The 103,127-nt window shown below is 36.3% G+C and overlaps 10 protein-coding genes across 14 annotated transcripts; 5 read left to right on the forward strand and 5 right to left on the reverse strand.

Moving 5' to 3' along the window:
* Positions 1 to 4,252: 4,252 nt before the first annotated feature.
* On the forward strand, positions 4,253 to 5,490 carry LOC113049011 (polyubiquitin 12-like). Its single transcript, XM_026211018.1, has 2 exons — positions 4,253 to 4,414; positions 4,530 to 5,490. The coding sequence occupies exon 2, from the start codon at positions 4,533 to 4,535 to the stop codon at positions 5,001 to 5,003; it is 471 nt and encodes a 156-aa protein (XP_026066803.1). The 5' UTR covers positions 4,253 to 4,414; positions 4,530 to 4,532; the 3' UTR covers positions 5,004 to 5,490.
* Positions 5,491 to 8,452: 2,962 nt separating this feature from the next.
* LOC113049010 (polyubiquitin 12-like) lies at positions 8,453 to 13,366 on the forward strand. Its single transcript, XM_026211017.1, has 3 exons — positions 8,453 to 8,558; positions 8,674 to 9,344; positions 13,219 to 13,366. Exon 2 carries the CDS (start codon positions 8,677 to 8,679, stop codon positions 9,145 to 9,147), a length of 471 nt encoding a protein of 156 aa, XP_026066802.1. The 5' UTR covers positions 8,453 to 8,558; positions 8,674 to 8,676; the 3' UTR covers positions 9,148 to 9,344; positions 13,219 to 13,366.
* On the forward strand, positions 12,293 to 13,366 carry LOC113049008 (polyubiquitin 12). The gene is made up of 2 exons (XM_026211015.1): positions 12,293 to 12,432; positions 12,548 to 13,366. Exon 2 carries the CDS (start codon positions 12,551 to 12,553, stop codon positions 13,019 to 13,021), a length of 471 nt encoding a protein of 156 aa, XP_026066800.1. The 5' UTR covers positions 12,293 to 12,432; positions 12,548 to 12,550; the 3' UTR covers positions 13,022 to 13,366.
* Positions 13,367 to 14,289: 923 nt separating this feature from the next.
* Positions 14,290 to 17,291, reverse strand: LOC113049015 (peroxisomal membrane protein 2). The gene is made up of 5 exons (XM_026211021.1): positions 17,068 to 17,291; positions 15,687 to 15,809; positions 15,359 to 15,521; positions 14,924 to 15,043; positions 14,290 to 14,840 (listed from the first exon to the last, which is right to left on the reverse strand). The coding sequence occupies exons 1-5, from the start codon at positions 17,175 to 17,177 to the stop codon at positions 14,772 to 14,774; spliced, it is 585 nt and encodes a 194-aa protein (XP_026066806.1). The 5' UTR covers positions 17,178 to 17,291; the 3' UTR covers positions 14,290 to 14,771.
* A 228-nt stretch (positions 17,292 to 17,519) lies between these two features.
* LOC113049016 (ubiquitin carboxyl-terminal hydrolase 30-like) lies at positions 17,520 to 23,029 on the reverse strand. 4 transcript variants are annotated; one of them, XM_026211023.1, is made up of 13 exons: positions 22,887 to 23,029; positions 22,211 to 22,320; positions 21,086 to 21,268; positions 20,892 to 20,995; positions 20,622 to 20,720; positions 20,474 to 20,519; positions 20,301 to 20,395; positions 20,154 to 20,213; positions 19,941 to 20,027; positions 19,776 to 19,856; positions 19,449 to 19,662; positions 18,949 to 19,057; positions 17,520 to 18,856 (listed from the first exon to the last, which is right to left on the reverse strand). In XM_026211023.1, exons 1-13 carry the CDS (start codon positions 22,955 to 22,957, stop codon positions 18,613 to 18,615), a joined length of 1,503 nt encoding a protein of 500 aa, XP_026066808.1. In that variant the 5' UTR covers positions 22,958 to 23,029; the 3' UTR covers positions 17,520 to 18,612. The 4 variants fall into 4 exon arrangements, with proteins under 4 accessions (XP_026066808.1, XP_026066807.1, XP_026066811.1 ...); XM_026211022.1 differs by having other exon boundaries at positions 17,520 to 18,859; XM_026211026.1 differs by having other exon boundaries at positions 17,520 to 18,859; positions 22,779 to 23,007.
* A 6,698-nt stretch (positions 23,030 to 29,727) lies between these two features.
* LOC113049017 (synaptic vesicle 2-related protein-like) lies at positions 29,728 to 43,946 on the forward strand. The gene is made up of 16 exons (XM_026211027.1): positions 29,728 to 29,968; positions 32,583 to 32,743; positions 33,768 to 33,853; positions 34,062 to 34,160; positions 34,305 to 34,376; positions 34,492 to 34,616; positions 35,233 to 35,296; positions 35,433 to 35,558; positions 35,688 to 35,816; positions 38,261 to 38,334; positions 38,542 to 38,618; positions 38,850 to 38,954; positions 39,977 to 40,088; positions 40,192 to 40,273; positions 40,867 to 40,956; positions 42,044 to 43,946. The coding sequence occupies exons 1-16, from the start codon at positions 29,934 to 29,936 to the stop codon at positions 42,254 to 42,256; spliced, it is 1,650 nt and encodes a 549-aa protein (XP_026066812.1). The 5' UTR covers positions 29,728 to 29,933; the 3' UTR covers positions 42,257 to 43,946.
* A 455-nt stretch (positions 43,947 to 44,401) lies between these two features.
* LOC113049018 (D-amino-acid oxidase-like) lies at positions 44,402 to 48,745 on the reverse strand. The gene is made up of 11 exons (XM_026211028.1): positions 48,270 to 48,745; positions 47,654 to 47,856; positions 47,455 to 47,569; positions 47,015 to 47,091; positions 46,806 to 46,871; positions 46,393 to 46,447; positions 45,948 to 46,052; positions 45,784 to 45,866; positions 45,320 to 45,437; positions 45,137 to 45,235; positions 44,402 to 44,564 (listed from the first exon to the last, which is right to left on the reverse strand). The coding sequence occupies exons 2-11, from the start codon at positions 47,845 to 47,847 to the stop codon at positions 44,433 to 44,435; spliced, it is 1,044 nt and encodes a 347-aa protein (XP_026066813.1). The 5' UTR covers positions 47,848 to 47,856; positions 48,270 to 48,745; the 3' UTR covers positions 44,402 to 44,432.
* A 140-nt stretch (positions 48,746 to 48,885) lies between these two features.
* LOC113049020 (D-amino-acid oxidase-like) lies at positions 48,886 to 56,966 on the reverse strand. Its single transcript, XM_026211030.1, has 12 exons — positions 56,839 to 56,966; positions 56,577 to 56,607; positions 56,174 to 56,369; positions 56,050 to 56,089; positions 55,142 to 55,257; positions 54,886 to 54,951; positions 54,468 to 54,522; positions 53,924 to 54,028; positions 53,768 to 53,850; positions 50,589 to 50,706; positions 50,406 to 50,504; positions 48,886 to 49,407 (listed from the first exon to the last, which is right to left on the reverse strand). The coding sequence occupies exons 3-12, from the start codon at positions 56,365 to 56,367 to the stop codon at positions 49,273 to 49,275; spliced, it is 1,011 nt and encodes a 336-aa protein (XP_026066815.1). The 5' UTR covers positions 56,368 to 56,369; positions 56,577 to 56,607; positions 56,839 to 56,966; the 3' UTR covers positions 48,886 to 49,272.
* Positions 56,967 to 58,272: 1,306 nt separating this feature from the next.
* LOC113049019 (D-amino-acid oxidase-like) lies at positions 58,273 to 64,228 on the reverse strand. The gene is made up of 11 exons (XM_026211029.1): positions 63,854 to 64,228; positions 63,179 to 63,374; positions 62,921 to 63,035; positions 62,725 to 62,801; positions 62,497 to 62,562; positions 60,186 to 60,240; positions 59,919 to 60,023; positions 59,764 to 59,843; positions 59,474 to 59,591; positions 59,289 to 59,387; positions 58,273 to 59,207 (listed from the first exon to the last, which is right to left on the reverse strand). Exons 2-11 carry the CDS (start codon positions 63,370 to 63,372, stop codon positions 59,076 to 59,078), a joined length of 1,041 nt encoding a protein of 346 aa, XP_026066814.1. The 5' UTR covers positions 63,373 to 63,374; positions 63,854 to 64,228; the 3' UTR covers positions 58,273 to 59,075.
* Positions 64,229 to 66,434: 2,206 nt separating this feature from the next.
* LOC113049021 (protein phosphatase Slingshot homolog 1-like) lies at positions 66,435 to 101,489 on the forward strand. 2 transcript variants are annotated; one of them, XM_026211031.1, is made up of 15 exons: positions 66,435 to 66,512; positions 74,697 to 74,734; positions 86,916 to 87,016; positions 91,261 to 91,325; positions 92,974 to 93,095; positions 93,213 to 93,281; positions 93,544 to 93,609; positions 94,358 to 94,552; positions 94,948 to 95,041; positions 95,254 to 95,382; positions 95,596 to 95,642; positions 95,942 to 96,088; positions 96,185 to 96,385; positions 96,578 to 97,259; positions 97,342 to 101,489. In XM_026211031.1, exons 1-15 carry the CDS (start codon positions 66,435 to 66,437, stop codon positions 98,413 to 98,415), a joined length of 3,108 nt encoding a protein of 1,035 aa, XP_026066816.1. In that variant the 3' UTR covers positions 98,416 to 101,489. The 2 variants fall into 2 exon arrangements, with proteins under 2 accessions (XP_026066816.1, XP_026066817.1); XM_026211032.1 differs by lacking the exons at positions 66,435 to 66,512; positions 74,697 to 74,734 and adding an exon at positions 82,023 to 82,447.
* The last annotated feature ends 1,638 nt before the right edge of the window (positions 101,490 to 103,127 follow it).

Genomic DNA, 103,127 nt, shown 5'->3' on the forward strand with positions numbered 1-103,127 from the left:
GTAACCTGTAAATGAAACACCTTTTTCGTTTTCGTTGCCAACTACTCTAAAGTCAAGGTGAATCAGGATTATTATAAAAATAAATATTTTATGATCTGTTCACCAAAAGGTTCTTAGGGGAACCAAAAATGGTTGTTTTCTATGGCATCACTGTGAAAACACACACTTGGAACCTTTATTATTGAGTGTTGAGTATAATTGCATAGTTAATGGACGTTACACAAATAACTAAATAAAAAATAGTAAAAGTAATAATAATAGAAGCATTAGGGAACACAGTAAAAAAAATTCACATTAAATCGCACTATGACATAATTCTTGTAAATGAGATTTCAAGCTCTGTACACACCTGTATGTTTGTATCTTGCATCATTCTGTTATACTCACTGCTTTTCTGAAGTATGGAAACAGAAAGTTGCTGAATAATCACTGGAAAGGAAACCAAGCTTAGGGGTGAGTTTAAAACAATCATGAATATTTAAAACTGATTGTGTGTTTGTGAAAGATGCAACTTCATTATTATGAAAAAAAAAAAAGATTTTTACTGAAACCACTTTAATTAGGGTCGTAAAAGATCTTCTTATCACGGCGGATTCAGGTGCATGCAGTATTTTGGTCTTGTTAGACCTCAGTGCTGCTTTTGACACTATATGCCACTCTCTTCTGCTTGACAGGCTGGAAAATTGGTTGGGTCTTTCTGGAGTTGTCCTCAATTGGTTTCGGTCTTATTTAACAAATCGTGCCCAGTTTGTTGGCTCGGGTAACTACAAATCAGATACCGTGCCTGTTCGACAGGGAGTTCCTCAGGGTTCAGTATTGGGTCCAATATTATTTAATATTTATATGCTTCCACTTGGGCAGATCATTAGGAAACATTGTCTTGGGTATCACTGCTATGTGGATGATACGCAGATTTACATCACCACTAGTCCTGATGTCCATTGCTCATTAATAGCTTTGCGTGGTTGTTTAGCAGAGATTAGTATCTGGATGCATAACAACTTCCTGAAGCTGAATGGCTCCAATACTGAACTGATGCAGATTGGTACAGTGGCAGCTACTCGTAAGGCCGAGCATATCAGTTTGATTGTTGATTCCTGTACGGTAATCCCCACTTCACAGGTGCAAAATCTTGGTGTCATTTTTTTTAATTGTGATCCACAATTATCATTTGAAGCACACATAAAACACATCTCTAAAACTACATTTTTCCACCTGAGAAACATAGCTCGACTTAGACCTTTTCTCTCTTTTGCAGACACAGAAAGGCTTTTACATGCCTTCATAACAACTAGGTTAGATTATTGTAATGCCTTGTTCTCAGGCCTTCCAGCTAAATCGTTGAGCAAGCTTTAGTATATACAAAATTCTGCCGCTCGTGTGCTCACTTGTACTTCTCCTCGTGAACACATTACACCTGTTCGTTCACAATTACACTGGCTTCCCGTAAATGCGAGAATTGATTTTAAAATTCTTATTTTAACATACAAGGCACTTCATGGGAGTGCACCTGAGTATCTTTGTGAACTCATCAGTCCTTATATTCCATCACGCTCTCTTCAATCTACTAACTCTATTTCAATTCACCAGCCATCATGTAAGCTAAAGACCATGGGGGAAAGAGCCTTTTCATATAAAGCCCCTAACCTATGGAATGTACTTCCTCTGCACGTCAGAAATTTACCAACGTTGGGTCATTTTAAAAAGTTGATTAAGTCACATTTATTCAAGACTGTCTTTAATTAATTGTTGTATTGCTTTTGATGTTTTGTTCTATTTTATTTATTACTTTATTGCTGTAGCGCTTTGGGTTTAAGAAAAGAGCATTACAAATAAAATGTATTATTATTATTGTATTATTAGTAGTTCTTTCTAGCTCAAGCAAATCCACAAACTAATAAAAGGATTTATTATTAAGGTCGCCTGTTGACTGCTGTATATAAAAGCCCTTCAATATAGTTGTTGTTACCTCAGGGGATGAGGGAGTCATCAAAAAAAACAAAACAGAAAATATTTTTTTTTGTGGCTATAATAGAGTACCGGCACCTCTTTTGGGCCACTTAAAGCACTGCAGTAAAGTACATGTAGTTCAAGTTCAAGTTCAAGTTCGTTTATTTATAAAGCACCACTTAACACAGTCACCCGACTGACCAAAGTGCTGTACAAAATAAAATGCATGACATATAGAGATAAAATAAAGCAGATAGAATTGACAACACTAGAACATGTTACATGCCAGTGCAAGTTAAAAGAGTGTATAGCTTCCCTTGAGCATTTGATGGTACATAATAATTAAAAACACCAAGTGTGAAAATTTACAATCCAGTATGTCTAGCACTTTATCACAAATATTATGTTTTTACACACGACTACCTGAAACTAATGAAACAAATTTTCACATTAAATCTCACTATGACGTAATTCTTGTCCATGAGATTTCAAGCTCTGTACACACCTGTATGTTTGTATCTTGCATCATGCTGTTATACTCACTGCTTTTCTGAAGTATGGAAACAGAAAGTTGCTGAATAATCACTGGAAAGGAAACCAAGCCTGGGGGTGAGTTTAAAACAATCATGAATATTTAAAACTGTTTGTGTGTTTGTGAAAGATGCAACTTCATTTTTACAACAAAAAAAGTAATAAGCATATTTTATTTCTTAACATTAAAGCTGCTATAAATGGAAATGTGCCATTCACATTTTAAATACAGCAATATAACCCTCTTTACAACACTAGCATACAGTAAAGAGGCTTTAAATCATAATATTAAGTGAATTATATATATATATATATATATATATATATATATATATATATATATATATATATATATATATATATATATATATATATATATATATTTTTTTTTTTTTTTTTTTTTTTTTTTTTTTTTTTTGGTGTGTGTGCTGGTAATTATTTTAAACAAAGCGTCATAAAACAACATTGTATGCATTTATCGGGCTATGAAATTATACAAAATATATTAGCAAGCCCATTGCTTTATATACATCACCTCACAGTGAAGATAACAGCAGTAGTATTAGTAACCGCTAAAATAATTTTGTGCTCAATATATTTTAATTAATCAAATACAGCAATCAAAACCATGACATCATTGTCAGGAACTCCTACAAGCGAACGAAATAGTTTTAGTAACAAATACACATTTTGTGACAAAACTGACGAAGAAGTAGATTGCACCCAAACATATATTAATTGCCTCTTATGTTAAATAATTCAGAATAGTTCCTTGGTAAAGGAACTTTTATTTTAACTTTGTAGCCATATATACTTCTTTAACTTCAAAAGTGTCTTCAGAATATTTAGTGAAGGATAAGCTCATCCTGGACAGTAAACACAAACACTGTTCATACTATAATTAGTCCAGAAACGAGATTGCCACGTCTCAGGTGGAACTGATTAGACTTTATCATATAATGGATGGACAGCAGGCATAACTGACACCAGAACAGAAAACAAAACTGTGACCTTGAACTGCAGTGTAGACACAAATGGAGGTGTATTCACTCTGTATGACGTGCTTCACTTTACCTGGATTTCCCCAATCTGCAGGTGGAACATTCTAACATTCCAAAGATCTCTGATTTCCTGTTATGTGTGAATGAAACTCTCAAGAAGGTGACTGATTAATTTATTTTTGTTACATTTATTTTTTAATGTTAATTTGAATGTTTATGAGGTTGATGAAGGAAGGAAAGGACTAAACCATACGCAGTTATAAACTGACTATAGGCTAACTATAAACAGCGTATAAACTATAGGCCTATGCTGATTTTAATGTAGATTAAAGAAAACAAATATGGGATAGCGATAAGATACAAAACAGAACGTTCCCCAAGCGTTCATATGGTTCCTACAGGTTATTTATTTATTAATAATTTTTGGTTTTATTGTTTGTTATATTTAGCATGTTTGTTTATTTTGCATCCAAGTTAGAAAATTATCTGCGGGTAAACAGAACATTACAAGAAGGTTTTATTTTTTTATTTATTTTTTTTATTATTAATTACCTGCAGGGAACCAATAGGCCTACTGAACGTTCTTTAAAGGTTATTTCTATTTTTAGAATGTTTTGGGACCCACAGATGGCTGGCTGCGTAGATTCAGCTAAAGGAGATTTATAAATAAATAAATAAAAGAATGAATTAATGGATAAATTAATATTTCATATTTGATTTTATTATTAATTGACGATTTGGTGAGAATGGAAACCGAAAGTGACTGAGCAAGTTTTTGAAAAGGAAACATTGTTTTGTTTGGAGGCGGGGCTTGAGCTGACGCTTTATATATTCATACCTTTGCTCACCAGAGGCACATTATCTTACAAGACTTATTGAAGATAACATTCAGCGAAAGCCATATTCAGCGAAGCATTTAAACAACCAGACAGGTAAGCCACATACCCATGAAAATATTGAGCATTAACAATAACTCCAGTTTTAAGTAACTAAATGGTGCTGTAGTTGTCAGTTTTTAATTCTTTTATATTTAATCTCATCTGAAAGGTGATGGAGCTGATAATAAGACTGCTGAGTGGAGATGTGAAGCGTCTGGAAGTGAGCGGTGGAGCCACAGTTGGTGAACTGAAGAAACTCATCTCTCAGATCATCGGAGAACCTTCTTACAAACAGAAGCTGTCTGCCGATAACGGTTCGCGTATCAACCTTGAGGATGAGTCTCGAACCCTCAGCAGTTACGGTCTGCACTCTGGATCAGTGGTCAGTCTGCTCATCACCAACCCCGGACCTTTCCTAGTGTTCGTCAGGAATGAGAAGGGCCAGACCGGGACGTATGAAGTGGATATCAATGAGACCGTAGAACAGCTCCAGGCTAAGATCTACCGCAAAGAGAGAGTCCCCGTGGACCAGCAGAGACTGATTTTCAACGGAAGACAGCTGGAGTCCGGCAGAAAGTTGCAGGAATACGACATCAGCTCAGGAAGCAGCATTCACATGACTCTCCGTCTGCGAGGAGGATGATCGGGCGAATGTGTGCAAAAAGGACCAAAAACTGTTCTTGAAAAGGACAAAAAAATGTTCCATTTAGATTTGTTAACGATGTAGCTAAATACGATACTCGCTGTTAAAATTGTGAGTTTTTTTGCTTCATAATGTCTTAAGAACTCATGCAATTCCATTGTTGGCTATTTATCTGCACTTGTCTTCAGGGGAACACATTCAGGTGTCCTTGTTACATGTACTGACTATTATAATAACAGTAAATTCTGCATAATTACATGCAAGTAACCCTAAGTCAATCCTAATCCTAACCTTACAGTAAAGTACATGTAGTTAATCAATATTACTCAGTAGCCTACTTTAATGTATAATTACAGTGTAAAAAGGACACCTTAAAATAAATTGTATCCCAACCCTCTTCAGAACTCATGAGGATAATTCCATTGTATATAACTGTATCTTTGATCATGATGATCTTTCATTGTGACTATAATAATAAAAACTCCAATCATTTGAAGAAAGTTCCAGTTTTGACCTTTTAAAAAAAAAAAAAAAATGTATTTATTTTTTTGTGGTTCTCATGTTTTTGTGAATACGTTTTCCCAAAAAGCCTGACATAACTATAGTAAATGCTAATTCTTTATGAAGAAAAAGAAAGTAGACGTTAATTACTCTAATTTACATGACATCCAGGTCTGTAAATCACTTTCCTACTTAGAATACCTCATATATCCAGGTTTGCAAAATGGATCCCTGAAATACATAAATAAAATACATAAAATAAGATAAGAAATATCTATAGCTCATATTAATACTTGAATTACTGATCTTGCAATTTGAGTAAAACATATTTCATCACAATTTTCACACATAGTCATATGGGTACCATGTCTCCAGAAAGCAAACACATAACGTGGTATAAGACACATGATAATGAATGGAAAGTGTTGAGTCTTCTCAGACTGATACGCTGCATAAGTTCAGCTCTAGAGGGTGTGTGTCTCTCTGTAGGGTGTGTCTGGATCACCTGGGTTTCCCTCGTCATGTGATCATGGGGAAAACCCTCTTACCAATGATTCACTCAAGAGCAGAATGAAAAATAAAGGCTATGTAAGCAGCTGTCAATGAAACACCTTTTCGTTTTCATTGCCAACTAATCTAAAGTCAACGTGATTCAGGATTATTATAAAATAAATATTTAATGATCTGTTCACCGAAAGGTTCTTTGGGGAACCAAAAATGGTTGTTTTATATGGCATCACTGTGAAAACTCACACTTGGAACCTTTATTATTGAGTGTTGAGTATAATTGCATAGTCAATGGACGTTACACAAATAACTAAATAAAAAATAGTAAAAGTAATAATAATCGAAGCATTAGGGAACAAAGTACAACATTTCACATTAAATCTCACTATGACGTAATTCTTGTACATGAGATTTCAAGCTCTGTACACACCTGTATGTTTGTATCTTGCATCATTCTGTTATACTCACTGCTTTTCTGAAGTATGGAAACAGAAAGTTGCTGAATAATCACTGGAAAGGAAACCAAGCCTGGGGGTGAGTTTAAAACAATCATGAATATTTAAAACTGATTGTGTGTTTGTGAAAGATGCAACTTCATTTTTACAACAAAAAAAGTAATAAGCATATTTTATTTCTTAACATTAAAGCTGCTATAAATGGAAATGTGCCCTTCACATTTTAAATACAGCAATATAACCCTCTTTACAACACTAGCATACAGTAAAGAGCCTTTAAATCATAATATTAAGTGAATTATATATATATAAAAAAAAAACAGAAAAAAAAAAAAAAAAAATATATATATATATATATATATATATATATTTTTTTTTTTTTTTTTTTTTTTTTCAGTTTTTTTTTTTTTTTTTTGGTGTGTGTGCTGGTAATTATTTTAAACAAAGCGTCATAAAACAACATTGTATGCATTTATCGGGCTATGAAATTATACAAAATATATTAGCAAGCCCATTGCTATTTATGTACATCAACTCACAGTGAAGTTAACAGCAGTAGTATTAGCAACCGCTAAAATTATTTTGTGCTCAATATATTTTAATTAATCAAATACAGCAATCAAAACCCTGACATCATTGTCAGGAACTTCTGCAAGCGAACGAAATAGTTTTAGTAACAAATACACATTTTGTGACAAAACTGACAAAGATTGCACCCAAACATATATTAATTGTCTCTTATGTTAAATAATTCAGAATAGTTCCTTGGTAAAGGAACTTTTATTTTAACTTTGTAGCCATATATGCTGCTTTAACGTCAAAAGTGTCTTCAGAATATTTAGTGAAGGATAAGCTCATCCAGGACAGTAAACACAAACACTGTTCATACTATAATTAGTACAGAAACGAGATTGCCACGTCTCAGGTGGAACTGATTAGACTTTATCATATAATGGATGGACAGCAGGCATAACTGACACCAGAACAGAAAACAAAACTGTGACCTTGAACTGCAGTGTAGACACAAATGGAGGTGTATTCACTCTGTATGACGTGCTTCACTTTACCTGGATTTCCCCAATCAGCAGGTGGAACATTCTCACATTCCAAAGATCTCTGATTCCCTGTTATGTGTGAATGAAACTCTCAAGAAGGTGACTGATTAATTTATTTTTTTTGTTACATTTATTTTTTAATGTTAATTTGAATGTTTATGAGGTTGATGAAGGAAGGAAAGGACTAAACCATACGCAGTTATAAACTGACTATAGGCTAACTATAAACAGCGTATAAACTATAGGCCTATGCTGATTTTAATGTAGATTACAGAAAACAAAAACGGGGATAGCGATAAGATACAAAACAGAACGTTCCCCAAGCGTTCATATGGTTCCTACAGGTTATTTATTTATTAATAATTTTTGGTTTTATTGTTTGTTATATTTAGCATGTTTGTTTGTTTTGCATCCAAGTTAGAAAATTATCTGCGGGTAAACAGAACATTGCAAGAAGGTTTTATTTTTTTATTTTATTTATTTATTATTAATTACCTGCAGGGAACCAATAGGCCTACTGAACGTTCTTTAAAGGTTATTTCTATTTTTAGAATGTTTTGGGACCGACAGATGGCTGGCTGCGTAGATTCAGCTAAAGGAGATTTATAAATAAATAAATAAAAGAATGAATTAATGGATAAATTAATATATCATATTTGATTTTATTATTATTATATATATATATATATATATATATATATATATATATATATATATATATATATATATATATATATATATATATATATATATATATATTTTTTTTTTTTTTTTTTTTTTTTTTTTTTTTTTGCACTGAACATCCTGTTGATCAATGATTTCTCAGGACTTACATCAGCGATTTGGTGAGAATGGAAACCGAAAGTGACTGAGCAAGTTTTTGAAAAGGAAACATTGTTTTGTTTGGAGGCGGGGCTTGAGCTGACGCTTTATATATTCATACTTTTGCTCACCAGAGGCACATAATCTTACAAGACTTATTGAAGATAACATTCAGCGAAAGCCATATTCAGCGAAGCATTTAAACAACCAGACAGGTAAGCTGCATACCTATGAAAATATTGAGCATTAACATTAACTCCAGTTTTAAGTAACTAAATGGTGCTGTAGTTGTCAGTTTTTAATTCTTTTATATTTAATCTCATCTGAAAGGTGATGGAGCTGATAATAAGACTGCTGAGTGGAGATGTGAAGCGTCTGGAAGTGAGCGGTGGAGCCACAGTTGGTGAACTGAAGAAACTCATCTCTCAGATCATCGGAGAACCTTCTTACAAACAGAAGCTGTCTGCCGATAACGGTTCGCGTATCAGCCTTGAGGATGAGTCTCGAACCCTCAGCAGTTACGGTCTGCACTCTGGATCAGTGGTCAGTCTGCTCATCACCAACCCCGGACCTTTCCAAGTGTTCGTCAGGAATGAGAAGGGCCAGACCGGGACGTATGAAGTGGATATCAATGAGACCGTAGATCAGCTCCAGGCTAAGATCTACCGCAAAGAGAGAGTCCCCGTGGACCAGCAGAGACTGATTTTCAACGGAAGACAGCTGGAGTCCGGCAGAAAGTTGCAGGAATACGACATCAGCTCAGGAAGCAGCATTCACATGACTCTCCGTCTGCGAGGAGGATGATCGGGTGAATGTGTGCAAAAAGGACTAAAAAGTGTTCTCGAAAAGGACTAAAAATTGTTCTCTTTAGATTTGTTAAGGACGTAGCTAAATATGATACTCCCTGTTAAAATTGTGAGTTTTTTCTTCATGTCTTAAGAACTCATGCAATTCCATTGTTGGCTATTTATCTGCACTTGTCTTCAGGGGAACACATTCAGGTGTCCTTGTTACATGTTAGATGTACTGACTATTATAATAACAGTAAATTCTGCATAATTACATGCAAGTATCCCCAAGTCAACCCTAATCCTAACCTTAACCATATGTACATGTAGTTAATCAATATTACTCAGTACACCAGTGTAAAAAGGACACCTTAAAATAAAGTGTAGCCCAACCCTCTTCAGAACTCATGAGGATAATTCCATTGTATATAACTGTATCTTTGATCATGATGAATGATCTTTCACTGTGACTATAATAATAAAAACTCCAATCATTTGAAGAAAGTTCCAGTTTTTTTGTTCTGTGGTTCTCATGTTTTTGTGAATTACTGAATAAGTTTTCCCAAAAAGCCTGACATAACTATAGTAAATGCTATTAAAACTTGAATTACTAATCTTGCAATATAAGGAAAACATAGCTCTATGTAAACAAATATTTCATCACAATTTTCACACATAGTCATATGGGTACCATGTCTCCAGAAAGCAAACACATAACGTGGTATAAGACACATGATAATGAATGGAAAGTGTTGAGTCTTCTCAGACTGATACGCTGCATAAGTTCAGCTCTAGAGGGTGTGTGTCTCTCTGTAGGGTGTGTCTGGATCACCTGGGTTTCCCTCGTCATGTGATCATGGGGAAAACCCTCTTACCAATGATTCACTCAAGAGCAGAATGAAAAATGAAAGCTGTGTAAGCAGCTGTCAATGAAACACCTTTTTGTTTTTCGTTGCCAACTAATCTAAAGTCAGCGTGAATCAGGATTATTATAAAATAATTATTTAATGATCTGTTCACCGAAAGGTTGTTTGGGGAAGCAAATATGGTTCTTTTCTATGGCATCACTGTGAAAAGGGAAGTAGTGGCCTAATGGTTAGAGAGTCGGACTTGCAATCGAAGAGTTGTGAGTTTGAGTCTCGAGCCGGCAGGAATTGTGGGTGGAGTGCATGTACAGTGTTCTCTCCACCTTCAATACCACGACTGAGGTGCCCTTGAGCAAGGCACTGAACCCCCAACTGTTGCCCACTGCTCCGGCTGTGTGTTCACTGTGTGTGTGTGTGCACTTTGGATGGGTTAAAAGCAGAGCATGAATCCTGGCCGAATGTCACTTCACTTCAAAACTCATGCTTAGAACCTTTATTATTGAGTATAATTGCAATGGACATTACACAAATAAAACACACCAAGTTTGTATCTTGCATCATGTTTATAATCGCTGCTTTTCTGAAGTATGGAAACAGGAAGTTGCTGAATAATCCCTGGAAAGGAAACTCAGCAAAGGGGTGAGTTCAAAACAATAATGAATATTTAAAACTGATTGTGTGTTTGTGAAAGAGACAACTTCATTTTTCCAACAAAAAAGTAATAAGTATATTTTATTTCTTAACATTAAAGCTGCTATAAATGCAGTGTGAAATGTGCCCTTCACATATTAAACAGAATAATATAACACTCTTCAAAACACTGGCAAACAGTAAAGAGCCTTTAAATCATAATATTATATAAATGTTATTTTATTTTATACATGTTTTATTGGTGTGTGTGCTGGTAATTATTTTAAACCAAGCGTCATAAAAACAACATTGTATGCATTTATCGGGCTATGAAATTACACAAAATAATCACCAAGACCATTGCTATTTATGTACATCAACTCACAGTGAAGTTAACAGCAGTATAAGTAACCGCTTACATTATTTTGTGCTCAATATATTTTAATTAATCAAATACAGCAATCAAAACCCTGACATCATTGTCAGGAACTTCTGCAAGCGAACGAAATAGTTTTAGTAACAAATACACATTTTGTGACAAAACTGACAAAAATTGCACCCAAACATATATTAATTGCCTCTTATGTTAAATAATTCAGAATAGTTCCTTGGTAAAGGAACTTTTATTTTAACTTTGTAGCCATATATACTTCTTTAACTTCAAAAGTGTCTTCAGAATATTTAGTGAAGGATAAGCTCATCCTGGGCAGTAAACACAAACACTGTTCATACTATAATTAGTCCAGAAACGAGATTGCCACGTCTCAGGTGGAACTGATTAGACTTTATCATATAATGGATGGACAGCAGGCATAACTGACACCAGAACAGAAAACAAAACTGTGACCTTGAACTGCAGTGTAGACACAAATGGAGGTGTATTCACTCTGTATGACGTGCTTCACTTTACCTGGATTTCCCCAATCTGCAGGTGGAACATTCTAACATTCCAAAGATCTCTGATTCCCTGTTATGTGTGAATGAAACTCTCAAGAAGGTGACTGTTTTTTTCTTTTCTTTTATTTATTTTACATTTTTTTACCTTAGTTATAAACTAAGGCTAACTATGAACAGCATATAAATAGGCCTATGCTGATTTTAATGTAGATTACAGAAAACAAATATGGGATAGCGATAAGATACAAAACAGAACGTTCCCCAAGCGTTCATTTGGTTCCTACAGGTTATTTATTTATGAATAATTTTTGGTTTTATTGTTTGTTATATTTAGCATGTTTGTTTGTTTTGCATCCAAGTTAGAAAATTATCTGCGGGTAAACAGAACATTGCAAGAAGGTTTATTATTATTATTATTATTATTATTATTATTATTATTATTTGTAATTACCTGCAGGGAACCAATAGGCCTACTGAACGTTCTTTAAATGTTATTTCTACTTTTACAGTGTTTTAGGACCCACAGATGGCTGGCTGCGTAAATTCAGCTAAAGGAGATTTATAAATAAATAAATAAAAGAATGAATGAATGGATAAATTAATATTTCATATTTGATTTTATTATTATTATTAATAATAATATTTTTTTTTGTTTTAGTTTTTGCACTGAACATCCTGTTGATCAATGATTTATCAGGACTTACATCAGCGATTTGCTGAGAATGGAAACCGAAAGTGACTGAGCAAGTTTTTGAAAAGGAAACATTGTTTTGTTTGGAGGCGGGGCTTGAGATGACGCTTTATATATTCATACCTTTGCTCACCAGAGGCACATTATCTTACAAGACTTATTGAAGATAACATTCAGCGAAAGCCATATTCAGCGAAGCATTTAAACAACCAGACAGGTGAGCCGCATACCTATGAAAATATTGAGCATTAACATTAACTCCAGTTTTAAGTAACTAAATGGTGCTGTAGTTGTCAGTTTTTAATTCTTTTATATTTAATCTCATCTGAAAGGTGATGGAGCTGATAATAAGACTGCTGAGTGGAGATGTGAAGCGTCTGGAAGTGAGCGGTGGAGCCACAGTTGGTGAACTGAAGAAACTCATCTCTCAGATCATCGGAGAACCTTCTTACAAACAGAAGCTGTCTGCCGATAACGGTTCGCGTATCAGCCTTGAGGATGAGTCTCGAACCCTCAGCAGTTACGGTCTGCACTCTGGATCAGTGGTCAGTCTGCTCATCACCAACCCCGGACCTTTCCAAGTGTTCGTCAGGAATGAGAAGGGCCAGACCGGGACGTATGAAGTGGATATCAATGAGACCGTAGATCAGCTCCAGGCTAAGATCTACCGCAAAGAGAGAGTCCCCGTGGACCAGCAGAGACTGATTTTCAACGGAAGACAGCTGGAGTCCGGCAGAAAGTTGCAGGAATACGACATCAGCTCAGGAAGCAGCATTCACATGACTCTCCGTCTGCGAGGAGGATGATCGGGTGAATGTGTGCAAAAAGGACTAAAAACTGTTCTTGAAAAGGACAAAAAATTGTTCTCTTTAGATTTGTTAATGATGTAGCTAAATATGATACTCGATGTTAAAATTGTGAGTTTTTTCTTCATGTCTTAAGAACTCATGCAATTCCATTGTTGGCTATTTATCTGCAGATGTCTTCAGGGGAACACATTCAGGTGTCCTTGTTACATGTACTGACTATTATAATAACAGTAAATTCTGCATAATTACATGCAAGTATCCCCAAGTCAACCCTAATCCTAACCTTAACCATATGTACATGTAGTTTATCAATATTACTCAGTACACCAGTGTAAAAAGGACACCTTAAAATAAAGTGTAGCCCAACCCTCTTCAGAACTCATGAGGATAATTCCATTGTATATAACTGTATCTTTGATCATGATGAATGTTCTTTCACTGTAACTATAATAATAAAAACTCAAATCATTTGAAGAAAGTTCCAGTTTTTTGTTCTGTGGTTCTCACGTTTTTGTGAATTACTGAATACGTTTTCCCAAAAAGCCTGACATAACTATAGCAAATGCTAATTCTTTATGAAGAAAAAGAAAGTAGACGTTAATTACTGTAATTTACATGACATCCAGGTCTGTAAATCACTTTCATACTTAGAATACCTCATATATCCAGGTTTTCCAAAACGGATCCCTGGTTCTTCAAAGAAAAAACATAAAATAAGATAAGAAATATCTATAGCTCATATTAATACTTTAATTACTGATCTTACAATTTGAGGAAAACATAGCTCTATGTAAACAAATATTTTATCAAAATTTTCACTCATAGTCATAAAAAAGGATAAAAAAAACACCTTTTCGTTTTCGTTGCCAACAAATCTAAAGTCAAAGTGATTCTTGATTAATATAAAATAAATCTTTTGTGATCTATTCACCGAGAGGTTCTTTGGGGAACATTGCATCATGTTTATGGCCTGTTATAATCGCTGCTTTTCTGAAGTATGGAAACAGAAAGTTGCTGAATAATCACTGGAAAGGAAACCAAGCCCGGGGGTAAGTTTAAAACAATCATGAATATTTAAAACTGATTGTGTGTTTGTGAAAGAGACAACTTCATTTTTATAACAAAAAAAGGAATAAGTATATTTTATTTCTTAACATTAGATCTGCTATAAATGCAGAGTGAAATGTGCCCTTCACATTTTAAATACAACAAAATAACCCTCTTTAAAACACTGGCAAACAGTAAAGAGCCTTTAAATCATATTATTAGGTGAAATAATATTTGTAATACATTTTTTATTGGTGTGTGTGCTGGTAATTATTTTAAACCAAGTGCATTAAAACAATATTGTATGCATCTATCAGGCTATGAAATTATACAAAGTATATTAGCAAGACCATTGCTATATATGTACATCAACTCACAGTGAAGATAATAACTCTAGCATTAGTAACTGCTAAAATAATTTTGTGCTCAATATATTCTAAGTAATGACATTATTGTCAGGTGCTTCCACAAGCAGATTTTTTTCTTAAATGATTCATAAAACATCAACAATTCATTAACCGTCAGTGCAAGTAGCAGTAAAATCTCATTACTGATCCACATCACAAGTTATTTTCCTGAAACCGAGCAATATTCCCCGTCAGTTTTACTGGAAGACATTTAAAACGTATCCGATGCGCAGCAGTCCATTAAAGGCACAAACTGGATTCAACCAAGGCCTGCTGTAGCCGGTTTTGTGCTTTCATTTCCTGACCGAGGCTAGATAGGCGTACCAGAATAAAGCAACCAGGTTTGCAAACAGCACTCGAAACTGTGCGAAGAAAATGAGATAATTGTTTAGAGAAACCTTATGCAATTTGGAAGAGAGGACTGTTGGAATGTTCTTTCACCTACCTGTACAGGTACATAGTTGATATTGATGAACTGAATCGGGGTCCAAACTTTCCAGTTCATCTTCATCGCAGGCCAGAAACTTGTTTTAAGTTTGTTTTGAACATCTGCGAGACTCTTGCCCTGCAAAGATCACATTTGCATTATTTTCTGGATATCATAGAGATGTTATTAATGTGCATTTCCATTCCTCTCATTACAATATAATGCACTTACTACCAACTTCTCCATGCTTGACAGTAAATGGTAGAACAATGTGTCAGTAACAACAAAGTTGCATATAGAGAGGTATTCCCAGAATATGAGGTAAGTGTAAACACACGAAGAAATCAGGTAAAATTGTTGTGCTGTTTTTTTTAAGAAAGCATATTTTTCCATACAACAAAGTACAAACCATGATTCATTTCACAACATCGTCCAGCTGTAATGAAACATTACCTCCAAAGCATTCATAACCACATAAAAGAGCAAGAGGAAAGCAGGAGCGAATATAAGACGTTCCAGCAGCAGGCGCTTGATCAGGCAGTATGGGACCGTGTTTGGAAACAGCACCTCCAGGAGATGGTAGAAGTAATGACTGACTGGACCTGTGATAAAAAGTCTGAAAAAGAACCATTAAAAAGAGACATTTGTAAGTCATTTAACAATCCTGCTATTATTTTTATGTGTAATGTGAAATGTATGCGTAGTCTTTGAAATATTTAAATAAAATATATATTTTACACGATTAGGGGGTGTATGTAATTGAAATGCGTTGCCACTCTACCCAAATACTGCAAAGTGTAAGGGTCCCAGAACATTGATTTTCTTTTTTGGGCTATTTTCTTTGTTGCTTTTCCTGTACTCCAAAGCTTGAGACAGCAGATTTCCCAAAGCAGAGAGAATACCACTGCAAGAAAGAACAAAACTGTCATTGTATCATTGAACCCACATGGCCTTGCATCTAAAGATTTAGATACATGTCTTTCTGTGTTTGGTCCAAAAGCTAGTGTTACTTTTAACGGGACTTGGTTACTTTTAACAGGACTTGATTTCCCCACCCTCCCAAACAACCAATAGAAAAACAGTGCAAAGTCCTTCATGGCTTAAGCTAAAAATAAAAAAAAGTAATGGATAAAGGATATCTTTATATATGACTGCTACTACTACAAATCATTTTATTAATAAGTTTTTTTTATTTTTATTTAGCTTATTGTTTAGTGATATTATATTAAATATTAATATATTTTTAAATGGTATATTTTCAAGTTAAACTAATGTATAAAATTAAACATTATTTGTAGTTATTAATTATATAAATATTATAGTGCTGTCATATATATATATATATATATATATATATATATATATATATATTTTATATATATATATATATATATATATATATATATATTTATATATATATATATATATATATATATATATATATATATATATATAATGTTATGCATTTAGCAGATGCTTTTATCCAAAGCGAGTTTATCCAAAGTGCCTTAAGGCTGTAATTTTTTTACCAGTATGTTCAGTATATTTATATATATGTAATAAATATACACAGTATGCGCTCACATATTATGTTAACAAAACCTTTTTCATATTTCATTATTATTATTAAATTATGTACTCACTGATTTACTGTTTCCCTGATATATTAAAGTATGCAATAATTAAATAAATAATTAATACATAATAACTGTATTAATATAAGATTGAGTGTTAATTACCATTATCTTACATTGGATAGATTTCACAATTCATAGGTGTAAATTTACTAACTAGAAGAAATTATTTCTACCATGATCAGAACCAACAAGAGATTCTGATTAACAAGGAAAAAACCTCCTTTTAAGAATTTTGTGAAATGACAATAAGCTGCTGGTATATTAGATTTTTTTTGTTTGTGTTCTATTGTTTTGAGCATAACAATAAGAAACAAAATTAATTCTACTCTACTAATTCTACTGCAAGCAGAATTAAAAGTAGATGTAGTATTGTTAATTTATAATAATTGATTGGTGGTTCAACTAAGTCTATTATATTACGATCAGCTTTCATTAAACCTAACGTTAAGTGAATTTTCCAGAAAAAAAAATAAAAAATCTACAGCTAGCCAACTAACGTTAGCTTTAACAAAAACGTAAACTGACCTCGTAACCGATTTGGTAAGGATTGGATATTTCTTTAACAAACTCAAGTACTGCTGCAGTGCCCTCGTCAGAAAAGAGGAATCTCTTATAAGTACACTTTGCGCTGGCATCTTCAGTTTAGTTTACTAAGTACAATGTCCGTGCACTTGGTTCATTAGAGATCCGTGTTTTTTAACAAAGTGCAAATCTTTACCGAGGAGGGTCGAACGTAGCGTGCGTGCTCTGAACGTGAACGTCATAGAACAGAGGTAATCCTATTGGCTTACTTCTACATGACCACGCCCTACATTCCACGCGCTGTCTCTTAAAGAGACAAGCTAGACCAATTCTTAAAGGGACAGAACATCTCGTAATTTACTCACCCCGAATTAAACATCAGCATGAATTAAATAATTGATTAATTAAGCTATGATATAAACATGTGAAGCTGTAGAAAAAAATGAAAACATTACTATTGCAGAATTCTTTTAATTTAATTGTGAAAAAAATATTCCTCCACACAATCATACACACTAATATCATAAAAATATACACTTGTGTAAATAACATCATGTACAATCAACATATAACAAGGAATTTACAGAATAACACTGGAAATGGATGTATACTGAAATATTTATGTCAGCAGAAAATCTATTTGGTAAATACGCAGGATTTAGAAAATGGATTGCATCCCCTATTGTTGCTAGGATTCCCATCAAAGTATTAACTAAATATAAAATGACATGGGATATGACCATTATACTACAAAAACACAGGATTCATAGGAAACCTGGGGGCTGTTTCATAAAACAAGTCTACCGAACAAGCCAGGCTTATCTCAGTTTTGAACCAAATCAACTGACAATAAGTCAAGACTAGCTGAAATAAACCTAACTTATTTGGTAAGCTTGTTTTATGAAACAGGCGCATGATCCACATGTAGACATGCAACACTTGAGGATACATCCCATGATTTTACATTCTCCCTTTATGAAAAAAAAAAACAGCAATTTTTACATCTTACAAAATAACTTTATATGCAAATTGTATAAATATATTATTATTAACAATAAATAATTCATTGATAAAGACACATTATTAATGAAAAAAAAGCATGATAAACCATGTCAAATGTACTTCTAATAGATCATTATCTTAATTAGCTAAGCAACGATTCTAGGTCAAACTGCAACAAAATATCGTGAAAGGTAGAGTTTTTCCACAAAAAAAAACAAAAGAAAAAACGGTTAAAATCTGTGTGAATCTCTATGTCAGTGACAGCAAGGTGCTACTCGTGACTGGCATCATTCTTATGCTCAGATAACAAGTGGTTTTCTAATACAACAACTGCCATAGATGCCGAGCAAGATTAAGGTTGAAATTATGATATACAGAGTTCTCTCTGTGTCACAAAGAGTGATCAGAAACAACATGTGCACCACACTGCATGCACAGGGATGCACAGTTGCACTCGGCCATAGTAGCATGGCCTGGAATGGAGAGAAATGAGGATTATCGCTCTAGCTTTGAATTAAGAATAAATTACACGGGTCAGCTGAGACACTACTCTTCCACCCTCAGCCCAAGCCTTCGCACTCGTTCGTAAAAGAGCAGATATGCGCTGGAGGAGAGCGCCTCCTGGAGACTGGCTTTCCTTACAAAATCATCAGACACCCAGAGCCACTGGGAGCTAAAAGCAGACGCTCCACAGGGAGCTGCAGGGCAGCGGCGGTAAGTGACAAAGTGTCCGGAGTGCATGTCTCCATGATGAACCAGGACGGCCGTCAAGCAGAAGAGATACTCTGAGCTGCTAGAGGGAGGAGAAAAGAAGGTAAGTTACCATATGAAGTAAATAGAAATAGACTACATTCCCTGTAGAGCATGCATGGATGCATCTACCTGTAGTCATAAGTGAGGTTGAGCTGTGAGCTCAGTCCTGGTGAGTGCAGAAAGATGGAGGGAAAGGTTCCATTGGACAGTGGCTTATTATTGTTACAGTGTTCTGAATCTGAGAAAGAAATGGAAATTTATCGCAAACACTGAAAAACAAACATTAGATTTTTTTATATTCTATTAATTATATTTTATGATTATTATTATTATTATTAATCAACATATTATATTTTACATTTATTCAATTAGCAGATTTTTATAATTTTAATATTATATAGAATAAAGGAAAAATCATAATAAAAATCGAAACAACAATTATTATGATTATAATTATTTCTACATCTACTATAATTCATTAATAATTTAACATTTTCTTGTTAAAATAACACATTTATTGCAAGGATATTTGATTGATTTTATTTTAAATAGAGCAAATCCATATTCACAGGTCAAAATGACAGCATCCCATAACCACTGAAGAAAAAAAAAAAGTTATGATCTCTTACCAACACCGTTAGCAATGGTTCTGTCTTTTGGGTCTCCGAGAGCTTTGGGCCCGTTTGTTCTGCTGTTGGTCTGGAGGTTGTGACCAGCTGTACAATGTTTGTATCGATCCAGAGACAAATATTCAGTAAACTGAACATGCTCTTGTCTTTTAATGGAAGTGCCCTCTTTAGACCATGTCAATCTCTGCAGATGGATGCAGAGGCACTGAGGCAACTAAAGGTGAAAACACACACACACACACAAACAAACCAAGAGGAGGTTATCGAAGAGTGTCAACTGTCTGTCCTTGATTAGAAAAGTTTGCTGGTCTAAACAATCATGTCTACCTTTCCAAAGTTCAGCTGCTTGACAAATGTTGTCCTTTGACTCTCAAGGACTTCTCCATTCACAAGCTCTCCAGCCTGCTGCTACAAAGACAATCCGCTCAGTTAGACTCAGAAATATCAGTAAATAAATAAGGTGGAATGGTAGTATACTAACTTGTATTATACCTTGGTACAGTTTTCACACTCCACTTCCTTGATGGTTTCAGAGGAGATGAAATGCTGGAGACACTGGTCCAAAGTAACTGGTCTGCTCTGATACATGTGAATACAAGTGACGCAAACTATATACATATCTTGGTCTGTAAGATATTTTAATGTGTAGGTTAGCCTTCTACATTAAGTACATGTGATAGTTCATTACAGAACAAGTTAACTTACCCACTGTACTGACGGGATAGGAAGAGACAAGCTGTCGAAAGAATCATAGTGCACAGGATTCTGAAATTAAAAAACAGACAGGCTTAACAATTCCATTCTTGCAATAAAATGCTGTAGACTGATTAATATTGGTTTAAAAAAGATCACCTGTCGCTCACAGCGTTTACAAGCCATATAACTAGTTAACCGCCCATGAAAAGGGTGCCGAGTCCTCCATAAACTTTGAATAGGATGTAATGGGCCTGAATAAGAAAAAGATAATATTACTAAATGGCAAAAAAAGTGGTGTTTAGTGTTTAAAGAATGAAGTCTTCATTTACCTCCACTTCTGCAGCTAACGTTTATTTCTTTTGACTCCACAGATTTCTGAAAGCGTTAACATTAGAGAATGTCTATGTATTAACTGTTTAGTTTCCCAACTATCTTTTGGGTTCTAACACTGCATTAAAAGTGACCGCTGGTGTTTACCTCCAGTGTTTGCATGTCGAACAGATGAGCGACTCTGGGCTGGTGTTCCTGTTCCTCCTCTAATGAAGATGTGAGGACATGAAAGAGCTCATGAGCATCCTGAAGAGAACATGTGAAAGTACTAGTCATTTTTATGTTAATGAACTAATGAAAAATCCAACATTGTGCTAAGGATGCCAAAAAGTGAGAGTACATTGTGCATTTTAGGTGAACTTTTCTAAATACAATTCTGAAAAAGCTGCAACTGCATTGTCTTTGAGAACACCCCACCTGTTCCTCGAAGGAGCTAATGTGCCATCTGTAAAGCCTGAGAGCTTCTAAGAGGCCTCCCGCATCTAAAACATCATCTTCTCCGGGATCATGACTTGACAGGGCTGTATAAAGGAGGGAAGAAGGAGAGCTCACGCTGTTAGCATGCATTAACATTTTCTGCATTTGTGCTAACTGCCTGAATGGGAAATAACCTTTAAGTAACTGAATCAGAGAGCTGGACAGATGAGTCTCTTTATCCGTTCTCTCTGGATGGACGCTGCTTTCGCTTGTAAAGTCTTCAAGCCATCTGATGAAGGAAGGACACGCTGCCAGGCCCTGGAGAAGTGAGTTCATAAAGCACGTGTTCCCCAGATTAAGCAGACCAGGAACCATTCCTGTGAGAGAAATCCCACATTTAATAATAAAAACAATAATACATCATAATATTGCTATTATTAAGTATACCAACAACCATATCTGTGAGAGAAATAATACATTTAAGCAATGAATAGTCAAAACACACCTGCAATCTCTGTTTCGAATACAACACAGCCTTGAGTCTTTTTGCTTTCATAAAAAGGAATATATTCATTTGTGAAAAGCAAATTCATGACGTGCCATCTGTGTAACAAGATACAGTTCCTTACATGTACACTAAGATCACTGAGAAATTAATCTTTATAAAGACTGAAGAGGCATTGATTAACAGTTATTAACATTGCAAAACTAGCAAATTAAAATGCATCTACATTTATAATACTATGTTTTTGGTTTTATTACTTGGGCACTAAATTAAAGAAACCTGGACAAAACTGATTTTCCCCCCTTTGAAAAGTCGAGGAAAATTTGTTGTTGTTTTTTCTATTCTGGCAAACAGGCACGTGAAATAAAAAAAATATTTGCTGTAACATCAGAGAAGAGATGTAATCTCAAGGAGCAGAGGAAGTTAATGTTTAAAATTATTTAGCTGCAATCCAAAACTTTTTTTGTGTTCTAAATTTCCAAACTGTGCTTTTGGCTTGTCCTGAATCACTACGGTACATCTATAATACTTGTTTATATTCGGACTATTTTAGACTGGTTAGGGTAAGTAGGAATGCGGAGCACATGCGTGATTCGTCGTAGACGTAAACAGAGAGAAGTAGCGCCGGCTACAATGTTCTTCCGCAAGACGTACGCAGCTCTGTTTATTAACCCTTAGAGCGCCGAAAGATATCGATTGCATGGATAAATAAAATAACAATAAACACTGCTTCTATATTTCATAAAAGTTTAATTTCAGGGCGACTTTAAACTTGTTCTAAGATTTTAAATCTCAAAGAAATCCGACAACTCACTTTTTCTCTTTTTCTTCCTGTCTGAAATTGGGCCCCATAATACATAGACTCCAGCAGCCATGGCAGCAGCTACTCCACCAATCACACCCCAGTTTTTCATCATCTTGTTCCTGAAACAGAAAGAACAAATAAGTGTTTTGGTTTTGTCTACCACAGACAGCAAAGAAGTGACAATGTTAAAAAAAATCAGAACACATAAAACCAAATCTCATGCTAAGACTTATCATGGCACTTGAATACTGTTGTTGTTCTCTTGTTGATCTGATTGCTTCTATTGTTCTCATTTGTAAGTCGCTTTTGGATAAGCGTCTGCTAAATTGCTAAATGATTAAATGTAAATGTCATGCTCTGATTCATGCTGAACACATTTAAATTATTAAACACCTAGATGTTAACCTTACATCTATTTCTAAGACAGATTTAGTAGGTTTAATAATCTACTGCTGGCTATCAAGTCATAAAGTGAGCAGTCCGAATACATTTATTACAGATAAAAGACATGCTTGTTCATTCATCTGTGATGATTAATGAAATACAAACACAGTAATAAAAGCGTATGTCTGCTGGCCTCCAGTGCAACAGCTGCCTCCATCTCTACTGCGTTCTCTGCGTATATTAGAGCTACACCGACTCAATATACAGACGTCATGTCACACATGTATACACAAACTCCGACCTTGCAGCGGATCTAGTACGTAATAACTCTCGGACGAGCTTGTCTGTAGCTCCGCATTTGCACCAAGGCATATTTGACTGCGCCCAAAAGTGCGGAACTCAACATTGCGCTTGGTTGCGCGACGGACCTTCGGAGCAAGACGCGCCTCGATGTCGCAAGCGGAAATGATGGAAGCCTGAGAACGCTGTAGTTTTTATAGAAGGTTTTTTGTTTAAAGAAGTACAGAAATGTAGGCTACTAGAGATGATGTTTAGTGTTGAACACCTGACAGACTAATTAAAGATAATAGTGACTGACAGAATCTGGATTAAAAAGCCACGAAGGCTTGAAATATGTTTATTTCGTGTTTTGTGTTAGCCTACTAATAAGTGTATCAGTACACTTAAAAGCCGACCGACATTTATTGCCATTTTCACTCATCACTCATTAAATATCTTTATTTATTTTACTATTCTTTCGACACGAGGATACCCTTTCACATGGCTTTATAACTTTATAACCGACCTTTATTTGCATATATATAAATTTCGAATTAAAAAAAAGAATATATAGGCCTATATAAATATATATATATATATATATATATATATATATATATATATATATATATATATATATAGGCCTATATATTCTTTTTTTTTATTCGAAATTTATATATATGCACACACACACACACACACACACACACACACACACATATATATATATATATATATATATATATATATATATATATATAGCTATATATATGCAAATATATATAAAACAATAATGTCCTCATATATATATATATATATATATATATATAGCTATATATATGCAAATATATATAAAACAATAATGTCCTCATATATATATATATATATATATATATATATATATATATATATATATATATATATATGAGGACACAGATGCGTATAATGACATGGGTACTACAATGTAAACATGGTTTATGAGGACACTTCTTGTTTCCCCGTAAAACAAAAGACTTAAATACAAAACTGTGTTCAGGTGTAGTTTAGGTGTAGGGCAATAGAAAAATACTATTTGAACAGTATAAAACCATTAAGCCCATGGAGAGTCCCCGTAAATCACAAATGCAAGTAGACTGTGTGTGTAAAGATTATTAAAAATACTTGTTATCCATCAACTCCTCAGAGTCAGAACTATTCTTTAATTATCCTTTCAGTAGCCTAAGTATATTTTTAAATATATATGTTGTTAGATTTGACAGTAGTTCTTCAATATTTAGCTTCAAAATAACCTTGATTTTGTATGGCGGATTATAGAAATCTGGATATCTGTAGAGTCATCAGCTTCATCTTTTTATTAAGAATGGCCTCGTGCACTATTAGGCATAGCCTATAGTAAAAGGCGCAAATCCAAACATATAATTTATTATTATTTTAATATCTATTGATTTATAACATTAAGCAGAGATGTTTTGTGTCATCGAACATATAAATGACTTTACTACTTAATATAGAAATAAAAAAGTCAGTGGAATTCTTGGGAGGTGTTTTGTCTTGAATCATCATCTCCAGAGCGTCTTCGCTGCTTTGGTTCATGCCTTTTTTTTTTTTTTTTTTTTTTTTTTTTTTTTTTTTTTTTTTTTTTTTTTTTTTTTTTTTATTAGCAAACAAATGTACATACAAAACAGGTACAGAATAAACAATATTAACAATTCTTCGAGGCAGACATAGTTGCAAATACAATATGTAATAGTGATGTAATACATTAAATGCACAATCACGAATAACAAAAAGGAATAAATAAATAATAATAAAAAAAAATTACAAAAATAAATAAATAAATAAATAATAATTAAATAAAAAACAAAAATAAAAAAATAAAAGAGCAATTATAGATAACTAATTTCTTACAAGGGGTAGCAAGTAGTTATTGAGCACTTAGTTCACTGAAAAAGTTGGCAACTGCAGTAGCTTTTTCATTTGAGAGAGCATCAAGAGAAGCAGCAAAAAGTTTGAGTTCATTAGAGAAGTGAGGAAAGGATGGAGGGGTTTTCAGAAATCTGCATTTATGAATGAAATATTTAGCAACATCAAAAAGGTTGTTAATCAAGTAATGTTGTGAGTAATCTTTCTTAAGTACACCAAACTTAATTTGTTTGTATTCAAGGGGATATATCCATGTAATTACACATGACATTTTACTGCACAATTGAGCCCAAAACAACTTTGAGTAATTACAATCAAAAAAAATATGTTCAGTGGTTTCAATATCACTATCACAGAATTGACAAGAGTTTTCTCCAATATCAAATTTTGATTTGATAAGCTCCTTAGATGGGTATATATCATTTATTATTTTAAAATGAAGCTCTTTCACTTTAGGGAGATTTGGAAAGGTAAGATAATTCATTCTCATTTCCTTCACCTCTTTAGGGTTAAATTCTTTGAAAACATAATATCGTTTTATTCTATTTGGATGAAGTTTATTAATGATGACATTTCTAATATATTTGTTATTACATTTATGATCTCTAATAACCAATTCACCCAGACAAGGAGATGGGAGAGAGAATGTTACAGAGTAATGTGAAAGAATCCCTTTTACTAATAATACCATGTTTTTGGGTATGGCATTTACAACACTGTAAAACTCTTTAGGATGACATGCAAATCCATGTTTTAAACAGAAATCCTTGTAATTGAGAACATTTCCATAACTGTCTGTCATGTCCAATAGGGAAAGAATATTATATTGAAACCAGTTTTCATAAAATAAAGATTTGTTATGGTGCAAAATAAAACGATTGTTCCAAATACAAGTTTTGTGTGGACTAAAATTGTGAGAAAATGCTAATTTCCAACATAGGAGAACTTGTTGGTGAAATGCAGACAATTTAAGAGGTAATTTGGATATATTAAAGTCACATCTAATCAAAAACTCCAAGCCACCTACTTTCCCAAATATTGAAGAAGATACGATGAACCATAAGCAGTTTGAATTACAAAGAAATGATCTTAACCACTGAGTTTTCAAAACACTATTCATTATTTCTAAATCAATAACATTTAATCCCCCTTCTTCATAATTGTGAACTAAATCATTTTTGTTGATATAGTGATGCTTATTCTTCCAGATAAAGTTAAACAAAGCAATATTACATTCTTTCAGTAAATGAGGCGGGATAGCTAAGGAGGAGGCTGGATAAACGAACCTGGAGAGTAATTCCATTTTAGTCAATAAGACTCTTCCAAATATTGAGATATCTCTTTGTAGCCAGTTATTGAGAATTGCTTTTGCTTTTGAAAGATTTTTAACAAAATTTTCTTGGACACTTTGATTACTATCTCTAGTAATAGTTATCCCCAAATATTTTACACATGTTTTTATGGGTATGTTACATAAAGAGTCTAAATCGCTGCCATGAATTGCAAGTAACTCACACTTGTTCAAGTTTAAGTGTAGGCCTGATGCTTTGGAAAATAGATTAACTAGTTGAATGGCTTTATTAATCTGAAATTGGTCCTTTAAAAAGATCGCTGTATCATCCGCTAATTGACTTATACCAATTTGTCTTCCAAATACACTAAGTCGATCAAAGTTGCTATTTTTATCTGTCAAGATAGCAAGCATTTCTACTGCCAAGATAAATAGAAAAGGGGAAATGGGACATCCTTGTCTTATTCCTCGCGAAATATTGAATCTCTGGGATGTTCCAAATGAAAGGGATATAGAACTATTGATGTCTTTATATAACATTTTTATGAAAGAAATAAATTTCATGCCAAAACCAAATTTTTCGAGGGAGTAAAATATGAAATTATGTTCGACTGTGTCAAATGCCTTTTTAAAATCTAAAAAGAGAATATAGCCTTCATCTTCAATATATTCACGATAATCTATAATATCTAAAACCAATCTGATGTTATTATGTATTGACCTACCTTTTATAAAACCAGACTGTGATTCACTAATTATTTGATCTATATTTTTCTTGAGCCTACTGGAAAATATATGCGCTAGAATTTTATAATCACAGTTGAGTAAAGTGATGGGGCGAAGATTATCTATATGTCGTGCATCTTTACCCGGTTTGGGGATAAGAGTAATTAGACCTTGTTTCATGGTTGAAGATAGTGAATTATTTTGGATACATTCGAGAAAGGCTTGAAATAATAGTTCCCTCAAATCTTCCCTAAAAAATTTATAAAATTCGGAAGTAAGGCCATCAGGACCTGGAGATTTTCCTGAAGATAATTTATTTATTGCTTTATCTAATTCCTCTATCTTGATGTCAGCCTCACACAAGTCTTTAAATTCCTGGTCTAACTGCGGTATGCTAGAGTGTATATTATCAAAGAGAATATTACAGTCTGATACAGAAAAGAATGAGCTATATAAAGAACTATAGAATTGAAAAATCTCTGAGGAAATCATTTTAGGGCAGGTACTTATAACACCGTTCACATAAAGAGAATTTATGGCATTTTTTTCCTGTCGCCTTTTTTCAAGTCTGCAAAAATAATTATTACTTTTTTCCCCTTTCTCTATCCATCTTGCCCTAGATCTTACATATGCTCCTTTAGCTTTTTGAGTATATAAATCATCAATTTTGGATTGCAAGGATAAAATTTGTAATTTAGCTTCATTGTCCATTTCACTTTTATTACATAAATTGTTTAATTCTCTTGTTAATTCTAACTCCATTTGTGCTCTGGCCTTACTTAAATTTTTACTAAATTGTATAGAAAATTCCCGAATCTTGTGTTTTAAATATTCCCATTTACTTATGAATGTAATTAGGTCCTTATGCAATGCTATATCATTAATTATGGATTTAATTTGTGAGCAAAAGTTTTGGTGTTTTAATAAATCAGCATTGAATTTCCAATAACCCTTATTATGTGTTTCTCTTTTACCCGAGTTGAATGATATAGAGATACAACAGTGATCAGTTAGAGGAGCAGCAGATATTGAAATATCTTTGATGAAGTCGGTTAGGTTATTTGAGGTTAACCAATAATCAATTCTCGATTTGGAAGTCCCATTATCTCTGAACCAGGAAAATTGTTTAAGATTTGGATTCACAGCTCTCCAAGCATCCACTACATTATTATTCAAACAAAAATTAAAAAGGGTAACATTAGGATGAGAGGTATTAAATTTGGGCGGAAAACGATCTAACGCTTCATCCATAACCATGTTGAAATCACCTCCTATAATAATATTATCAGTTGGGTACACAAGTTTCAACTCGAATAGAGAATCAGAAATTTCAGTAAGTAGTTTGTTATTTAGGGGAGCACTGTTGTACCCATACACATTGAATAAAATAAACAAAACGTCATTAATATTTATAACAACTGAAGCCCAATGGCCATTTGAATCTGTCTCTACCTTTATAATTTTGCCTGGCAGGTTGTTGAACAGTATTGCCACTCCTGCAGAATGTGTAGAAGCATGGCTGAAGATGATTTTGTCCCCCCACTGACTCGTCCAGAACTTCACGTCATCAAGGTTGGAATGTGTTTCTTGCAAAAATACACAGTGTGAGTTTTTGCTTTTGCAAAAAAGAAATAAAGCTTTTCTTTTAATAGAGTTACGAAGACCCCTTGCATTTAAAGAAATACAGGAAAAAGCTGATTTCACTGAGAACATTTAACTAACAGGAAACAAATAAAAAAATAAAATACGTAAAATAGGATAAACAATCAAATGAAAAATATGTAACCGTGCTCTAATGAACACAAAACAAGATATCTCTCAAACAGAGCACTGTAACAAAATCTCGCTCAACAGCAAGGACATAAAACATCCCACTTACACCTCATGCCAACACTTAAGGTAAACAAATGTGGACGAGGTAGTTGAAATCAACCGTCCTAGACAATCCGGGTGCCCTCTATGTAGCCATAAGGACCTCGGTAGTAGGCTTTCTTCCCTGCAGCTCTAGCCTCACTGATCCTCGGCCAGAGTGCAGCGCGGGCTTCTCGGTCTTCCTTTGACAAATCTTCGGTGAACTTTATTCCCCTTAGTTTGCAGACATCCGAAACTTTGGTGGATCGCCAGAACTCGTCTCTGTGTTTCCGCATGCTGAACTGGATGATCACCTGCCTGGATTTATCCTTCGTTTTGGAGCCAATGCGGTGAACTGAATCCACGATGTCTTCAAGTTTGTGCTGCAGGTGAGGAGCAATTTCAGCTAACAGTGAGACGACTTCTCTTCGGATATCTTCGCCTGCAATTTCTTTCATTCCGATTACTCGAAGATTCCATCGTCTTTTGTAGCGTTCGAGCTCCGACGTGCGGCTTACCAAATCTGCGTGCGAAGTGACAACAGAGGCGAGTTGTTTTTCGAACAAGTTTATTTTAGTTTTACAGTCCTTTATTTCCGCCGCGTTGAATTCCACAGCTTTTGTCAGGTTGACGATCATTAGACTGTTCTCAGTAATCTTATGCTCAATGCTGCTCAGCTTTCCGTCTTGTAGATCGAATCTGGCGACTATGGTTTCCAGGAGAGCGACGTTGGAAATCTCAGGGGTTTCGTCTCCCTTCTGTTTCTTAGCCGGGGCTTTGGTCGGAGTGTTCTGCAAGGAGGAAGATTCTTTGCGTTTCTCATTGCTTTCGACGTGGTCAACTTCCATGACGTATTCGTGCTCTGCGAGAGCAGAAGTTTTTACAGTCATCCCTTTTTGTCCAGGGATGACTATTTTGGGGTGATTGGAAGCTTTTTTTGCTGACATAGTCCAGTACTCGCTAATACGCAAAAATTTGGATGTTTTAAAGTTGAATGTTAACGTAAATCTCAAAATGTGCTGGAGAGCGGAGAAATGTACATGTGCTTAGCCCGCCATCTTGTTCCCTCCGATCCTTTGGTTCATGCCTTTGCAGAGATCCAGCGCTAGCGAGCGACGCGACGCGACAGACGCAGGGATCATGGACGCTCCGCAGCGCGCCGCCCCTCTCTGAGCTCTTCTCTGTCCTCACACCCGCGGTGCTGAAATCAGCCTCGACCCGACAGCAATGTAACGGCAATGAGACAAAGACACCGGCAGCCCGACTAACACACCGATAATGGACGATGATTTGTTTCAGTTAAGACAGCTCCCGTGAGTCTGCTTTTCATGCCGTTTCTTTCATCCGACCTGAGCCGTCATGTAAACACTCTGTTCCGTTCATTTCAGCCCGTATCGATCTACAGCTGCTAGAATGTGACATTGATATTCATGCAACTTATTTGAAAAATCACTGCTTACATAATGGCTGCTGTAGATGTAGGCTGATGTAGAATATGGGTATTTGGGCAGTATGGATTGGCATTTGTTTGGTAAACAGATCAAGTAGATTCAACTGTTTATGTATTTTAAAGCAGTAACGTTGTGTTGCATTGAATATTTATTCGTCCATTGATTCATTTGCATTGTACATGATGATTCCATTGAATAACGCAATAATTATCTGTGTCTGAGTGGGTGTTTTATGTGTGGTTTAACACTCATTCTTATCACAGATCACATTGCATTGAGTTCAAATAGATTTACGTAATAACACGAAGCCAATTTGATTGGCCTAATAGAAAATCGATTATATATATATATATATATATTTTACAATTTTAAATTATTTGTAATGTTTTCTGTGGCAGCCAGGGCTTTCTTAACTTATTGTTAAATACAACTAAGAATAAAAAAAAAAAAAAAATATATATATATATATATATATATATATATATATATATATATATATATATATATATATATTAAGTAACTTTTCAGTTTATATACATATATATATATAAACTGAAAAGTTACTTAATCTAGGGTTTAAAAAAATATGTTAACCCAAGGTTAAATTAAAACCCTCTATATTTCAAAAAAGCAAGTTTTCATAAGTTATTCTAAAATATATAGCCTATTATACATTTTATGTAGGCCTACATAAAATTATATTGTCTTGTTGAATGTAATATTATTTCAATCAAAAAGTAATACTTTATTGTGAACTACATGTACGGTAAGTATTACTTTATTATGGTTCTAAAACCTAAAGCTAAAATTGCATTTATCTCCATTAAAGCTAACATAATTTAAAACTTTATATGGTTAGCAAAAGTTTAATTGTAACATTTTTACTTTCTTTTTCATTTTACAAATTTTTTTTTTACATTATAGCAAAAAGCTTAAATAGCCCTTATGTAGCGTTTTTTTTTTATTTTTTACTTTTTTTTTTTTTTTACCAAAAATGCAAGTTAATATTATCACATAGGACTAAAACGTCAACTATGCTCATGAATGTTATAAACCCTTCCAAAAATATTTTTGCTGCACTTGTAGTGTTCCCAAACATTGCTTATAGTGTCGTGTTATATTGTTTTTAAATCAGTCTTTTTATTAATGTTTTACACAGGTTTTGTAAATCTGTTTGAAACTTACAAGCAGTTTTTAAAAGGCTTTCAGCATAGGATTTTCAGCACAGTACAAAGTATATCTGGTTCTAAAAGGAATGAGGTCATTCATGTATAGCCAAACATCTTGGTCTAATTGACTGATCGCCCAGTGCATCAGTGGCATCTTAACAAGACAAATAAATGTAAATCTGTCCTTGTGTGTCATTGATCATCTGTGTTGCAGATGAGTGTTGTACGAGTTTTGAATACACTGCCTGTTTATGCTGATGGTATTCCTGTGCTGCTGATGCTTGGCAGTAGGCCCAGTCCCCATCTGACAGTGCGCAGAAAAATCAGGATGGCAGCACTCTTAATTGTTGATGTAGAGCTTGTTTCAGTCTTTTTCAAAATAATACTGATGAAATCGTCAATTTTTTAGCATTTTCTTAATGTTTGCAGGAGCTAATGTCTGCTCTGTCATCGAAACCATTGCTAATTTCAGATGATTTATGATCTGCGTCCTTGTTTCTTTTTTTTTTTTTTTTACTCTTCCAGAGAAACGTTTGTCTCTGGTGAGCGTGGAGAGGTCATCTTTTTTAATTACACTGCCTGTCTGCTCACGAAAGCTTTATTGGTCGCTGTGAGCCCTGCAATTACAGTAATTACACCGTGGGATATCTGTGTGCTCCTCTTATTTACTGCTCCCTGATCCAATCTGTCTTCATAGCTGTGAGGATATTTAAAATCCCCCTGACTACCACTAGAGCATCTGTTGTTGTTTTCTTCAAACAGCAGTTTTCATTCAATGAGAAGATGCCTGTCATCCTGTCGCCCCATTAAGGCTGTCGGTCGTGAGTCACAGTTTCAAACATCATTGTGCAGTCTCTTCACACGTCTGGCTTTCTCTGGTGCTTTCGTTTCAGAACCCCAGAAGAGGGATTGCTCAAACAGGAAGCTCTCTCATCACCTTGGCAACAGTCTCTTATTATGTGCATCATTCTGTCCAGCTCTTTACAGCTGTATTCCACATACAGATCCTTGATCTGACGAATGACTTATTTCAGTCTGCCACATTCCAATAAACAGCATATACTGTATATTGGCTGCTGCTACTGTATATATATTATGCATAGGCATTGCTGAAGCTGTGATTAAGCTGTCAGGCCTATTTAAATCTTTCTTCATGTTCTCTGAAAACAGCAGCAGCAGAAAGATAGAGCATATTAGAGCCTTATTGGCTTTTTTAGTCAACCATTCATATGCAGTGCTTCAGAGATGTGTCGATCTGGTTGATTCTGTACCTTATATATCTGTTTGCCTGTTTGTCCCTCTGACAGAGTGGTGAAATTTCGGCGTACAGGTGAAAGCACTCGCTCAGAGGATGAGTGTGGCAGAAGGGAAGAGGCTTTGCAGGTGGAGGGAGGACGGACGGATATGGAGTCTGTTTCCCTGGCCGATGCTGCTCCGGTGCCTCGGGAATTTGCCAACCCCACTGATGGTATGATTAGTTCATTAACATGCTTATTGTTCACCAGTTGTTACATTTTTGAATAGGTGTTTCCGTTCTTTCTAAATGTGACCCTTTCCCACTAAACCAGTCCTAATACATAAGTAGCACAGGTATAGCTGTAGCAATAGCCAACAATACATTGGTCAAAATGATTGATTTTTCTTTTATGCCAAAAATCATTAGGAATATTAAGTAAAGATTATGTTCCATGAAGATATAAAGAAATGTAAATTTCTTGCAATAAATATATCAAAACTACCTTTTTGATTAGTAATATGCATTGTTAAGACCTTTTTTGGACAACTTTAAATCCGATTTTCTCAATATTAAGATTTTTTGGCACCCAAAGATTTTCAGATTGCTAACTAGTTGTATCTCAGCCAAATAGTGTCAAAGCATATTTATTCAGCTTTCAGGTGATGTATTTAGACGTTTTTCTAAAAATTGACCCTTATGACCGGTTTTGTGGTTCAGGGTCACAAATGTGTTTTTCCAAGGTATCAAAACATTTGCTTACCAAAACTTAAAAAAGAAAATTGATTTATTTAGTTAATTTGTAAATTTTCTTTCTTTCTTTCTTTCTTTTTGTTTATTTATTTGAAATCAACCTGAAAAAAAAAAAAAAAACTTGGTCACACGTTATTTTGAGGTTAACTATTAGCTACATATTTTTTGAGTCAGTAAACTCGTAATTACTGTTTTAAGTTTAGATGTTGGGTAGGATTAGAGATGTAGAATATGGTCATGCAGAATATGTGCTTTAGAAGTAGTAACAAATAGCCAATACACTAGTAATATATGCATGCAAGAATTGGTCACTATACTGAAGTGTTAACAAACACTTAAATCAAAATAGATATGTTGCAAATAACAGAAATATATTTTTCTAAGTTGTTAATAAATGCTGTATAAATAATACTAAAATAACACTTTGCGCATGTTAAATGCTTCCTATAACAGGATAGTTGATAGCTCATAAACTTCTTCAAGGCATATGTTGCTCTTTTAACAGATACCTTTATGGTTGAGGATGCAGTGGAAGCCATTGGCTTTGGAATGTTCCAGTGGAAACTGTCCATCCTGACTGGACTTTCCTGGGTAACAAAACTTAACGAAATCAAGAGAGGGAATAATTGTCATACCCTCACAACCCTGTATAATTACAGTCAGTTTGGCTTTGAAATGAAACTTTTAGTATTTTATATTCTTCAAATGAACACTATCATTTTATAAGCTGAAGCTGTACACAGAGGGAGTAGTTGCTATATTTGTTTCCATATGTCTTGATGGTTGTATTTGTGTGCAGATGGCCGATGCCATGGAGATGATGATTCTCAGTATTTTGGCCCCTCAGCTGCACTGTGAGTGGGCACTGCCCAGCTGGCAGGTGGCACTGCTAACTTCGGTACTGTACACTACTCCTTGAGTCAATAATGACTCCCCTCATGCTTTTTTAGACAGGTTTGGCAGAAGAAATGTTCTTGTTCCATTAATCCTGAATAACCGCACTGATGCATATGCAATGAGTCTCTTATCTTCTCTCAAACAGGTAGTATTTATTGGAATGATGATCAGTTCTTCATTATGGGGAAACATATCTGATAAATATGGGAGAAAAACAGTGAGTACGTTTATTAATTAAAGAGCAGTATGTGCATGTCCAACGGCACAAATGTTGTTTCTATTCTCACTGTGCACCAGCGAGGACTGATTAGAGCTGTGTGTGTGTGTGGTAGGGTTTGAAGATGAGTGTATTTTGGACTCTGTTTTACGGCCTTCTCAGTGCGTTTGCACCTATATACGGATGGATCCTGTTCCTCAGAGCTCTGGTGGGCTTCGGCATCGGAGGGGCTCCACAATCGTAAGTGTGACTCGGATCTGAATGCACACAGAACTATTTAGAAGTTTGGCGTCGTATGGATTTTTTGAAGTTTCTGAAAATCGAAATTTCTCATCAAGGCTGCATTTGGTCAGAAATACTGTAAAACTGTAATATTGTGAAATATTTAAATTGAAAATCTATTTTAATAGATTTTGATATTTAATTTAGTCCTGTCATGGCAAAGCTGAAATGTCAGCATCATTACTCCAGTCTTCAGTGTCACATGATCCTTCAGAAATCATTCTGATATGCTGATTTGGTATTCCATTAACATTTCTTATAATTATCAATTTTGAGAATAGTTGTTTTACTTAAAAAAAAAAAAATGTTTAATAAGAACTTCAAAATTATTGAATTTATTAATTGCATTTGTTCTATATAGTTTTTGCAAAAAAATAATGTAATGCATCCATGCTAAATAAAAGTACAAATAAAAAAAAGTCCTTCTGACCCCAAACCTTTGAATGGTAGCCTTCAAACGTTTAATTTGCAAGTTATTTTAATCTGTAAATTCTCCATTACAGTTGACCATTTTATATAACAATATCATTAAATAATTAGAGACTTACAGCAAATTTTTGATCTCTCTTATAAGAGTAACATTGTATGCTGAGTTTCTCCCCATGCGGTCCAGAGCCACTTGCATTCTGTTGATAGAGGTAATATTTTATTCTTCAAGTACATGTATCATAGCTTGAATGATTCAGTAGTTTCAGTTATAAGTTGATGGTATCAAAACATGGAAATCTTCATAACTAGTATACCTTAAATGTCTTTCTCTCTGATCCGCTGTAGATATTCTGGGCTTTGGGTACAGTGTTTGAAGTAATGCTGGCTATTTTGGTGATGCCTACTTTGGGCTGGCGCTGGCTGCTGGCCCTCTCCACCATTCCACTCTTCATTTTTGCTTTTCTTTGCTTTGTAAGTATGAAGTTCTCAAATATCAGTTTGTTCTTTCTCTTAGAGCTAGATATGGATAGACCAAGCCATGTTTTGTGGTGTGAGCAATATATCGTCTGAACAAGCGAAATGTCTAATGCACATCAACAGTGGCTGCCGGAGAGCGCTCGTTACGACGTCCTGACGGGAAACCAGGAGAAGGCTTTAAACACACTCAAACGCATTGCAACAGAGAATAATGTCCCCATGCCGCTGGGAAAACTCATAGTGGCCAGACAGGTAAAAACTAGTTAAATATACTTTAATATCAGTCATGCAATTTACCGCTTTCTTTACTTGGTATTTATTTATTGGAAAATGATTGAAATACTTACTATAATACACTGTGTATTAGCCATTGAATCTGCATTGGTGTGTGAAAGTTTTCATACAGAAATTTTGATTCATTATTATGTTTGTACTAGAAATGATCCTAAATTGATGAAAATAATAGGACCAACTTAAACTTATACTACTCATATTGTTAAACTTTTGTTTTGTTCATCAAAAAATCATATGGTTTTTAACCATTTTCAGCATTGATAATAATAAATGTTTCACTGCTAAATTCAGATGTGCCATGACATGAATAAATTATATATATATTTAAAATAGTTACTTTTCATTTTAATAATATTTAAAATTACTACTGTATTTAACCCAGGTGTCTCAAACTGCCGGCCCGTGGGCCATTTAAGGCCCCCCTCCCCCCTCCACCCGGCCCGCCACTGATGTAAAAAATAAAACATAATCCGGCCCGCTTAATTAATTTTATTATTATTATTATTATTTTCTAGTTGTCTCAAAAAAAAAAAAAAAAAAATGCGCATGCAGACAGATTTAAAAACCGCTGGTTTCGGGGCATTCGTACGTAGTTTATGTTGTTTGGCTGCGAAGTGCGAATGATAAGATGTCTCTTTCCAAACCGAAAAGGAAAGTGGATGAAGAACACAGACAGTTTCAAGAAAGATGGACTTTGCAGTATTTTTTTGTGGAGTTTAATGGAAACGCTACCTGTCTGATATGCAAAGAAAAAGTGGCTGTTCTAAAGGAATATAATCTCAAACGTCATTACTCGACTAAACATGGAGAACAGTATGATAAGTACCAGGAAGACGAGAGAAAAAGACGAGCCACGCTGTTGCAGAGAGAGCTAACGTCCCAGCAAAACATTTTCCATAAAGCCAAAAAAGATGCTGATGCTGCAGTTGAGGCAAGTTATGTGGTGAGTGAGTTGATCGCTAAAGCGGGAAAGCCATTCACAGAAGGGCAGTTTATAAAGGATTGCATGCAGAAAGTGGCTGATATTTCTTTGTCGAGAAAATAAAAACTTGTTCAACAATCTATCTTTGTCGGCGAACACAGTGGCAGAGCGGATCAGCGAGTTATCGAGTGACATTTATGATCAGTCACGCAGCAAATCTAAAGTTTTCACAGCATGTTCTGTGGCGCTTGACGAAAGCACAGACATAACCGACAGTGCTCAGTTAGCAATTTTCATCAGGGGTATTAATGACCAATTTGAAGTGACAGAAGAGTTGCTGAGTTTGTGTCCAATGCACGGCCGTACCACAGCCAAAGATATATTTCAGCAGCTGTGTGACGCCATTGAGCGCGCTGGTTTGCCATGGAACAGGCTAATGGCATTACCAATGATGGTCACCCCGTCTATGACAGGGGGGAAAAATGGACTCGTAGCACTAGTACAGAGAAAGTTAGAAGAGGAAAATGCAGATGCAGCAGTTGTTCTGCACTGCATTATACACCAACAGGCACTGTGCAGCAAATGCTTGAAATATGAACATGTCTGTTGTCCTGAAATGTATAAATTACATCAGGTCTAGGAGTTTACAGCATCGCCAGTTTTGGGCCTTTTTAGAAGAAATTGAGTCAACATATGGTGATGTACTTTATTTTACTGAGGTCCGCTGGCTCAGCAGGGGGAATGTTCTGAGGAGATTCTTTGAGTTAAGATCAGAGGTGAAGAGATTCATGGAAGATGGCAGAATGGATGTTCCTGAATTTGATGATCCTAAATGGGTCATGGACCTTGCATTCTTAGTTGACATAACACAGGAGCTGAATGTCCTTAACCTGAAGCTCCAGGGCGCAGGTCAGCTCATCACAGCAGCGAATGACAGTGTGAAAGCCTTCTCCACAAAACTAAGATTGTGGAAAACTCAGCTTTCTGCAAAAAACCTTAGTCATTTCCCAACATGCAGATCTCTTGCAGAGGAGGGCACAGCATTCAGTGGTGATGAATATGCCTCTGATATTGAAAACCTACCGAAGGAATTTGATCAACGTTTTGCTGAAATAAACGTCAAAATAAAGAAAGGGAAAAAATATTTGCACTACCTGTTAAAAACTAATATGTATGCTGTTGTAACAATAATAGAGACAATGCTGTTGTTAAGTTTGACAAAAATATTTTAGCAATGTAATTTGAAGTAAATTAAAAAATAATGTTTAAAAAATGTCCACTTTCTTGTTGTGCTTGAATGTTAAAATGGCCCTCCTGTGAGGTGTCAATCACATCAATGGCCCCTAGCCAATTTGAGTTTGAGACCCCTGATTTAACCTCTCTCTTTCTCTCTCTCTCTCTCTCTCTCTCTCTCTCTCTTAACCATTTTGGCATTTTATCCCTTCTTATTTTGGGTATAATTGTTATTTGTTGGGTTCAGGAGGACAGGGGGAAAATTCAAGATCTTTTCTCTCCACACTTCCGCTGGACCACTATTCTGCTCTGGTTCATTTGGTAAGATGCTTCCCCAAAGTTCTTTTAATTATTGTGTGAACATTCATTCAATCACATGCCATTATGTAAATGTCTAGTACTAAAGTTGTAAAGGACTTTTTCTCACTCTCACAGTTTAGTTTCACAATTTCACTCAGATATTCCACAGTGTTTTGTGTTCTTGCTCCCTCCGTTCATATTCTGTTTATTGTGTGCATTCTGATGCAGGTTCTCTAATGCATTCTCATATTATGGTGTGGTTTTGCTGACGACTGAGCTTTTCCAGGAGGGAGGTGCCTGTGGTAGTGAGTGAAAGCATTTGTGTGTTTAAAAAAAGATCAGAGCGTAGTGAGAATGTAAGGGGTATGTATAGGATAGAATAAACTATAGGATATCCTTTATATCGCCTATGTTTTTTAAAAATAGTATGTAAACCAGTGTGTTTAATATCATTTCAAATGATAGATTGGTAGAATGCTAACCATACACAGCCAATGTATTCTGTGTGCATATACTCTTCGTGTGTCTCCCCCTAGGGACGAAGGGCAGTAAAATGGAGCCAAGTTGCAGCTTGGAGTGCAAATATCTGAATTCAGATGATTACAAAGACCTTCTGTGGACCACACTTTCTGAGTTTCCTGGTATATATTTAAATTATAATGCCATTAAAGGAATAGCTCATTCAAAAATGAAAATTTAGTCACTCCAAGACTGTTCTGAACCCGAATTATGAATTATTCAGAGACCGGATATTATTTTTGATATCTTTTTACTAGTGGATGCAGGACAGTAGTTCATTTATCTAAGTGATGATAGCAAAATAAAGTAAATTGTGACATATTATAGCCTGAAATTTTAACAGACTGAACGAAATGAAGCATTGCTTGGTAATTGGTTGACCTAAGTTTGTATTATATAAATGTGTTCTTATATTTAACAGCTCACAGCTGACAGCTATTCAACCTTTCTATCAAAGTTATCTAATATTATCAAGACGAATTTGTTCTGACAGTTTAACTCTTGAGTTCTTATCATATTTTATTACCATTTTCTAAACTATAGCGAATAAACTGATAGTGTGAGACATGTTGAATGTGTTTGACTGTAAATCAAGCATTACATGACTCACCTGCAGTGAATGGGTGCCGTCAGAATGTAAGTTGAAACAGCTGGTAAAAACATCACAATAATCCACAAGTAATTCAGACCACTCAAATTCATCAAATAATGTCTTGTGAAGTAAATCGTTTTTTATTGTAAGAGGATGTCATTAGGATGTTCTTAACTTTAAACTATTGCTTCCAGCTAAAACATTAGCCATCGTTAATATTAATAGCTCCATCATGTCTAAATCAGGAAGGAAATATGCACAAATTATGCACCATTTACAAGCAAAAACAAATGTAGATTATTGTGATGTTTTCATCAGCTGTTTGAACTCTGACGGCACCCATTTACTTCAGAGGATCCACTGGTGAGCAAGTGATGCAGTGATAAATCTCTTCAATTCTGTTCCAATGAAGAAACAAACTCTAACTCTACATTTTGAAATTTCAGCAAAAGTTCATTTTTTGAGTGAACTATTCCTTCAACATCTCTTTTTTGAATAAGTAATGGCAGGCATTAAGAAAATGTGGCAAACGTTTTGATTGATGCGTCACAGGCCTGCTGGTGACCCTGTGGGCGATTGATCGATTAGGGAGGAGGATGACTATGGCGTTGTGTTTCTTTGTCTTCTCTCTCTGCATTGTGCCGCTCTACGGCTGTGTGGGAAGGTCAGAAAGCTCTTCTATTGCAGTCATTTTTCTAGGGCATTCAAGCTTGTGGTAATCACATTTGTGAACATACTGTGAATAACTTCATTGCCTTTTATTGCAGGACGTCTTTGACGGTATTTATATTCATCGCAAGGGCTTTTATCGCTGGAGGTTTCCAGGCTGCTTACGTGTACACCCCTGAGGTGAGAACCCTTTCAATTCATTTCAGTTGATATATAATTCTTTTTTGGAAGAACTGAGGCTCAAAGAGAAGCTCTTTCCTTCTTTTCCCTGACGAAGCAATATGTAATTGAATATTTGACACCCCTGGCAGATACACTGTAAGGAGAGTAAAGCCTGTAGACTGTCAGTGTAGTGTTAAATGATTTGCTCAAGGCAACAGCTGTGCTGGAGAAGGATTTTGACCTTGGGAAACGTCCAGTTCCTGGATCACTCCCTCCACTTGGCAGCCATTGCAGCAGCTCACCTGACATAAAACAGGCTGCTTTGTCATCCTACTTTCCATGAAATACTGGAGTTCATCTCCAGAAACAGGGCTGAGGGGTTGAATATTACATACAGTGTCTATAGGTTGCTTAAGAGTGCAGTTACTGACTGAATATTCCCTAAGCAGTTAACCTAACTACATTAATCTTTGTCAGTGATATTTAACAGATTTTGAAAGTGTTTACAGCATGCTGAAGAAACTTTAGTGAAGTAATAAGTCCATGTCATTCACTAACCACCCTGTGGTTAAGTAATAGTTCAATGTTCACACTCAGTCTTTCTTTTGCAGGTGTATCCCACAGCCACGAGGGCACTGGGTTTGGGCACCAGTAGTGGGATGGCTCGGGTTGGAGCTCTCATCACACCATTTGTGGCACAGGTGTGGAAATAACAATAAATAAAAGGCACAAAATACAGAATAATGTAAAATCCCATTCAAAAAAACAAAAAAATTATAAAATTATTTTGAGATATTATAGATGTGGGAGATCCAACATACTTGCTGTTTTTTATTTACTTATTTACTTTTGCTTTTAACAGTTAAAACACTTCCTGTAAAACAATGGTTTTTAATCTGTGGCCCTTTGGGCAAATTATCCGTTGTGCTGAGCTCTGGTGCTCATGGGGGCTGCATGACTTTGAGTCCAGCTTGCAAAAAACTCACTCTGCACGTAATTCAAAGAGTTACAAGAAATAAGAAATAAAAAAAGAAAGAAGAAAAAGACTAGGGGGCTCATTCACTAACTGCATATGTGTAAATGTTTTCAGAAATTATGATTCATTAATAAGTTAGAACTCATGAAACGAAAAAGAAAACTTAAAGCAAGGTTTGTGTTCAGATTTTTGTTTACACAAAACTATTACATACTATTTATACTATAGTTTTTTTTTTTATTAAAAATTTAATTAAATTTATGCATTTAGCAGACGCTTTTATCCAAAGCGACTTACAGTGCATTCAGGCTATCAATTTTTACCTATCATGTGTTCCTGGGGAATCAAACCCCCAACCTTGCACTAGCTTGCTTGCTAACACAATGCTCTCCCAGTTGAGCTACAGGAACACTATAATACAATAATACTATAGTATTTTTTTAATGTGTTGTGGTTTCCACAATAATAACATGCAGCACAACCACTTCCAACAGTAATAATAATAATAAGAAATGTTTCTTGAAATCATGAAATCAGCATTTTAGAATAATTTCTGAAAAATCATAGGACACTGAAGACTTGAGCAATGATGCTGAAGATGTAGCTTTGCCATCAAAGTAAAAAATGACATTGAATGACAATGAAATATTTTTTCACAATGTCACTGTATTTTTGATCAATTAAATGCACTCTTGGTGAACATTAGAGATTTCTTCAAAAACATTAATCTTAATAACCCTCACCAGACTCGAATCTTACTAAACAGTCGAATGTGTGACCTAGAAGAATAAGTCTCTGCTTCTGTCCTCAAGGTGATGCTGGAGTCATCTGTGTACCTGACTCTGTCGGTGTACTGTAGCTGCTGCTTGCTGGCTGCTATCGCTTCCTGTGCCCTGCCCATAGAGACCACAGGACGAGGCCTCCAGGAGTCCAGTCACAGAGAGTGGGGTCAGGAGATGATGGGACGGGCCTCAGACCACAGTCCTGGAGGGGTTCCACATTCCAGCTCTGGATCACAGGACTGAGAAACACCACACATAGGTCTGGAAGGACTTTGTAGAAGAAATTGGGAATCTTTTCTTTAAAAACAAAAACAAAAAGCAATGTGTGTCCACAAAGGAAATGCATTTTAAGAACTCATGGTTTTGATTTAAATCCGTCCATTAATGACACATTCCTTCACCAAAGGTTGCAGGGTTTCGTTTTATGAACCTCCAAACCAGAGAAAATGGATATCGCATAATGCATAATACTCCCCTTTTGCCCTAAGGAACTACAACAGGAAATGGGTTGAAAATCTAAAACATGACAAACTGCATTACGCAGTTTAACACATGAAATCACTCTCATGTTCAGAGGAGCATTTGAACAACGAAAGATTGAACCTGAAGTCATGAAGTTTTAAGATAGCACAAGACAATGTACGATTGTGACAGGTTTAGTATGACAGGAAGTAGAAAGATGATTTGTTAAATTTTTTAAGAGGGCTTTACACTCCAGTATTCCTTTGGCAAAGTCATAAGAACTTTTATCTCATAACTGAAGAGAAAAGACGGGATTCTGCCTGCTGTTAATCACACATTGCACCAGTTTGTGGTCGGTTATCTTGCTTTTTTCAACCATTTACCATACTTTAAGCTGGTTAAATATTATCCATTCACAGTTTTAGACTTTCGCTGACACTAGTGATGTATTAAGTGGACACCAAAGTCTTCTTTTCACAGCACTTGAGAGCACTTCTCTTCATCCTCTCTTCGCTGCAATCCCTCATGTGAAGTGTATAAACTCCAGTTGATCCCTTCTAATCAGGCATATCAAAGGTTATTGGATTCTTATTATCTTAAAATACAGCTCAATAACAATAAAACAACAGCAAGTGGCTTTCATCAGAACAGGCCTGTAGGTCACATTTATTTTATTATTGTCTATTCTAGCACATCAGGCTCCAAGCACATTTTTCAAACGACAGCTTGCATCAAAACACACTTTGTTTATTCGGCTCGACTGCTCAATGCTATATTTGGTTAATTGTATTTCTGTACAGTGGGTGTGTGTGTGGCATGATGGGAAGTGTGCAGTTGTTCCTGTGAGCGCAGAGAGTTGCCTGCCTTTTGTTTTGTGTCTGTGTGCAAAGATCTCTTGCCACTGCACTGGATGTACATGTAAGATAACAATAAATTATGCTTCAAAAAATAAAAAGTGAGTATATGTATCTTTATTATAGATTAGTGCAGATAAATGTAGAGAAATGTATTTAATTGTGAAGATTCGTTATCTCTTGGTGGAATCAGTATGATCATTGTTATTAGATAAATGAAAATAAGAATTAAAACATTAGATAACATGTCTAAACTTTTGTCCAGAGGCATAGATCTACTAGAGACGTGATTTAGAGAATGCTAGCAATCCTTTCTGCTCCAGAATCTGTCCAAATAGACGAGCAGCTTCCTCAGTAATACATTATACAGAATAATTATTATCCTTCAGTTGTAGAGGTACATATCTGATTGTATTTTTTAAGGCCTTGGTGTAATGTTTACGTATTTGTAAAGATGTAAATGTATTTATTATTTATAATACTGTTTATACATTGTTTATGTACCTGTATTTATCTTTTTTAAACTGCTCAAGCGCGTTTAAATTGATTAATAGGTTCAGTTGAATCACAGGTTGTGCAGATATGTTCACATATTAAATATAATGTTTCATATACTATTTTTATATACTGCCTTCATATATGCAATGTATACTGGAAAATTATTTAATAAGTGCATTATATGAATTAGAAGATACCTGAAAAGTCTATTGTTAAAACAGTCAAAGAGCAGGATCCCTTGCCACTACAGTGATGAACATGTGCATGATAATAATAAAGCTACAGTGATCTAAAAACATTAGATCAAAACATAAATAAATCATGACAATTATTGTACATTAGCTAAATAACATGCTGACAATTCATCTCTGTTATGATTGTGTTGTGTTATATTTTATTTGAAAACTCTATTAAAGTATAATAAAAAATAATAGATGTACATTTACATCTCAGTATTTAAGGATACATTCTTAAACTCGTGGAGTTTCTTTTGGAATCAGTATGTCAGCTGCTATGGAATTAAGGAAACTATTGCTGTTGTCTGATAAAAATTATGTCTAACATTGTTAAATTATGATATATAACATTGTTGAGTCATATATGTATTAGAGACGTGATTTAGAGAGAGCTAGCGGGCGTTTCTGCTGCAGGATCTGTCCAAAGAGACGAGCAGTTTCCTCAGCACATCCACGATGGATGGTCATTCCAAAACCACCATGACCATAGTTATGAATGACCTGAGGAGAAAGAGAACAGCATGGTGTGTGAACAGAGAATCATGAATCTGTGGAGCTCTAAAGGGACATCATGATTAGGGGAATAAATGAGATGGAGAAAAAAAAAACATTATTTAACTAGCAAAACGTTTGTGTTTGCCTGAAAAACGTTAATGTTTGTTCACAAAACCTTACAAAACCCTTTCTTCACCGGCTATGACCGTCTTGTGTCAGTTCCTCATAAAAAGAATATGCTTCAGTTTCTATGTGAGATTTGTTGTTCATGCCAAACCGTATCCAGTGTAGGCAGAATCTGATTTTAATGGGTTTTGATGTTTTATCGTCAAATGTAGACAATGTAATGCAAAACTTTTTTAATATTCTCTTGCAAACACTCATTTGTAGAAGTAGTAACGTGTACCATGCATCTTATTGCAGTAATGATATTGCAATATAATTTTTTTCCCTCCAATGTCATATTTTTCCAATAACATTTCTATTTAGGGGCTCGTTATTAATCATATATTATCTTGGATATTGATGTTGTAAAATGACGTCAGATCTTAAATGTAATGGTCATTCTATGAGCTCACCTCAAACGAGGTCGGTCCAGATCGTATGGTCTCTCTCTCCAGTCTAACTTTGCTGCGAGCCGGTCTGAGACCAGTCCAGTCCTCTACTATCCGTGCAAGCTAGAGAAAAAAAATACAACATCCAATCCACTCATGCCACTCAAACAAACAATAATTTAGCAAGGCTAAAACAGTTGAAACTACCTGTAGACTGGGCTCAAGCTTGCAGGCCGCTTCCCAGATCCCTTTGTGGTCAACAGAACTGTTCTTCATATTCCAGTTTCCTACTTGGAAAACTCCACCCACAGTGACTAAACGACTCCTGCAGAAACGTAATGTACAGTACATCACTGCTAAGACTGCACTTCATTATAAACACAAAATGAGCAGCAATGCTTAGTACGTGTTAAGTATTACATAAAAAATTTAATTTAGCTTTTATTTTAGCAATACTGTTGTGCCTCTGTCAGTTGCATTCGTTTTTTTTATATATTCATATTTAGCTTTCATTTATTGTTATTTTAGCTTATTCATTTTAGCACCTAAAACAAATTCCAGATAGTTGACAATCCAATGTTTTTAATATTGAAGTTTTTTTTATCTACTATTTACATTTTTATTTTATTTCAGCTTTCTTTAGATGACTGTAAATGCATGAAGAGGCTCACCCAGGAATGATGTACGGTGAGTTATAAACTCCTGATGAGGAATCATGTGTGAGGATCCAGTGTTTCAACCAGGGAGCGTCTACCTGTTGATATAAAAACATTAGATCAGAGCAGTTCCATGTAAAAGCTTTAGGTCTGATTGACTTTTCTCCACTAAACCTCACTTTAATGATCTGTCCTCTGGCTGGCTGGAGCTCAGGATCAGGCTGGAGGTCTCCTGATCGGACACCGGAGCAGTTGATGATAACATCAGCACCACTATCTGCCAGCTGAAGCACATTTTGGAGGTCATTACAAATATACAAGTTATGATTACTTTTGTACAGTATATATTCATTCCTACATATATTATCAATGATAATGCTGTTTAATATCGTTCTGGGAATGATGATACTTTTTTTCCATGAGTCTTTGATGAAAAGAAAGCTGTAAAGATCAGTCTTTATTTGAAACAGAGTTATTTTGTTACATTGTAAATGTCTCAACTGTCACTATCAAATTAATGTGTTATTGATTAATGATTTGCTTTTAATAGCTAGTGTAAATTTTAGGATACTGATCCATTAATAAAAAAAAAGATGAATGAAATGAATAAGGAATTGCTCAGACCTCTTTAAATGAACCAATCTTCCTCTGATAAAACTTGACATTTCTTTGTCTTAACCTGTAGAAAACAGAAATGTGACCAAGGTGTCAAAAGATAGTGTTAATCATTGTTAGACCAGAAAAGACCAGAGAAGATTTTCCATGACTATATACATGCATAACAGTTATTCTAATGCATATACAATTAAGCACAAAAATAAAAATATTCATGTAAATTCAAGATGCAAATTAATATACATGTAATATACAAGTTTAGAAACAGAAGTCAAAATGCTTTTTTTTTTTTTTTTTTATAAATGAAAACAATTTCTAAGCTTTTATTACAGTTTGAAATGTGGACTCTTGAACTCAACTTTATATTCTATTTCATTCCAATTCTAAAGTTGGTTACTGATTAGATCACAGGAATCTCTCACCAGTCCATAAGCCAGGGCAGGTATGTCTTCCCTTCAATCATGAGAGCGGTGTTGAACCACCCAAAACTGAAAAGATAGAAGGAAAAAGGAAAAGTGAAGTATGCAATTTTACAAAAATTACTACTACAACCATCAAAGAGTAAAACAACAAAACAGCATCATCAAATTACGAAATAGCTTGTGAATGATAAGATGCAGTTGATCAGTACCTGTATCCCGGGAACATGTCTAGTTCACGTTTAGTCAGCTGGCGAAAACCCAACACAGCATCTTTAAATGAAGGGTCCTGTTTGAGGGGAGCAGAGATTGAGTGCTTTTCATTATTCTCTCTTGGGTCAGTTATTTTTACTCTAATTTTATCCTGTTTTAATCAATGCCAGAAAGAGGCCTCAGCAGTTTAAAATGGATGTTCACGTCTCTTAATTCCAACCACTTTTTTTTTTTTTTGTTCAGATATACAATAAGGTTCTTTGTGCTCTGTTCAGGACATTCACTGACTGGACTGGAGCATGTTTAGGGCCCACAGGGAGAGACAAAACTGTGAAATCATTTATCTGATTTATATATCCTGTGTGTCAGAACTTGCAGTTTATTATATGCCATTCTGTAGATAATGACCATATATGCAATGAAAAGATAATGTTCTTACTGGTTGGGGTTCAGGGCACAGATTGTAGCCCGACTGGAGGAAGATTCCCATTTTCACTGAATCTGGAGAGCTGAGGCAACTTAGAAGATAGTCAAACGTCTCTTTGTTCCATTTACTGAAGAAGAATAAAAACACATAAGAATGTGCTTCAACTGAATTAGTTGCTATTTTATGCCATGGAACACAATTGAAAGCTCACGTTTCTTGCACGTTGCCCTTGTCGTAGAGATAGGGCTGCCAGAGTCCAGCTGCCCCGTCGCTGGTGGTGAGTGGAGTGAAGACATCAGCATACACCTCTATGGTGAGGGGGCTGATCCTGCTGTGGAAGTGCTGGTAGATGCTCTGAGCGGTGGAGAGGCCGATGACCCCTGCTCCAATGATGCACACCCTCATGTCTGCTAACTAAATGCAAGTATAAATATAAATGCATGGTTTTATTGCATATTTTAATGTTGCAAACCGATTGGAAAAAAAATTCAATACAAACCTGTGTGTTATGAATCATCCATTAGTGAATACATAATGTTGCCATATTTTTGCATTGTCATGGGAAAATGCTTAATTTGTTTTATGAAGTCTTATGTCCATAAAACCCCAAACAGACACTATTTCAAAGTTAAGATGAATAATGACATCTAACAAGGTTATAGAGCTTGAGTTGTTTTTATTAGTTGAATCCTTGTCAACTGTAAGTTAATAGATAATGGAAATAAGCTGGAAATAATTCACACTTTGACATCCATGCATGTGGCAGAGTTGCATTACCCTGCATTCAAGGCATACTTCATATTTTATAAAAGAACAGCTTTACTCACCACACTTTTTTGTCTTGCTAACTCCAAAAAGAGATGTTTATATCTTCTTTCTTGCAAGAACAGTGCAAGGAAGAACAGGGCGCAAAACTTACAAATTAACTTGTTTCCCACGTTACGTAACGTCAGCTGTGACGTTGAGGCGGCGCTATTCGTGTGTTGTTTTCTGAAGATGCTCTGTATGGGCTGGTTTCTCAATACTAGTCTTACTATTTTTGCATGGTAGAAATCGTAAAATTAGTATTCTAGATGCTATTCCCAATTCAAATCTTGTGGTGGACGTTTTGATCCCTCTAAAAAATTCGAATCTTTTTTAATTAGTTTTCTAAAAAGATACGTTTATACTCTTGCGTAACATCGTTACTCCAGCAGGTGGCAACAAATCGTCCGTGAGTCATTTACTCGAGAAACATTTGCGTTATTTCAGGCCAGTGTGCATTAACTCCAAGGTTAAATCTGGGTTTTTGTCAAACCTTTTAAAAACACGCCACCTTCATATATATGTCAGCACAAAAATTACAATACTGCTTTTTCTCAGCTCTAGATTTTTAACGTGAGCAGCTGTATGTGTCCAGACTTGAGAGAGACATTTTGTGTTTTTGTCTGAGTACACCGAGAGTGTGTATCATCCTGTACCTTTTATTAATGACCTTTATTACATTTTATTTATTCGATAAATACATTTTAGGCACATGTCAGAGCTACCAGATTAAATCATCCTATCTGTTTGTTATATAAAATAATTAAACTCCAGTTGATTCCTTATAATCAGACATATCAAAGGGTCTTACAATGACAATAAAACAATAGCAAGTGGCTTTCATCAGAGCAGGTGTGTAGGTCACATTTATTTGATTATTGTCTATTTTCTAGCACATCAGGCTCCAAACGCTTTTATTAAAAAGTTGGTTTGCATCAAAACCAAACATTTAGCAACAAACTTTGTTTATTAAGCTCATCCCCTCAATGCTATATTATATAGATAACCTTATCCAGAATCACAGATCTATGAGAGATGTGATTTAGAGAATGCTAGCAATCCTTTCTGCTCCAGGATCTGTCCAAAGAGACGAGCAGCTTCCTCAGCACATCCACGATGGATGGTCATTCCAAAACCACCATGACCATAGTTATGAATGACCTGAGGAGAAAGAGAACAGCATGGTGTGTGAACAGAGAATCATGAATCTGTGGAGCCCTAAGGGGACATCGTGATTGGAGGAAAAATGAGTTGGAAGGAAAAATGTAAAGAAAAAAAAGATTTTACTTGCAAAACTTTAATGTTCATTTACAAAACCTTAGACCACGTTGACAGCGGACGTGACCATTGTCACTCATGCTGTATCAAGCTAAAAGCGGTCTACACTGGATATGATAAAGCAACCAATGCAAATCATCTATTCTTTGTCAGCTCATCTTAAATAGGTGAATCACATCCAGTGTAGACAGATTCAGTGATTATAATGGGTTTTATAGTCTTTGGTCAATTTGTGCCCCTCACATCCGTTGTAGACCCAGTGTCATTCTTTTTTTGCTTAGTAATCTTTCGCATTTACATGCAATCATTTTATGTTCTCATGCAAATATTTTGCATTCATTTGTAGGAGTACAGTGTTCCCCCGAAAAGCAAAAACATTAAAATACATTTCCCCTCCCGTCTCATTATTTCCATTACCATTTTTGTGACCAAATACAAATGTTTTGTAAGGGAATATAATTTTTCTTGGGATTCTAATGCAATCAATCATTGGTTTTAAACTTAACAAGCTTAAAGAAATGAACTGAAATAAAAATAAAGCTGAAAATAAATTAAAGCTATAAAAGTGAAAAAACTGTCAATGCTTTTGTCTTCACTTGCAAATTCTCTTGAAAAATATATAATATAGTTAAATAAAACAAACAATACAGCTTTAGAACCCATTTTATATCATTTTCTTGAATTATTGGATTATTGGATATGGAATATCCAATTGCAGTAATGATATTGCAATATAATTTTTTTCTCACATATTTTTTGCAGTAGCATGTCCATTTAGGAGCTCTGTATTAATCATGCATTATCTTCATTATTCATAGTGATCTTCCTTCAATGAAAGATGGCATCAGATCTTAAGTGTAAGAGTCATTCTATGAGCTCACCTCAAACGAGGTCGGTCCAGATCGTATGGTCTCTCTCTCCAGTCTAACTTTGCTGCGAGTGGGTCTGAGACCAGTCCAGTCCTCTACTATCCGTGCATGCTAGAGAAAAAAAATACAACATCCAATCCACTCATGCCACTCAAACAAACACTAATTTAGCAAGGTTAAAACAGTTGAAACTACCTTTAGACTGGGCTCAAGCTTGCAGGCCGCTTCCCAGATCTCTTTATGGTCAACAGAACTGTTCTGCAGATTCCAGTTTCCTTCTTGGTAAACTCCAGCCACAGTGACAAAACGACTCCTGCAGAAACAAACTGAGAACCTTAGAATCTAAGACAAGACTGCAATGTGAACTTCATTATAGACACAAGTTAAAAATGAGCAACAATGCTTGTGTTTAATTTTAGTATAATTTATAAACTCTCGATTTATTTATTAGTATTTTGAATTAGCTTTTTTATATATTTTCAGTTTAAATTAGAAAAATAGTTTAGGTTTTAGCAGTTTTGTTATGTGCCTTTGTTATTTCCATTTGCTATTTCCATTTATTTTGATTTGAGTTTCAGTTGCCAGTGCAATATTTAAGTTCTAACCCCAATTCCAGTAAAGTTGGGTTGTTTTGTGAAATGCTATAAAATAAGAAAATTGTATTTGTTCATTCTCTTAAACCCTTATTTAATTGACTATAGTACAAAGGAAAAATCTCCAACTTAATTTTATTTTGTAAATATAAACAAATAAATCAAACTCCAAGAAAAGTTTTGTTTTTAGAAACATGTTTAACACTGAACTGTCACATCTTCTGGTGTGAGCCCATGTACTGCTTTTCAAGTTAAAGTAAAAACATTAAAATTAATATGTGAAAGCTGAAAGCGTGAATGAGCATTTCAGCATCAGGAATAGAGAGAAAGGGTCTTATGCATGCAATTTTCTGCAGATGATAAAAAGTTTAAATTGAGTATTAAACCTGCTCAGCAGGGGAGATCAGGCTGTCGTCTGTCACTGTCTGTTTAACTGTATATTACATTTATTAACAGAAGCTGGAGTGCCAGTTAATAAAATCTAAATTTTACAACAGTTCGATTTAAGAAAGTTGTCCCATCCAGGTCTTTAATTCCAATAAATAATCAGTTAAAGTTTCAAGTGCGAGTGTAACATCAGTTTGAGTACAAATATAAATCTGAGTATCATCTGCACAGACCATACCATACTTCCGAATAATCTGTCAAAGAGGCGGCACATAAATACAAAAAAAGAACAGGACCCAACACTGATCCTTGAGGGACGCCCTGTCAGAATGGGACAGTCTGAGGTTTATTTGCCCCAGAATAGACAAATTGAGTTTGTTCTGAGAGAATGATTGAAACCACTTAAGAGATATACCAGAAAGCTCAATCCACCTATGTAGTCTATCCAATAGTATAGTGCGAGATATAGTATCAAATGCAGCACTAATGCCCCACAAGCCCCAAAGTCAGCAAACCACAAGAACATAATTTACCACCCTCAATAGAGCAGTCTCCGTACTATGTCCAGATCTGAACCCAGATTGAAAGGGTTCTAGTAATCTGTTTGTAGAGAGATGAATTTGTAGTTGACTAACTACCACATGCTCAAGAACTTTAAATATAAATGGCAAATTTGATATAGGCCCATAGTTTGACATCTTGTCGATATCACTCAGGGGCATCATGCAAATATTATTTATTAAATATTATTATTATTTATTATTTATTATCAAAATAATTGAAATGGGGTGGGGTATTTACATTATCAAAGAACATTATCATTGACTCAACACAATCCAAAAACTCCAATTATAATCACTGAAGCTGTTTACACTGTGAAATGCATATCTTACATCGTAAGCTAAACACATACAGTATGCAGTTCGTTGTTTCTAATGAGAGAATTAATTTGCAAGAGAGCAGAATTCAGTCAGCGACGTGCGTTGTGAACAGAAATCTGGTGATGACTCATCTGAATGCATCTGATTGGCAATTATATTAATAAGCTCAACAGAATCATGCGTGATTGGTTATAATGCACAGTGCTGTAAAAACGTCTCTGGCTCTGTGCCAGTCAGCGAACGCCGATTTGAATTTAGCAGCAAGTGATGTGCCGCACATCACACCTTTATGATTGTGGCAGATATATATAAAAAATATATTATTAGGCTAATTTTGTCTTTTTGGCCACTTGGCTCAAAAATCTGAGGGGGCCCACTCGGGTTTGAATGGGCATAATGCCTCGGATTTTCACTCCCCAGTTTTTTAAGGACAGGTTTAATTGCTGCTGTCTTAACAGCAGAAGGGACAACCCCAGAATCAAGTGACGTGTTAACAATGGGTGTAATGTAATATGGGGAACAATAACTGGCAAACATTTCTTCAGGAGATTAGTGGGAAATGGATCAAGTATGCAAGTAGTCAGATTAATTGCTGAAACAAGTCCTGAAATAAAATTGACAGCACTAAAACTTATAAGAGACATAAGAATTGGATGCAAATCTACTAATTCAGATGAATCACAGGCACTTGCAAAAGTACTACATCAGTCATTGATTGAAATGTCTGTTTGGTTCCTTTCATCTTTGGGACTGACAATTTGATGTCTGTTTTCCCTAAATACAAGCTGAAATGTGGACTCATTTGATGAAAGCACTCATTTTCACTGTCTTTTGGGCCATCTAAGATGAGCTTGGGCCCAGAAATCGCATAGGGAGTCTCTGCCTAGAATTGTTGCATACATTTTTTCTTGTTTAACAGAGAGTTAAGGTCCATTCCTTAATTCAGGTGTAGACTGTGTTAAGTGACAACAGTTTTCCACAGTACTCCCAAGGCTATGTGGCTATTTCACAAAGCAGCAGTTTCAGGGCTCAGAGCTTCAGGGCTGAGGGCTCAAAGGTAAAAGACCTAAATTATTTGCAATTTTGCAATGAGAAATGAGATTTTTGATTTACCTAACAATTCTCTCATGAAATTTGGCACAAAGTGGTGAGCCACAAATCCAGCTTTGCTGACAAAGATATGCTCTTCTTATCCCAAAATAAGATCCCCTCACCTGATACAAATTCACATATTGTTGTAGCCATCAAAATAAAAAATTGCTTATATTTACAAAATACATTTAAGTTGGTCAATGAAACATTGGAAGTATTTTAATTGTAAAAGGTTAAATACAGTTAACAAACCACAGTTTCTTGGTTTTACTGCATTTTACAAAACGTCCCAAATTTTCTCGAATTGGGGTTGTAGTTTCAGTTTGAGTTGTTTTATCTAATATTTAGACTATATTTATTTAATCTATTTTTCAGTTACCTCTGTTTATATGCAGTACAGTGTCATCATAAAGAGACTTACCCAGGAGTGACGCTCGGTGAGTTATACAGTCCTTTAGAGGGATCATGGGTGAGGATAAAGTGCTTTAACCAGGGAGCATCTACCTGTTGAAATATAAAGCATAAAGCTCTATGTAAACGTTCTAAGTCTGATTGACTTTTCTCGATTAAAACTCACCTTAATGATCTGTCCTCTGGCTGGCTGGAGCTCAGGATCAGGCTGGAGGTCTCCTGATCGGACACCGGAGCAGTTGATGATAACATCAGCACCACTATCTGCCAGCTGAAGCACATTTTGGAGGTTATTATTAAAATCACTTTTATAGATAAGGCCAGCAGAATATCAACTTTAATTTAATTTATTAGTGCATTCACCTATATTATGGTAAAGCTGTTTTCAGTTAACCAGGTGTTACATTTTCTAACAATAAAGTTAACATCTACACTACCATTCAAAAGTTTGGGACAGGGTTTATATATATATGTATATATCCGTGGAAATCAATTTTCCTATAGTTCTTGATAAGTTCTAAAGAACAGTATTTTAAATATAAGTCTTTTGTCACTTAGTGCTGTAAATGTCCTATCGGTCACATTTGATCTTTAAAAAATTTTTCTGACCTTAAACTTTTGAACATTAGTGTACATTTTAAAAACATTTTTATAAAAATAAATAAATAATAAAAACCCATAATTTTAAATGAAAATGAAATTCCTTAAACCTCGTTAAATGAACCAATCTTCCTCTGATAAAACTGGACCTTTCTTTCTCCTAACCTGTAGAAAACAAAAATGTGGCCAAGGTGTCAAAACTAGTGTTAATCATTTGTAAGAAAGGAGTCATACTGTAAACAAGCAACACATTTACAACAATTTTCACATAGCTATATAAATCAATAATGGTTATTCTGAAGCATGTATACAGTAAAACTTATAAAAAAGTATAAACATTTATGTTGCACACATCCACTTGGATGCACACATACATTTTAAGTCTAAATATTTATTTTCTTAAATGTAAAAATGTCCACACTTGAATTACGTTTAGAATATTAGATTTCACTGTGGATTCTTGAACTCCACTGTTATATTCTGTTTTGTTCCCATCATAATTTTGATTAGATCACAGGAATCTCTCACCAGTCCATAAGCCAGGGCAGGTATGTCTTTCCTTCAATCATGAGAGCAGTGTGAAACCACCCAAAACTGAAAAGAAAAAGAAAAAAGAAAAATGACATAAACAAATCCAATGTATGATCAAATAAATTTAAATTTGTCTAATTTTATTCAAAAAAATTATAATTATACAACCACCAAAGGGTAGAACAACAAAACAAGTTAGCATCATCCAATTATAGAAATGATTTGTGATGAGATGTAGCTAACTGGTAAGTACCTGTATCCTGGGAACATGTCTAGCTCACGTTTAGTCAGCTGGCGAAAACCCAACACAATGTCTTTAAATGAAGGGTCCTGTTGGAGGGGAGCAGAGACTGAGTCATTTTCATTATTCTCTCTTGGGTCAGTTATTCTTGCTCTAATTTTATGCTGGTTTTAACCAATGCCAGAAAGAAGCCTCAGCAGTTTAAAGTGGACGTTCAGGTCTTTTGATTCTGACCACTTCTTTTGTTTAGATAGGGTGACCAAACGTGCGGACACGTCCTGGCCAGGATTTCTATATTGCCTTAAATAGCCAGGTTTTGGCTTTGGTTTCCTGTTTTCATACTTAATGAAGGTCATGATCGTTTGACCAATAACATGCAGACATCGTATGTGATTGTATGTAATTGTGTTGTGTGAGACGGTGGGATCTACAGAAAAAGCCATGCAAACACGTGTACACTGCTACACTGCACCAGCTGGCTGCTCTCGTTGAAGCTTGCTTCGTTTAGCTTTTTTATAGAGTATAAGATCATTTAGTTCGGACTGAAAACGTATGCTGCAGTTCTACACTGAAAGCATCTGCTCTGTTCCATACAGTCAGGGTTGCCAGGTCTGCGTGACAAAACTAACCCATGCCAGTCAAAAGCAGCCCAAGTAGTGTGATGACCATCTATTCCATATATAAAAACTCAAAATGTCATTTCCTAACCTAAAATTTATGTTTTACAATCACTGTTATGCACATTGATTATAAACACAGCTACTAGTGTTCTTCACAAAACATCTAGCGTACTTTACCATACGTATAATGAAAAAATGTGTTCAGGTTTTCAGTAAAAGCATTTCATTAAAATGTAAAATATATTTCTAACATTTAATCCACAGGAGAAAATTAACTCACAGCAACAGTTTAAAAGTAACCCAATTCTGTGGGAAAAACCCAGTCTCTTTGTTCCATTTACTGAAGAAGAATAAAAACACATAAGAATGTGCTTCAACTGAATTAGTTGCTATTTTATGCCATGGAACACAATTGAAAGCTCACGTTTCTTGCACGTTGCCCTTGTCGTAGAGATAGGGCTGCCAGAGTCCAGCTGCCCCGTCGCTGGTGGTGAGTGGAGTGAAGACATCAGCATACACCTCTATGGTGAGGGGGCTGATCCTGCTGTGGAAGTGCTGGTAGATGCTCTGAGCGGTGGAGAGGCCGATGACCCCTGCTCCAATGATGCACACCCTCATGTCTGCAGAAAAAAAGTTCCATAAAAGAGTGAATACTTTTGTATTTTAATAATTACATACTGTATTTATTTTCTTAAATGTAAGAATGTCCACACTTGAATTACATTTAGAATATTAGATTTCACTGTGGATTCTTAAACTCCACTGTTAAAATCAATTTCATTTCCATTCTCATTTTGGTTACTGATTAGATCACAGGAATCTCTCACCAGTCCATAAGCCAGGGCAGGTATGTCTTTCCTTCAATGATAGAGTGAATAATAGAGTGAATACTTTTGTATTTTAATAATGACATACTGTATTGTCTCTACAGTTCCTTGAAAAAAAACTGTAAATCCAACTGCAAATATTAATGCCCTATATGGACACAATGAATAGATTAAATGTACAATGTCTACAGACAAGATTGTGGTATAAATGTATAGAATATATACTTATCATGTATAATTCCAAACTCTTTTGTCTTGTTACCTCCAAAGAAAAATCAACGTTGTCCTAAACAGGTTCTTCTCCTCTCTCTTATATGAAAATCTTCAGTCTTCAGTAATGTTTTGGTGGGTCTCAGATTACATATCATTATAAGCCTTCAGAAAATCCATAATATGGGCTGCGTTCTGAGTTTTAGTCTTGCTATTTTTACATGTTAGAAAGAGTAAAAGTAGTATGGTACTCTTAAATGGGCGGTCACAATATACTTTTCATTCCATTGATTACGGAAGAAGTTTTGCATTTCGTTGCTCCCCAAACAGGTTTGGTGAGCTCTGCCTTGGGAGCGTGTAACATGAAAATATGTAACCTTTAGATTCAGAATATCAGCTGGAGCTCTTAGCTACAGGTTCACAGTGTTCAAGTAAAGTAGCTTAGATATCATTTTTCTTCTTTTACATTTCATTACAGTATATGCTGAATTATGTTATATATCAAAAAGCTTTCTTTGAAAGATCACATTTATGAAAGTAAAGTTTGTACAGAAATAGCAACAAATTAATAATAAATTTGAAGTGAGAAGGGTCGTATATCAGAGAGTAACCAAAACTAAATAACTAAATAAAAAATAAATGGGGGGATGGGGATTATACAGAAGTTTGAATAAAGATGTTTTTAAACAAAAGCAGGGAAGTCTGAAAATTATTTTTAATAAGCACAGTCCGAAAACAAATAAATAACTTTTTCTTCATTTGGGGGAAATATAATTATTATTATTTATTTAAATTTTTTTCATATTTAGCAAGTTTAGAATTTACTTGGTAGAAATTATGAATTATTTTAATAGAGACTAAAGCAATTTTATTAGACAAATAAATAAATAAATTGTTAAAAAGTTGCAGAAACCAGAAGTCTTCCTATTCTGTACGTAAGACATATTTATTAAACGTGTTAATCCAAAGACTAATATATTTTTATACCTAATATTTTCTGTTGTTCCAAATAAAATAACTATGTAAAAATAGTAAAAGTGGTAGTATGCTATCCCCAATTTGGCTGTAGTGGTCGGTGTTTTGATTCATCTTTTTAATTTGTTCAAGAGAAAGATTTGTTTATATTACTGCGTCAATTGTTTATTATTTCTTTGCACCTGGCTTGTGTGTTGATTGTATCAACATCTGCTTCTAGCTTATTTATTGACTGTTTTGTTGAATATAAAAAAAATAATGTTCCCTGTGTCTGTAAAGGAAATCAAAATGCTACTGAAACAGTGGCAAAAAATATTATCAGGCACCTAATGCTTGCAGCATTTCAATAATACACTAATCAAGGGAGACACTGTGCAGCTGGATGCAAATGCAAGGGCTTTGTATGGGCAAATGTATGTAAAATGTACTTTATTATTTAACATATTCATTAAAATATTATTTTACAGTAGAAACATGTGCTTTTGGGTCAGAAAAAACAAACAAACTAACAAATATTTGATTCATTTTATTACTTTATTACTTGATAGCTGAATAAACCATATTTATTATTATTAAAAAATAAGTAATACATTATACAGAATAATTATTATCCTTCAGTTGTAGAGGTACATATCTGATTGTATTTTTTAAGGCCTTGGTGTAATGTTTAGGTATTTGTAAAATTGCAAATGTATTTATGATTTATAATACTGTTTATACATTGTTTATGTACCTGTATTTATCTTTTTTAAACTGCTCAAGCGCGTTTAAATTGATTAATAGGTTCAGTTGAATCACAGGTTGTGCAGATATGTTCACATATTAAATATAATGTTTCATATACTATTTTTATATACTGCCTTCATATATGCAATGTATACTGGAAAACTATTTCATAGGTGCATTATATGAATTAGAAGATACCTGAAAAGTCTATTGTTAAAAAAGTCAAAGAGCAGGATCCCTTGCCACTACAGTGATGAACATGTGCATGATAATAATAAAGCTACAGTGAACTAAAAACATTAGATCAAAGCATAAATAAATCATGCAAGCATTAATGATCGTACATTGGCTAAATAACATGCTGACAATTCATCTCTCTTATGATTGTGTTATGTTATCTTTTATTTAAAAACTCTACTAAAGTATAATAATAATAGATGTACATTTACATCTCAGTATTTAAGGATACATTCTTAAACTCATGGAGTTCCTTTTGGAATCAGTATGTCAGCTGCTATGGAATTAAGGAGACTATTGCTGATGTCTGATAAAAAATTATGTCTAACATTGTCCAGAGTCATATATCTATTAGAGACGTGATTTAGAGAGAGCTAGCGGGCGTTTCTGCTCCAGGATCTGTCCAAAGAGACGAGCAGTTTCCTCAGCACATCCACGATGGATGGTCAGTCCAAAACCACCATGACCATAGTTATGAATGACCTGAGGAGAAAGAAAACATCATGGTGTGTGAATAGGCAAGGTTAAGAAGAAGAAATACTGCTCTCTTTACTATGAGCTCACCTCAAACGAGGTCGGTCCAGATCGTATGGTCTCTCTCTCCAGTCTAACTTTGCTGCGAGCCGGTCTGAGACCAGTCCAGTCCTCTACTATCCGTGCATGCTAGAGAGAAAGAAAACTGAGCAAATCTGTAGGAATATGGAAAACACACCTTAAATAACAGATTTTGACAACATGTGAGCCCCTACCTGTAGACTGGGCTCAAGCTTGCAGGCCGCTTCCCAGATGTTTTTGTGGTCAACAGAACTGTTCTGCAGATTCCAGTTTCCTACTTGGAAAACTCCACCCACAGTGACTAAACGACTCCTGCAGAAACAAACTGAGGTCATGTGCATCTGTCCTGGGACAAGACTACATTTTCCATATTATAATTATGACAGCTTAAAATGGCAACCAACACAGCATGTTTTACTTTATCTCTAAAAGTCTTCTCTTTTTTTTTCCAACATACATTGACTGTGATGAAAAATAAACTCACCCGGGTATGATGTATGCTGAATCACCTTTAGACGAGATATTATGTGTGGTGATCCAATGTTTTATCCAGGGAGCATCTACCTGTTGACATACAGCACAGAATCAGAGACTGTCTAAAACTCAAAACCTGACTGATTTCTATCCACTAAACCTCACTTTAATGATCTGTCCTCTGGCTGGCTGGAGCTCAGGATCAGGCTGGAGGTCTCCTGATCGGACACCGGAGCAGTTGATGATAACATCAGCACCACTATCTGCCAACTGTAGCACATTTTTAGGTCATTACAAAGTGTGACCACAATCACTTCACAACAGGATAGATGACGTTCACACAGCTCAAAATTTTAAATTAGCATTGCTACACTTGGGCCACTAATATAGAATGTTTTTTGTTGTGAAACAAAGTGCAACAAACGTGCAAACCTCTTTAAATGAACCAATCTTTCTTTGATGAAAATTAACATTTCTTTGTTTTAACCTGTATAGAGAACAACAGAAAATGACAGAAATGTCATTGTTATATATTATATACATATAAAATTATGGTGACCATCTATATATACATGCACATAGATGTATATCTTTACATTTATGCATACAGCTTCATCTATGGAGTGAGTTTTGGTTCTTTATTACATGCGAGAAAATAAAAGATCTGAGAGAAAAAAAAAGTTTGAGAGAAAAAGTTATCACACTGATAGCAAAAAAACATTTCATGAGAGAAAAAAGAATATTCGAGAGAAAAGGTTTTCATGCCAATAGCAAAAAAAAAAAAATATTTGAGACTAAAAAAAAGTTTTGAGAGAAAGTATTTTCTGATAGAACATAAAAAAATATACATTTGAAATTTTTTACATTATTTCTGAGAAAAAAAATCTCTCTCAAAATACTTTGAAAAAAACTCAAATATATATTTTTTTGCTATCAGTGTGAAAATATTTTCTCAAAAAAAAAAAGTGTTTCTCTCGAAACGCTTTTCTTTGCTCGATGCAATTTCTTGCTCTCGTGTCAGGATTTTGCTTTCACTGTGAGAATTGTGTCATGGGCGGGGCCACGTTCCTATTGGCCAGTCGGGTGAGCATCGTCTTGTCTTGGGAGTCGAACTGAATCATTACATCATTGTTCGGTTCACCTGCATAGATGCCGCCTCTGCCTTATGGCTAGTTAAGTTGAGCACGGACATATGACACTCCAATGTTTGGGTAAGATGATGACACACAGCTGGCTGAGCAAGTTTAGTATCACTGAAGATTAAACATTAAAAAATAGCACTCATATTCATGAATGAATGTCTATTATATTATTTGCTTGCTAATCGCTAGTAAAGCTAACCAGCCATCATGCTAGGTAAACTTGCAAACTCACCTGGTTTATACTATGTTTAAATCAAATGCCAAATTAATGTTTTGATTTAGATAGTTTCACGCCTTATTTAGTGAGTAGTGAGTGAGCAGTGATTGATATACCGTTTGAAAGTGTCCCACCTAGTTTTGTTTAAAATAATCTTTGTATGGTTGTTGCACTACATAGCTACACTGCATGTATAGCTCACAAACTCAGCTACACGGGCTTATTCTAAATATTTTTTACCATCTAGCCGAGGTCTAAATTGCAGGTCTAGAACTAACTCTTACATTAGCAACCCACAAATATGTTTGTGCCTGTACTGTCATGGTAATTATTTTTTCTTTTAAATCTTTCAAACGGTTTATAAATCACTGTCTAACGTTAGCTAGTTGTAGGGTTGCCACCTTCCATGCATACTAACGTTAGTTGAAAGTTGTACGGGAGGTTGTATGAACAAGCAGTTACTCTTCAGGTGCTTTGAGGCTAGCAAGTGCAAAGGTAGAAACTAGCTCACTACTCGCTAAATAAGGTGTGAAACTATCTAAATCAAAACATTAATTTGGCATTTGATTTAAACATAGTATAAACCAGGTGAGTTTGCAAGTTTACCTAGCATGATGGCTGGTTAGCTTTACTAGCGATTAGCAAGCAAACAATATAATAGACATTCATTCATGAATATGAGTGCTATTTTTTAATGTTTAATCTTCAGTGATACTGAACTTGCTCAGCCAGCTGTGTGTCATCATCTTACCCAAACATTGGAGTGTCATATGTCCGTGCTCAACTTAACTATCCATAAGGCAGAGGCGGCCTCTATGCAGGTGAACCGAACAATGATGTAATGATTCAGTTCGACTCCCAAGACAAGACGATGCTCACCCGACTGGCCAATAGGAACATGGCCCCGCCCATGACACAATTATCACAGTGAAAGCAAAATCCTGACAGGAGAGCAAGAAATTGCATCAAGAGCAAAGAAAAGCGTTTCGAGAAAAACACTTTTTTTTTTTTTTAGAAAATATTTTCACACTGATAGCAAAAAATATATATTTGAGTTTTTTTTCAAAGTATTTTGAGAGAGATTTTTTTTCTCATAAATAATTTTAAAAATTTCAAATGTATATTTTTTTATGTTCTATGACAAAATACTTTCTCTCAAAACTTTTTTTAGTCTCAAATATTATTATTTTTTGCTATTGGCATGAAAACTTTTTCTCTCAAATATTCTTTTTTCCCTCATGAAATGTTTTTTTGCTATCAGTGTGATAACTTTTTCTCTCAAACTTTGTTTTTTCTCTCAGATCTTTTATTTTCTCGCATGCAATAAAGACACATTTCTAACTCCATATTCATCCTAGTTTTTTAAACTGAGAAGATCTCTCACCAGTCCATAAGCCAGGGCAGGTATGTCTTTCCTTCAATCATGAGAGCGGTGTTGAACCACCCAAAACTAGGGAAAGTGGAAATTGAGATGAAGCTGAAATATATAATATAATACATAGGTATGTCCAGTTAAACTGAATATTATTACATGTCTTGTAAAGGACTTTGACTTCAAAAACAGTGATATCAGTTTAAAATAATAATCAAAATAAATAAAGTCAATAAGTACCTGTATCCAGGGAACATGTCTAGCTCACGTTTAGTCAGCTGGCGAAAACCCAACACGGCATCTTTAAATGAGGGGTCCTGTTTGAAGAGAGCAGAGAGACAGCTACAAAATATACCTAAAAATATTGCATTGTTCAATGAAATGCAATGTCAACTATGTATAAAGCATTTTTATGAAGAAATGACAGTGTTCTCACTGGTGCAGTTTCAGTGCATAGATTGTAGCCCGACTGGAGGAAGATTCCCATTTTCACTGAATCTGGAGAGCTGAGGCAACTTAGAAGATAGTCAAATGTCTCTTTGTTCCATTTACTGAGAAAAGGAAATAAGCATTTTACTTGCTGCTATAAATTATACAGCATCTTGGGTTCTTCAGGATAACTGAGAAACATAAGAATGTGCTTCAACTGATTCGCTGACACTTTTAGATTCAGACACTTTGACACAAAGCTCACGTTTCTTGCACGTTGCCCTTGTCGTAGAGATAGGGCTGCCAGAGTCCAGCTGCCCCGTCGCTGGTGGTGAGTGGAGTGAAGACATCAGCATACACCTCTATAGTGAGGGGACTGATCCTGCTGTGGAAGTGCTGGTAGATGCTCTGAGCGGTGGAGAGGCCAATGACCCCCGCTCCAATGATGCACACCCTCATGTCTGCAGAAAAAAGTGCCATAAACATGCAAATGTGGCTTTAGTAGATCTATTTGCAGATATGAAAACATAATTAGGTTTGTATATATAAGGAAAGTATTTTGTATAACCCCCATATGCTTTTTTATTTAGTTTTGTATTAAAATGAATTTCTGCCTTATCCTGCTATTTGTAAATAAATTTAGCACTTTCTTTTTTAAATATCACCAGATAATGCTGCCATGTGTTTATTCATACAACTGACTTGATATTAATGAAAATTATTTTTGCAAATAACGTACAAAATGTGTATTTCAGAGAAATCTGCACAACCAAATATTACATACTGTAGGCCTATATGCAAATTTGAAAGACATTATTTTAGTTTTCCTTGTTGTTCACCTTCATTCAAGCTTTTTATGGTTTAACAGGTAATACACCGTGTGCATGTACTTTAAAACAAAGCTGGAAATAATTTATTAAAGAGATAGAGTTTCACTCACCGTAAGCTGACCAGATGTTATCTCCAGCCCTGCAAGCTCTTCTTCACTCTCTCTTATATACAGTGCCATGTGCAATGCAATCACAGATGGATTTAGGCAGAAAACAAAATTTACTGATTAACTAATTCTTTATTACCTAACTTCCATAACGTAATCATCAAGTGCCTGAGTCTATTCATTCGTTGTCTTCACACAAAGCTTGATGATGGAGTAAAGTCCACCAGATTAGAACCAGCCTCTAGTGGCCTCTTGAGGTCTGTAAAAGTTTCACTTGAGTGAATATATTTAGCCTAATTCATTCACAGGGCAACTCTGGAAAATTTATATTTGATTAAAATCCTGTCTATCAGTCACTCCGCTCTTGCTTCTCTGCTAATGTCTCCCCTGCTAAAAGGAAACACTATCATAACAAAACTGACAATTCATCTAACTCTTGCATGCTCTTTAAAACATTTTCCTCCGACCTTTGTCTTCCTCCTCCCACTCCTTCATCAACTCTAACAGCTGACAACTTTACCACATTCTTCATTAATAAAAATCAGTGGACAATTTCCCACACCATAATCTGTCAAGCACATCTTACCAGCAAACATACACTTGTTCACATCCTTCTCTTTACTCTCTGAGGTAGAAGTCTCCAAACTCATCCTTTCAAATCATCCTACTAGTTGTCCTCTTGATCCTATCCCATCTCATCTCCTTCAAGCCATTTCTCCCACAGTTGTACCTGCACTCAGGCACATCATTAACACATCCTTTCAGACTGTAACCTCTATCTACTGGGGTGCCTCAGGGCTCAGTTCTTGGACCACTTCTCTTCTCTGTTTACATGGCACCACTAGGTTCTGTCATTTAGAAACATGGCTTTTCTTATTACTGCTATGCTGATGACATTCAACTCTACCTCTCATTCCATCCTGATGATCCAAAGACAGCAGCTCGCATCTCAGCTTGTCTAACAGACATTTCTTGCTAGATGAAGGTCCATCACCTTCAAATAAAAATTGCCAAGAACTGCTTGTGGTTCCAACAAACCCATCGTTTCATGGAAATTTCAAGATCCAGTGAGGCACATAACCATAACTCTTATAAAAACAGTCAGAAACCTTGAAGTTATGATTGATGATCAGCTGACTCACTTTGTTAAAACTGTCCAGTCCTGCAGATTTGCTTAATTCAACATCAAGAAGATCAGGACCTTTCTTTTGAAACATGCTGCACAACTCCTTGTACAAGCTCTTGTTCTGTCCAGGCTGGACTATTGCAATGCTCTCTTGGCAGGTCTTGCAGACAGTTCTGTCAAACCTTTACAATAAATCCAGAAAGTGGCAGCAAGATTAATGTTTAATGAGCCAAATGGAAGGCCGCCACACTCCTTTTATCAATTTGCACTGGCTACCGATATAGCAACTCCAGCTCGACATTGATGTTTGCCTACAAAACCACCACTGGCTCTGCACCCCTTTACCTTAATTCATTTCTTCAGAGTTATGTGCCACTAGAATCTTGATTTCTGCAAGTGACCATCGCTTTATTGTGCCATCCCAAAGAGGCACAAAATCACTTTCAGTCTTTTACATTAAATGTTCACTCCTCTTGGAATGACCTGCCCCACTCAATCTGAGCAGCTGAGTCCTTGGCCATCTTTTAGAATGGGCTAAAAACACATCTCTTCCATCTTTATTTGATCATCTATCTTCTTTTTGTATTCTATCTGTTTTCTTTTTATTTATTGTATCATTTAAAAAACTTGCTATGTGTACTGCATTAACCCCTGAGACTTGTTACTCCGGCTCGTCACATCGTGATGCCAGTAGGGGGCGACAAGTGTCTTTATGTGCAACATTGAGTCACTGATGTTATTAAATTAACCCTTCAACCAGTTTTTATTCGAGTCATTTATGACTGCAACATCATCTACATCCATTTTGTCAAATGCTTGACATGCTTTTATCAAGCTATAAAAACAACAACAATAGGAGCAGCATCCTAAATAAACCGAGCTTCGCTTTACATCATACAGGAGGTACTAGACTCCCGAGTTCATTCAAATGCCCAAAGAAATCCCTCGTTCAGATTCAAAACACTGACTCGTTCACTAAAGGGCGTGTTTGTTCGGTAAGTCCAACCAATGATAAGCGCCTACATCGCTCGTACTCGAATACTATTGGTCCGTACCACTGTCAGTCTTTGATTGAGAAAAAAGGTCAACGCGCTTTCAAAGGGAGGGACTCGTTAGCCGAAAATTTGAAGTGAATCGTTCACTTTCAAGATTCATTCAAAAACAGCGATTCGTTCACAACAGAGACAACACTACAGGCTGTGTGTGTGAACTGAAGGCAGCCACATGCGGCAGTGAGTGAGAATGAGAAGCACCAAAACATCATCCAGCTCATGTCAAAACGGAATCAGCGACACAAAACACTGCTCAGTCATGGCCTTTTAACAACAGTAGCATCGAGCGCGCGGAGTCGCAGAGCTATCGCCGTGTATCTAGCGCCGCTGCTGGGGGAAAATCCGCTAAGTAGTCGGTTTAGCTCGTGACAGATAGACTGGCCGTTGTGCTGGGAGATCTCCATCCATGGCTCTGGTAACCCTGCAGCGCTCGCCCACTCCCAGCGCGGCGTCAACTTCCAGCACCGCCACCAATGCGGGGGAGGTAAGCGGAAATAAACACGGCCAGATGGGATGGGATGATGGAATGATTAACAAAAACATAGCAGAGCCCTTCTATATGAGTCACGTAGGCCCAATGCTAATACAGCTCAGGATGTAAAGCTAACTAGCGGCATGCCATCAGGGTTGAGGGGAATTGAATGCTGTGTCACTGCGTTTTTCTGCTGTTGTGAGATGACAAGATTCGCCTTTGGGCTTTTTGTGGACTATACATGGCATTCTTGACGTGACTTCTTAAATTCAACGTCATAATTTACCCTTATTTTATCTGTTTTGTGATTGAGCTTCATCTGTGTTGTTAGACATGGTTGTGATGCTATTGAGCTGAATCCTGTCTCCACAGCTGAAAGTGTTTGACAGGGTTGTTGTACTTTATTGAGCTAATGGCTTGTTTCCAGGCTGTGCTGTAATTTGTGGTTTAATGATTGCGAAATAATATGTCTGATTTTAGTGAAAAAACACCCACTGTTTTGTTTGGTACAGATTGCTTTAACTAAGTATTATTCATGGATATTATGTCAAGCCATAAAGGTGGCCTCAGTATGTTTTACTTAAACGGTAAACACATATGAAGAAGACCTTTTGTAAAAAATATAAAATAAAAAAAGGATAAGATAAAAAGGTGAAAAACTTGAGACATATCAAGCGTCCGTTAAAAAACGGTTTTATTTTAAATGAAGCCCCTTCTTTGGGCGCCAAAGTGTTTACATCACGTGAGCAGAGCAGGTGAGTGCGTCAGTGCGAGGTGATATGCAAAGCATAAGCATAATCTTAAAAAAACTTTACACATTCTTAAATTATCTTAAAATATATCTAACATTACTAGTGTAATAGTTAATAATTAAATCTTCAAAGACACTTAATGTTAAGAAATGCACCTTTTTATTTTAAGCTGTAATGACATCTTTTATGTACTGTGAATGATATATTTAATATTAATAGCATATTATTTTTTTTCTGTGTTCTTTTCTTTCCAATATCTTTGTCCTATTCCGAATACAGTTATTACTGTTTGTGAGTATACAGCTTGCTTGAGATTTTTCAAAACTGTTAATCTTTTTTTATTATATTTTTATTTCAATAAAATAATTAAAATAAAAGTGCATCCAAACAAAACAAACACGATTAATTATATTACAGAAACAATGTAACAGTTGTCATAGGTGGGATGAATAGGAACCAGCTAAACTGAAACAAATCTTTCTGGTAGAACTTTTAAATGGCACAATGTGTATATACCACTACATTTTGTGAAAGTATCATTGAAGTGTTGCTTCTGTCATTGTATGTAGTATCAGTAGAGGGAGTAGTTTGTTTACACCTCATGATTTTGTGTTGTACTGTGTTTCCATTCTTTTGGTCAAGCTATGTTAAAAGGGGAACAGTCAAAAGGTTGAATGCTTTTCAGTCATGAGCTATTCTTTATACAACGAAACTATCCAACAACAGAAATACTAAGCATTACCTGTCCTATTACCCACAGTTCCTACTTTGTGCTTCCACACACATGCCAAGTATCACGTTATAATTTCATGAACATCACTTCTATATCTGAATGGTGCAGGTTTGTGGGGAGTAAATTTTTTTTTACACTAGTGTAGTGTCTCTTCTTGAGCTGCCATTCTGTGAGTGAAAGTTAAAGGTCTGCCCCCTAAGGCCTGCATTTCTGCTCGACAGAAATTTAAATCGAAGTCATTGTGCCCTTGCACAGCTAAGCTGCTCTCATGCGATGAAAGGACTCCTGTTTTTACCTTTTCATTAGAAGCGAGACCCTTTTAGCCAGTCTCACCAGGAGAGCTGTATTGCCTTTCATTGTTAGTGATTCTCAGGTGGTGGTTCAACAAAGTAAAAAGCAATTTTCTTGTAGGCTTTAATTGTCTTTCGTTCATGAAAGCACCCCACCTTCATAATAGTTGCTGACATCATAGTTGCCTTAGAAATCCATTTTTACACCCAGTAGGGGGCATAAAATGTCTGCACATTTGAAAGGGAGCGCACAAAACACATTGACATGGTCTGAAGAATACTCTACTATGAGACTAACTAAAGCATAATGAATTTTAGATATTTTGTATGCTATTATTTTGATAAACACAGTTCAGTAGCAGTACCAGGGTTCGATTATTAATATGCTTGAAACTCTGTAATGTGGTATTTTACTTCTTAGTTGTGCTAAATCTTTTTTTTTTTTCATTAGGTTCAGATCTTTACTGTTTAAATCTATATTGTGGTTAAATTTAAAGGCCTGTTCTCACGAAGGATGATGACTATTATGATAAAGATATACAGTAGTTCACATCTCAACTGTAATGGCTGTGTCACAAATGACCGATAACATTGGAATCACATACAGAATGATAAAACTATTAATAGCTAATCAGAATCTGTCCTGCTTTAAAGAGCTCGAGCATTTCAAGCGACACATTTCAAAACTGTAGCCCGTGCTTATAATAAACAGAATGTTATTGTGTGTTGGTTTGGATGCTAATGTAGTGATCGTTATTGTTTTTGTTCTCAGTGTTAATGGACCTTAAAATAATTGCGCAACGTGCTCCGCTAGCAAGGACACACGCTATTTAGGATTCACAGCACAATCTCAAACATGAGGACTGGGGAACATGCAGCTGCAGTGATGTCATCTCATGCAGAGACTGAGGGAGAGCGAGAGAGAGGGAGGGATAGACCAATTCAAAGGATCGATAGAGTAATGAGAGAGATGTAAAATAATAACAAGGTTTAAGTTTACAAGGCTGAAATTCTGCAGAAGCTTTGTATGTAGTATTTGAGTTAATGTAACGTGAAATAAAAATTTAAACACTTTATTTTCTTGAAGTATTAGTTCATATAAAAATTGAAATGCTGTCATTCTTTAATTCAATTCAATTCAATTCAGGTTGATTTGTATAGAGCAGTGCTTCCCAAACCTGTCCTGGAGGACTCCTCCCCTGCACCTTTTGTATGTCTCTCTTATCTAACACCCCTAATTCAACTCATCAGCTCATTAATAGAGACTGCAAGAACTAAACTGGGTGTGTCTGATTAGGGAGACATACAAAATGAGCAGGGCAGGCGGTCCTCCAGGACAGGTTTGGGAAGCACTAGAGCTTTTAATGATACAAATCATTGCAAAGCAAATTTACAGAAAATGAAGTTTCTACAGTATATTTAGTAGTAGTGTGTGTTGTTTCAGGGTTGGCATCATCCGAGGTCCTCTGTGGGGTCAGCATCATCTCTTCTCAGGTGTTCTGGATTCAGACTGGAGCTTGTGTAAATCCTAGTTACCACGGGATGACAAAAAGAGAAAAAAATAAAGACATAATTAGCGTAGCTACTGTTCCAAACAAGCAAAATGTATTTGTTTAACCCAAGCTAAAGAATAATAATCTGCATTTGATAAGATACAACTGCAGTACAAGATTGTAAAAGGCATTATTTGAATGCTTGGCCTAAGAGATCTAGACTTAAATCTAGATTTAAACCGAGAGAGTGTCTCTAAACCCTGAACATTATCAGGAAGGCTATTCTAGAGCTTGGGAGCCAAATGTGAAAAAGCTCTACCTCCTTTAGTGGCTTTTGCTGTCCTAGGAACTACCAAAAGACCAGCGTTTTGTGACCTTAGGGAGCATGATGGGTTGTAGGGTGGTAGAAGACTAGTTAGGTAATAGTTAAGGGCCTTAAAGGTAAATAATAATATTTTGTAGGGGTGTCACCGAAATCGATCGAAATTAAGTCACAGTCTCGAACTTCGAATTAAAAAAAGGAATCGTCGATGCTGCCACGCCCCCATGTTGTATGACGGCAAATCAATGACAAAAATAACCGAGCATTCAACTGATGCTGGCGCGCGCGCTATATGGCTTCCGCGAGAGGAAAACTGAATCGGATGCGAAGAAACGGGAGCCCGCGAGCTCATTTCAAACTCTCTCGCGCGCGTGACATGTACTCTGCGCGCAATAAAACGCGCGCATGTTCATTCCCCACATCCTCGCGCTCGATCATCTCACCTCTGCTCGCGCGAACAATTTTATTTTTGTCAGTCGTGGGGCGGGGCTTGCTGTTTTAGTTGTTATCTCAAATGTCATTGGTTATTCCCCTTTTCCTAAAGTCAGTATTCGACGCCTGTTAGAAAATGAGTAATAATTCACTTGACTTGACCCATGACTTCATCAGTGGACCAGATACATGCGAGTAATCATTTCTTTTGCTTGTTTAATTTATTTTTGTCTTTAATGTAATTTAATGCATTGTTTATAGAGTAGATCTTTTGTAGATACTTGATTAACTGGAATTCTTCTGATTGCTAGTGATTGCAGTCTTGTAATAAGAGATACACATATTTTACAGACTGTAATGATGCACACACACACACATACTGTACATACATACATAATATATATATATATATATATATATATATATATATATATATATATATATATATATATATATTAGGGGTGTAACGGTTCACAAAATTCACGGTTCGGTTCGATACGATACACTGATGTCACGGTTCGGTTCGGTTCGATACGTTTTAGATACAGCAAAATGTAAAAACATCTCAACTTTTCAGAATGCCGCAAGCGCACCGCGGGTCATGTGACAAGAACTAACCAATCAGCTTCATCCTTTCCCGTAACAACGTTGAGAGCTCAGCCAAGATGAAGGAACAGCTGATCATAGTTGTATATGGATTGCAATTTTGAAATAAATTTAGTAGCAGCGCTACTGCAAGCGATTTTTAGAGCTGCAAATCCATTTATCCTTCGCTGAAATTTCCGCGTCTCATGGAGAGAGCACGTCATTGTTGCTTAGCAAAGACAGACGCCTCATGAGCGCTTCTGCCCAAGCGCTTTGGAAAGGAGGAGAAAGACGCGCTTAGCGTTTTCCATGCGTTTTTAGGCACGATATGTGAACGGCCCCTAAGGCGCTCGCTCACTCAGCACGCGCTGAAGGCTCGTTGCAAAATGTCGAATGCCTTTAACAGACCAGAAATATAAGATTCTAAAATAACCAACAGGTACTGTTGTACTGTTGTACAGTCCAACAGGTCTGGTGTTTGGGTTGGATTCCCTGTAAGCTATAGTTTCTAAATGCTGCAGGGATAGTTTGCTGCGTGCATGTTTCTCCTTTTTTTCGTCTTTTCCCAGATAGTACTGACGCATATATCCCAGATATTCCCGCTGGTGTTTTTTTTTTTATTTTTTTAATTCCCGCTGGTGTACCCTGTCATGTTGCAGATGCGACATACCGTTGTTTTTTTATCCACCACTCTCTTGCCATCACCATTATAGCTTAAAGGGAATCCAAAGTGCACCCAAACACCAGACCTGTTGGTTATTGGAGGATCTTCTCATTTCTAGTCTGTTAAACGCATTGGCTATTTTGCAACGAGCCTTCAGCGCGTACTGAGTGAGCGAGCGCCTGCTGAGTAGCCTAACATAAACATATAAGATGGTGTTTTTTTCTTCTTCGGGAGTGTCAGGGGCGTTGCCTGTTACGTTGTTTGGGTTATTGGGCTACCTTGTTGAACGCATATCATTATATTTCTCTCTCTCTCTTTTTTTTTTTTTTCAAATATAATTAATTACTCCAACGAACCGTTCGGTATACATAATGCGTACCGCGTACCGAACCGAAAGCGTCGTACCGAACGGTTCAATACGAATACGCGTATCGTTACACCCCTAATATATATATATATAAATATATAAATAAATAAATCTAAATGAATGACAGTGAAGTGTTTAACAAGCGTTTTATCTTTAATCTTTTAAATAGATACATCGTAATATTTGAAGGTTAGTTTATTCATTTTTTATTGTTTTTGTTTGTTTTGTTATGAACTTGAATGTCATCTTTTGTGACTGCACTTACAAAAGAGAAACTGGATGGCAGTTTATTTTAAGTTTTCAATTGACTAAAGATATAAGTTGTTACATTATGTTGTTAATAAAAGTTTTAAATTTGACAGTGTAATGTGGTACATTGCAAACAAAGGTCAGATATTATATTACATAAAAGTCTAGTTTGAAAAATGACAATCTGTGCTTTAAAGAGAATAAATGTAAAAATCGAGAATCGAATCGAACCGTGACCTTAGAATCGAAAATGCAATCGAATCGAGGATTTGGAGATTCGTGACACCCCTAATATTTTGTAATGATACAGAACTTAATAGGTAGCCAGTGCAGAGACTGTACTGTATGTCATGATCTATGGTATCAAATGCAGCACTAAGATCAAGTAAAACTAGCAATGAGATGCTGCCTTGGTCTGACACAAGAAGCAAGTCATTTGTAATTTTAACAAGTGCCATTTCTATTCTATGGTAGAGCCTGAAACCTGACTGAAATACTTCATAGAGATCTTTTTTTTTTTTGCAGGATGGTAATAAAAAAAATAAAAGTAGTCCTAGTTCAGAAGTGGTCCCTTTAACTCTTGCATTGCACATGATCAATGTGCAATGGAGCAAATGATTCGGTCCAAATCACTGATTCAGTGATCTGACTCTTCAGATAAAGGGTCATTATTTACTCACCCTCATGTCGTTCCAAACCCGTAAGACCTTTGTTCACCTTCAGAACACAAATTAAGATATTTTTTATGAAATCTGAGAGCTTTCTGAATTCTGACCCTGCATGCAGCAACGCAACTGACATGTCGAAGGCCCATAAAGATACTAAGGTCATTGTTAAAATAGTCCATGTGACGTCAGTCGTTTGTCCGTAATTTTATGATGCTATGAAAGTAAGTTTTGTGAAAACCAAAATATTTACTTGACTCAACAATTTCTTTGTGTCAGTCTTCGATGGGCATAGTACCATGACACATGTGTGTGTCTTCCTCTGCTTGCAAACAAGTTCCAAAGATGAATGAAGGTCTTACGATTTTGGAACAAAGTGAGTGTTGAGTAATTTTCATTTTGGGGTGAACTATCTATCTATATATATATATCGATCCCTTTAATCTCACTGGGCAGGAAGGTTAACAGAGAATTTTTTTTTCTGATTTAAGTGATAAGACAAATCATTTCCACCTGATGGAAAATAGGACTCACACGATGTACATACACGTATTTACTGTCAGGAGAAAACCCACCCATTCACGTCAGAGCTTTCTGTCTGTATGACACATTTCACTCTATTGCAATAATTCCACTCTGTGAAACTTAATACAGTTTAATACCCCCTTAATATAATGGCAGGGGAAACACTGGAATTAAACATACGGTTCCACTCGAAAGCTCAACAACATAGTGATTTCTGTCTTCTTATTTTTCACCTTTCACCTCCTGCTACAAATCTGTTCATCCACTTAATGTGTTATAAATCACGGAGAAGCTTCATGCTTCCAAAATGTCTGTTTCTATTCACAAACCTCATTGTTTCCACTTCTCATTCAGCCCTGCTTATAAAGTTTTATAAGCCTAGCTTCTGCATGAAGGGAGAGATTGTGGTACGTGACAGAATCTCTAGCACAGCTAGTTCCCCGACACGGTTTCTTCACCTTCAGGCATCTGTCACATCTGACCATGGCACACTCCCCGGCCTTCATTCAGTGCTCATACCACTATCAGTAACCTAATAATCAGGGCCTTCACGTTCACATACAGTGAAGAGCTATTTTAAAAACACTCTTTGTTATGATGAAACCTTATCTTAAGGAGAGGCCCCATTCTTCACGTTTCAGCTTTGAGAGAACATTTCTTCTTTGTCATATTACGCTGCTGTGAACAGTGATATATCAAAGCTTTTTTTGTTATTTGGGACACAGAGGTCTTGTATTGTGCTACATATTTAGCAAAGAAAGAGAGCGAGATCGTGTGGGGGGAATGAACCATGTTTAGACGGGATTGTTGTGCGTTGCGCTGGGTTTGTGTCGGGTGAGGTTGTGGAATTTGGAAACGTTCCGAGGCCTGAGGGATTCTTGCCTCTCTGACATTTTCACAGCATATGCTGAATTTATAACTTATAATTTGGTTTAGGTAGAAAATGCATGAAGACATGATTAGATTTATTACATCAGAAAATCCTACATCCTGCTCTCTTCTTTATCTAAAGGCTCAAAGCAATAAAATTCAAACAGAACAGTGTGGACATGTCTGAGTGATCTGTTGTTTTAGATGACTGACTTCTGTTTCCCTCACACTTTCTTTTTGTTTTTCCAGGACTTTGGAAGTGATGATGAGCGCCGGCTAAATCAGAGGTAACGACTGACTTTCAAATACAAGTTTTTCTGAGTGTGTGTGTGTGTGTGTGTGTGTCTGTCTGAAGCAGATGATGAAGAGTCTGTCAGTTCCATGATGGGAAGAGTCTTCATTGCACCCTGTAGTTTGCGAGATGGTTCTGCTCCACTCTTCTAACACATATAATCAAAGATATCTGAGCCCAGGCGTCTGATCACTGCTTTCACAGCAGCTCTAACACCAGAGTGGGTTTTTATTACAGTTTCAGTCTTCATCGACTGAAGTCAGATCAAGTGGATTTAATTTGAGACAAACATCTCGCTGGCTTTCCCTTATCAGACACTATATCCTTCCTAATGAATATTTTTGTCTTATTAGAGCGATCTAGTTCCTTGCTATTCAGTGACTGTAGTGGACAGATGGGTTAAATAAGTGTTTAGTAGAGTTAGCAGTCACCTTCTGCAGGGCTCCAGACTGGAATGGTTTCTAAAATGAAAAATGTAGGAGCTAAACTGACTGTTTTACAATCTAGGCTCATTGGGAAAATGTGGCTTTACCTACATCTTTTGCAACACTTCAAAAATGCATCTATACATACAATTCACTGAAGTTTCCATCTGAAATCACCACTAGTATCATTTGAACAACTTTTATTTCTTCTTGTGCAACATATATTTAAGGGAAGATTATCGAATGACAAATACTTATTTTCTCACACTTACGTTTTTTTCCCATTTGCTTTTCATAGACATTCATGTATGGCTTTTCGAATGTTGTAAATTGTTCTCCTGTGACAAAGAGCTCAAAGACTTGTAAGCAAGCTAAACAGGTGTGATTGCTTGAGCAAATGTGTTTGCATCTCATTTCAGTCTAGGTGGTACGTTTCCTTTTTAGCACCACTCCCTGGACATTTCACTTTTGAAAGTGGTGTGAAACTTGCAAACAACAATGCAGTATCATTCTGCCGAAATATTGCCACAGGGACATTTACCAATGAGCCTTGGTTTCGGTATTTAGTTGCCAAATTGCAGAATCAGTTTTATTCCATGTCACGAGCAAGTTTGAGAATGGTTTGTGATTTATTTATTTTTTGTCAGACTTTTAATTCTTTATTTTTTTGTCGCATTTGCAACAATTTCACTCACATTCATGTTGATACTAAAAAATACTTTGTCATGCATTTTAATGAAATCATGAATGAAACTGCATGCATGACATTTTTCATTTTTGATGGTAAAATATTTTAGAGGGGTGGAACTATTTTTTTTTTTTTTTTTTTTTGAATGATGACAATATTTTGGAAAATCTTTGTTTTTCAGTATTTATTTAGTTTTTCTGTGACGCTGGTAGTGGAGAAATACAATTGTAAAAATATGCTGATGCAAGAATCAATGCAGTATATATGATTTTACAGGCACAGCCTTGGTCTTTAAAATAAGGCAATAAGGCTTTTTCCAGGAGGGAAGGCGTTTGTCCAGACTGTTTTTAGATTCAGTGTTTTTTCATTGAACATATCTTTTAGAGGACGTATTAATCTAGGCCCTGTGTCTGCTGGGATCGGACTAATGTCCCAGTCCTTTCATACTTTGAATCTAGGTCACCACTAAGGGTGGGAGAAAAGTTCTTAAGAGAAAAGTCGTTCACTGATGTGCATTTCTTTGTGAAACTCTGAACTCTGTTTTTCAGTGTTGCCATCTAGGTATCGGTCAAACAAGGTCAATATTCAACTCGTGAAGACTGTTGGAATTCTTATGTATATTACAGATGGAGGAGCTAAAGGAAGAGGATGTGTACAGAGGAAGATTTGTCATTCTACAGGTCACATGACATCCTCAAAGGTCACATTGCTCAGGAAATAACTATCGTGTTGACTGTAAACTCAACACAAGTTGAATCAATAGCAATTTTTGTCCTAAATTTACATTTTTTGTCTAAATGACAGTAGAGGTAATATAATGACTTGTTTGTTTCGTGCTTTTAGTAAAAGTATCTGTGAATAAATGGCTCGTAAGAAACGCATTCAAACGGACTAATCCCCAGAACGTGTGCGCACAGGGATAATGAGTACTTTGTACTAAAGACTAAAAAGAAACTGGTCGTTTTTTATTTTGATCAATCTTAGAAAAGGGACTGGAGGAGCTACTGTGCCAGTTAAATGCATGAACCCACTAACGCCGTCTGTCTGTTTTCTGCTGGATGTAAGCACATGTGCCGTGTGTGACCTACATAAGGTCATCTGATAAGCGAAAGAGCAGTTGTTCCCTCAGCGCATTTTAAGTGCTTTTTAGTACTTTCTGTCCATCTCTGTGTCTTTCTCGCTCCGTTTGCCCTGTGATTGGTTGAGAGTGTTTCTGTAAAAACAGGATATGAGAAAAAGACTCTGAGATTCCAGCGTTAGCGATTGCAAACACAATGGAGGCTGTGTCTGATTTCTGTATCTTCCTGTGACTCATAGATAAGACTTGAGTCCCTCAGCACTTCTTAACCAAACAGAGTTTCTTTTAAAGACCGATTAGAGAGTATATACAGTGAACCCAAAAAAGAAGTGGGCACCTAAGCTACACTTATATGTGAAATAAATAAATAAATAATTATAACAATAAATATAAAAGTAAGTGCAAAATCAATATGCGATCACTTGGTTAAGTCATTGCAAAAGTGACTTAGAAAGTAAAGTTTGTTCTGAAAATAGCTCTAGCATCATTTGTTTCAGAAATACTTGTTTTAATGTATTTATTAGTGCTGGGCAATGATTAATCGCAATTAATCACAATGCATACATTTAGAAAAATATATTTATATATACTATAAATTATATGAATATAAATGTATGTAAATATTTTCTAAATATATACTGTATGTGTGTCTTTATATATGCATAATAAATATACACATTACACACACGTATATTCTGTAAACAAAAACTTTTATTTTGGATATGATTAAGCGAGATTAATTTTTTTATTTGTCTGCATGCATGCCATGTGACCATTAACTGACAAACACCTAGACAATTTAAACTTAAAACCCCTTAATTATGGAATTGTTTCTTATAAAACACGCAGCTTTTCACCTCACAAGTCGTTAAAGGATGGACTGGAGTCGTGTGGATTATTGTGTAGTTTTGATCAACTGTTTGGACTGACGGCACCCATTCAATTGGTGAGCGAGTGATGTAATGCTACATTTCTCCAAATCTGTTCTGAAGAAGAAACAAACATCTTGGATGCACAAGGGTCAATAAATTGTCAGCAAATTTTCATTATTGAACTACTAAATTAGTCTGAATACTTATTGAGGCCACTGTATCTTCTAGAAATTCCAATTTTACTAATGTTCAACCTTTATTCTATATGTTCATGGGACTATCCAGAGCACAGGAAAGTTGTGTGTGCTGGGAACAGGATGTCCTAGAGGCTCATGTGAAACAAATCCTCTTTTAATGAGGAAAAACAAGGTTCAGATAAAGTCACTAGTGCAACAGATGCATAGAGCTAAATAAAACAATGGAAGAACAGCAGCATCAGCACTTCTTCCACACAAACAGCCATTTTAGACAATAAAACTTCAGAAGGAACTGAAACACCAGTGGTTTTGGAGTAGGTCAGTCTAGAGTCTGAGCTCGCTGTTCTGAAGATACAAACTGCTAGTTGTTAAATGTTAAATAGGTCATGGACTGAGCATTCCAGCTTGCCTTGTTCCATTCAATATTGTGCAATTATTAGAACGTGACAGATTCCCACTATTTGATGTACTTCGTTTATGCACACATGTAAAGACCTGTCCTTCTGCCTGAGCTCTTTGATTCCTAAAGTAAAACCTAATGGTAGTTTGAACCTGACAAATTCCTTTTCGCTTGCCTAAGATTGACTTTTCTTGTATTTTCCTGAAATAATGTGTTGTGGCAGAATCTGCAATGCTGTTACGTGCAGCTTGTGGTTTAGTGTGAACTCGGTGGAAAGGGCTGATGAATGCCATAGCTTTGAATATTTGTAATGCAGATATATATTGTATTTACTGCTGTTTTGTGGTCACTTGGTGACCCATACTTGTTGAACATAAATAGCCCAGTTTGTACATGAGAAAATAATTACTGTTAGCGATGCACATATTGATAAATAGTCACAAAATGTTTTGTCAGATTGCATAGTTTTACAAGCAAACACATGAAACCTTTTTTTTTTTAATTAGAAAAATTGCAGTTTGTTTACTTTTTCCCAAGTTGTGCTGCTTTACTGTGACCTATGCCTTCAAGCATTTTGAAAGAGGCATAGCTGGATAAGAAAGTATTTTGTGGTATCTGGATGATTTGGCTAAACAGAGGAGCCCCTTAAATGTGACCCTTATCAGAGACAGAACACCTCTAAAAGCTGTAACCCTAATCTTACCCTTTGCGAGATGTACACAGGAATGCCCACTGACCCGGCCAAAGACTTTTCCTGTGAAATCAACCAGGCGGCACAGCATTGAGCCAGCTGGTGATTTCACCAAACAGACACCGAGGCAGGAGCAGCCAAGCACAGCAGTCTGTGTTTATGTTTGGGTGCAGCTGTAGTGTATATTAGGTGTGTGGATGTCTCTGATCTGTTAGGGAATCTACAGGTTATAATGTTGCAGTATTGTTCTGAAAACAAAAAACATGATTAACAGTTGATCTTGGTGCTCTAATTTTGAACAGAAATTTTGACCAAATTTTTTCTTTGTCTTTAGAGGGTCTTAAAGTGCACTTTCAGCCAATAATAACATTTATATCTTGCTACCAACCCTGCTGATTAAAACCTAATCTAAAACCAGCCTAAGTTGGTTTGCTGGTCTTAACTGGACTTCCAGTCTGGTAAGGCTTTGGACACTTTTTAGCTGGTCACACTGTGACAAAATATTCAGTTACCGAAGAAGAGCAAACTACCTTTTTTTTCTGCAGGATGTACTTCATACCAAAACATGGTATTTCCATGTACATATTAAACTTAAAATTATCATATATATATATATATATATATATATATATATATATATATATATATATATATATATATATATATATATATATATATATATATTTTTTTTTTTTTTTAAATATACAGAAATCAAATAAAGCTGCATAAAACCAATTACAAATGTGAACTGTCAGCCAGGATACAAAGTGACCTATATGCATGAACAAGCAATTGGCCTATTATTGTATATGGCAATTAAATTCAATAGCATGACCTTTTTATTTGTTTTGCTGCCTGTTAAAAGAATAGTTCACCCAGGAATGAAAATGCACTCACCCTCAGGCCATCTAAGATGTTGATGCATTTGTTTCTTCATCTGAACAGATATGGGGAAATTTGAACATTACATCACTTGTTTACATCTAATGGATCCTCTCCAGTAAATGAAGAAACACACTTTTACATCTTGGATGACCTGAGGGTCAACTGTCAGCACTTTCTCAAGTTTTGGTGAACTATTCTTTTAAAATATCATTACCTTTTTCTTAAAATCACACATTCTACCGTGAGTGAACAAAATGCATGAATGTGCAATTGAGACTATAGAGCTGTTTTCAACATCATTCTGACTCAGGCCTGTGTATGTGGCAGTTCATATGATTACTTAATAAGACCGGCATTTGGCCAACAGATTGGTGAACACTGATGTCATATGCAATTCATCATTCTCTCTTGACACTTGAGAAAAGATTGGTGCGCCGTTTCCCTCCTCCCTCTTTTTTGTCCCTCGTTTTTCCTTCGTTGCTCGGCAAGTATATAATGGAAATGTTATGTAACATCTGCTCCCAGAACAGAAGCTTTTAATCTTTTTGTGCCCGTGTGTGCAGAAAAGCGATTGTGGCACTTCTGTGTACCAATGCAGTCTCAGCACACTGAAATAATCCAGTGAACACACACCTTACAATACACACACACACAACACACGCCTGATCTGTTTAAAGCTCCACATGCAGGCGTCCTTAATCGGGACACCTGTCAGGTGTTCTGGAGTCTGTCTGATAGCATTGTCATGGTTATGCTGAGTCACATGGGACACTCCATAAGACTCATCTTGTGCTTCATGACTTACTGTGATAAAGCGTGAACAAGTAAGGCTAATCGCTCTGGGATATACATCATGAATCTATTTAAACGCTCACACCTGTCATATATTCCCAAAACAGTGTAGTAGTACCACATTGCCAACTGTTTTAGTCTATTAGGGCTTTTTTAGGATAGACTTCTGGGAATTTCCAAAAATGATGTTTGATTGTTATCAAAGTAGGTCATTGGCAAATTCCACACAATTTTTGTTAAATGTTAAATCGTTCCAGATTAAGATTTTATGCTCATGTCTACGAGGAATTGTTCTGAATTTAAAACAAACATCTTGTGACCTAACCAATGAATATCCCAGGCTCAAAGCAACACAACCTTTTCCTTTTGTCCATTAAAACAAACTTATTTTGATAAACTGAGGGACAAGTCCGGGTTATTTTTGGTGGTAATTGACAGCACACCGCTTGTATTGAACCCAGAACATTCCTTCATAGAGTGTAACCTGGCAGCGTTGTTTGTTTGCTGTTTTTTTTTTTTTTTTTTTGCTTGTTTCTCAGATCTCGCCGATCCAGAAAGCAAAATATTCCAAATTCCCTTCAGTATTTCCTTTCACTCAGCTTCTTTAGTTATTTCAGACGGCTCTCTTCATCTTCCTCTCTCTTCTTCCTTCTTAAATATCTCCCCTTCTTTTGTAGCTTCCCCTCGGCTGTTTCTGTTCCTTGGTGTCTCAGTTTACTCTTTGTCCTGATCAGCTTTTTGACAGAAAGAGTCAACCCTCTTCATCGGAGTACTGCTTCTTCATTTGTGTGTGTGTGTGTGTTTCTCAGTCAAGCTGCAGATAGTGGAGTAAGGCCAGTCTTTCACTTACTGTAGTCTACTTGGGACACTCAAGGGGCGAGCTCATCCCCCGTCTCTGCTCTAAATGAGATTTTAAAGAGGCTTTCATGCTTCATCTGACAGCAGCAGGCACTGTTGCCCATGCTTAGCCCATCAGAGGATTCTGGGATAGATCATTTTAAGGTGTGGCAAGCATTGAGTCCCAGCTAAGAAGGTCAGCAACACATTTCTTCCAGCTGTTAGCAGTCTCTTTTTTTTTCTTTTAGTCTGACTGGCCATCTTTAGGAACAAGTGGGATCTTTTATGCTTTTTCTCTCCATTTTTCTTTATCATTGCTGTCAGATTTGTTGGAGTCAAGCTGTTTTATTTCTTCAAGAGACACAGCAGACTCTGAGACTCTGTGGCCTGCTTGGCTTCTTGCAGTTTCAGAGTTGTCTGGAGTGCTCTAATTTCAGTGCAGAGATCTCTAATGCGCACACACAGAGTGCCTCATCCCTTCCTACAAAGACAAGGGAACAGGTTTTTCCTCCTCTAACTATTTACCGACACACACAGAGCGGGACAGAGAGAGAGAGAGGGAGGGTGTGTGTGCGTCAGTAGAAACTGGCTCACACACTCTCAGCTTTCAGAGAGCGTCAGACCGAGGAAGGGGCTGCAGACGTGCTCCTCCTCCCCTCTGCGTGCTCATAAACAGCTGGAGATCTGAGCGAAGCGTGCTGCTGCGGACCGAGGCGAGGGAGATTTCCCTGCAGCCAGCAGCAGGATGCATCTGGTCGTGGACTCCTGTCAGGAAGTTGTGCTGAAGATGCTACCGTACTTTGTGGATAATGCATTCGTCACACAGAGGCAGATCTACCACATGTGAGTGAATCGGTGGGGTATTAGGTGAAATCGCCGCTCAGCAGATTGCAGTGCTTTGATTGATTCTTGTGAAGCATGGCTTGCACAGTAAGATCCAGAAGTCTTGAAAACAGGGATTCGGATTTCTAAATCTTGAAATGAACAGTGTTTTAGGAGGTGTGAAGTTAATATGCAATATTTAGGATTGTGAAAAATTTCTAGGTTACTAATTAAAACATTTGTGATATGTGAAGTATTTACAGTTGGTCAGATCGATGTTCTTTTTTCCTTTGAAGCTCAGGATGCTGTACGGATTATTCTCAAATTGTGCTGGAGAACATGATCAGCAGGTTTTCCACCAACTTGTTATAGAGCTCCAACTGCGTCTGAGTTCTGCTGTCATTAAAGCACAAAGAAAAAAAGAAAGAATGCGAAGACATTTGTAAATGTTAATTAATCGTCTGAAATGATGATTTACAGTTTAACTTTTCACTCAAATTGTTGTTGTTTGGGGGTTGTAGAATATTAAATATTTTGGAAAGAAGTTTTGCCAAGGTTTAATTTATTTGATCACATGTACAATAAAAGCAATAATATTTTAAGTATTTTTTGCTTTCTTTTTTAATATATTTTAGAATATAATTTTTTTTTGATGGAAAGCTGAATTCTCAGCAGCTGTTACTAGTTTTCAGTGTCACATGATCCTTCAGAAATCATTCTAACATGCTGATTTGGTGCTCAACAGATTGTTTAAAACAATTGTGCTGGGAAATATTTTTGTGGAAACCATAATACAACATTTCAGTAATTTTTAAAATTAGACATCTTTTGTAACAATGAGTATTTTCACTAGTGATTTAAGATTTGGACCCCTCTGTAACTTCTGGACAATTTCTTGAGTAATAAGATAACTGTAGTACAGCATCAACTTGGATGTGTGAGCCAGTTATAGCAGCTGGCAGCATTCATGCATACTTCATTTTTGATATTTGGTCCTATGTGTGTTTGCTCTTTATGTTGGTCACATACAACAGATTTGCACTGACCTGTCAATCTTGTCTTGCCTCATCTGAACAGGGTTTTGTTGCTCTCATGTAAGAGTGATTGCCATGTTACCTGAGAGGTAGTGCTGTTGTTTGCATATCTGAATGAAAGTCATGCGGTTGTCTGATTTTGCAATTTGTATTTGCCCGGGGTTGTGTTTGAGGTGCAAACTATGTGCATTATATAAGAGTCAATGTACCACTTTGTTCCTGCAGATGGTTATTTCACAAATACTGTCAGAGGGAGATGATGCAGTGCCAAATGGGTCATAACCTTCACATGAGTTTACTAACACTTACAGTATGTGGGATTGTTAGGCCTGCATGTGTGTTTGTGTATGATACCATGCTTATATGGAAAGTATTTTTGGCTTATGTATTTGTGGTGGAGTCGTTGAGAAAATATGTGTGTATGGGAGAAAGCGAGTAAGAGTTAATCAGAAGTTGTCCCTCTACTTGGGTGGGCAGAAATGTTTGATGATTTGCTGTCAATATAAAATTAAAGCAGCATGTTTTAATGCACTTGTATCTAGCCATTGTTAGTTGTGCATGTCATTGTAGGCACAGTATATTCATATTTTTTATGTTGTGACTCCTAAGTATGTGAGCATTAAAACTTAAAAATGTAAAGTTAAGTTTAAATTCCAGTAGCAAAACCAGTATTAGGGTTCAAAAGTTCAACTAATTTCATGGATCTGTTCAACTTGTCTGTTTGAATCGATTCAGAATTCTGATTCATTGATTCATTAGCATTATCTTTCTCATCTACATTGATTTCACTTCCTGCTTTAAACAATTTGAATACTGTGATTTGGATCAAGTGATTGTTCCTCTGACTGAAATTAAGCTATTAAGAAAAATTAAGAAATACTGATTATGTACAGTATATACCCCTAAAATAATACTACAAACATTAACATAAAAAGCAAATAATGTATAGAGAAAAAAGAATTAAATTAAATAATTTATTTGAACAATTAAATTAAAGTCAAATAATTTTGTTAATTATTATGTGGTGTTTAATGCAAGGAATTCTATTTCTATGGTTGTAGTTTTTACTTTTAAAATCGATAATTTTGAACATTATTTTACAGTGAAATTACATGTAATGGTAACATGGTAATGTAAATTTTACAGTTAACCAATAACCAGCTTTTTACTGTATACTTTTATAGTCTTTTTTTTTCTGTAAAAAAAAAAAAAAAAATATATATATATATATATATATATATATATATATATATATATATATATATATGTGTATTACTGTATATAAATATATACATTTATTACTGTATATAAATATAATACTGTAGTAGATTTGTATTTATTTATTTATTTTAATTAACTCTTTTTTTCCAGTATAACTCGACTTCATTGGTGTGATATTGTCAGGAAAGAAAGTTGCCATTTCTATTTGTGCTGCAGTTTAGATTCCAGCTGTTCATCCTACACCAGGTACCACGTATCCATCTGCGGCTGACTCTAAACTTACAAGTGAAACGTGGACAGAGGCATTTTAGAGTGGTTACTTCTCAAAACTCTTACTCACGTCATAATTACACCCTAGGAGATGAGCGTATTCTGCTCAGGGCTCGCGTATCGTCATTTACAGCTGTCTGTCTCTCAGTCATGACTCAATCCATCAGCCCAACGGCGCTGAGCTGCTTCCAGCCTTCACATAAATCGCTCAGAGGGGCGGACAGAGAGAGAACACAACAGAGAGGAGGACTGAAACAAAAGCCTCTGTGATCCGCTGACACCCTCGAGGCCTTTGGAGCCAGGGTGAGAAAGTTATAGAAGAGAATAAAGAAAGGGAAGAGGAGGAAGTAGGAGAGAAAGAAAGAGACCGGTGGGCTGGAGGGTCGGGGTACAATGCCAGTTTTGTTGCCGGTTGCTTATCATGTGATGGTTGTTCCTCTGAAGGCAGAGACACTGGAAGTCCAGTCAGGAAAAATGAGAGGGATGAGTCAGCAACGGGTCACAGCCACAGAAGGACGAGAAAACAATGTGACCCTCAAATTTTTTGCCAGCCTGTCTAACAAGTTGGCCATAACAAATCTCAGAAGAAAAGCTTTGTCTTTCTGCTGTTGTCTGTTTAGTGTCAATTCTGTTTATCTAGAAAAAGCACCTGAGATGAATGGGCAGTAGCAAACATATTGCATAATTCAGCTGTATTCATGCAAGCGAATCAATCCTAATCACAGTTCTGCTGATAAACTGTTCTCTTATAAAAGAGAGTGACAACTTCATTATTTGAACTGATGTGACTGCTTTAAATATTCAGGAGAGTGATTTCGAGAGTGTGTGCTGCATGAATATATATATATATATATATATATATATATATAACATGCATGTGGGCATTGTAGGTTGTTTTGTACTTGTCAGAGTCACTAATGTTTGGCCAGTTATGACAAAAATTAGGGATAAAGTGCAATATTTGATATTTACTGACATTTTCTGCTGTAATGGTTACAGGCATTACTCGTATGGCAGTGTACGCATAAAACATATGTACAAAATATTCTGCACAATATTTACACTCTGTCACTCTTCCTCTCTTTGTTTTGTTGTTGTTTTTAAATATACTTTATGTATACAGACCACATCCAAGGACAGGGAGAGGCCATATACATAACACAACCAAGTTTCATCAAACCGTCGACTAAAGTCATGTGACACTCCACTGTGTTCAGTCTAATTAACCTGAAGCATCCCTGCCCTCTTATGACAGTCTGATAATAGACAAAAGTGTTTTCTTGACAGCCCAGTAATCTCTGGAAGATATTAAGAGCATTTCTCACTTCACCAGCCGTAGTGCTGTCAGTTTTCGTTAAGGTTTACTTGTGGTACAGTGCATTAGAGTAATAGTGACCCTCGGGTGGTTCACATTTCTAGAAGTGTGTTTAACTTCATGTGAGGCTAATTTGTGGCACTCCTGAAATCCCAGACCTAAAGCACCTGTGTTGAGCATACAGGTGAGTGAGGGTGAGACGGGTTGTGTAACATGCAAAATACAACCCCAGAGGTTTAAAGATGTGCAGTCAAAGATCATTCACACAAAATATTATTAACATATTGGCTGTTTGGTGCATGACCATATTCTACATCTCTAATCCTACCCAACACCCTAAAATTAACCACTACATTACTAACTATTAATAAGCAGCAAATTAAAAGCTAATTAAAGCAAAAGTCAAAGTTAATGGTTTGTAAATAGTGAGAATTTATTTTAAAATAAAGTGTGACTGCTGTGTATTTATATGCACGTATATTTGGACCATTGTTATATTTATTCATTAAATCATTGCTGAACGTTTTGCTGTCTGTAGGATTTTCTTTGTATTACATTAATTCTATGGATTGTCACACAGACATGTTTTGTTTCTTTGTTGGCCATGTTTCTCACACGGTCTCCTCTCCTCTTTCTCTCTCTTTTACAGTCTAAGCGAGAGCTTCTTCATGGTCAAGGGGGCCGCTCTGTTTCTGCAGCAGGGCAGCTGTCCACAGGGTCAGAGAGTTCATCCTCACCACAAACATGCAGGTCAGTCCATGCTTGCACATGAGAGGTCTCCTCACATCACACATTAGTGAGTTTCTGCTTTTAGATGAACAGCCAAAGCGTCAACAAGTATACTTGAATGTTCATCACAGCACAGAATGCTCATTGTTACTTGAGTGGACCTCAATCCTACATTAACTGTATCTCAGATGTGTTACTTACTGCAGACTGTGTCCACCCTCAGAGAGAAATTCAGAAATTGGGCAGCAGGTGCTGTCCGGCTGATGGACAGACTCAGTGCTGGCCAAGTGTAAATATATTTTTTGGTTACGCTTTATTTTGATGGTCCCTGTAACGATATGAAACTCCACATACATCGGGAAGAAGGAGACGGGAACCGGCGCACATTCAAAACATTTTAATAATCAAAAATAAACACAAAACAGCGCGTCAGCCCCTCACGGCGACTGACGCGCACAAATAAAACGCAAACATAAAATAATATCCCAGGCCTGGTCCTCTCTCGTCCTTCACGGTCGTCGCTCCAGTTTTATATCCTTCCATCTCCTACGTGGGACTCGATACTGGCGGTGGGGCGCAGGTGTAGCTCATCTCCAATCACTACACCTGGCCTCACTCCTCGTTCCCACGCCTCTCGGCCCCGCCCCACTCGCCACAGTCCCCTGTTAGTTTTGTGTTAGAGGAGGGTCAACAAGTGTTAAAAGATATTAATCAGACAGTTTTAATACTTGAATGAGAGGTGGTTGACATGTACTGGCCTATAGTCAACAGAATGTCTAAAGGGGGACCATCAAAGTAAAATGTTGCCAATTTGAATTATTTTATTTGCCACTTATTTATAGGACTGTTGAGATGAAAAAAAAGGAACATATAGATAGAAAGGCTGTCATATTTTCTTTATAACAGTTGGTGCATACTTAACATATAAATATATTAAACTTGCATACCAATTGTGAAGAATGTTTTGTCATTTATGGGGTAAGTTGTCACAGTCTGCCAGTAAAAAATAAAATGCAGCACCAATTCATGAAACAGCTAAAATATTAAAAGATAACATATACAAAAATAGAAAACCATTGTTTTGTCCCAATAAAAACCTGAAATCCATGAAAAGAGAGTATATGTAGCAGTGTGGTTTTATTGTGTTCACATGTTTGCTCAACCAATATAAAAAAATATATAATGATTTAAAAATTTCAGTTTGGAATATAAAATTAACAAAGTTTTTAACTACAGTAGTGCAACTGCTATTTTAACAAAACGAAACCACTGTCAGAAAAACAAGCATTTGGAAAAAGTGAAAGTCTAATTTGTGCAATTTGTGGAATTTTTTTTCTTTTCTTTCTTTCTTTTTTTTTATACATTTTAAAAAAACAATTCTTTCTATTTGCAATACTTAGTAATTTACACACATGATTTGAGACAGTAAATCAATCAATGAATTTCTCTGTGCAACAACAGCGCAAACACAAAAGCATGACAACAGATGTCCTAGCCACCATCCATCCAGCACTGTCTTACACGTGTGACACGTTGAATTTATTAAACATGCTAATTTAACGTACATGTTTACTGCTAAAGAGAAGGGTGTACATTTGCTCGGGGCGAATTGAATCTGTTATGAGAGAAACTGAAGACCATGCAGACACAACAAGTCCTCAGGCTTCATGCACTGATTATCTCACCATGCTTTCAGACAGCTTGTCATATCACAGCAGGTTTACACTTTTTCTGTTATAAACCCCTGATATTATCAAGGATCTGTTTTTTTTTTCAGTTGGCTTACATCATACCATCTCCTGACTTCTTGTTGTGATGCAAGGTTTCGATTTGACCGGTTTGAATGCATCAGTAGTGCTCATCACGAGCGAGTTGTTGCAGGTTTGACGAGTGGTTTTGTTTTTACATACAGTCTGACCTCAGGCCCTGTCGGAGCGCCGCTTGAGTCATCAGCTTTCTGTACAGTTTACGAATAATAATTCAACTGCCCATCATTCACAGGAGGAACAAGACAAAGACTTCCTAAAAGTGACTTAAGCAGACAGTCTAGAAGATCTGGAATCAGATTACGAGAATTACAAGTACAATTGCATCAACACTAAAAGGTGGAGAAGTCTCCGTAGAGAAACAGCGGATGTCTGTGTTAGACTAGACGACGTAGGGTTTCTCTTCCTCTGTGACAGTAGAAGTACAAAATGTTCTCCGGCAGTGAGAATACTCCGCTTTTTTTCTCAACAAGTCCTTCTTACTGTTTAACATTTATTCATGAGGCAAATCCTCGGCGTTTGTTCTAAATGTAAGTTAAGCTCTCAAATATTTTCTCTCCATGCTGACGTCTTTAAATGTCCTTGCTTTTAGATGTTGATGATGACGACACAGATTTCCATCTTATTTTTGTCCTGGTAATTAAAAAATAAATAAATAAATAAATGACGTCATCAGTCATCTCTATTTGCATTCATATGTCGCCGGCAGCCAGACAGTCAAAAATAGCATCAGTGCTGATTTATTAAACACTGACCAACTTCCTAAGGCAAGATACACCAAAAATGTTTGCAGATGGATTCACATCTGTACCTTTAGAGGACCAGTTAAAGCATATCATGAGGAATTACATTTGTCGTAATCTTTTGAGATGTGTTCAGTGTACTTATGGAAGGACACTGCTTTTCAGATGTTTTGTTTTAGAAGGAAGTCTTTTAAACTCCCCAAGGTAAGGTACAGCAAAAACGCTAATATTGTGAAACATTATAACAATTTAAACTACTTTTTTTTTTTTATTGTGATATATTTTAAAATGTAATTTATTCCTTTGATGGCACATGGTCCTTCAGAGATAATTCTAAAATGCTGATTGGGTTTAAAAGTTTAAAATGTCTCCTTTAAGTGAGTGCAGTTTTGAAAAGAAATAAAATAGTTTGACCTCTGTTTGACCCTTCATTTAATTCATTGTTACGAGTAGATTTGGTAAAGAATAGGGTTTAAAATACTTTGATTTGAAATCCTATTTCAGTGTCAGTCATAGGGATTGACTCATCATGATAAGCCCTGAAATTAAATTATGAAATGCTGTCAAAATCATAACTGATGGAGAAAACTGTGTGCCAAAGTTATTTCAAAGAATTAGTAAACTAATGGCTCATCCAGAAATGCACAAATCTGTCTTAATTTACTCATCCTCATGTTGATGCACACTTGAAAGTCTTTCTTCAGTAAAGCTAAGGTTGTAAATGGTTGCTTTATGCAATGCTGCTTGCAATGAATTGAAAACCATAATGATAATTCTCAAAAACTTCTATGCTTCTTCTGATCAAAGCTATCCTACACTGCTTGAGCGATTCTTTTACATATCAGTTTTTATCAGATAAGCATGTAAAGTTATGCAAATTCTTGTCATGGAGACCCAGAGTGGCTTGTTTTGTTGGAGGAGAGAACTTACCCTGTTCTTTTCAGATATGCTTCAAATGCAAAGCAGCCAATTAAACCGTAGAGAACATCACCTGTTGTGTTGAGTGCACTTGACAGGCTTTGGCTCTTAAGCTTCGAGTTTATTTGGTTTTCACAATTTTGGCTTTGTTCTTAACCCGCTCGTGCACTTTGATTGGCCTCCCACACGTCCCACACCAGTTACATCATTGCTTCATGGATTGAGCCAAAGCTCACAAGAGGAGGAGGAGGTTTGTTTGGGTAGCACCGCACCACAGTCAGAGGTCAGTTAGTCTGTCTTTGTTAGGAGGAAAATGAAATGTAAACAGATCTTGTTTGGTATCTCGTATTGACTTGCATTAAAAGGGGAGGGGCTTGAGTAAATCAAATGGCATGCTGTCCCATTTATAAGTATTGGCAGGATAGAACTTATTTGCACATACCTGTTCACAATGCAGGTAGTCATGACATACTTCATCATTTCATTAAATAGGATTATCTGTGATATACTGGCATCTCTTTCCACATCCATGTGTGTTTGTACACTTTGTACTCTGGAATATCGTAAATCAGCAGCGTTCTAAAGGCGTTAAACAAAAGCATACTGTTGTCTTCCCACCCAACATTTAAAGACTGATTTGTCACATCACTCAGCGGGCGTTCGTCTTGGCTCGGCTTCTCAAATAAACCTTCGTTCACTAATATGACATCACCTCCAGTTATCTTGTTTCTTTTTATGGTTGTCTTCTTCAGCAGGGTTTTGAGACGCTGCTGGTGTCAGTGTAAACACAGTAGTCGTCATGTATTGTTTGGATTGTAACGCTGGTTTCTCTCAACAGGTGACTTACCTCAGCATCTGCAGGTGATGATCAACATTCTTCGCTCTGAAGATCGCATCAAACTGGTGAGAGCACACACGCTGTCAGTGACTAACATTTTGGCAGTAAGGTACATGCAGTGAGGATGAATGGGTTTCATTGTCAAAGTGTTGCTTCAAGACTGTTTTCTTCTACTGAGGCATGTTAAAATGGCTTACCTGCTCATCCATGGAGTAATATGTACTAATACTAGTGTCAGTCACTTGTGACGTGTTGATTATCATGCACGGATCTGGATTTGTCTTCAGAAATAACATTCCGTCATTATCCACTAAACCTAAAGACATTCCAAGCCGAACACAACAGGAGAATTTTGAAGCATCAATGACCTGTGATGGCAAAAAAAACATCCTGAAAAAGTGGTTCATTTTGACTCGTTGGATGGATTCCAAGTTAATTTCAAAATGTGAAATTTATTTCATGCTAAGTATACTAAAAATACATTTACTAATTTGTAGTATAACCCTGCAGTTGTACTTTTAATATATTTAACTAGTATACTTAAGTCTGCTACCTACTTCATTTGAAATGTGTGGAAGAAGAGCTGAAGTTTAACTAAAGATATGTGACCCTGAACCACAAAACCAGTCATAAAGGTTCAATTTAGATTTCTACATTATATGAAAGTGAATAAATAAGCTTTCCATTGATGTATGGTTTGTTAGGATAAAACAATATTTGGCCGAGATACAACTTTTTGAAAATCTGCAATCTGAAGGTGCAGTAAAAATTAAAATCTTGAGAAAATCACCTTTAAAGTTATCCAGATGAAGTACTTAGCAATGCATATTACTAATAAATTTAAAAAAATATATATATTTACAGAAGGTCCATTTACAGGACATTTACAAAATATCTTCATAGAACATGATCCTTGCTTAATATCCTAATGATTTTTGGCATAAAAGAAAAATCCATAATTTTGACCCATACAATGTATTTTTGGCTATTGCTACAAATATACCCCAGAAACTTAAGACTGCTTTTCAGGGTCACATATACTGAAGTATATTAGATTCTGCTAAAGTGGAACAACTGCAATTATACTTCAGGTACACTTAATAACTTGCATTTAAAGCAATCCTCGACAAGTGACATTAAAACACATTTTAGGATTAATATAAAAAAATGTGCATTGTGTGCAAGTGATACTCTAAATAAAGTTTCATTACAGTTTTTGTATCCGTAAGTCTCCGTATGTCAGTTATGTTAATAGATTTGAACTATACTTAGTATAATTTAAATTTATTTTAAATATGACTTTTTTACTAGGGTAGTAATATTAAAAATGAAGACTAAACAACATTAAACTGACATTATTTATATTTATTACAATAGAAGTACCAGAGGTGCGTATCAGCTTAAATAGGAGGGCCTTATTATAATATTGTTTGACAGTGAGGGACCTTAGAGGCAAAAAGCTTGAGAAAACGGCTTTTGAAGAGTTAAAAATATAGTGCACATGTTTGATGAGCTTGACAGACTTCATCAAAATGCCCCTGTTGTTTTACATAGAGAGAAAGATTATGTGAGAGTGAGTGACTAAAGGCCAAATTTTTATTTTCAGGAGATCTGTTCTAGAGTTCATTATGTTAATATTTAATATATTTTGCTTTTGCATGTCTATGTATTATGTGGGCCCTTTTTTTTCTCAAACCAAACTGCAATCGGCAGGCGGTGCGGTTAGAAAGCGTGTGGTCGGACCGCGTGCGGTACATGGTGGTAGTCTACACAAATGGCCGTCAGGACACGGAGGAAAACATCTTGCTGGGGATGGACTTCAGTAACAAAGACAGGTGAGACCAAATCAAATACAGGTTAGCATATCATCAAACAGACTAGTTTAAAAGTTTGTTGCCTCCTGCAGGCACACTTCATTAAGTCAAATAAGGGAGTTTTTCTTGCTCTTACAGTAAGAACTGCTCTATTGGGATGGTGCTGCCTCTGTGGAGTGATGCCAAGATTCATCTAGATGGTGATGGGTGAGTACTGCCCCCTCTGGGAAGGGATAGGAATAGCTGTTGCTGGCCTGATAACACTTCAACTTTGGATGCACCACCTATCTAGATAGCATGGATTATAAACTGTGTTGAATGGATTTGTCAATGGAAAATGAAGCCAACGGCAATATTAAGAATTATTCCTGGTTTTTATTGTTATTTAGAAAAGTGTAGCTCTACTGTAGTGACGTATGGTATTGAATGATGGCCTTATTATATTTAACCTCTCTTCTCATTTCTGCAGAGGCTTCAGTGTGACTACGGCCGGGCGCATGCACATCTTCAAGCCGGTATCAGTCCAGGCCATGTGGTGAGAAAATATCATCAATAAATAATGAACTAGAGCAGTTTAAACTTGTATTTTAGACATTTCAGTCTGTAGTGCTAATGCTAATATAGAATGATTTGTGTTTACTTTACTTTTTTAGTTGTACTTGTTAAAACGTTTTTTTAAATGCTTAATGTGCTTAACTTCAGAAAATCACTCAGAACTGCTGTTTTCACAATCGTTCATGTTATGATAAATCCTGCAGTCATCTCTCTTAATCAGGTGATAAGTTACATTGAGTATTTGTCTACTTGGCTGGATGCATTTGCGCTCTTAGCTCCTCAGGGGGTTGAAGATGATGTGAATGGACTGGTTTTCAGATGTTCACATGTGCTTGGGAGTTTGACATCCTTAAATATAATAGAGATCCACACTGCCATCTGGTGACTCTTTCAAAAATCGTACCATTGCAGTACCATGGTACAGTGAATGTCATATTATTAAATGCTGTTTGAAATAAACCGTTTAAAGTGATGCTTTGATATATACCATATTGCTGAATGATTGCCATGATGGCCATTTTTGTGTAATTTTATTATGTTATTTTCACTGCTTTTTGCAGTTGTGGTTAAGCTCTTTATCATTGGTCTTGAAGTGTAGAATTATTTAAAACCAGTTTGAGATACAGTTTGACTCATTTTAAGATCACACCAGGATCTTAAAACTCCATTCTGACACTATTGGCAAAGGTCTCTCCATCTTGCTCACCTTTAACCTGCTTTTCCTTCAGGTCAGCATTGCAGATTTTACACAAGGCATGTGAGGTGTCACGAAGGTACAACTATTTCCCTGGTGGCATGGCGCTCACATGGATGGGGTACTACGAGAGCTGTATCAGCTCTGAACAGAGCTGCATCAATGAGTGGAACGCCATGCAGGATCTGGAAACACTGCGACCAGACTCTCCTGCCGTTTTAATTGACAAGTGAGTGCAGTCCCTGAAAGCCCAGTGTCCTTGAGCCACCAGCAGACTTAAATTAATATTTTGTTTCTTTTCTTTTTTTTTTTGAAAGTGAGCATAAGCCAGACATATTTGTTGTCACAATTGAATCTAATATTTTATCGGTTTAATAATCAGCGGTCACCTGCAGGAACTTGGATCTTTCTTTGTAAAAAAAAAAAAAAAATCCTCCTTTTTTTTTTTTTTTTTTGGGAAAAAGCTAGGATTAAACGGAAGACATGTTTATGTTGTTCATTATATACATTATGTGTAATTTTGACTTTCCTGAATAATAATAACAAAAAGTGAAACCCTTCACCTTAAAACGATGCTCTAACTTGAACTCTTGATTTAGGCTGTGCTATGTTTCTGTTCCTCAGACCAACAGAGAGGGAGAGAACAGAATGTCTGATCAAAGCCAAACTCAGGAGTATCATGATGTACCAGGACCTTGAAAATGTCACGTCCAAAGAGGTCAGCAGGAAATGCAGAGAGTGCATTAAAAGTGTCAAAACAGGCCCTCCTCCTAAAACTCTGATCATAAGTGGTCACAGGAGACACAGGATCCAGCAAAGCGTCTCGACTGACCTCTTATGATCAGATGGATCTTGATAGCAGATGTGTGCAGGGTTTATAACAGAATATTTGTTGAGACTAAGTCGAAAACCTTGTGTATTTTTGCTTAGATTCGTAATGTGCTGGAGCAACAGATGAACCGCAACCTGAAAGATTACAAAGAGTTCATTGACAATGAGATGCTGCTTATTCTTGGGCAGATGGACAAAGCCACGCTCATCTTTGACCATCTCTATCTGGTTAGTGTTGCTTTTATTAGACACCCCCCCACACACACACACACTTTTTATTGCCTTTCCTCTAACTCATCCTACCCATTTAAATATGTACAAATAAGACTAAAAGTTTAATTTGTTTAATGTTAAGTCTGTTAGTTCTGGTTTTTGTCATATTTGGGGCACTGGATGCCTGTTTCCCTAAAAAGCCTGTGACATGCATCATTCGTCTTTCAGGGTTCTGAATGGAATGCTTCAAATCTAGAGGAGCTACAGGAAACCGGGTGAGTTTTACCTGTACTGACATCCTGCTGTTGTTACTCTTAAGACACTGCTTCTTTAAATGGGTTCATGTTAGGTAAAGGTGAAAGTTTAAGGTGCATGTGTATCGTATCGCTTCTTAAAGGGCAACATTTTCTCCTGTTTCAGCTAAAGTTCAGAGAAAACCCATCAAAGCTGTTACTTTTTAAGCAGGGTTTATTTGTAGTACCTGATCTAAGGAATAAAAATAACCTTGCATGCATATGATTTTCTATTGTCGTCCAGATGTCATCTGTGATCTCTAAATGCATTGCTCTTTTAGGGTGGGCTACATCTTAAATGTTACACGGGAAATAGATAACTTTTTCCCTGGAACATTTTGCTACCACAACGTCCGAGTGTATGACGATGAGACCACAGACTTACTGGCCCACTGGAACGATACTTACAACTTCATTGTCAAAGCAAAGTAAGGCTCTGTTTTCGATTTTTGTCTATACAAGTAAGCAACAAACTTGACTTTTTCAATGTGACTTTTCACACTCTCATGTTCTGTACTCTGCAGAATGAATCAGTCCAAGTGCCTGGTTCACTGTAAGATGGGCGTAAGCCGCTCGGCTTCTACAGTGATCGCATATGCCATGAAAGAGAACGGCTGGTCTCTGGAGAAAGCGTATAACTTTGTCAAACAGAGACGCAGTATCACCCGTCCCAATCCCAGCTTCATGAGACAGCTGGCAGAGTATGAGGGCATACTGGATGCCAGGTACAAGAGAAGTTTATTATTGTTTGTTGCTTATGTTAGTTAAAGGTTTTCCCACAAAACAAAAATTGTCACCATCTACCCATATAATTTTTTTGTACAATGAAAGTCAATTGGATCCAAAGATGGATTTACATTTTTGGGTGAACTATCTCTTTAATCCTTTTTTAACCCTTTCTATACTTTTCTCTTCAGTAAGCAACGTCATAACCCACTGTGGCACCCTGATTCAGATTGTGATCATCCTGATTGCCAGCAAGCTGCTGCCCCTTGCTGTGTGAACTCTGAGACTGCGGATCATGTCACCCCAGACCCCACGACCCCCCGAGTCACTGTATGCTGCGAGCCTACCGCCCACTCCTCTCCAATTAGCCTAGGTCTGGACCCAAGCCGACCGCAAAATTACCACTATTACTTCCGTCGCTTGTCAGACTCAGCCCTCGACAGTGAACCTTCCACACCAATCCATGCACCACCACCTCTGGTGGAAGTAGATCGCGTCTACATCGAGGTTGCAGATGTGGAGCAAGATGCGCTCCTCGACGATGAAACCTTCGAGGGGCGCGAGGGTCTTCCTGTACCACACTTCAGTGCCCCAGGAGAGGGCACAGCCGCTCAGACCTGTTCTCGAGGGGCAGAGCCACTGGAGGAACTACGTCTGCGGCTGGAGTTCAGCACGGTGGAGGAGGAGGATGAAGAGGAGGCTCAGAAAGAGCAAGCAGAAATGGAGGCGTTAGCAGAGGGAGCGAAGAGAGGAGATGGGAATGATAGTGAAGAGTTGTCACATGAAAAGGGGATTGATCTCGCAAGCCTGAACCATCTGTGCAACGAGAACTCCAACAACAACAACCACCTCAAAACGCGACAAACTCTAACTGTGAGTATCTCACATGATTGTATCACTGCTCTGTTACGTGTACTTTGTGTTACATAGTTACTCCTTGTCTTTTCTTGTTCAGGAAAGTGCCCATCTGAAGCAGCATCGTTCTGGTTCATCGTTCACTTCCAAGCCCACCCAGAGTGCTCTGTTGGAGGCTAACAGACGAGGCCTTGTCCCTTTACCTCTCAACAGTGTGCCCACTATCCCAATTCAGACGCCACCCTGTGCCAACTTGTCCGTGACAGCCAAGTGTGGCAAACTTGCCTCAGATCTGTGCCTTGATGCCAATGCAATATCCTTAGGGCATAAAGATAAGCCAGAAAACAAATCTCTTGACCAAGAAACTGATACCCGGACAATGTTGCTCGAAGTCAAAGGGGAAGGAGATTCCAGGCAGAAAGAGATTGATGCACAGGGTTCCTCAGCTCCACTCAGGAACGAAAGAGAGATAGATCGTTTGGAGAAGGCAGAGGCGTCTTGTTCTGTGCAACAGCAAGAGACTCTGGTACAGCTGCAACGCTCTGGCCTCGTTCGCCGGCGAAAAGAACGCTTGGAAAAACTTTCCGGTCTCTTTCAGGAGCGTGCACGTGCAAATGAGCTACGGGGAGCCAGTTCAATCAAAACTGAGGATGTAATGAACAATTCAAGTGATTTAGCTGACCCTTTCCACAGGCCCATCGGAGCACGCGCAGATTTTGCTACTGAAGTGGCGGTGCCGCTGACGAATGAGGCTTTGCTGGCTGTCCTCGGTTCAGGCGGCTTGACACCAGTCTCGTCCCCGCACGGTTCCACGCTCACCCGCAGCTCCAGCAGCGACAGCCTACGCAGCGTCCGCGGCAAACCTGGCCTTGTGCGCCAACGTACGCAAGAAATCGAAGCCCGAATGAGACTCGCAGGACTTACTGTACCTTCCCGACTGAAACGCTCCAACTCGCTCGCCAAACTGGGCAGCCTAACCTTCTCATCCGAGGACTTGTGCTCGGCATGCTCCTCTGACGCCGGGACCCTTCTCATGCACTCATTGTCCCCAGAACCCGAGCGCTCGCTCAGCCCGGAATGGGCCAAACCCTGGCCCTCTTCCTCCTCCTCGACCTCCACAAACATGGAGGTCTTCAACCAAGGTGAAGCAGCACCTGAAGAGTCCAAGAGCTGACAGCGGCAGATTTTAGCGCAACAGTACTTTCGGTTTCAGCTTCACTTGCAGCAATATTTATAGTTTTTTTTTTTTTTTTTTACATTTCAGCCACTTGGGAACGTTGACCATTCATGGAAGAGGAAGTGGAAAAATGTCTTCAACTAAAGAACTGCTTTCTGTTATGAATATAAACATTATTTTCAATAGGTAGAATTCTGGACAGGCTTTCGTTGCATGGATCCCAAATGGATGTGTTTTGCACTGACTGACAAACAGTTTGTGAGGTTTTCACTGCTCTTCCTCTCTGCTGTTCTGAAGCGAAATAAGCACTCGCCATCCCAGAGGCTGTTACTTGAAAGCATCAAAATAGACCATTGTGTAATGTTTCCATCAGCCCACCCATTTATCACACCATAAATCACTTACAGTATTTGTGGCCCAGTATGAGTCACAGATTCCTTCGGACATGGGTTGCTTCCTGGCTGGACAGTAAAAGGAAATGGACTCTTTGCAGTGATTAGGAAAGTTCTTTGTGTGCCGATGGACTCTTTTATCATTCGCAGAGCACTGATGATTCACTTGCAGGTTTCAAACCAATACCTCATACCAGTACAGTTTGGGAGTCTTCTATCTTTCTAATACTTGATGAAGAGGGTGAGGAAAGACAATCATTTCGAAGGATAAAGAAAATCAGAGGCGACTTCAAGCTGCTGTTCTCCTTCCACTGAAACATTCATACATACACTGTCCATGTTGCTGTCAAAATAGCAGGAGGGTTTTTGGGAAGTGTTTGGATCGACATTACTGTAACAGTCTCTAATAGCACATACATGTACTTGTTAGGATTTTATATCAAAGGGAGCTCCTACATTGTAGTTTCTCTAGCACCTCTTAGCTCCGTGTTTCCAAATGCGATACAAATCAGTCATTTACCCAGGTATAGAACGCCGACTGTTATTTTTCAAGACTTGTTACTTTTGTTCCAGAGGCAGTGGCTTGTTTAGGCAGTTTGCTGATTGCCACCATGCTATGGCTCTACTGTTCTAACTCATGTCCTGTTCGTACTCCGCAATGAAATCAATGGAAGGTAGACTGGCTTTTGATTCAAATCAATACAGAAGTAGAACTGAAGGAGAATGCTCCGAAACATGATCAAACAACACTTACAAATCAAAGATGCGGCTTGGTTTCAACAACTGTTCAACTGTGAGTTTGTGTATCTGTAAGAGAAAAAATAAGAAATCATATTTCGGATCTATGAATTTAAACAGATTTTTTTTTTTTTTATAACCATTAACATTTTATACATCGTTTTACTTGTTTTAATTTTTATTTTCTTGGTTTGTTTTCTTTCCTGTGAGCAATTCCCATTACTCTCAGTGATGAATCCCTTTAGATTCTCACGAATGAAGTGCAATCGATTTTAAACTGGCATAAAATAAAAGCCATTACAATGATTTAGAAATATTTTTTAATCTAAATAATAAATTGCTAATATATCATTTTGCAAGATGGTAAAAATAAGTTATATTATTTGAATGGAAAATGAATTAAAAAAAAATAGGAATTCATTTTATACATTGAAGCAAAACGTAATTTCTTATTTTGGATTTTATAGATTTTATTTGATATTGGAGTTGAAATTTGTCCCAGACATGGTTCTTGACAGTGAGATTCCCGTTTCTGTGTCTAAGTCTGAGCACACTTGCCATAGCAGTTTATCACAAAAGCTTTGATAAATGACATTTGTTCATGTCCATGTGTCAGCAGGCCTTTATTTACCGATCAGCTTGTGTTGAAGTACTTGAGGTTTATTATGCAGCATACTTTTCCAATATTTTTTTTAAACTGATTTCGTATGTGTATCTATGCTACCACCTCAAGTTTGAGCAACAGAAATGTGAAGATCGCGAGTGAGCGGTGCCTTGCACAGCGGCTGCACCGCTACTGTGAACTATTTATGAACACAAACCCTTTCAGAGTGTGTGTGTGCTTTAATGTTAATGCTCATAGTAAACACACAGTCTCCACCTCTACACACACACACTGCAATACACTGTATGTAAATATGTATGTGGGTCATATTTACAGAATTTCTGGAAGTTCATGGTACTTGCATCTGAAAGTCAACTTGAATCAGTTCCCGTGTTCTGTAGGAGATGCTTGCCTGAAAGATTTCTGGTTGATTGAACGAGTCTCCTCAACACTATTTAATCATCCTTCTGAGGGCTGAATATAAAAACTGAGAAGAAAGAAGCCAGAAAGCTGTTTAGTGTCATGAACCGTTGCGTGCATCCTTCTTAAATGTGTCCCAAGCCCTCCCTCCTCTCACCCAAGTCTTTGACATTTTGTGTCTGATGCCATATTGAGGTCAAATCGGAGTCCAAGATCACAGATTAAATGTTATTGGTTGCCTGCATTGTCTCGTGTCATCATCATCAAGTGCCTTACCCAGAAGCACTAGAGGCATTGTTCTGTGTTGACTCCCATTTGATAATGTTGCCAGTTAAAGCAGAGGCCAAAGGGGTTACATGGGCACATTTTATTGTTGAATTAGAGGAAATAGAAAAGCATCATTCAAATTTGGCATTATTTCCTTTTAATTAGAGAGGAAGACACCGCAAACTCATCAAAGATGTCGCCAAGTTTTGGAGGGTTTTCCCTCCAAAAGATTTGATGCTATTCAAGTATGAAGTGATAGCCAAAGTTCTGCATTGAAGATCAATATTACATTCCACATTTGTTGACGCTGATGCTGTAGATTTAAGTTATCAGTGGCTTTTTTTCTTTTTCTTTTTTTTCAGAATGAACACTGGTCTGTTCCCAAATCATCCACTGACTTTCATCTAGTTGGTTATTGAGCCTCTTTTTTTTTTTTTTTTTGTCAAATAGCGATGCTGTTAAACTGCGATGCTCACCAAACAGGGAGCGCTCGCTCCTCATCCGGTCATCATTGTTATTACTATTATGTATGCAGTAATTTTTTCCTTTGTGCTGCAGATTTGCTGTAGTTTCAATGCATATTGCACTTTGTACATTTTGTTGATGATGTACTGTATGTGTTTATTATGGGAATAAACTTTTTCTTTCAATCTTTGTTTTTCTTGTCATGTTTGCTGCATTTACTTGCTGAATGCTTCAGTCTGACTCTGATTTGATTGACTAAGAGCACTTTAGTATTCTGACATCACAGGGTGCCATCTGTGCTCTATCAGTATATTCTGGCATGGATGTGCAGTTATGAAACTACAGGCTAGACCTCCCTGCATACGTGACGTCAGAGGTCTTACCGCAGGCTTTGAGGCTGTAGGAAAGACAGGGTGATTAATGACCATCAGATCATCTCAGAATAAGTTTGGTCATTGCATTTCTTTTTCTTAACATGGATGAAATTTAGCTGGGACTTACCTAATTTTTTTGTAAAGGGGAAAAAAAAACCTGCAGGCAGAAATAAAGTTATGATAGTGAAGAAAAACACACATTTGTTGTAATTTATGATAAGAGGATAAAATTATTTTACTTGGTATTTAATAGTTATTGATATAGAAAATAAGTGATGCAGTGGCCTTAAATGTGTTTGCTTTTGTCATATTTAAAAAAAAAAAATGTCTAAATGTCATTTCATTGGCTATTTTATGGCATCTGCAAAAAAAAAAAAAAAATGTGTGAAATATCTTGATAAAAAAAAATAAAAATAAAAGAACATAATTTGATATAGAAATGTTTTGGAATATTATCAATGTCTATACTGTCAGTTTTGTCCAATTAAATGCATCCTTGATGAATAAAAGAATATTAATTTCCTTTTTAAAAATTCTCACTGACTTCATACTATATTTATGTGTTTGTACATTTAGTATTTAAGAAACACAATAGTTTATAATTATTTAACAGTAATTGCCACTTGGTTTGATATTTTCTTATATAAAGCAGTGTCATTCTTACGTTCTGATGTCTGGGTTAAGTGTCCAATTCTGTAAAATACCTTGATATTCAGCAGGTTCTGCGATTCTACTTCTGCGCAGCCTTCAGCCTCTGTGTCTCGTGAACTGTGTGCCGAAGTAATTTCTCCTTTATTATTATCTGAGAGAGAAAAGGAGAGCATCCTGTTATGATCATTGCCATGGTGACCAGTCGCATAACAGGGAGATTTATAAGGCTTTGTTCCTTTGTTTTTGCAGCTTCTTTTCAGGCACACTTTAGTCAGGATCTATACTCCCTTCTAACTTGTGAATCATATCAGGAAACTTTCACTGAACTTTGACCGGGGAGATTGGTGCATGGCAGTAATGCTGACAGGGTGGTACCACAATGATACCACGCTCTCCTCACTTCCTGTATCTCTGTTAACATGACTTTCAGTGTCTCAGTTTACACAGACTTTACGATTACTGCTATTTTGGGAGAAGCAAAGAGCCCCAAGACAGTCTCACTCCTAGTTTGTATCATTGCAACCTTTATGGAATGTGTGTTGGATTTGATCAAAGGAATGCTCAAAAAAAAAAAAAAAAAGTCCCAAGGCAATTTAATCCGTAGATAAAAAAAGAACCAAAGTGAACACAGAGGGAGTGATTCTTAAGCTGAGGATAACTATGAAGTGCTCAGTGGACACATGAACTGTAATAGGATATAAAGCATACACAGATCACGGCTCAGTAAAACTGCTGCGGGTTAAAAGAAGAGTCTGCTGATGTCATGTTTTGTGCTTTGAATAAAGGCCTCTGCTTTGA

The sequence above is a fragment of the Carassius auratus genome, chromosome 30 (assembly GCF_003368295.1).
Source record: "Carassius auratus strain Wakin chromosome 30, ASM336829v1, whole genome shotgun sequence".
Lineage (NCBI taxonomy): Eukaryota > Metazoa > Chordata > Actinopteri > Cypriniformes > Cyprinidae > Carassius > Carassius auratus.

Coding starts and splice junctions, on each gene's coding strand:
- LOC113049021 (XM_026211031.1), top strand. CDS start 66,435: ATGGCTCTGGTAACCCTGCAGCGCTCGCCCACTCCCAGCGCGGCGTCA. Junction 74,735..86,915: donor GAGCGCCGGCTAAATCAGAG/GTAACGACTGAC, acceptor TCTCTTTTACAG/TCTAAGCGAGAGCTTCTTCA. Junction 95,042..95,253: donor AAAATGTCACGTCCAAAGAG/GTCAGCAGGAAA, acceptor ATTTTTGCTTAG/ATTCGTAATGTGCTGGAGCA.
- LOC113049020 (XM_026211030.1), bottom strand. CDS start 56,367: ATGAGGGTGTGCATCATTGGAGCAGGGGTCATCGGCCTCTCCACCGCT. Junction 53,851..53,923: donor CCAGAGGACAGATCATTAAG/GTGAGTTTTAAT, acceptor ATATTTCAACAG/GTAGATGCTCCCTGGTTAAA. Junction 50,505..50,588: donor AGCTTGAGCCCAGTCTAAAG/GTAGTTTCAACT, acceptor TTTTTTCTCTAG/CATGCACGGATAGTAGAGGA.
- LOC113049015 (XM_026211021.1), bottom strand. CDS start 17,177: ATGCCAGCGCAAAGTGTACTTATAAGAGATTCCTCTTTTCTGACGAGG. Junction 15,810..17,067: donor CTTACCAAATCGGTTACGAG/GTCAGTTTACGT, acceptor TCTTTCTTGCAG/TGGTATTCTCTCTGCTTTGG. Junction 15,044..15,358: donor TGGTTATGAATGCTTTGGAG/GTAATGTTTCAT, acceptor TGATCTTTGCAG/GGCAAGAGTCTCGCAGATGT.
- LOC113049010 (XM_026211017.1), top strand. CDS start 8,677: ATGGAGCTGATAATAAGACTGCTGAGTGGAGATGTGAAGCGTCTGGAA.
- LOC113049018 (XM_026211028.1), bottom strand. CDS start 47,847: ATGAGGGTGTGCATCATTGGAGCAGGGGTCATCGGCCTCTCCACCGCT. Junction 47,570..47,653: donor AAGGGCAACGTGCAAGAAAC/GTGAGCTTTCAA, acceptor ATTCTTCTTCAG/TAAATGGAACAAAGAGACGT. Junction 47,092..47,454: donor TGTGCCCTGAACCCCAACCA/GTAAGAACATTA, acceptor CCCCTCAAACAG/GACCCTTCATTTAAAGATGC.
- LOC113049008 (XM_026211015.1), top strand. CDS start 12,551: ATGGAGCTGATAATAAGACTGCTGAGTGGAGATGTGAAGCGTCTGGAA.
- LOC113049019 (XM_026211029.1), bottom strand. CDS start 63,372: ATGAGGGTGTGCATCATTGGAGCGGGGGTCATTGGCCTCTCCACCGCT. Junction 60,024..60,185: donor AGATTGGTTCATTTAAAGAG/GTTTGCACGTTT, acceptor AATGTGCTACAG/TTGGCAGATAGTGGTGCTGA. Junction 59,208..59,288: donor CTGGACCGACCTCGTTTGAG/GTGAGCTCATAG, acceptor CTTTCTCCTCAG/GTCATTCATAACTATGGTCA.
- LOC113049017 (XM_026211027.1), top strand. CDS start 29,934: ATGGACGATGATTTGTTTCAGTTAAGACAGCTCCC. Junction 35,297..35,432: donor CTTGCATTCTGTTGATAGAG/GTAATATTTTAT, acceptor GATCCGCTGTAG/ATATTCTGGGCTTTGGGTAC. Junction 40,274..40,866: donor CTTACGTGTACACCCCTGAG/GTGAGAACCCTT, acceptor TTTCTTTTGCAG/GTGTATCCCACAGCCACGAG.
- LOC113049016 (XM_026211022.1), bottom strand. CDS start 22,957: ATGCCTTGGTGCAAATGCGGAGCTACAGACAAGCTCGTCCGAGAGTTA. Junction 20,396..20,473: donor CGTTAGCTGCAGAAGTGGAG/GTAAATGAAGAC, acceptor TTTCTTATTCAG/GCCCATTACATCCTATTCAA. Junction 18,860..18,948: donor AACCTCACTTATGACTACAG/GTAGATGCATCC, acceptor TCCTCCCTCTAG/CAGCTCAGAGTATCTCTTCT.
- LOC113049011 (XM_026211018.1), top strand. CDS start 4,533: ATGGAGCTGATAATAAGACTGCTGAGTGGAGATGTGAAGCGTCTGGAA.